Raw genomic sequence first — 144,179 nt, 5'->3', positions numbered from 1 at the left:
CCCGGTCTCATCCTCTCAACGTACGGCAAGGAAATCTCGCCGTCCGCGAGCAAGAACCGCTGTCGAACGGCGGCCCGCGAATGGCAAACGACGTGCGATGAGTTACCGTGCCGGTAACGTGAGATCAGCGCTTCTCGGCTACCCGCTGTTGCTGCGGTGCCAGCCCGTGTTATGCGAAGCGTACCGCTATAGACCCTGTGTTGCGCGCACGTCTGGAAAGGCCAACACTGTCGCACTAAGTTCGGGCTGCTAATCAGACCGCTAAGCACGACTGCGTTGGAACGCGAGCGATTTGGCACTTGCGTTGCGGGCTGTAATTACCGATTCGCAAAGGCGCACAAACGAGCAACACGACGAGGAAGAGCAGAAAGCGCGCGTACCTGCTAGCTGGCTAACCGCAAGTCGTAGGTTCTTGTTCAACCAATGGACATCGTTTCCGCAGTTGACATCACCAGATTACCCCTGCTGACATCGTGACGACCGCTGGGGATACCGGAAAGGCGAGGGGAGGAGAACGGCATTGTTTTTTTTTTTCTTTTTTTTTTTTGTGTGTGTAGCGCTCCCGCGGCGCGTAGCGCTGCAGCGTTTGGCATCGTTGATCGTGACGGCATTCCGAAGTTCTCGATGCGCGTTTACTTGAAATGTTCAAAAAATATCTGATGTGGCTTAGGGGCCCTTTAAAGACACGGAAGACCATCTTCGAAGTGTTATTGGACCAGCGCACGATGTGCGATCGGTGAGAGTCATGCGACATCGTTCGAACAGCAGCAGGCAACGAACGGTACCATCCTTTGCCAATTAAGACTTCCTTACTTCTCTCCTCGGTGGCATCGGGTGCCACACCATAAGACGCACAGAAAACCAAGGAGACTGCATGCTGCGCACACCACACACTGTGAGCGAGTACCAGTAGCGCGAGTCGGCCCACACCGGCCACCATTCGTCGGTCAGAAATCGAAAAACATCGAAACCCAGCAGAAGACCCAGCTCTGACGCAACGGTTCGGCACGGCTCATTCAAGGAGAGAGAACCGGCTTCCTCACTCCGAAAGAACCGCCGCTCACTTACTGAACCACGGATCCCTCGGTCTTCAAAAGAGCGGCCCGCTCCTGTGCGCTCAGGAGCGAGCCGGGTCTTTTGAAGAGCGAGGGAGCCGTGGCGAAAAGAGCGGCTCGTTCCTGAGCGCTCAGGAGCGAGCCGGATCTTTTGAAGAGCTAGGGAGCCGTGGCGAAAAGAGCGGCTGGCTCCTGAGCGCTCAGGAGCGAGCCGGATCTTTTGAGCCGCTCTTTTGAAGAGCGAGGGAGCCGTTACGGTGGCTAGAAGCCGTAGAGCCGTGGTGAGCGGCGGCTCTTTCGTTCTTCAGCCGAAGGCGAGTTGCGAGGAAGGGCGAGAGGGCAGTTGCTTTCTCGTACCGCTAATAGATGGCGGGGAAGTCGCACCCAGCATAGGGTGCCTCGATGCCAGCGCCGCCGTTCAGGGTGGTTCCATCCTTTGACCTACAGTGTACTAGTACACTGTACTTTGACCGCACCCGCGCCGCCGCTTTCTTGTTGCGACGCCATCTTGAGTCACAGCGAGCGGTTGCGAGTGTTTGGTGCGGGTGCTTAGTTCGAGACACAGTGCGCGCGGATGCTTCGATGACGCTTCTACTTGCTGGATAGTGTTCAGCCGCATGAATGACAAGCTTGTCAAGTGCATCGAGTCGACATGGCGGACTGTTGTGTTCCCAAGTGCACCGGATCGACGCGTAAAGGGCTTCGTTGTTTACGCTTCCCCCGGGACCCAGAGCGAAGGAAGAGATCGGAAGCCCAAGTAAAGCGGTATCACTGGAAGGCAACGGATAGCTCCTACATTTGCGAGGTAAGTGTCAAGAAAGTTTAGACTATCGCGCCGTGTTTTTCATTTAAATAAGAAAGTATTCTCTGATCCTCGCTCACGAACTAAGCACTGCACCGATGCTGAGTAGCCTATGGTTTGCGAGCGCGCGTCGCATAGGCTTTTGCCGTTCTGATCAGCGCAGTCTATGCGAGTAGTACCCTTATTTTAAGAACTGACGAAAATGCTTTGCCGCGAAATAGCCTTACATTAGCTACAAATCGTCATGTAAACCACCTATTTTACTTTTTCACGGGAAGCACACACCGTCTCTTGTTTCTTTTTTTTTTTTTTTCCTCAGTTTCTTTTTTCGTTACTGTTTATTTGGGACTAAAGAACGCAGTGCTTCTTCTGGGGAGAGCGGCTGTTGTGTACGTGGCAAGCGAAGCATTGTGATTTTCTCCATTCTCAGGTTGTTACGTTATATAGCTGATTTTTTAGACGAATATATTTGTAGCGTGGTGCTCGTAAGCCGATGGTCATTCGTGCTCATTCCCGATCGTAGTGGGTACTGTGACGGTCTTTAAATGCATGTGCACGGTATGCCCAGGTGTAGTAGAGTTAAGGGGCATCATGGGACCAAAATGTTTCGGCGCTTTCTGGCATGGTGTCTGTTGTAGCCTGTGCATTTCTTCGAAACGTGTGAAGCGAGGTAATACAGCATTACTACTGCAAAAATTTATTTTTAAGCACTGTAATGGGTTCTCTGTATTTACAAGGCAACTTTTCATATCAATAATCACTTTTGTTGTTTTACTTGTACTTAGAAACACTTTGAAGAGGACCAGTACGAGGGAAATCGACAGGATGGGCGCCGTCTGTTAAAGTCAACAGCCTTACGCCATCATGGACTATATTTTCGAAGTGAAAAACATTGCTAATCTGTATTTGACTGTCTTAGTTTCATTTACGGTTTTTGTACGCGATATGTATGCAGTGTTGTTTATTTTTCAATGTAGTTATCAGTGTTCTAATGGTTATTTATAAAATGTTCTGTACTCGCCATCGATGTGTTTGGCTGATGCGACGTATTCGATGGTAGCTGATGTATTCTGGCTGGATATCTTGATTAATATTACCCGCGGTTGCGTTTTCTTGTTTGCATTCTTGTTTTCGATTTATATTGTGTGTAATAAGCTTGATGTACGCACTTGAACCCCCCCCCCCCCAATGTAATGAATAAATTTAAAAAAAACTCTCCCTACCCCGAATTGTGTGTGTCGAGCCTACCTTGCGAATTTTTTTTTTTTATCTCGTCTTTCAACATAACCTTCAGGCGCCACACAGTACATATAATTTTTCATGTACATATCTCTTTCATGATTGACTGTACTAGACATTATAAGTAAATGTATTTTGTGCATCGTTTGCTTTCTTGTGTGTACTACGCAAGATTGACACAGACAAGTTACGTTACATTTTTCTCTACAGCACTAACTAAACCTTATTTTCACATCGCAGTTATTTTTACACCAGCTTAATCCTGTCAGCACACAGTTTTGTGGGCAAAAAAAGCAAAATTGCGCGTAGATATCGTCAAGTAATTGCAACGAACGCGAAGAGCACGCGCAACGCAAGGGAAAGTAACCGCCGCGCACGAGTGGCTGGCTACGGTAAAGGAGGCGTGACGTGTAAACCAAAATACAACAGCGAAAAATAAAAACTTTCACACACAGGGGGTCGCAAACCTTATATACCAAGCATCGAAGCGCAAAAAAAAAAAATAGTGCGTATTTCAAACTTACACATGGCATAATAAATGTGATTGGATTAGGCAACTTGGGGCATGTTCCCGGTGCCATACATTTACGTCTTCGACCTTCGACGAGTTAACGGCTATGGTTATAAAGATGTGCAGATGCGATAACGATAAAAAAATCCTCATCAAGGCAAAGCACTTGGAAGTGCGCCGTGAGTAACACTATTTATGAACGCAAGCGTAGCCGAGTCTGAGCTCGTGTGATTCAATATGGCGGCGCCAGCGGGGTTGTCTCCACCCTGAAAGGCGGCGCTGGCATCGAGGCACCCTAACCAGGATCCTGGGAGTGGCCCGGCTGCTGGGATGCGCCACGGGATTGGGGATCGCCGGGGTTCTTGGGTTGGGGTGGTGGTCGGTTCGCACTCTTGCGTCGACGTTTTGTTCGCTTCGAGGTTGAGTCCGAGCGCTTGGGTTGCAGGGGGCGGTACTTAGCTGTACACGTGCGGTCTCCCGTGGCATGAGCTCCACCGCACAGCGAGCACTTGGGGGGGGGGGGGGGGGGGGGGGCACTCATGAGATGCACGGGCCCCGTCGAGGAGTTGGGCGGGTTGCCCGCAGACGCCGCATTTGTCGGGTTGTGGGCCGGGGCATGCGTCGATGCGGTGTCCGACAACACCGCAATGACCGCATGGTGCGTTGATAAGGGCGCACTTGGATAAGCATTGCCTCATAGTGGACGTACTTCGGCTTCTCTTGCCCGGAGAAGGTGAGCCGGGCTTTGTTAGACGTCCCGAACTTGCGGATCTCCAGTACCTCACCTTGCTGCCACTGGAGACTGGTGCGGAGAGTCTCCTCCGTATCCGTGTTGCGTACGGTGACAACGCCGTAGCATACGTTGCCACCGTCCTGCCGCAGGTGCCCCGTGAGGGGGACGCGGCCGTCCGTCGAGTTAAGGTCGAAATCCCCGATGATCTTGTCGGCGATCTCCGGTTTCGAGGTATAAACGAGGATTATATTTTGCTCCCTTACCGGAAGCACGGTGATGACTTGCGCTGAGGCCGGACCCAGATAGGCGATGAAAGCCCGGCCAAGTCCATGCTCTTGAAAAGCTTCGCTGAGGGAGACCCGTGTCTTCGGTTTCACGACGACAACAAACTCCTCTGGAGACGGTTTGGGCAGGGGTAGCGGTTTCCAGGCCACGGAATGCTTCCCCTTGTTCCCCGCTGTGAGCGAAGCGTGCGGCGGCGGCTTGTCATGGCAAACGCCGGTGGTGGGAGCGCCCGGGGAGGCTGCGTCTGAGACCACTGCCGTCAGGACGATGTTATATTGCCTCGATGTTATATTGCCTAATGCCCTACCTGTCATCAGAAAAAAAATAAGAAGAAGAACACGAAGAATTTCCATCACCAAACTATCTGAACCTCTATTGGGAACTGTTTTTGTACGTTGTTTGTCGTTTCTCTGCTTTTATTTTCGCTGACATCAAGGGTGTCTTGATGTCAGCGCCGCCTGCCGCAGAAGCGTGGTATCGAGGCACCCTAGTGCTAGAGTACTAGAATAAGGTTGAGTGGGATGAGCGGCCAAGGTGGCGCATGCTTTGCAGTGATAGGGTGGCTTGAATTATAGGGTGCTAGAGTACTAGAATTCTAGCCACCCTAGCAGTGAGGCGCCCGACGACGAAAAATACTGTGGCGGTGCCGCGATCGAAGTGGATTGGGCCACATCAAAGTTGCGCCGTTGGAAACTGCTGGCGGTACTGCTCGGCGGGGTCATTCGTACTACTTCGCGCGCCGGTATTTGCGTTCGGACCGCTCAAATGGGGTTCCTAATTACATATGACGTATTTATATATTAAGAATAAATGCATTTCTTTTTTCTTTTTTTTTATGCCGCGCGGTGATTGTGCGTGCATTGCGGCCGCAGAGCCACCTTTCATTCAACTATGTTATTGTGGTACCCTTGGAGGGCAAATATTTTGCTTGTTCAAGCACCATACGTGTCTCGTGCGTATTACTGCGCATATATAGTTTTCCATCAGCAGGTCTTGTGAAACGAAGACGGAAAATAAAAACTAGAAGCTTCCTTCTAGCCGCTTTAAACAATTAAATAAAGCATATCTGCCCCATCCGGAGCCCTGTTCTGCAGATTTACATGAAGTATAATGCAGCGCAACATTACGCAGCGCAATATGTTTACGTCCTTCCTCGAGCAACGGAATGCGGAGTAAATGGTACGGGGTCATTAATTGCGGTCGGACCTCGGGCGTCGAAAACAGTTTTATTTAACTATTCTATACTAATATCTGGCCCGTGAGCCGTGTTAAATTTTTTTGTTTCCAGTCCACGTTTATATTCTTTATTTTAAAAAAAGCCGGCGCATTTGCTTAAATTAGTGGCTATGACGCTACGCTACTAACTCGAGCTCGGGGGTTCAATCCAGGCCGCGGAATTCAATGGGGGCGAAATGGAAAAACACTCGTGTACTCACGTTAAAGAACCCCAGGTGGTTCTTTTTTTTTGGGGGGGGGGGGGGGGGAGGGGGGATTCTCTTTTTGTTTTCTGGAGTTACTATTATTTCAAGGCTCCCATCCAGCCCATAAATACTGTTACATTTTGTTAACTACCATCCCACTCATTTGCTCTAATCAGTTTTCCTGGTCGTAAAGAATTCTGAGAATTAAAAGATTACCGTGCGACCACACTTCGGGTATCTCCATAATTTGCTGCGCTAAGTCTCTAAACCACAAACACTGGTTCTCGACGTATTATGGGGAAGACAAACACAATGTCATTGTTAGAGTGCGTGAGTACTCATATTGGTGCCTTAACACAACCTTTGTCCGTAAATTTCCGAGACTGAGTTCATTAAAAAATGCATTTAACATTGAAATAATTTGTGCAGCACCCTTTCGAAATAGTCTTCCTTGCAGTATATACACAGCTTCCAACGCTTCTTGAGGTCTTGGAAACAGTTGGAAAACGCTTCTTTAGGCAGAGCTGTCAGCTCCTTTGTCGTGGCGTCTTGAATGGCCTCCCCACTCCCCATCCAGCGACCTTTTAGGGCTATCTTCCCACGAGCAAACAGGAAAAAATCGCATGGGGAAAGGTCAGGCGAGTATGGCGGATGGGGAAGTAGAGTAATGCTGTGCTTGGTGAGAAATTTTGTCACGCTGAGAGCAGTGTGCGGCCTTGCGTTATCGTGGAGAAGGTTCCATTGTCCAGATGCCCATAAGTCAGGGCGACGGCGTCGCAGTGCATCACGCATGTGTTGGAGCACGCGGATATAAAACTCCTGATTCACCATCTGCCATTGTGGGACGAACTCGTGGTATGTGACACCTCTGGCATCAAAAAAACTATCAGCATCGTCTTTGTTGTGGTCTTCTGTCGCCGCATCGTTCTCGACGCCGGAGAGCTTGTGGACCGCCATTCGGCGCTCTGCCGCTTTGTTTGAGGATCGTATTGAAAACACCATGTTTCGTCTTCGGCAATGATGCTGTCGACGAATGCAGCATCCTTCTCTGCCTCAGAGAGCAAATCAGCGCTCACTGATGCCCGCGTGTCCTTCTGGTCTTGTGTGAGGGAGTGCGGCACAAGTATGGCATTCAGCTTTCGTTTCCCCAAGTTCTCTCGCAAAATTTGGTGGCATGTTGTCTTACTAATGTCGAGAGCATCCGATAGCATGCGGACTGTAATGGTGCGGGCTTGCTGTACGATCTCCCTGATCCGAGCCCCGTTGGTTTCATTCCGTGAGGTTGCAGGGCGCCCCTGCCTTGTGTATTCTTCCACCGACGTTCTCCCCGAAACGAACCTCTTGTGCCACTCGAAAACTCGCGCCCGTCATAATGTCTCGTTGCCGTAAGCGTCACGAAGGAGCTCGTACGTCTGTGTGGCCGTCTTCCAAGCTTCACACAGAAGTTTATGTTTACACGCTGTTCGAGGTGGACGTCCATCTCTCCATATTCACTCACAGTAGAATGCGCAGACGACTAGTGGCAACGTATTTTTCTACAGTCACATGTAGTTCCATCAAGCGGCTGCCACATCAATTAACATAAATAGCTCAGGTTAGCCCGAAAAGATGGCGCTACACATACGCACCAACATTTGTTTTGGGTACAGTGGCTAGAATGGGGAAGTGTGTTGAACGCGCCGGCTCGCGCGTGGCCCTTTGGGAGCAAATCGCTAGGCGGCGCTGCCACACGTTTACACGTTTACACACGCTTACACGTTTTCAAAGCATTGGGGTTTAGGGACAGTGGAGGCAAAATAGACTTTAAGCGGGTAGAAAGAACCAAACGGAGGTTATATGATCGGTGGCTCAAATCAAGGCAGGGGTGAAATTTTACCCGCCACAAAGTACAAAAGTAGGTGGCGTATGTCACCGCCAGATTTAAAGGGTTCAGCCTCGTCCATCCATCCATCCATCCACGTCGGCAGCGACGGTAGGTAGCAGCCGCAGTGGAATGCGATCTGCGCGCGCAGCTTAATATGCAATAACAAAAAAAGAAAGCTTTGTAACATACTCGCTCGTGCATGGCGGCAAGTGGCGATAGAGTAGTTATGCTAGCCCTTTCGTAATTGAAAGGCGCCAAGGTAACAATCCGATTGAGCGCACGTAGATGGTAAAATGTAGCTGGCTTTAGCCGATTTACTCCCGCTGACACCTTATCGAACGCAAAAGAAAAAAAAATTCCCAGTAGTAACTTGGAAGCAAACATTTTATTTTTGACACAATGTTTACGCAAACAACTCATTTTTGAAGAGTGGCTCACAACCAGTTTAAAACAAACCATTCTCAGTGATCGATGATGTTTTGCTACGCGACGCACCTGAGCTGGTGCTTTTTTTCTCACGAGAAAAAAAATTGTTTAAATTGCTTACAAACAGTTCAAACACTACATTGTCAGCCTTATGTTATTCTCTGCTTAGTGACGCGCCGTAACTTCAGGTGCTTCTTCTTTTCATGAGAAGACACTCTCTCTTTGTTGAGTGCCTTCGATCGTGTAGCAGTTCAAACGGTTGACCCAAAATAATTTTGTAACCTGGTTGGTAAGGCGCGGGCCATGTGCGGTGCAGAGCCCAGTATGACGTCGTTTTTGTGCAGGCAGGAGATAAGCTCTTCCGAGTTGTCACTGTGCAGGTCGTTGTAACCAGGGGCGGATCCAGGCTTTTTCTGAGGGGGGGGGGGGGGGGGGGGGTGGTCAGCTTCTGTCAATGATGATGATGATAGTAGCCTTTCTTATTTACCGAAATTTACCGTTTTTGCTCACAATAAACCCGTGTTTGATACGGCTAGAGCAACACCTGTAGCCCGCCGTGGTGGCTCAGTCAGCTCAGGCGTTGAGCACGAGATCGCGGGATCGAATCCCGGCCGCGGCGGCCGCATTTCGATAGAGGCGAAATGCAAAAACGCCCGTGGTCTTGCGTTGTAGTGCAGGTTAAAGAACCCCAGGTGGTCAAAATTAATCCGGAGCCTTTCACTACGGCGTGCCCCATAACAGTAGCGCACCCAGGATCTCTGCCAGGGGGGGTTGAAAGTTTGCCTTAGTTGGCCAATAACATCTAAACAGCCCTAATTTGAGTTTCTTCACGGTAAATTGTCAAAAAATGCGCTTTTTGCGCAAGTTTGCGAGTGTGCAAACGATTGCGCGTCTTACATCTAAGTTGCAGTACTCAAAGGCGCAAGCAAAGAAAAAGGGTTAAACAAAAGGGGGGTTAACTCGGCCTCGGGGGGGGGGGGGGGGGGGGGTTACGACCCCCCCGTCGGTGCGTCACTGCCCCATAATCAGAACTCGTTTTGGCACGTAAAACCCCAGAAAGAGGAAGAAGACATGTAGCGAAGCCAGGTATCGGTTTCTCCGAGCTTATAGGAAAAGGACGTTACCCAATACAGCCATGTGCAGCCAGGGTGTTCAAAACTAAGCTTTATGGTTTTCTTAAAATTAGGCTCACGCGAATACCACCTGTGCAGATAAGTTATGTGGCTAGGGGAGCACAAAGTGAGATGATAATTATCGCTGTGAGCAGCCCAATTAACTAAAATTGAACAACTATTTTTTGTTGACTGCAGTAAGTGGGTATGTTTGTATTGAAAACTTAGAGACAGTCGTGTTTCTACACAGTATCAGTCGGAAGAATTATTCTAGCGTGTCCATGCTCCGAGATATCCGACTCCAAATTTCAATTGTCGTACTGCGCAGAATAATCGAGTCGACGCGAGAGCGGTTTATGCTTTGCGTTCCTGTGGAAGGGAGGCATTTTGAACATTTTTAGGGCATTGACATCTTGATGGGTGAAGTGTTGTCATGAGATTTGTGCTTGACAACACCAAACTTAAAGCGGCAGTATGAAATATTCGTTAGCATAGCTAAAAAGGTTTCTGCTGTTGATGGTGCCGTTGTTACTCTTGATTTCAATAAAACTTACAATACTTGGAAATCAGCAGTCACTTTATTTGCGTAGCCCAGGCAAGGACCATGCCCGGTCGTCTAGTCACCATTACGCACGCGTACTGCCCTCCGGCTTCTCCGCTCGCGCCATTATCTCGGCATGGCAGCTGCCGCCATCTTTACAGGCTGCGCGGTCGCGTGTTACGACAGCGGTTACGGGTTCTTCGATTTTTTTTTTTTTCATTTCACCAGCCGTGAGGGGAAGGGGGACAGTTATTATCTTTGCCAATGCCTCCGCCCCGTTGTCAGACTAAATGCCGCACGCAACAGCGGCGTCACATCAGGGAGGAGCTTTGCGCCGATCCTCACTCTCTTGCAAGTTGCATGCGTAATCATGCGAACGACAATTAAAATTTGGAGTTGGATATATCGGAGCACAAACATGCTAGAAGAATTCTTCCAAGTGAAACTGTGTAGAAACACGACTGCCTTTAACTTTTGAATACAAACATACACACTTACTGCAGTCAATAAAAAGTTAATTATTCAATTTTAGTTAATTCGGCTGCTAACAGCAATTAATTATCATCTCACTTTGTGTCCCCCTGGCCACATAACTTATTTGCGCAGATGGTCTTCACGTGCCTGCCAGTGTCTAATATTAAGAAAACCATAAAACTTAATTTTGAACACCCGGTATATCTAGCCTGTATTGTTTCTTAAAATAAAATTTGGGATGATCTTTTGCAGGTTCGTTATAAATGCGTAAGCACGGGTCCGTCTTTGGAGTTCTGTTGAGACACCTTGATTTCCTTAAGAAGATTCTTTGTTTTCGGCTAATACACCTTCGTTTGATTTGGAGGACTAACTCCCCTATTCTCAAACAGCCCTCGACTCAAAGCTCTTCCTCCACTCCACCTTGTTGAGCACAGCGCCTCCTCTCGATTGATAAAGACGCGACAATTCTAAAGAATTCCCGTGAATGATCATGAAGCTCAGTGACCACTTCTTTGGAGGGATGGGGGTGCTATATTTCCTCTTGAGTCGAGGTGTTGCGTTGACTACAGGAACGTTCTTGAATACGGGCGTAACGCTACGCTCCAACGCGGCAACCACTACGCTGGTTGTTTACGATATGCGAATCACCGCGTATGAAGACTCACGACGCCACCTATAAGAATAACGATGTGGCGTAGTAGCCGAGAGTGCGAGCCAGCGTCTTCATGTTTTGCTTCTCACGCGACGTGATCCTTTACGCAAGGCGCGCATCTGCTCCCGTTTCTCTAACCACGCGACGCCATCCTAGGCCCGCGCGCTGGCGTTCGCCGCTGACGTCACCCTCCCCCACTTCGCAAGCCGCGGCTCGAGACTTAATTCGCCCCGCTCCGCGAGAACGCCCACTCAGATAAACGGATCCGGCGGGTTTGAGCCTCCTATGCTTAATGTACGACAATAAAACTGCGAAGTCACAATGAAAAACTTGTAGCGTACGAACGGTACTGTGCTCGTACTGGATATTGTCAACGTGCAACTGTGATCACAATGAGTGCTACAGTTAAAAAAGGTTGCCTACGCGTAGTTCTTAGTTTAGCTGCTGTTTTTATTTATATATGAACACTTCAGCGAGAGACCTCTTTCATTAAGCAGGTTGGTCGCGGAACCGATGACAGCGAATGAGGTAACCGTTGACACCCCAAGGGGAAACTAAGTTAATCAGGCGCGAAGGCGCTCGAGCGGACCTCGGTGTGCTTGGCAAAAGGGACGTCCCCGCGTTCATTCGACGCCACCGACGGGACGAGTAAGGCACGGCCGGCGCCAGGAGGTCTAAGGTGTTTATGAGAAAAACTACGGCAACTTCGCGACACCACACTCCTACGGAATCAACTAAGCTTGTGAGCGAGCTAGCTTTACTTCTACAGGGCTGATACTAATGGTACTCGCGAAAAATACTTTTGAAGAATGCTGGTGGCCATATTTTTTTTTTTTTTTTTTGCGACAGGGCCATCCCCCTGTCAGCGAGGGGGTGGTGCAGAAATTTGAGGGGGGGGGGGGGGGGTCAGGACATCCGGACATCCCCCCTGGATCCGCGCCTGGTTGTAACTGAACCATATTGAAAAAAGTGGTTTAAAGGGCGTTAATACAAATGAGAAGAGCTTCTCCGAAGGGTAAATGAGATCCCCATTGACGCAGAACTTGGTGAACATCGCCACCTGTTCGTTGGCTTCGCCGGCGGCAACAAGGAGCTCAGGGGCGTAGCTGGGGGGGGGGTCAAACTCCCCCCGCCCCACTTACCCACCCTTTGTTCTCGTCGCTTCAGACTGACATAATTCAAGGAACCGGTGCTACTATCACAATTTCATTCCTGGGCGCTTCCGTTTGGGTTGGTAATTTACAGCGAATCATTTCTGCATATGGAAAAAAACTGTCACGGTGTTTGTCAAGGCTTTGACACTCTCTGAGGTTTTGGGCGAGAATGTGGCGGCCGCATTCTGAAGCAACAAATGCGGCAGCCGCATTTTAGATGAAGGCGAAAATGCTCGAGGCCCGTTTACTTAGATTTAGGTGCACGTTAAAGACCCCAGGTGGTCGAAATTTCCGGTTTACATTTCCGCCGCTTCCCTTCAGGTGCCGGTTAGGCCGCGCTCGCGCAGGGTCTTTTAGTCTGCGCGCGAAACGTCTCTTGTTTGCGTTTGCACCCCTACGGAAGGCTGGTAGTTACTGTTGTGTTGTGGAACCCCAAACCAGCAATGTACACACGAAGGGGTTGATGCCAGCAGTGAAATTCCACCGACTCGCAACAGAATGCACGAAACAGACAGCCGACAAACATGGATTACTGTTGTGCGCAGTACAGCGTAAGTAAACTCTTGTTGCAGGCACTGACAGTTCTCGTCGGAGTTCACGCGTCCTAAGAAATTGATCATGTGCACTATGCACTGAACAAGACCGGAGTTCATTCCTGCATCACTAGTACACCAAACAGTCGAGGTTCTGTGAGGTACGAGGCCGCTTCCTGTTTGCACCAGCGTAAGTGAAGCAGAAATGAGTTGCACGCACTAGAGCACTGCACGGGCTCGGGCTTACCCGAAAGCCCGGGCCGGGCCGGGTAGAGCAGTTTTTTCACGGGCTCGGGCCGGGCTCGGGCACTGCATGTGCTTTTTGACGCGGGCCCGGGCCGGGCTCGGGCTTTCTGGTGGTGTGCATGTAACGTGCAGCGAGTTATCCTCGCGCGTCTCGACTCTGAAAAACATGTCTTTTTCGGTCTCGGGCCGGGTTCGGGCCCGTTTCGAGCCGGGCTGGGGCTGGGCTCGGGCCTAAGGTAAAGGGGTGGCGGGCCGGGCCGGGCGGGGAACGTAGAAAATTTCCGGGCCCGGGCCGGGCCCGGGTCTCCCCATAAATTTTTTGGTCGGGCTCGGGCGGGCAGCCCAACGTAAAAACGGGCCCGGGCCGGGCTTAAATAATCGGCCCGTGCAGTGCTCTAGCACGCACTACTTAAAATGCGTACACATGCCATATCTATGCTGTGCGGTGAAATATTCTGTACAATTCTGAATCTGTTGAAGTAAAGGCAAATGACGGCTGCACGCTCGCACACAGCGGAAGACACAGCGGAAGACACAGCGGCCCATGCACTTGCCGCAGGAAATGCAACTATCTCGCATGGGGAGCAGGGCGACGAAAGCTTCGAAAAAAAAAAAAAAAAAGCCTTACGCGTTTTTGCGCGTACTTTAGTTTTCTAGCGCAAAGACGCAGCGAACAAGCTATTGCTATGGGAGTAGGTATAGCCTGGTCACGCATGCATTTTCACGTGTATAGCCGGCCTTGACTTGTGAGACGCACTTCGCCCCGACGAGGACGACGCCATCTACGCTTAACGAAGATTAACAATTAATGATGTCTTCTCCGATTGGGCGGGTCGTCTCAATGATGCGTTTTCGAAGACTGGTCCATTCAGTGGCGCGATGAGAGACAGTTGCTCCTAACGCCCACTGTACCTGTCGTACTTACTGTATTTTACTGAGCTTACTTTTTACTTAATTCTTCACAAGCACACGCGAGGGGGGCGGGGGGGTCCCATGTCTTTGATATACATGTATAGAGTCCGCTTAAGCTACCGATATTTATTATCGATCACGTCACGTAGAGGAAAGCACACGCTCCCCCCCCCCCCCCCTTCCGAAAAAAATTTCTGGCTACGCCCCTGAAGGAGCTCGTCAAAGCATTCCTAGCACAGAAGCTTCAGGGTTGTTTTGCGTGCAACATACCCTGTCTTGCAGAAGACTAGCCGCGAGTCGCTCATCTTTTCAGGGTAATAATTAATGGTCGGGGAGCATTGCGAATTCAAAAGGACAGACTCAGGGGCGGATCCAGGTTTTTTCTGAGGGGGGGGTCAGCTTCTGTCAATGATGATGATGATAGTAGCCTTTCTCATTTACCGAAATTCACCGTTTCTGCTCACGATAAACCCGCGTTTTATACGGATAGAGCAACACCTGTAGCCCGCCGTGGTGGCTCAGTCAGCTCAGGCGTTGCGCTGCTGAGCACGAGATCGCGGGATCGAATCCCGGCCGCGGCGCACGCATTTCGATGGAGGCGAAATCCAAAAACGCCCGTGTGCTTGCGTTGTAGTGCACGTTAAAGAACCCCAGGTCGTCAAAATTAATCCGGAGCCTTCCACTACGGCGTGCCTCATAATCAGAACTGGTTTTGCTCGTAAAACCCCAGAAAGAGGGAGAAGCCCTATAGCGAAGCCAGATATCGGTTTCTCCGAGCTTATAGGAAGAGGACGTTGCCCAATACAGGCATGTGCTTGGCGGCTGTGCCTGATAATACAGGGTGTTCAAAACTAAGCTTTATGGTTTTCTTAAAATTAGGCACTGGGAGGCACGCGAAGACCACCTGTGCAAATAAGTTATGTGGCCAGGGGGGCACAAAGTGAGATGATAATTATCGCTGTGAGCCGCCCAATTAACAAAAATTGAACAATTATTTTTTGTCGACTGCAGTAAGTGGGTATGTTTGTATTGAAAACTTAAGAGGCAGTCGCTCCAAACCGCGGTATTAGTGGTGGAGAAATTTTCCCGAACGAGCGAGCTGAAGTGCGCACCCGAAAAATCCGAGGTCATCCGGATACACGCGAAAGGCTACAAATCCAGAGGGTCGATTAACATTGTGGTTGAGGGCCAAATGGTCCGAGAGGTACCTACGATGCGAGTCCTGGGTTTGTGGCTTCAGAGCGACGGGAGAGCAGCACAGACGCTCAAAACCATCAAATCGGCAACCCACAACATAGCCCGAATGATACGTCGAGTGACGTATCGAAAGGCGGGAATGCGAGAAATCGATACCCTAAGGCCCGTACAGGCCTTTGTGATTAGTCGAATCACATATGGCTTGCCCTACCAAACCCTGAACAGGGAAGAGGAGAGGCAGGCCAACACGATAATTCGAACGGCTTTCAAGGCGGCTCTGGGCCTGCCTAAATCTACCTCCACGGAGCGCATGCTAGCTTTGGGAGTACACAATACTTTCGACGAACTGAGGCAGGCCACTCTGATGCGACAGAGAGAGCGTCTCAGCTTCACAAAAACTGGTAGGGCAATATTGGCACGACTTAATATCCCAGCATACCCGATTTATCTCACCGAACAGGCCGTACCTCTCCCTCCTTCGGTGAGATCCAAAATTACAGTAGCTCCAATTCCCAAGAATATGCATCCCGAGTACAACAAGGAAAGGCGCAAAGCACGCGCACAACATATTCAATCGATGTACTCCAATAACGCTAGGTACCATACGTACTACACGGACGCAGCTGCGTATGCAGAGGCTACCGGGCAGCGCTACCAAAGGAGGTACGCCCTGGCAGTCGTGGACGCGATCAGCCAGCAGCAAATTACCGTGTCGACCACGGCGGGCTCCCCCACCTCGGCCGAAATGTTAGCAGTGGCGATCGCGATCGCTCACGCGGAGCGTTCGGAAAGGGACTCGGTCGTGGTCACTGACTCTCGGGAAACATGTTGCATGTTTCTTAAGGGGCACGTGACTGCGGCTAGCCTCACGATAATCCCCAAATCGTTCAACCACCGCCATCGCCTACTCTGGTGCCCGGGACATGCGGTGGTATTGACCGTTTTCGCGGCGCTCCCGTGGGCGCTGCCATGTTTGATCACGTGGTGACGCGCCCATTGCTTGCCTCAGCCGCCTCCGTTGCCTCCGCGTTTACAATACAAGCGCGTGACGCCGGTGCGGCGCAGCAAACCTCCGTTTCGACGTATATCGTAGACGGTGACTGTGTGGGCGACACAGTCACCGTCTGTTTTCGTTTTGGCCACAGCTTTAGAGGACATGTAAGTGCTTTCAGAAAGCGTGAGCACCGTATACGGTGCTTTTACTAAAAGCGGGACTAGAAATGTATTCCAAGATGTCCAAACTTTCCGCTTATGAATTAAAGCGGGATCAGTGTGCTCTTCGTTATTTATTTGGCAAACCTTTTGAACCAGCGGCTTGTCATATTTCTGACTCAGTAATGTTCCTCGGTGCGGCCACTATCTGATTGTTTATTTTCAGCGTAATAGCTCACGGGCGTGCTCTGCTGCGATAGATTTGTTCTTGCTGCGCACAAAACTTGGAAAATAAATGTTCTGTACTTTGCGGTAGCTCGTAGGAAAGACGTATTATCTCAAGTCCCTCGCTTACTCTGTGTATCGTCACGAAACGTTCAGCTTCCAACATTCGTGTCTTGTCGGTGTAGTCGCCGTCACTCATGCTTCGGCACATTGCTTCAAGTGAGCGCCTATTCACTTATTATTGATACGTTGGCGATAGGGTGGACGTAGATTTGCGTGCGAGTAGAGGTGGATGTGTGTAGATAACGTGCGTGAAACTTACTATGCCAGTTAGTGGCACTACTTCCTTTTGTAACGAGCGGTACTCACTCTTAAGTGCCGACGTTCCCGAGTTGAAGTCCTTTTTTTTGGAGGTTAAGCTATACAGCTCAGGCGGATGAATTATCTTTTTTTATCCTTGAGGAAAGCCGTGCATCGCGAAGGGCGGCAACACAGGCAATTCTTATGTAGCAGCAGCGACACAGGTTGATTGCATTCCAAATATCCGAATCACTATTTTTTGCAGCGAACTACCGCACACGTCTTCCCTTTATCGTTACACATTTTGCCGCATGAATAGGGCAGAGTGTATTAGCGAACACCCAGTTGCATTTCCGACAGCTTATCACACAGTAGCAGGCCAGAAGCAGTAATAGTTTCATATTCGTGCGCATTCCCTGAGGCAACGTATGGCGCGCCGCCGAAAGCGCCATCTCGGTCCTCTAGAGCAAACTGCTCCGCGAAAAGGGTCAATAGGGGAACGAACAGGCTAACGCCTTAGCTCGAGCGTCTACTAACCAAGAGATGGAGTCCTCTTCGAACCCCAACCCCTCACACTATCCCTCACAAAATCCCATCAATTTAAATGTCAAAGACATCCTTGCTCATCAGCGCGGAGTCTGCCGAAAATACCCGCCGCGTTGTCAGACTAAACGCCACATCCAACAGCCGCGTGACATCAGGGAGGAGCTTTGCGCCGATCCTCACTCTCTTGCATGCGTAATCATGCGAACGACAATTAAAATTTGGAGTTGGATATCTCGGTGAATAGACATGTAGAAGAATTCTTCCAAGTGAAACTGTGTAGAAACACGACTGCTTCTAACTTTTGAATACAAACATACACGCTTACTGCAGTCAATAAAAAGTTAATTATTCAATTGTGGTTAATTCGGCTGCTGACAGCGATAATTATCATCTCACTTTGTGTCCCCCTAGCCACATAACTTATTTGCGCAGGTGGTCTTCACATGCCTCCCAGTGCCTAAATTTAAGAAAACCATAAAGCTTAATTTTGAACACCCGGTATATCTATCCTCCATTGCTTCTTAAAATAAAGTTTGGGATGATCTGTCGCAGGTTAGTTATAAATGCGTAAACACGGGTCCGTCTTTGGAGTTCTGTTGTCCCGGGACACCTTGATTTCTTTAAGAAAATTCTTTGTGTTCGGCTGAGACACCTTCGTTTGCTTTGGAGGACGCTCCGCTCAAACGCGGCAACCACTACGCTGGTTGTTTACGATATGCAAATCACCGCGTATGAGGACTCACGACGCCACCTAAAAGAAGAACGATGTGGCGTAGAAGCCGATAGCGCGAGCCAGCGTCTTCATGTTTTGTTTCCCACGCGACGTCATCCTTTTACACAAGGCGCGCATCTGCTACCGTTTCTCTAACCACGCGACGCCATCCTAGGCCCGTGCGCTGGCGTTGACCGCTGACGTCACGCTCCCCCACTTCGCAGCCGCTGCTCGAGGCTTCGCCCCGCTCCGCGAGAACGGCCACTCAGATAAACGGATCCGGCGGGCTTGAGCCTCCTATGCTTAATGTACGACAATAAAACTGCGAAGTTACAATGAAAAACTTGTAGCGTACGAACGGTACGGTGCTCGTACTGGATATTGTCAACGTGTAACTGTGCTCACAATGAGTGCTGCAGTTAAAGAAAAGTTGCCTATGCGTAGTTCTTAGTTTAGCTGTTAGTTGTTATTATTTATATATGAAAAATTCAGCGAGAGATCTCTTTCATTAAGCAAGTTGGTCGTGGAATCGATCATAGCCAATGAGGCAACCGACGACACCCCAAATGGGGAACAAAGTTGATCAGGCACGAAGGCGCTCGCGCGGACATCGGCGTGCTTGGCAAAAGGGACGTCCCCTCGTTCATTCGACGCCACTGACGGGACGAGTAAGGCACGGCCGGCACCAGGAGGTCCAAGGTGTTTATGCGAAAATAACTACGGCAACTTCGCGACACCACACTCCTAAGGAATACAACTAAGCTTGTGAGCGAGCTAGTTTACTTCTAGATGGCTGATACCACTGGTACTCGCGAAAAATAATTTTGAAGAATTCTGGTGGCCATATTTTTTTGCGACAGGGCCATCCCCCTGTCCGCGAGGCAGCGATGCAGAAATCTGAGGGGGGGGGGGGGGGGGGGGGGGTCAGGACATCCGGACATCCCCCCTGGATCCGCGCCTGGACAGACTAGGGGGCTAGTTGGTATGACATTATTTACACAGTAGCGCAGAAGCACACGGACGGCGAAAGGAACAGGCGGGACCTTGGCGCTATAACAACTTGCCGCAGGAAATGCAACTATCTCGCATGGGGAGCAGGGCGACGAAAGCTTCGAAAAAAAAAAAAAGCCTTACGCGTTTTTGCGCGTACTTTAGTTTTCTAGCGCAAAGACGCAGCGAACAAGCTATTGCTATGGGAGTGGTATGTCGCGTTAGGCGCCTGTGTCAGTTAAACTTGCTGGGTTGATTTGTTTGTGTGTATTCCTTCTCCCTCCTTTTTGTGCGGTGATATATGTACATCTGCTCTCGTGCAATAAACGCTCAGTTATACATAGTTTGCACATGACGTCATATCCGCCGCCTACCCCTACCGTCCGCCATCGCTAGGCACCTCGCTACTAGCCGCTGGCCAGCTGCCCTTGTTTTCGGCGTTCGCTTCTATGTGTCACACACTTACGGCACGCACAATTACCTGTTGTCTGGAGGCGAACCCCCGACCTGTACTAGATGTGGGGAGGCACTTACTGTACTTCACATCCTAGTACATTGTCCACTAGCAGAACCAGAAAGAAAAAAGCACTTTGTTCAAGCCTATAGATAGAATATACCCCCTCACCCAGCGATGTTTTTACATAATGACCAGGCATTTCAGCACGATTCAGTTTTAGCCTTTTTAAACGACATCGACATTTTGCACGTCCTTCGCCCGAGAGATTCGAAGCGGCATCCTCTTCCAGAGGACGCTGCTGCGACAGCATATTTGGAATGCACTCTCCTCCAGGCCCTTGCTTCTAAGGGTCTCTGTGAGACAGTAGTGCATTGTATCGCCTATAACTTTTTATACTATGTTACGTTACATAATTATATTCATTGCGCCCCTATCACGTCATTGTCATGATCTTATCAATTTTGTCTTTTACGCACCTTTAGTGCGCAGGATTTTAGGCCCCTTTACAGCCACCCTACACCTACCCACTATCATTCACACCATTGCTCACTCAGTACACTACGCATAACTACGCCTTGGCGCTATTTGGCCATAGCTGGCCCTTGCGCCATAAAACAACATATATCATCATCATCATCATCATCTATGTGTCAGCGCCGCATGTTTGCTGTTGTGAAAGCTTTGCGATGGCAAAAGTCAGGAGCCCTCAATTTTGCCCTTGCTACATGGACGAGCTTGTAGGGCCGACGTGGGCTCGCCACAATGAAAAGGTCGGAATGTGCGACGGCGTGGACAGATACTAGCTGCACGTTGGCGTGGATATCAATTCAGACCCCGAGGTTACAGTGTACTAGAAGGGGGCAGTGGGCTTACTCTCTGGCGGAGGCTATGCGATGCGGTGGCTCCACGAATGTCGCAAATATGAGCTTCTCCGATAGCCCGAGCGGCGGCGCTGGCGTCGGTTTCAATGGAACGTGGGTGCGACGGCGCAGCTGCCTAGTGCCCGCCCAGTGCCCGATCATATTAGTTAGAGTTGCTGAGCTGCGTTGTTTTTTCTGTGGACGTCGTCGCGTGGGTTTTTTTTTTTTTTTTCCTTCAGTGCTTTTTTTTTTTTTTTCGCACATAGCCTGCAAGAGATTAGTATGCCTTGCAGTAACTGAGCCATGCCGTGGCATCGACAAAACCACTGTTACGCGCCTGGGTGCCAAACAGGCTATGTTTATGTGAAGGATGGGCCGAATTTGTCCTTGTTTGGCGTCCCGAAGGATAAAAATAGGCGGAAAGAGTGGGAAAAGAACCTCCATAGAACCTCCCCTGGACGACACGAGCGCAGTATGCGAGCTCCATTTTGAGCCACGTTTTGTGCTCAACTCCAACGCAGTTCCTGATCACCGTGAATTGTTTTTCTTTTTATGGTCTAGTTAGGTCAGTTAGCGAAGGAAACTGCGAGGAAGGTACACTGGCCTCCTTACTGGAAGTTGACTCTCTCGAAGCATCAGGTGACAGAAATGAGTGCAGTCAAACTGATACTAGCGCTACTGCCACAGAGGCCACACAAACGTGGTACCCCAGCATTCCACGGGCCTGCGGGTTTCAAACGACCATAACCAGCACGGGGCCAGAAGCGACTCGAGGCTCAATTACCATATTGCGGGCTATGTTGCGCGGAAGTGTATTGTCAATTCCAGCACAAAATGTCAAGAATGCATAAAGCTGCTCACTATGACGCCACCAGGCGAAATTTTTCAACTTGCCCGGCTAACAAACTTCTGTGACCGAGGAGGCCTCCTTTATCTCTCCAGTCAGCTGTACGGCTTTGTGAAAATTTTAGAGGATCTTTTCACAGAATGCTTCTCTCAGAGTGAGCTACACTCTAACAGCGTTATGGATATGCTGGAAGTTGTTAAGAGTAAGCTTTCCCTCGAAGTTGGCTGCAATGCGCACGCTCTTAGCCTCACAGCTAAAATAATTAGTATTTACATTGTCACACGTCTGCATTTTTATATGAAAGGAATTAACTGTGACAAGGCAGGAAAGCGGCAGAGGCTCAAGCAGCTGAAGTTGAGCCGTTGCACATGAGTTGATGTGCATGAAACAATGGCTTGCTGTACTTCTTGCAAATAAAAGCTTTGTGTCAGCAACAGCCCTGTTAACTTCATTTTGCTTACCCTTATATAACTGTACATAAGCATAGGCCGGATCCTTTGTCAAGTGAACTAGTTTTCCCTTTTTGTTCAGGCCTCCCTCCATTTCTTTATGGAAAAAAAACCTGATTTGATTTAACAAATGTGTGCCGGCCTAATGATGGTTAATAATAAACGCAGAAGGCTACTGTGAAGCATGGAACAACTAAAGTGGAACAATGAAATATTTAAGCCATATATACATATTCATTTTGGCTAAGCAAAGGCACAAACCTGATTAGCATGCCTGATTTTTTTCTTTTTTGAGCCCAGCTGGGAAGTATGCACGCACTGTTTTCTGTCTGACAAAATTTTACATTAGGTCGACACGGCATGAAACCATTTTCAAATTTTTTTACGATTGCCCGATAATTCGGAAAATTCGAAGGCCCCTTCCGCATAAGCAACATCCGTCAGCGACGAGCTCCTTGCACAAAAGGTCTGAGTTAGGATAGGCAGCAAATTGCCCAAGAGTTGCCGTCTTCCTTTTCCACAACGTACTATTATGGCAAATATCATGTGGCCTAAACAAATATAGTGCTTGCTAAAGACATGTAAAGACTGTCAAGTATGCCAAAGTTAAAAACAAATAAGAGTGTGAACTGCTTCGAACTGAACCGACAGAAACGCAAGGAAAATCAAAGCTTCTGCAAGCAAAGCTTCCATTGAAGTTGCCAGTGGCGCCACCTCTTGGATGCGACGCTGACTGCGTCAGAGGAGCGGCTGAGTAAGCCCACTGCCCCCTTCTAGTACACTGTACCGAGGTGCTCCCGGCCACGACGTACGTGGATATTATTAATTATCTTGTCCCGTCCACGAGCTACGTCACGCTGAACGAAATAAAGGCGTACAAATCGCTGAAGGCGCACAAGTACTTCACGAGCGGTTGGGTGAGGAAGGTTGCAGCGAAGCGCCTGTCGTCGGGTCTTACCATCGTCCTCGGCGAGGTGAGTCAATTAAAGCATATGTTCCTTGGGGTGCGGCAGAGAAAACTATCTCAGTATTTTTTGCGCTGCTCCATTCAGGGACAGTTATCTTGCCACAAAGGTGCCACATATCTGCCACATATGCCACATATGCACTACATATTATCTGCTACATATGCATCACATATTGCCACATATGCCACATATGCACCACATATTATCTGCCACATATGCACTTTTTCTCCAAGCTTCAAAACGTGTGTTCGCTTCTTTCTGCGAGTTTTGGTTTACAGTTCGGTGCATGTCCATGCGTATGAATTCTGTTGCGTTAACTAGAAGTAGCCCATTATATTGAAAGCATGCAGACATTCAAATATTGCTTAGTATATCGCTAAGCGAAGCACACGTACCAAGAAATGGCGATGCGAAGCAGTTTGCAGGCCGTTAAAAAAACAAAATTGGGGGTTATCCGTGCTAAAATCACGATCTAATTATGAAACACCTGGCAGTGAGTGTTCCGGAATAATTTTGACCACCCGGAGTTCTTTAACGTGCACTACAACGCAAGTACACGAGTGTTTTTCAGAGCGGTAAAATCGGCCATGCGTGTGCGGGCAGGCGGTCACCAACCAGTACGGGGGCTTTCGCTCCCGCCCTTTTACGATCATGCGTGATGTGCAGTGTTTTGGCGTGTTATATACTCGCCCGAAACAAAGTGACGACACGCACGTTGTTCAGGTCCTTCCGATTTACCCGGGAAAGCCACAGGCACTGACGTTTCTCCGACAGCATTCTTGTGCGTTCGCACTGCCATGTTATTACTTTTGGTGCAGACCTATACGCCCAGTTCTGCGTAGCTCGGCTTCGCGGCAGTGGTGCTTCTTGTGCGGAAACCGAAAATCGTGCAGAATGGCATGATCATGACGCGACAAGGAACTTTGGATCAACAACGCGTCAGCGCGTGCAGCATGCTCCGGCACGCTTCCGCAGGCGCGCAGGTGCCTAAAGATGGCGGACAGGCTCGCGGACCGGTGCGGAAGTGACGCGCGTGCAAACTATGTATTAGTTAGCGCTCTGTTCGGTCTGTTTATTTCGCCGACCGTGTGCTTCTGCGCTACTGTGTAAATAAAGCATTGTGGACTTCTTTATCATGTGAGAACCTTCTTCAGCCTTCCCACTATCCAGCAGTGCGTCCAGATCATGGTTTAGATCCTCACTGCTGAGGAGAAGTGTCAGACCACCCCCTTCACAGTTGCCACTGCTGAGAGCTTTGACCATATCGTAGAAACTAAGGCAGTTCATGGTGAGCAAAAATTGGGCAGCAGTACGATAGTACCATCCAGGCACGAAACAATGTTTTCGCGCCGTGATTACACATACAGACTCGCTGCAGCACAAACAAAAACGAGCGTAACTCCCCACAGGTCAGGGCGGGCGACGTCACTGAAGCAGCGGAGACGGCGCGACTCGCATCGGGCGCGCCCCCTCGTGGTTCTCTACCGGCGGCTTTAATGCGCCCCCGCGGCCGGACTAGAGGGGCGGCACGCGCGCACTTCCTTACGGCTTGCGCACCCAAGGAGGGAACAATAGGGCAAATTCTTCACAGCTCGTTGCAGCGTTCGCCGAGTGGGGGCGCGTCGAACCAACCATCTACTCTCCCAACCCTCCTCTTTCTCAGTCGACGCCTCGCCTCTGGCCGAGTGAACCGACCACGCTTGCCACACGTGTTTTGGATCTGCCGTGGAATATCACCGATACCAATGAATACATTCACTGCTATATTTCACCAAGTAAGTATACTTGTGCACTTCAGTTGCATAATTTTCGCAATCGTTTTCTGATTGCGTCGTTATAATATTTTCAGAGTGCATCGGGTTAAACTGGTACACGTGGACTGGCCGGCATCGAAATGGTGTACTGCTGCGTGCCCTTTTGCCGCTCGCGCCCTGCGAAAAGCCCAGGCGTTTCATTTCACCAATTTCCGAGTGACGGAGATTTGTGCGCCAAATGGCAAAGGAACATTGCTAGAAAGGATTTAACTATCAACGATAATTCGCCGTCAACGGTCGTGTGTAGCCAGCACTTCCTTCCGACTGACTACGCTTCCGGGTGCCGCAACTTTTGCCTGGCGCTGTGCCCACAGTTTTCCAAGGCTATCCGGCGTACATGATGCCTCCTGCAAAAAGGCCTCGCAAGGAACCTGCTCCTCGGGCTGTTGTGCCTCCTCCAAAACAAATCAAGCGGAAAGCCCAGCCGCTTGAATCGCTGCCTGTGGACGACAATGTGTCTGTTGAATGCCACGAAGACACTAAAAGCATGAGCACGCAAACCACGAACAACGATCACCAACGTGCAAGCCGGTACCTCTCCGCTATCTCGAGGCTTCGCTCTTAAGTGTCATACCACCGTTCCAAGAGTCAGAAGTTACTAGAAAAACTCGTCAAGGAAGAGCAGCGCAGTGCATTATATCGCGAAATCAAACATCTTGCTTCGGTGAGAAAAATCGAGGCGGACTCGCAGAATGGACACAAAAAGGCAGTGTTCCTGATTCACCAAATTGAACGATACGGGAAGCAGCATCTGACGTACCCTGAAGAAGTAATTCGAGAATGTGTCATATGGAGATTTCTCTCGCCGAAGGGATACGACCATGCTCGAACGTCAGGGCTCCTAAACTTACCAGCAAAATGCACCCTCCAAAAATACATGGGCCCCAGCCCAACCTCATCTGGAATGAGTGCTGCAATGCGAACAAGACTGGTTCACGAAGCGTCACTTCTGAGCAGCAGGCAGCATATGGCATCATTAATTGTTGATGAAGCAAGCATTAAGCCAAAATGCATCTATGACAGAAAAGGAGATGCCGTGTTTGGTTTTAAGGACAGACCCGACAACAGCGGGTCGAACACGCAGGGGATTTTGGCAAACAGGGTTTTGTGCTTTGTTCTGTGTGGCACAAACAGTCAATATAAGATACCTTGCTCATATTATTTCACCAAGCAGCTGAGTGGAAAAGACCTTTTCCAATGGACAAAAGAAGTGAGCGCCGCAGTCGAGTCGTGTGGTTTCAACATCGTTCGTATTGTAACCGACAACTGCTCGGCAAACACCACAATGTTCAAACACATGGGCAATGGCTCCTTGCGCACGGTTATCACGCACCCGCATGACCCTGACCGGGTAATCTTCCTTAGCTTTGACCCGTGCCATGTGATCAAAAATATCCGAAGCCAGTTCCTCGGAAGGCAGCTCACGGATGGCTGCGACATTATAAGTGGTACATACGTACAGAAATTGTACGAGTATCAGAAGTCGATGACTGCGAAACTTGCTCACAACCTAACATGGAAACATGTGTATCCGACGAATCTTGAAAAGCAAAATGTGCTGCGTGCTGTCCAAGTGTTTTCGCCACAGGTGTGTGCGGCGGTACATCTGCAGGAGAATTACCATGGAGACAGGGACCTGCACGATTTCAAAGACGCGCATGCCACCATTCGTTTTATGAAAACCATAAAGGAATGGTTTGATATCCATGATACTTCCTGTGCTGGAAGTGGTTACAAGGCGCCGATTTGCAGTCCACATGATCATCGTTTGCTGTGGCTTGAAAACAAGTTCACTGTGTACATAAAGAATGTACAGTCGTGTTCAGTCGCCTCAGACAACGGCGCTCTCACAGAAGAGACCTTTCAAGCGTTGCTATTCACCACGCAATCCACTGTGGAAACTACACGCTTCTTGCTTCAAGAAGGCGTCAGTTACGTGCTGACTAAGAAACTAAATAGCGATCCGATTGAGGCACTATTTGGGCGAATTCGACAAATGTGTGGTGGCAACGACCAATTGGACGCCAGAGCCATTACGGCTGCCCTTGATCGGATTGTGAAGGCCAAGTCATTATGCCCAAATAAAGCCGAAACGCCCGATGTTGATGCTGAGCAAGTGGCAGCCACACTGTCTGAAAAGTTTCACGACGAGCTGGAAGACCTAACACAATGTCAAGCCCCTACACCAAGGTCGGTGACTTACTCGGGCTTGTCATATGTTGGCGGCTACATTGCCAAGTTAATAACAGATTTTGGTTGCGGATCCTGTGAAATCCTAGTCACAACATGCAACAAGGACAATCCTTTGTACGTACTGTTGCAAGGCCAAGACAAGAGCGGGCTATGCTATCTAAGGCCAGAGTTTCTTGCTCTTTTAAACAATTTAATTAATTTGTTTGACCGCATGGCAACGCATCTGCCAAGAACGAATACGCTGGAAGTTCTTCAGCTACTCGTCGAGCGTCGGCTCGAACGCACGCCAGTACTAAACTGTCCAGAGTGTGTTGACAACAGCCATGCAAAACGATCCGCAGCTCTAATTGCCGAAAAATTCATGAGAATACTTCTCATCAACCACACGAAGAAAATCACCGACTCACAAGAGAAGCCCTCCAATTATGCACACAAACCGTCCAGAAAATTAATCAGATTGTGACCAAATGAACTCTCCTTTCTCGATGAGAAAGCAAAAAAAGAAAAAAAAAGTCCTTCTGCGAGTTGCTTGTTTATGTAGTAATGCCTGTTCTGTGTTTTTATTTTTTTACCTTCGTACTGAAATTTGCTAAAGTGAATTTTTGAAGTGCAGCATGTATTATTCAATAAAAACTATTCGAAACAATAAATTCGCATATTTTTTCTTCGTGTGCCTCGCGTTAAAATGTTTCTGTCAAATGTTTATGATTCGGCGCTTCACGAATATAATATTACGCTGCTGGACCCTATTAGGCAGGAAATTCAGAAGGGGGAAGGAATCGTCTATTTTTGAAGACGCCCATGTAAATTAGCACGGAGAGGTATCACCTGTAGCCAGGGCAGGGCTAGAGGAACGGCAAGTGAGCGCGCGCCGCTTCTCTGCCCCGGCCGTGCTGTAGCTCAACTGGCGAGGGTGGAGGGACCTTAGCGAGGGTTGGGCCGCAGCGCCACAACTAGCGGTGGTGAAAGGTGGGAACTAGACCCGAAGAGCAGGCCGTAAGGGAGTGCGCGCGTGCCGCCCCTCTAGTCCGGCCGTGGCGCCCCGTAGGCGCTGCGTGCCGCGCTCGTCACACTTCCCCATTCTAGCCACTGTGGGAATCATTTCTAGAGAAGAAAATAAATCAGTCTCGAAACTTTACGGACAAAGGTTGCATATCCGATTTTAAACTGGTAATTGCGCCGGGTGGTGTGCGAAATTTTACATAACAGACAGAGTGTTGCAGTTATGAAGATTATTTTATTTTTGCAAAATAAATGAAGTTCGTGCAATTTCATTCAAATAATCATTATTCTACGTTTACAGTAAGGCATAATAATGACGCGAAAAGTTACTCGAACATAGGAGAATATCAGTCTAAAACCTGAAGACGAAAGAAAGCACGGCAACATCGCTGCGACTTGTGGCATTATACAGTGACAAAATAACAATAATCAAATCGTGCCCGTGGAGCGAAGACTATATAGTGCACTCAACAAAACCGTGGTAACATTTCTTATGCAGAAAAGTTGCAAACGTGATCAGTTATGTCTCCAATTCGAAGTGCAGCATGTAGCAGCGACATACTTATAGAATATTAATCCCACTTTAGTACTTGCTACAGAATCAACATGATAGCAGCGCAAAGAGAAAATCCCCCAGAGCTCGAATTAAAAATTGTGATTAGACATCCACTAAATGCAGCTCGGGGGAACGAAAGGCACTATGCTGGTACCGTGTTTGCAGTGGCGCACCGACGGGGGGGGGATTCGGGGGTTGTAACCCCCCCCCCCCTGACGTCGACTTAACTCCCCTTTTTGTTTAACCCCTTTTCTTTCCTTACGCATTTGAGTACTGCAACTGAGATGTAAGACGCACAATCGTCTGCACACTCGCAAAAAGCGCATTTATGGACAATTTCCTGTGAAGAAATCGAAATTAGTGCTGTTTAGATGGTATTGGCAAACTGTCAATCCCCCCCCCCCCTGGCAGAGATCCTGGGTGCGCTACTGCGTGTTTGTTAGTGTAACACGCTTATTCCGGTCGAGTTTTCACTTCTTCAATTAGTTCATTTAAGATACCTTATAATTTTCCTATTGTGCGCGCGCGTGCGTGTCGTGAACATGTCTATAGTCGGGTACAACTTTAGAAGGCAGCGGCATTGGCCCCCTCAAAGGCAGATGCATACGAGCCTCCACCAATAGGCGCGCACTAAGGACTTGCGTCATGAGCCGGACGGTCGGTGTCCCCGCCGACGGAGAACATGGCAGCCCGCGCTTCAAGCCGGGGCGAGTCGCGTCAGCGGGACTATTTCTTTAGTCGCGGAGGAAATCGGCTGCTGCGCTTCGGTCATCTGGGCGGGGCCTTTCCTGTCTTCTTAAGTTGTGCCCGACTATATGTAGCCTGTGATTTACCGAGACGTTTAGTCAACCGCTTCTCCTCTTTGTGCCACGCAGTTAATAAATATTGTTACGCGAAGGACGAGTCAATTAAACACGAAACTATTTACAGATTATACTTACAGCAGCGGTTGCAGCACTGACCGGTTGGATTCAATCACAGCGCGAGCCCAGTTCGTTCTTCCTCCTCTTCGCTCGAGTGATGGCGCCCGTGCGCCAAGTTCAAACGACCAAATACAACACGCGTGTAGCATAATCCCCCGGCGGCAGAAGCGATGTCTCAGAGCGTCTAATGTCATCACTGGGAGGGTGATACTGCTTCAGTCGTGTAACGTGCACGATATCACTGGACTGGGAAGCAGATGGGGCGTCAGGGGCAATTTCGTAGATGACGGGAGTCATGGCACGAAGCAATCTGTATGGGCCTGTGTAGCGAGACAGCAGTTTTTCTGACAGGCCGACCTGACGCGACGGAGACCACAGCAGCACCAAAGAACCAGGCATGAAGTGCAGGTCTCGGTGTCGCCGGTCGTACAAACGCCTTTGACTCTTATGAGAGTTCAGAAGGCGGTCACGGGCAATTTCCCTTGCGTGGGCAGCGCGGGCGATGGCGTCAAGTGCATATTTCCCCCGCGTGAACAGGCAGGGTTGTGTTGAGGGGCAGTGCTGGTTCTCGGTCGAACAGAAGGGAAAATGGGGAATAACTGGCTGTGTTGTGGCGCGAGGAATTATACGCAAATGTGACAAACGGTAGAGCGAGATCCCAGTCAGCGTGGTCTGAAAAGACATACTTCGCGAGCATGTCTGTGAGAGTGCGATTCAGATGTTCCGTGAGGCCATTTGTTTGTGGATGGTATGTATGGATAGCTTGTGCCTCGTTGCACAGGACTGTAGGATGTCTGCGATAACTTTTGATAGGAATGTCCGGACACCGTCTGTGGGAAGCTGTCGTGGAGCTCCATGTAATAAAATCACGTCGAGAAGAGGAAAATCGGCGACATCTGTGGCGCCGCTTGTAGGAAGCACTTGGGTGATGGCGTAGCGCGTGGCTTAATCTGTGGCCACAGCGATCCACCTGTTCCCAGGGGTAGATAGAGGAAAAGGGCCAAGTAAGTCCAAACCAACCCGAAAGAATGGCTCCGCGGGAATGTAGAGTGGTTGAAGGTACCCGGCAGAAAGTGTCGATGGAGCCTTGCATCGCTGGCATTTCTCACACGTTTCTATGTATATTTGAATGGAGCGAGCAAGCCCAGGTCAAAAGAAGCGTCGGCGGATCCAGTCGTAGGTACATGACACACCGAGGTGGCCGGCAGTGGGGAGGTCGTGAAGTTCGTGGAGAACAGCCAAGCAAAGGTGTTTAGGGATCACAAGGAGAAATGCTGGGCCGTCGGGGTGAACGTTGTGGCGGTACGCCATCTTGAAGTATGAATAAGCGAAGGGAACTGTCACTGTCAAGTGACGATTTCAGGCAGTCAATGATGATACGCAAGGACGGGTCACAGCACTGCTTGTCGGTGATACGATCTCGACCGGGTGAGGTGGGTCGTCACCGCAAGAATCAGGAGACGGCGACAAAAGCGGGCATCGTGATGATGAAGAAAAAAAAACAGAAAAGAACTGTATTGATTTCATTGATACATGGTTGTGACTCTGTCCGAGTCTCGAGCGGTTCTGCCTAACACGGGGGGCAGGACGGCCTTAAATAACCTCTCGCGGTCTTGTGGTAGCCGATGCCACCCTGGGGAACTTGTGGAAGTGTCAGTGCCTTTGACAGGTTGTCAAGTGCACGACCTCTTTCCCTGCGTGCCTTCTCTTTTCGGTGCTCGCCTTTGCGTCTGCTCAGAGCGTAGATGGGTGACGCTTTCTTGGGGATGAAGGCGATTATCTTGCCACGGGAAAAACACGCGGGCATGATTCCCACACCCGAGGGATCCGAGTTTCCAGGAAGACGATAACAGCCTCTCGTCATGGGAAAGAGCGCGGGGATGTATCCCACACTTTGAGTGGTCGAATTCCAAGCCGATCATAACATTGGTAACATGGAGCAGTTGGGGAACAGAGAGAACGCAGGCGTCGGTATGAGTATCAGACGTAGCGGTCGGGTCTTCGACTGGGTAGCGAGAAAGGCAGTCTGCGTCCTGGTGGTGGCGTTCTTACTTGTAAAAGTCACTGCGTAGGTATATTGTAGTCGGAGGGCCCAATGACCGAGCCGGCCAGTAGGATCCTTGAGCGACGAAAGCCAACAGAGCGCATGATGGTCTGCGATTACTGAGAAGGGCTTACCATATAAATATGGGTGGAACTTTGAAACAGCCCAGACGAGAGCAAGACATTCGCGCTCAGTAATCGAATACTTGCGCTCTGCAGTTAAGAGCCGGCTAGCGTAGGCTAGCCAGCTCCAAATTAAACAAGCAGTTAACTACGCTAGCTAAGCTAGCAGTTTCAATGCCCGTCAAACAGAAATCATCACCTGCTGAAGAAATGAAAAGGAGCTTAAGGAGTGTTTGGGTTAGACATGGCGCAGGCTGTACAATATAATGCACACTGTCTTCAATCCTTTTCTAAATCAACTCCAAAACGATTACGTAAATTATTAATCCCAGGCGTAATTTCAGACGCCAGTGAAACTGTATGAAAGTTGTTTAGTGTTGTCGTCACCGTTCAAGAAAAAAATGACACTAATTTGGTCTCAACCGTTGTGTCCGCACAGACGACAAAAAGTATCCATGAAGTAAGTTTCAAATACTCCGAACAGGGCGTGAAAATTCAGGGGGCAATGTCTACATCCTAACCCATCACACGCTGCAAATTCAACTCTGTGTTAATTCTTCGGTCAAAGAAAAGCTGATTTTGTCATAACAAACACAAAGAGATGGTTGCATTGTCCCCATACATGTATGTGCTGCTTTCAGTATCTAACTTGACCGAGTGCATGGCATGTAAAAAATAAAAATAAAATGAGAAAGAACAGAAGAAGACTAGTGCCCCCCCCCCCTCGTCACCTGGCCGGTGGGTAAGGGCGGGGGGCACACGTACGTAACATAGTTAGCAGGAATGAGAACCGACTGAAAAGCGATTATGTAATTGAGGTGCGGGTCTGAGGATGACTTCAGGTATCGGCAGGGAGGCTGTCTAAGCGTTCCTTTAAAGTGACACTAAAGAGAAAATTAAGTTGACCTGTATTAACAAATTATCCTTCTAGAGTACCAAAAAGGGATCACCCAATTACCCTGAGTAGAGGCTTGATAAGCTGAAAAATACAGGACGATGCAGATCCAACGCACGTATCGGAATCTATGCGAATCGAAGCTTTCGTGAAGCGGTTGATGAAATGCTACAAATCATGCAGCGCATTTCATTCCTGCGTCTTGGCGTTAATGAAAATTGGCGCGCGCATGTGGTCTCGCGAAAAAATGTACCAGCCTGGCCGATCCCCCGTTGTGGGAACGTGCCATAGTATGGAAATTATACTAACCATAATCGACACGCGGCGACATAGAGTTTCTCATTATAACACCTAGAGGGTAACCTGGCACCACCGTCTATGCTAGTTTCTTAAAGGTCACCGTGCCCTCCTGGGAATGACGGGATATGTGTCATTTGTTGGCTTCTGTTGCTTCTGTTAGCTGGTGTTGAACGAGGCTTCCCCTAAAACGTGGATATGGCTACACGAATAATGCGTTCTTAAAGTAAAATCTACATAAAAGGCTTTCATCCACACATATTACATCTCTCAATAAAGTTTACTCACCTACAATGCAGGATCAAGCGAAAAACAGCAAGAACAGATGACAAGTTGTTCCAAAGCGAGCGATAATCTTGTCGTCTGCCCTTCAACTTTAGCGGCCAGCTGATACGTTTTACGTTTCATATATTTGTACATCCAATAGGAAGTCCTCAAAATTAAACATGTTTTGTGTAATAACAAAGCTAAAGCAGTTCTTGTCCCAGTGTACCCAGTGCCCCAGTGTACAGTCAAATCTTGATCAACGTAAACGGTAAATAGATCAACTTAATCTGTCCCCCTGTACTTTGCAGTTCATCTGTCTGCCCTTCAATGCCGCGTAGCGACTGCGCAGAATGTCACAGAAAAGGATATCGACATTTTTAAGGCGAAAGCCTTAAATATCCATGTTTCAAGGTCGCTGCGAGGCATAGAAAAGTGAGTGAGCTCGCCTCGCGCTCGTGCCACTACTCACGCGTTCGTCGGCGCTGGGGAGGAGGAGGGAAATGTCAGCGGTGGCGTGGGAGGGCTTTGACGGAAAGGCAATGGCAGCGCTGGGGAGGAGGAGGAAAATAGCAGCAGCAGCGCAGTAGGGGCATTGAGGGCAAGCGCGGTGGCGGCGCTGGGGAGAAGGAGAGAAATGTCAGCGGCAGCGCCCGTAGAACGTTCTGGAAACGGCGACAGCATGCTCGCGTGCCTTGTATACGTCGCCGCGTAGGCTCAGAGCTTCATTCCACATCGTTATGGGTCCAACTAGGCTTTCGCCTTCACATTCCTAGAAAGTTGCAAGTTCCCACGTAATTTTTTCCCCTGTGTCCAAGCATTCGTTTCAAGAAACTGAAGCCAGCAAAGGTAAATATGCGTACCAAGAAAATAAACCCATATAACTATGCTCTTTTATTTACTGGTTTTCTTTTGCTTAAAGTAAGTCACCACGAATGTATATAAAAAAACCAGAAAGACAAGTTAACGTTCTCCATTTTGAATTTCCCTTCTCTTCTGTCGTAATAATGGGGAGGCCTCTGTGTCTTGTGCTAAACAGCTTCACTCGTCATCCACCTTCACAGAGTGGAATGGCTCATGATTTTTTATTTATTTTTTGCTCCACGTGAGTTCTAGCCACATTTACACCAAGGACTTCATAAAATGTTGTTACGCAATCTATACGCGACATAAATTGTATTATGCGTTTCTACAAAATTGAAAGAACTCAACAAAGGCTCGTCTCAAATGTGAGACGAGCCTTTGTCAATTAAATATAAATGAAGCGAGGTCCACCAATTGCCTCTCGATGTTGCCCTGCGTGGATTGTCAGGGAACTCAAGGATTGTCAGGGAGCAAACAGTGCACAAATGAAGCAGTAATTTTTTTGTTATACGTTGTTTTATTCCTGTGCTGCTTTCTTCCTCCGTGATAAGCCATAATAAAATATTAAACTGTTAAGCTGTGCACTTTTTTTATTTTTAAGGGTTGAGCATTCTGTCCGCCTTATTCAAAGGAGTAACTCTCCCCGCACTCTTACAACTCACCTGTTCTTCGGGAGGAGTATGTAGCTTTCACTTTCACAACTAATAAGGTGGTTCCGCGACCAACCTGCTTAATGAAAAAGATCTCTTGCTGAAGTATTCATATATAAATAATAGCAACTAACAACTACACTAAGAATTACTCATAGGCAACTTTTATAACTGTACCGCTCATTGTGATCACAGTTACACGTTGACAACATCCAGTACAAGCACAGTACGCTATAAGTTTTGTATTATAACTTCACACTGTTTTATTGTCATACAATAAGCATAGAAGGCTCAAACCCACTCGATCAGTTTGTCTGATTGGGCGTTCTCGCGGAGCGGGCAAAGCCTCGAGCCGCAGCTTCGCAGTGGGGGAGCGTGACGTCAGCAGCCAACGCGAGCGCGCAGTCCTAGGATGGCATTTAAAGAAGCAGGAGCAGATGCGCGCCTTGTGTAAAAGGATGACGTCCCGTGGGAAGCAAAACATGAAACAAAAGACGCTGGCTCGCGCTCCCGGCTACTACACCACATCGTTCTTATTGTAGGTGGCGCCGTGAGTCTTTATACGCGGTGATTCGCATATCGTAAACAACCAGCGTAGGGGTTGGAGCGGAAGCGTTTGTCCTCCTAAGCAAACGAAGGTGTCTCAACTGAACACAAGGAAGCTTCTTAAGGAAATCAAGATATGCCAACAGAACTCCAAGGACGGACCCGTGCTTACTCACCTATAACGAATCGGCAACAGATCATCCCAGATTCTATAATCAGAAACAATACAGGCTTAGGCATATTATCAGACACGTACATCCGCCAAGCACATGGCTGCGTTGGGCAACGTTCTTTTCCTATAAGTTCGGAGAAACCGAATACGGCCCCAGCTTCGCTATAGGTGTTGCACTAGCCGTATAAGGGGCAGGTTTATCGTGAACAGAAACGGTGAATTTCGGTAAATAGAAAAGATTACTATCATTATCATCACTGACAGAAGCTGACCCACCCTCAGAAAAAACCTGGATCCGCCCCTGGCTCGGAGGCAATTTGTTCAGTAATTATGGTGGTGCAATCTCAAATGGTTTCTCTGCGGCACTTGTGCACGCTCGCTTTCACAAGACCACTTCCTTACAATACAAAGCATAAGAGTAAATTGGCCGCAACAAACAAACATTTTTCAGAGCATGTATAAGCACTTTATTTACAGTAACAAATGCAACATATTGGTCAGGCGCATCTTGCAAAAATGCAGCCGAACAGCATGCAGAAGCTAATCAGCATCCCAAACGACCACTCACTATGCACAGTGGCTTCGACACTATTTCTTTGGGGCCCTAAACGTTTGAGGCTTCAATTCTAAAACTCTATTTTTTATTCATTTATTTATTAGGCCCTTACCACTCTTACTCTCACACGTGCTAGTGCATTGCTTCCGAGATGTAAGACGGCGCGTTGCAGTGTGGCGTGCAGCATACGCTTTTTTTTTTCTTTCGGCAGATGACACTATAATCGCCTAAACCTCTGCAGCGTGACTTTTTAAAATGATTTTATTAATATCACTGTTTCTTTCCAAGACAATTTCTAGCGACTGGCACCGATAGCGCAACACAGCTGCGATAAATATACTTTAAATTTCCGACATGCCATAACCATGACGCCGTAACGACATAGTGCAGCAGACAACAACTTCTGTAGCTTGTGCGCCATTGCCACAGCCAGAAAGGCTAGCCACGATCGGATCTAGTAGAGTTACTGTATACATTACAGCAACAATGAAATTTAGTCTTTAACTGAATGTTAAATGATTCTGACAAAATGAGTAAAATAGGCAAGAATTGCCGTGACGAGAACACGCAAGAAGCCTGCCAGGAGGGCCTCCTACGATGCTGAAATGGCTTCGGTAGTTCAAGTACCGTTAAGTCAACAAGCCAAATAAAAGAACATTCCATTCATGCTTATTTTGCTTGATTTTTCTCCATTTAGCACCCAACCTCCCGTCAAAGAGAACGATCTCCTCATGGTGGCGGACACAAGGAGCCCATCGCTGACGTGGAGAGGATCTGCAAAGAAGTCAGAAAAGTTTTGAGCGAAATGTAACAGCAGACTGAAATCGAGGGCCTATACCTGTCCGGCATACAGGAAACAGTTGGAGCAAAAAACTAGGCTGCGTTGCAATTATCTTTATTCGCTTCACCGACGTACGTTATTCGCTTTAATTGCAACCATATTCTTAGGTCCACCGTCTGTTTATATTACTTGTATTCTAGCCAGCTATTCAGGTTATTTAACACTTCACATTTATTATTGCGATTCACTTTATTCCGAGTGTGCCCAGCCCTAGAAAACTCTACACCTGCCACCAAGGAACCGTGGGAGGAATTCCTCAGAAGCGACGAACACCGCATCCAGCTCCAGGCAGTCCAAAGGGCAAATGACTTTGCAGCGTGATTTCGCCTCCCGGTGCCATCGTGGGCGCCCCCCGGGCCAAAGTTTCTCAAGACCAAATAAAGTTCTTGTCACTGTCAGCCACATTTTTGCAAGTGGGCGGGCGGAGCATCTTACATCGTTTTGGTGGGCCAATCGCGGTGATAGCTGGTCTAAAATTATGTGCCACAGGGTCGACTGGATATGGTGATGATGATGATATATACATAAAAGTTCCATATATGTGAGTGTACGTGAGTGTGCGCGCGCTAGCACTATACTGGCCGCCGCCCTATGAGGGCCCCCCTCCACTGAAGGGAGACTTTAAGCCCTGTAAAACAATAATACCATTGTGGAATTACTCGAAGATTGCAACTTTCAGATGCTTCACTGTCCACTGCACTTCCACCTTTGCAAATTTTGGCATCAGTCATGGAAAGCAAGTCTGCACCTTGTAAGCGCCAAGTGGTCCTAAACATCCTCATTTTGGTATGATTCTCACTAAAGTTAGAGCTCTGCCACATCATATTCAAGTAAATTCGTGTCCCGTCACACTGTGGTTAAATAGACAGTATTAAGAAAAATATATGTTGAGCTGTATTAGTTAAATATTATTCCGTGATACCAAACGAGCCACTGTTAACGTGATACTCTGAGAAGAGGCTTTGTTAACAATAAACGATGAAAAACGGGTGGCACTAGCTCCACAGGAGCTCCCACACTAGGTTGCTGTGACAGCATGAATTTTGTCGACTTGATTGCTTATCACCAAAAAGAAGGCTGCCAGGTTACATCCAATTGTGAAAAAACTGAAGGCTCAGCCTAGCAAATTTTCAGAAATCTGGCTGATCCACAGTGGCCAAAGTAAAAGAATATACTTTCAAAGTTACGATGTCACATATCTGAGCTGATATTTTCACACAAAGATTAAAAAAAGTAAGCTTAACATTCATTTTCTCGAATAATAATTAACCTCTTCCCGCTAAATGAATAGAAATGAGAGTGAAATTTTACCAGAATCACCTTCTTTAGTAATCCTCTTTAGTGTCCTGTTAAGCTGCTAGTAAACTACCCTAAAATTCTTTCAGGCATTGAACTTCTTGCTGCTGCAAGCCAGCTGCACATTCCACCCTGTGTTGAGACCAGTATAAAGTCCGCTCCTTGTAAGTACTAGCTGATTATAAATTTTTATGATGTTGAATGAAATGAAGGCTCTGTCATATCATTAGGTCGATCTAAGCCATGCCATTGTCTGTTCTCTGTAATGTCATGAGAATGTAAGATACCTCTACAGTCTACTGCTCAGTTATTTGTGACACTTAAGCTGCAGAACTACTAAAAAAAATTTTTTTAGGTATTAAAATTCGATTGAAACAATCTAGGCAAATGCATGGCTAAAATCTGTTTCATCGGATTGAAAAGGTAAATAAACAGTGGGAACATTTTGCTTGTTGACATAGCGCAGCATGTACATTAAAATTTCATGTTGCTCTGCCTCGACACAAAATTAAAAAACCAAGAACTGCTATGTACACATAGTGAACTACAGGGTAAATATGGCATAAAATTTAATCTCACAAAAGTACAACAAAAACGCATTCTGAGAATGAATGCTAATGTTTTCCCTAATTTTGGCTATGAACGAACCAGTCAAACTATTTTCCTTTCAAAATGAAAATGGATTACATGCATGCAAGCATAATTGCACTCACTGGCCAAAATGCATTTATGACAGCTGTTAGAATACTGAAGCTCAGTTTTTATGGTTGTTGTGGCACAGGGATTATGGTTGTGTAGTTGTCATGGATTTATGTTGTCCTAATGCTTTAAGTACAGCAAGGCCACTAGTCTGAATACCCAGAAATAGAATGTGCCACTTTAGATTCATATTATATAGTATTGTGAGCTATTGAAAGGCAACACAGCATGTCATACTATAATAATTGAAACTGCAAAATATACTTGTGTGAAAAGCAATTAATAGTATGTTTGCCCTATAAAAAAAATGTAGGCGACCTTAATGTTTCCTTTAAGTGTCTTTAATGGCGCTAGCCCCTAGTCCTTAAGTTAATGCACGTCCTTCTCCTACCACACCCAAAAGAGCAACTGACGTGTCTTAACGCATCCAGCGGAGCGTGCGTTAGGATACGAACAATGAATGGCTCATACCCTCGTAAACACGGCCTCCCCATTACGACAGAAGAGAAGTGAAATTATACGCTGGAATGATGAGCGGCAACGGAGCCAGCTGTGGAAGATGACGACACTCGAGCCATTGCTGATGATCATAGTTATCTTAATGATGAGAAAGACCTGACGAATTATTCGCCCTTTCTTTAACTAAACTTATGCTCCTATATCATATGTATCCTATACAACTCTTAACTTGAACCATTACCTCCTTTTAGATGGGTTTTCATTATTCTCACGGTTTCGGAGGCACCTCAACTTCGGGTTTCCTGAGGGCGACTTCTGGTTGAGAAACATAATGCCGCTAGGTGCTAGCGCCATAAAAATCTCTTCACTGTATCCGACTACTTTAGTACTTACCATAATAAGGAAAACATAGTTACAGGCCTAACTGAGATACCACTGGCTGCTTCACTGTATTCCTATATTGTATATAGAAATGCATCTTTAAGAATGGACCCAGGTCTTCGAGACCAAAATCGGCCCAAAATTCGAATTTCCGCGTTCCTGACACACTTCCGCACCTATCTCTGAAATTTGGTTACAAAATACTGTGTATTTCTTCTGTTAACGTGACCTAAAGATGCGAGTCCGCAAGCGTTGCCCTCTAAATTGGGAAGAAATTGCGCCAGATTTCCTTCGCGCATAACTCGATAACTACGTGCTCTGCCAGCGCTATTTTGGTATTGTTCGAAAGCTCACATTTCTGGGTTTGTTTATTCGTCAGTCGGCAACATTGCTGGCTGAGCGGTCACGAAAAAAACAACGGTAAATGAAATGCGCTGTGCATGCCACTATTGGCCAGTTTGAACACGTGACCAAGATGGTGAGTGGTGATTGGCTCCAAGGACCACGTATAGTGCCTAGACCACGTATAGTGCCTAGAATATACTGGCTAGTGTGCCGTCCAGAGGGCTCTTCCAATGAGAGGAGGTAGCCCCGCTAGCGCTGCCTTCAAACTTGGGCCGCCAGGGGCGCTGCGCATCATTAAGGTGTCAGCAGTGGTGTCAGCGGCTGGCGCATTGCAGTCTATGTTGCAGTTGCGTCAGTCCCTTTGCCTAGTGGAAAGTGTTTCTGCAATTGTGCGGTGTTCTTTGGTTCTGTGCAGTAGAATTTGAGCCGATGTGAGTGGAATTTGTACCGACTGATGATGCTAAACGCGAAGCATCAGGGCAGGGAGAAGACATGCTTCGTGCCCCTTTGTCGGAGCGGATACCGGTCGAACCCGGACAAGGTATCAATGTTCGGCGCGCCGTCGGATCCTGCACGGCTTGCAGAATGGGAACAGGGGATCAAAAGGGGAGATCGAAAGTTTAGTGACTGCCACATGTGTCATCTGTGAGAACCACTTTGAGGATATTTATATCTAGAGAACTTTCAAAGTGATGGTGGATGGCGTCGCTAACAAGCTAGCCCGAGAGAGACTACGCCTAAAGCATGACGCAGTGCCGACGGTATTTGTTGATTACCTGAAGCACCTTGTGCCTAGAAAGGCACCGAAAAGGAAAGTGAGGAACATTTGCGAGCAACCTGTCGCTAAACGACAAAGGCACGGCGCAGACACAGACGTTAGCAATGCTTGCTCATCAAACACACTCGATGGCAATGCATCCAAGGAGCCTCCAGCAGCTGAGCAGACGACCGACAACCGACGCACACAGGAGCAGATGTACTGTGTTGAAGTGCAACATTCATTTGACATGATTTGCATCCCTGCAACATGGATCAAGTTGTCCGAAGCTCTAGCTGGCTCCGTAGCTTATGCGCGTTATCGGGCCGAGAAGAATAATTTTGCCACTTTGTACATCGAAAGGATGGTAACGTTTGGAAGTGTTTTGTCCAAGCGCGGCACTGTGGCGGCTACAGTGTATTTTTGTGGGAATGAAAAGCGCAAGAACGTGCTCACAACAAAAGTAGAAGCGGAATAACTGATAAGTCGGTGTGCTTTCAAAGGTTCTTTGTGGCGGGTGTGGCCTGAAACCTGACTCGGGAAAGTACACAACATTTCAGGGGATTGCACTTTTCCGAAAAGTGCCGCCTCACCCCCGAATCAGAAGGGGAGAGCTGTGCACAATGCAAGTACCAACAGAGACTTGCACAGAAAAAGCTGCGCAGGAGGAGAATGAAAAAGAAGCTTGCAGCAAGGCAAACAAGTGCAGCAACATTTCTCGTGCTCTGAAGAGGGCAAAAAGAAATCTGGCTGGTACACAGCAGCAAGTAGCACAAATGAAGGTACAGAATGAGGCACTCAGCAAATTTTCAGTTGAAGTGAAGATCAAGTCCCTACCTCGAACGCAGCAGCTTGCTGTTAAGACCTGTTTTCATGCTGCTCAACCTAGATCGGCAAAGGGAATGAATAATGATGACTATATTGTTAAATGCATCATGATGAGAATGCGAAACCCAAAGCTGTATGAGCACCTGCGAAGGAAAACATATTTGTTCTTCCAATATGAACGTGCCTACAGAAATACCTGCAGCAGTTTAAAGGCGGATTTAGACTGGATCCGAATACAGTATAGACCACTTATAACGTAACCACTTATAGTGCAGGACCGGATATAGTGCGGTCTTTTCAGACTCCCGTTAATTTTCCCATAGCACTCCATGTATACACGTATCGCTTATAGTGCAGTTGCGGGAAACGAAATACCGGTTACAGTGCGGCTGCCTGGGAGTACGGAAGTCAGCGGAGACGGCGAACGCTCCCCTCAAACGGGCACCCCAACGAGTGCTCGAGGAAGAAAGAGATACGAAGTGGAGGAGAAGGGCACGTGGTGTGAACGAACAGCCAGTGAGGCTGAAACCAGAATCTTGAGTGCGAGTCGTGAAATATCACTGCGCGAGCGAGGGCCACGAAACTGCCAACGCCAACCAACGCTCGCTTCGCGGGTGACGCCGGCACAGCACGGCGAAGAGTGCACGTGGAGACCGTGGAATGTGAGGGAGGAGGGCGGCAGGGAAGTGGATTTCGCTTCGGCAACTCCACAGCTTTGGTGGCTCCCCTCGCCCTCCCTCGTAGCTCCCTCACTTTCGACTGTCACTGTGCGCGCCCTTCGCCGTGCAGGCGCCGCCGCTAGAGCCGGCCCGGCGCCAGCTCCCCAAAGTTTCGTTTTCTGCCGTTATCGGGAAGCGGGCGTTTGCCGGCGTGGGCAGATTCGTTGGCCGGCCTGGAACAGCGCCGCTGCTTCCCTCTGCACCGTAGCCGCAGCGTGCAAGGTCAACACGCGACTAGAAAGTAGAAGAACCATAAAGGAGAAAGAAGGGTACACTGCCATTTACTGGTTCACTGCCAGGACACTTGCTCATCCGGCTGAGACGTCGGCACGTACACGCATGTTCCGGGGCAACGCAGAATCGGCGACCTTGCCATTTGAGAGATGGTGAAATTTCTGCCGCATATTTTTTTTTCTTTTTTTCTTCTTTTTTTTTTTGTTTTGTTCGCGCACGACATTGAGGGGTCTCTCCTAAGCTTTTACTCTATGGCGGTGCCGGAGCAATGCCGGTCGGAGGCGCCGCCGCGTGATTTGGTTCGAATTAACGAGATTCGACTGTCAATTGAATGCAAACGTTCTAGTCACATTCCTCGACTGTCGCATACGCGTGGCGGCTCGGTGCACATGTTTTGCATATGTGCGGGCCTTGAAAATTGTTGCTTTGGCTATAGTGCGGTACCGCTTATAGTGCGGATATTCGCGACTCCGGCGACATACGTTATAAGCGGTCTACACTGTATTTTCTCTGCATAAAGGAGAAGACAAAGGACATGGACACCTTTAGCCCCCATGGGGGCCTCCTCATGGACGAAATTAAGCTTTTGGAGCACCTCAATGTCAAAACAGCTGGCGAGTCTCAATATTTTGTTCAACATAATGTTTGTGCGAGCTCGCATTGCACTTGAAAGGGAATCTTTACTCATTCGGAAGTAACCACAACTAAAACCTACTTCTTTTTGTTCAGGAGACATTGAAGGCTTCGTGGAGCTTGGAAATTACACCACGGATGACCAAAAAGGGGCCCTGGCCAACCATGGGATGCTAGTGCTGTTCCAACCTTTCACAGGTAAGCTTCATCATTGCAGACTATATTGTTATGGTAGCTCATTTTGAAACATTTTTACTTTACTTTCTTAGGGAGCTGGACACAAGCCCTTGGTGTGTTCGCCTCAAGAGGCAACGTGAAGGCGCCCACGTTGGCAAAAATCATTGTTGAAAGCACTGTTCTTGCGGAACAAGCAGGCCTGTATATGGACACCATAACTTGCAACGGGGCCACCTGGAACTGGAGCATGTGGCGTATTTTTGGAATACAGGGTAAGTGAATCGCTCCACATAAGAATGAAGAAAAATTCGGTGGACATTTATGCGTAGCTTCAATACACATGTTGAGCAATAAATGTAATGCAGCAGCTTATTTTGGATCAATAATATAACGAGCACCAGAAAAGTTCCAGTGACTGCTGGGAGTTTTCTGGTGCTACACGTGAGCTCGCTGAGATTCTTATAGTGGTGTACCCTTCAAATCAATTGATATTAAATGAGTATTACATACATGTGTGCAAATAATGCAAGGCTTGGGAGTAGGAACATGCACCAGTGGATTTTTGCCTAAGCCTAGTAGTGCTATGCAGCACAATGCTTCACCTGTGCACGTCATTGGGAGCTCTTTTACTTCGTGACAAAAATGATTACAGTGAGCTGCATTGTTTTCCCAACAGTCTCTGGTCATCAGCTGAGAAGCAGCACGAAGCATCCAGTTGACTCACGAAGGCAACTCTATTTTGAGTCTGATTTTTCTCACTTAATCAAAAATGTGAGGAATGGATTTGTGAGCAAGGGTTAAATGACACCATCAGGCCATGTCCACTGTGGCCTAATTGAAATGGCAAAAAAAAATTGTGGGGTTTTACGTGCCAAAACCACTATATGATCATGAGGCACGCCATAGTGGGGGACTCCAGAAATTTGGACCACCTGGGGTTCTTTAACGTGCACCTATATCTAAGTACACGGGTGTTTTCGCATTTCGCCCCCATCGAAATGCAGCCGCCGTGGCCGGGATTCGATCCCGCGACCTCGTGCTCAGCAGCCCAACACCATAGCCACTGAGCAACCACGGCGGGTAAATAATTGAAATGGCATGGAAAGCTGATTGCGAACATGTGACACTCAAGTCAATGCCAAGCATCACACTTGCACATACAAAGCCAAATTCTTTCGAAAAAATGAAAGTAGACCTTGCCTTTCAACTTTTCGGGGATGAAGTGATTAAAGGGATTTTCTCCATAAAGAGAAAATAAGTACCATGTATCTACCGCTCGGTGCAACCAACAGAGAATTTTTTTGCGACTGTTTAACAGGCTCATTCGTGTAATGACATCAAGAACAACCTGCAATGGACTAAGGCCCAAGAGTGGCCATGAGAGATTTTTGGAAGAGTTTTTAGGTTACTTGAACAAATAGGAAGAGTGCACAAAAGTTGGGGGTGGATTTCTTTCTGAAAGCACAGCTGCCGGATTAAGGGTAACCATCAAGAGCACGCTAGACTTGCTGGTCTACTTAAGGTCAACTGGAAGCTTTAAGTACCTGATGACATGTCGTTTGAGTCAGGACAAGCTTGAAAACTTGTTTGGTGTAATCAGGCAGTCATCAGGCTGCAATGATCATCCAACTGTGTCACAGTTCTTGGTAACCATAAATCTGATGGCTTTCTACAACCTAGCTAAATCCCCAAGGGGAGGAAACTGTGCACCAGATGTTCTACAAGCACTGCTGAGCCCAACCTCATCTAAGAACATGCCCCAAAAAACTCTCTTAGCATCTATAGATGATCTGTTTGACAAAGAAAAGGTCGATGAAGCCGAGAAAGTGACTGATTCTGTTGTGGCTCAAGGGGACCACTCTAGCTATACAGAAAAGTCACAGTGCTTTGACATACTACGTTGCTGGCTATGTCGCGAGGAAGACTGTGGCGAAGAATTGTTGCCCTAGCTGTGCGGCTTGTCTCTGCCTAACGCAAAATGAGGCGACCATGGATATTAACTACTGGTTCACGGCGCATTTCGACAATGGTGGTCTAGTGTACCCAACCCATGCCCTTTCAAAAGCGGTAATGTGCATGGAGGATGCATTAACTTCTTTTTTCAGTAAGTATACCCTGCACGAAGAGAGCTTAGCTGACTTTGGCCGTGAGCTTCGTTCAGTCACCTTGCCAAAACTTGGTTGTCCAGAACACGAATCAGCAACAAGGCTGTCAGTTGTGAAGTTTTATGTTTTGCTGAGGCTTAGGTTCTATGTTAAAGGGCTCAACAAGGACAGAGATGCACAAATGCAACGAAAAAAGTTGTTAAAGCTGAGACACGGCTAATAGGATGCTAACGTTGATGTAGTCGGTTCCTTATTTCTGCAAATCAGAAATTGAGACATTGTTATACATTAAAATGTCTTGCTAAAATGGTGAGGCTGGGAGCACAGTTTTGCCAGTTTGTATCCAGCACTGTTTTTATTGTCACTGTACACATATGCACTTTCAATGTTTTTTCGTCCCTTTTTTTTTGCAAAGAAACCAGTGGTGTTTGTTTTATCTCTGTGTGAATATTAGTTTATTTATGGTTATGAACCGTTTGACAGCGTGGCTACATCAGGAATTTTCAGTTACTTGAGATCCTACCCCTCCAAAGAGGCCGAAAGAGCCTTGTCATACTGAAGATCTACAGCCCACCCAAGCAGAAGCAGGCCAAGTTCAACTACTTGATCACCAAATCGATTACCATAGCCAAAACCAATAGCCTCCTTATAGTAGGCGACTTCAACGCGGCTCACCAGGCAGGGGGCTACACGACAGCCACATCACAAGGCACTGCACTCCAGTATATGATACAGCAGCACTGTCTCACCATCCTCACAGATCCCACATACCCCACACGTCTAGGAAACAGCGTCTCCAGAGATACGTGCCCTGACCTCACCCTCACTAAAGGGATACAACAAGCCACCTGGCACAACACGGAGGAAACCCTGGGTAGTGATCACTGCATCCTTGCAACCACATTGTACGTTACGCATGCACGCCGCCCGATAAAAAAGATAACACTCACAGATTGGATAGCTTATCGCAAAGAGCGAGCGGATTACTCCTCGAGGGCTATTGCGGATCTCGAACAGTGGGTACGAGAGCTCCAGCAAGACGTAAACAGACATTCAAAACACATCACACTCACCACATATATTACGGCAGTAGACCCGCACCTTCTTCACTTGTGGGACGCCCGTCGAGGCCTTGTTAGGAGATGGAAGCGCCAAAAACATAACCGGAAACTGAGACTATGTATAGCGAAACTTACGGCAACCGCAGAATTTTATGCTCGGGAGCTTACCCGTCACAACTGGCGACAACTATGCAACAAGTTGCAGGGCACTCTTTGCACGGCCAAAACATGGTCGCTACTACGCCATCTTCTTGACCCCATGCAAAGCAAAGCAGTCAGCCAGCAAACAATTCAACGTCTCCTCCACAACCATCCGGGTTCTGACGACGACATCCTGGAAGAGTTGAGGGTGCGGTACATAGGAGATTTCAAACCCACACAGGGACAACCTCCCACGTACAGGGGAGGCGACAACCACGACCTGGACAAGCCGATCACCATCTCTGAGGTGCAACAAGCAATCCATGCACTCACACGAAACACCACCCCAGGCAAGGAGAAAATAAATAACAAGCTCCTGCGCAATCTGGATGATGGCACCATTCAATCTCTTACTGACCTATTTAATCATCATTGGGAGGCGGGTACGCTACCAGCGGATTGGAAGCACGTGGACATCATCCTCATTCCAAAGCCAGGCAAACCCTCCAGCTTAGAAAATCTCAGACCAATATCACTGACTTCATGCCTAGGTAAGCACGTCATTCTGAACCGAATTCAACCTTACCTAGAATCCAGTGACTTGCTGCCCGAAACGATGTTCAGATTCCGGCCCCACCTTTCTAGCCATGACGTTCTTCTTCAACTGAAGGAACAAGTCCTTGAACACATTTCACCACACAACACCGGAGTGATCTTAGCACTAGACCTTAAAGGCGCTTTCGACAATGCGGCTCACAGTACCATCTTTACAAACCTAAGTCTTACCAACTGTGGTCGTAATACTTACAACTGTGTACGCGCCTTTCTAACCAACCGCACGGCCACAGTAGGCATTGGCTCACTCAGAACCCCGACGTTACCTATTCGCAACAGAGGAACCCCACAAGGTGCCGTTCTATCACCCACCCTTTTCAACATTGCTATGATGAAGCTACCTGATAAACTCAATGCAATACCAGGAATCAGGCACGCAATATACGCCGATGATATCACTATCTGGACCACCACTGGTTCTGAAGGAGAAAAACAAGACGCACTCCAACAAGCCACTGACGTCGTCCAGCATTATGCAAGAAGCAGCGGTCTCCGATGCTCCCCCGAGAAGTCAGAACTATTAGTCGTTTGACAGAAATCCCGTAGAAAACTCAATGAAATACCCCACATTACATTCACCCTCGACGGCAAAGAAAAACCAACAGTAAATCGCGTCCGCATCCTCGGCCTCCACATACAACAGGACGGCGGAGGCGCCTACACCATCCAACGTCTCAAGCATACCACTTTCCAAGTCATGCGAATGGTCAGCCGCATCACCACCAAACAACACGGCCTGAAAGAAGACGACGTCACCCAGCTCGTCCAGGCCCTGATAATCAGCCGCATCGCCTACGCTGCCCCGTACCTTCCCCTCACTCCCAAGGAGAAAGATCAAATAGACATACTTCTGCGGATAGCATACAAGCAAGCGCTCGGCCTACCACCAGGAACAGCCACACTCAAGCTCGAAGCCCTAGGAGTCCATAACACAGTAAGAGAAATCATAGACGCCCACCTCACAAGCCAACGAGAACGCCTAGCCCTCACACCAACAGGCAAGAAGCTCCTAGCGCGCCTAGGCTACCCAACACAGGGCCGAGGCCACGAAAAATCAATCAATCTGGCCCCCAACATCCGGGAGCATATCAAGGTAGCCGCCATCCCCAGAAGCATGCACCCGGAACATCACGCCGGTCGTCGCAAAGCTCGCGCAAAGACTCTTCAAACAAGATATGGTAACCTCCCCAACATATACACAGATGCCGCGCAGTACCCCTGAAAAGCAGCCATGGCAGTCAGTGTTGTCGACAATAACCTTCAAGAGGTGGTCTCGATGACGGTCCGCACTGCCAACACCCTCGAAGCGGAGGATACAGCCATTGCCTTAGCCATCGCCTCTAGTCAAACCAAAGAACACGCTACAATTATTACCGACTCTCAAGCAGCTTGTCGTAGTTATGCCAGAGGCAGAATATCTTCCATCGCCGCCCGACTCCTCAAACAAGCCTCTCAATTACCCGACGTTGAAATAGTATGGACTCCAGGACACGAGTCCCTCCGTGGAAATCAGCGTGCGCACACTGTAGCCCGAGCTCATGCCACCCGGGCGCCACAAGAGAGGGATACGGCAGCATCTATGGAGCTTGTACCGTTACAATACCACGCCATATTAGAACACCACAGATTGAACAGACAATACCCACCCCCGCACAAGACCCTCTTACGCGAAGACGCAGTAGCATGGCAACAATTACAAACCAACACATACCCCCATTTAAGCAGATTACACGCAATACACCCTGCACTGTACTCGTACAAATGCCCCCTTTGTAACGACTACGCTTGCCTATATCACACCACATGGGCATGCCCCAAAATACAGGTAGCCCCGCATATACCCAACCCCACACCCGAGCAGTGGGAGGCCGTGCTGACTAGCTCGGACCCTCGTGACCAGCAAGAACTTGTGCGGCGGGCCCGGGAGACAGCAAGAGCCGCAGGAGCCCTGGACTGAGGGCACCTCCCAACACAAGCAGGAAGACGCCTGCTTGTTTTTTTGTTTTTTTTTCTCTCTTAATAAATGTTTTTCCTCCTCAGTTACTTAGAATTCGTGTTGTACATAATTGTGGACACTTTGTGAATTTATACTACATTAGAATGTGTGTTCTTGCCATTTGTCTGTATATTGTTTGTTGTGCCCTGTGTTTGCATCTGTCATCTTTGGATTTGGATTTTGTGCGCTGTGTAAAAGTGAGTTGTCTTCTAAATAAAATGCATGAATGGCGAGTCTTATTCTGACTGCTTGTATTGACAACTACATACGATCAACAAAGAGTGACATGATGGGAAAGCATAAAGGTGTCCCTGCTTTCTTTTTGAATATATGCGACAATATTTAACACCCACTGACTGACATATGAACATTTCAACTAGCACAGTGTTAGATCTACAAAAACATGAATATACCTTATCCAAAATATGGGACCCGTATTGATATCTTCATCACTGGACTGCAACGCTGAGATCCTTTGGGGTTTATTAGGAAAATGAACAAAACGCGAGGCTGATCTAATGATCGACTTAGCAAAATAAAAAATAATTAACCTGCTTTTCTAATACCAGTGCCACTCGCCCAATGGCTACTGCAATAGAGCCGACCTGAATAATTTTTTCTTTACTGGCCGTTAAGTATAGTCGCCAGGACAGTTTTTGAGTTCACTCAGCAGGACTCTGCATGCTACACCCGTGATAAGAGGAGCACGATCACAGTCCACTGGATTGCGATTCAAAATCCCGTGAGACACGTTAATCCACAATGACTTATTGTGATCAACGTGTAAACTAACCTTCGGTGTTTGTTTCAAGTGGTGTCTTTCGTTGGATGCTCCAAATTCAATCTGGTTTAACGATAGACAAAATAATAAATATCGGCCTGGCCTGCTAGCCAGGTGGTGGTAGGTGTTCAAGTTTCGTCGACCTCGTCACACTATTGAGTTGAGGCTTTTTTTTTTTCAGATAAGACTAGGACGGTAAGTTTATCCCTCCTGTCATTTACTGACGAGAGGGCAAACTTACCGTCCTTTGTCTAAAAGCTTTACGCTTTTAGACAAAGGGCTGTCAAGAGAAGGAGAAAGACCATTTTCGTGGCGAAAAGTGCAGCGCACCTGTACTACCAACACAGGTTTATGCCGCCAAAGCGCGATTGCATCGTTGCGATTAGCAGCGCCGCCGCGTGGCGGCTGCGAGAAGGCATCACGAAGCGTGCGCCTTCGGCACACTAGCCAGTATATTCTAGGTACTATAACGCGTGAGTCAACAACGAAAACAGCTCCCATTTCGTCTTGGTCTCGCGAGTGCAACGTTGGATATGCCTGGAGGTCCGACAAAGTTTCGTTCCGTGAATCGTTACGGGCGGAAACGCGCAAGAAGCAAGAAAATTCCGAAAGCGATTCCGTCGTCGCAGTCAGCACAGGATACCCGGCAGCTCGTCGCTCAAACCGTGCCACCGCCGAACGTCGTACCGCAGCCGAACATTGACGCCTCAACTGCTCTGCCGGATCACACATCTCCACACACCGGTTCCACTCGTGTAAAAATTGACATGGCTGTCGTAACTGAAGAGGAAGTGAATGAGATGAGCACGCGAGCAAGCTACGCTAGACAAGATTGCATCTACGCCGGCCACGGAGCGAAAGATACGGTGTTTTGACGATCCGACCGCCGATAGTGCAACAGCCTCGGTCGCGGAGCCCGCTGCTCCTTACATCATCATCGAACTTGCTGCAATGAACAATCTTATCGCAGTTCTCTCAAGCAATACTTGCGGTGGTTCTGCACGCAATCGCCGAGGGCACCCCATCGCAAGCCGAGCGCCCAGAAAACCGGTTCATTCCGGCTTTCCGCTGCCGTTCGTTTTTCCCCTCGCCCTCCTAGCAGCCGTAGAGTCGGTGGAGTGGCGAGGTTGTGGTATTCCCCCATTCGCTGTACCCTTTCCGAACTCTCTCTCCCGCTCTCGCCGCGCAGTAGACGCCGCCGGGGAAGCGTTTCTTTCTTTGCGAGCAGCCGTTTGAAAACAACGTGGTCTTCGCTCGTGTTGTCCGCGATCGTCTCGACACGCACGGCTGCGCAAGATGTCGCGAAAGCGAGCAGTTTTGTCGCTCGGCGAAAAGCTGCGCATCATAGAAGAAGCCGAAAGGCGGCATGGAGCCACAAAAGCAAGCATCGCCCGGGAGCTAAAGATAGCGGAATCTTCGCTCAAAACTATCTTGGCGAACAAGGCTTCGATTCTTGAGAACGCAAGCAAGTTCGGTCTCAAGCGGAAGATGGCCAAAGAAGGCGCGCACGAGAAGTTGGAAAAGGTGCTGGTAAAGTGGTTGCTTCAGGCGCGGAGCTCCGCCATCAATATTGACGGCGCCATCCTCAAGGAGAAGGCCGACCTCGTGGCGTTGCGCCTTGGCATTGACGGTTTCAAGGCGTCGAACGGATGGTTAGATCGTTTCAAAAAGCGAAATAACATCGTCTACAGCCGCTCCTGTGGAGAAAGTTCGACAGTAGACGTTTCCACAGTGCAGGAGTGGAAAGAAACACTGCCGGACTTGATCGCGGCATACAAGCCTTGTGACGTTTTCAACGCGGACGAGAGTGGTATTTTTTATAACATGCAACCTGAGCAGACTCTCACCTTCAAGGGTGACAGCTGCCACGGAGGGAAGCGCAGTAAGGAGCGCTTGACGGCTCTGTTTTGTGCCAACGAAGACGGGTCCGAGAAGCTGCCGGTGCGCGTTATAGGCAAATTTGGCAAGCCACGGTGCTTTAAGAATATTCGGACGCTGCCGTGCAGCTACGATTTCAACAAAAAGGCGTGGATGACGTCCTCTATTTTCACCAACTTTCTGCAGCGGCTGGACAACAAAATGGGTGCGAAGGCGCGAAAAATTCTTCTTTTTATGGATAACGCACCATGCCACCCACCTGACACGACCAGCCTGCGGAATGTCAAGGTGGTGTTTCTACCGCCAAACTGCACAAGCTGTCTGCAGCCACTGGATGCCGGAATCATCAAGTGCGTGAAGCAGGGCTACAGAAAGCGGCTTGTGCAGCGTCGGCTGGCGGCAATGGAACGCAGCGAGGAGGAAAAGATCTCCGTGCTCGACGCTATGCACATGATCGCCAGTTCGTGGAGCGCAGTGTCGCAGAGCACAATTGCGAACTCGTTTAGGCATTGTGGCTTTGTGCGAGAGACTGCCTCCACTGCTGACGCCTCCACCGCTGGCGACTCCACATCCTTGATGGAGGAGAATGCAAGCACCGTCGACGACGACGACTTCGAGCGCCTGCACCCATCTACAACCTTCGCCGAGTTCGTGGAGGCCGACGACGACGTTGCCGTCTGCAGCGAACTGTCGCTGGACGATGCAATCGCGGAGGCATTGCCCGATGCCGACACTGCGACATCCGACGAGGACGACGCCGCCGCTGCCGACGCCGCAGATGTTGCCGTCCCTACGTCATTTGCCGATATGCTACGGCACATAGATGGCATAAGGAGCTACGTTTGTACACGCAAAGCCACGGAGGACGTTCTTTCGGACGTTGCCAAACTTGAGGGGAAGCTTTTGCGGTTGGGCTCCAAGAAAGTGCAAAAGAAGCTCACGGATTTTTTTTAAGTGTGTGGTAGTTTGCACAGAAGTTTCTCGCTATTACGTCGTGCTAAACAGTGTTTTTTGTACGCATAAATTTCTGTGTTCGGATTTTACGACGCCCGCATTTTACGACGCTTTTCCGCGGTCCCGAGAACGTCGTATAATCGGGGTTTCACTGTAGGTGCAAGGAGCCGGATCCTGTCTTTATACTACGCGAGTGATGGCAAGGCGTATGTATGGCTATGAGTTTAAGATTAGTGACAGTATGTTCCTCGGGAAGCCATTGGACTGCAGTGGTGTCTGACTCGGAATCATGACAAGCTATGCCGGCACACTTGGAGACTGAGTGGCGTCTGTGCGTAGTTAGAATTGCCCTTTCTTGGGCTAGCTCGCATGACATCTTTATGTGGCACTGTCACAAAAGAGCGCATAATAGAAGCGCGTGCCGCGCATCACTCAAGCCAGCAAGGAAACAAGACAGCCCCGCGGCAGCTTGGACAAAGGGAGAGAGCGCCTATGCCACAGACAGCCAACGTGATCAACAGAGTCTATAAACAAAAACAAGATAGGCGAAGGCGACGGTAACGAGAGAGAGAGAGCGGGCATGCCGAAACACCCTCTCACCCGGCGAGTCAAGAGAGAGAGGGAGTACTACAGCACAAGCGTGCGCCAACGGATGAGTCACCACGTTCCTCGACGACGCTCCGACGGCCGCGGCTGAAAATGCGAGAACTGACTAGAAGATTCCCAGGCTTTGTTCATGCTACGGAATCACAACTCCGATAGGAAGGTTCGAGAAGTGCCGGCGAAGGCTATAAGAGAGCCGTGCAGGAATCGGAAGGGGGATCAGACCGCGCCGGTGAAGAGATGTGACGTGAAGACTGACCATCTGCGGAAGAAGGGGATCCCCCGGCAAGCAAACCGATGAGTTCATCGAGCGTCTGCATTTACAGATGAAGCTCCTTCTTCGAGATTTGCCTCGAGCTACACCGAGATCGTCCGGCTCAAGACCAGCATGGGTGAATACGATTGGACACTTTGTGTTCCTATTCATTCTGTAGTTTACATGTTAAACTCTTAGTGCTTGTCATTAATTATTTTCCTGATTTTTGTTTACGCCCCTCTGAATTGTATTGTGATGTGTCTAGCCGAAGTGTGCACGTGTGTATGTAACTGCCTTGTTTGAAGAACATATTTTGTTGTGTTTTGACAACTCTGGGCTCTGACTCGGCGTTCGCTGGCGTACCAGAGGGTCCCTTATTAATTGTCCTTGCTTTCGAGGGGTTATTTTCAGAAGCTGATAAGTCGGCTTTGGAATTTGGCCCGGCGTTGGCGCCTCGTTCACGGGTTGTATGGCAATATTTCTGGCGTCCGTGACACGACTTTTCTGGTGCAAATTGTGTGTTCATAGTAGGGAGAAAGAGCCTAGGGTCGTTTACATTGCCATCATAAACAATTTTGAGTGTTGCACCACGTTTTGCTAACTTTTGTGCGGAGAGCAGTCCGATAGTTGAAACCTAGGCAGATATTTTTGCACACGGCTAGATTTTTGAAGGGCATCATGGATCTCCAGAAAAATCAGAAATTAGTTGCCCTTGTTAAGAAGATGGGCCTTTCCGGAGCTGAACTACGGAAGTGGGTTAGCCAAAAGCAAAAAGAAGCTGTAAAAAAACAGAAGCTAGAGGCCGAAAGGGCCAAAGAAGAAAGAGAGGCGGAGCAACAGATAAAAGAAGAAAGAGAGGCGATGGAGCGAAAAGAAGAAAGAGAAGCAAAGAAGCGAAAAGAACAAAGAGAAGCTGAAATAGCTGAGAGAGAAAGACAAAGACAGCATGAGTCAGAACTCGAACGACTTCGTTTGCAGCAGCGCACAGATGCTCGTGCTCAAGCAAGAGTCGATAGCACTGAAAGGGAAGAAACTAGCTTCTGACTTAACCCAAGCAAGCTGCTTGTGGCATTCGATGAAAGAAAAGATGACCTGGATGCTTACTTGTACAGGTTTGAGACAGTTGCTAAAAGCCAAAGAAACTAGCTTCTGACTTAACCCAAGCAAGCTGCTTGTGGCATTCGATGAAAGAAAAGATGACCTGGATGCTTACTTGTACAGGTTTGAGACAGTTGCTAAAAGCCAGAATTGGCCAGAGGATCAATGGGCAACCGTGTTAAGCACGTGTTTAAGTGGCGAAGCACTTAGTCTGTACGGTAGGCTGACGCCAATTGATGCCCCTAATTATGGAACAGTGAAAGCCGCTCCACTAAAAAGATTTAGGTTCACCGTAGAAGGCTTCTAAGATAAGTTTAGGACTGGAAAGCCCGCCGATGGCGAGACTGCCACGCAATTTATCGCGCAGCTCAGCCACTATGTTGATCGGTGGACCGAACTTTCAGAGACTGCACAGGAGTACGGTGTGCTTAGAGAGATTCTGATCAAGGAGCAATTCTTCATCCGTTGCCACCCGAACCTGTCACTCTATCTGAAATAAAGGAAAGCTAAGTCGCTTCTAGATATGCTGGAATTGGCAGACAAATTTTTGGAAGCGCAGGGAGGCACCAATCTCTCCAAGATCAAAAAAGAGGGGCCAGAGGACGCAAAGAAACTGGCATCCAATGAGAGAAGAAATCCTCAGAAGACTTGTCCGAGGTGTTACCTTTGTAACCGACTGGGCCACCATGCTAGCAATTGTCGGAGCAATTTTACGCGCCCTAATGATGTGAAATGTTTTAAATGTGGGCGAACTGGGCACAAAGCCAATAGATGTCACAACTGAGGGAAAGAAGCTCCCTAGGCATCATGTGTGTGTATTCCCTGCCAAAACACCAAGCAGAAGATATAAACGCCAGCTTTGTAGAACTACGAAATGGAAAAATAATTCCGGTCGTTAATGCTCTGATGACACAATGCCCAAAATTTCCCGCTAAAGGAATGCCTGTACTTGCCGGAAAAATGGCAGGGAAACCAATCACGGTGTTAAGAGATACCAGCAGCAGTACAGTGATTGTGCGAAGCGACCTCGTCAAAGGCGATGAGCTCAAGAGCGAAACCAGTTAAGTTTACCTGGCCGATGGTAAAGCTAAGAAGCTTCCCGAAGCCAAGATTGAGGTCGAGACTCCCTACTACAGTGGGAGTGGCACAGCTTTTTGTACGGATAGCCCACTGTATGACCTAATCCTATATGACCTAAAACATTGAGGGAGTTCGAGCACCAGACAATCCGAAACACTACTATCATAAGACCAAGGACAGGAAATTCAAATTTAAAAACCGTTGACAATTATGTGTGGTGCAAAGTGTTTTGATTGACTGCACCAAATGTTTATTCATACATCATGAGCAGAGTGTTGATTTGTTTGAGAACTACTTTACCACAGTTTTGTATGTACATACTCTATTTCGTATTTCTGCCTTGTTACGCGAGGGATGTGTTATTGTGTAATACAAGTGTACTAGTTATGGGAGAGATGTGCTATTGTGTAGTCCAAGTGTACCTGTGTGACTTGTATTTGTACTCGATGTATCGCGAGTGAAGTGACGTGTGAATTGTGGTGGACTGATTTATGGACCTACTGACTCATGCGTAGTGGACTTTTGTGTGCGCTACTTTTGTGTTTTCTTGAATATTATTGCATAATATTCTTAAAGTGGGGGGCAGTGCCACAAATGAGCGCATAATCGAAGTGCGCGCCGCACATTACTCAAGCCAACAAAGAAAGAAGACTGCCCCGTGGCAGCTTGGACAAAGGAGAGAGCACCTACGCCACAGACAGCCGACGCAATCAACACACACAAAAATATAAACAAAAACAAGATAGGCAAAGGCAACGGTAACGAGAGAAAGAGAAAGCGCGCGCGCGCCGGAACACGCTCTCACCCGGCGAGTTGAGAGAGAGGGAGTACTACAGCATCAGCGTGCGCCAACGGATGAGGCACCACCCTCCTCAACGACGCTCCGACGGCCGCGGCTGAAAATGCGAGAATTGACTAGAAGATTCCCAGGCTTTGGTCATGCAACGGGATCACGACTCCAATAGGAAGGATCGAGAAGTGCCTGTGAAGGCTATAAAAGAGCCGTGTGGGAATCGGAAGGGGAATCAGACCGCGCCAGTGAAGAGATGTGACGTGAAGACTGACCGTCTGCAGAAGAAGGGGATTCCCCGGCAAGCTAACTGACGAGTTCATCGAGCGTCTGCATTTCTGGAAGAAGTTCCTTCTTCGAGATTTGCCTCGAGATTGTCCGGCTCAAGACCAGCATGGGTGAATACGATTGGACACTTAGTGTTCCTATTCATTCTGTACTTTTGGTGTTGGACTTTTGGTGCTTGTCGTTAATTATTTTCCAGTGTTTTGTTAATACCCATCTGAATTGAATTGTGATGTGTCTATGCCTTGTGTGAAGAATATATTTTGTTGTGTTTTGACAACTCTGGGCTCCGACTCGGTCTTTGGACCACAACCGGCGTTTGTTGGTGCACCAGAGGGCCCCTCATTAATTGTCCTTGCTTTCGTGGGGTTATTTTCGGAGGCTGATAAGTCAGCTTTGGAATTTGGCCCAGTGTTGGCGCCTCGTTCACGGGCTGTGTGGTAGGCATTTTGTGGCAGCTTTACGCCTTTGTGGATTAGCGGAGCTCATGTTTTATGGTAGTGGCATATTATCTACTAGATCGATAAGTTCCCATGGTGGTGCAGGAGATGGGAGCGGCTCTAGATTATTGGCACTGTAGCTTAATGTCCGCAGGATCTGACCGCCAGCCGCCGTTGTGAAGACGGACAAGCTGGGCATGCAATTGCTGCTCAGCCACATCCTGCAGGACATTGATTCCGCTACATGCGTGTAGGTCAGCAATAGGGCAGTACTGTGGTAGGCTAGTAACCAGGCGCATCACCTTGAGGTTGATGCGCTCAAGCTGAAGGCATTGGGTCGTGTTAAATCGCATGTAAGGATATGCATATAGGATTTTTGATGTGACACGAGCTAGGGCTATCTGACAGAGCCCAACTTCTTTAATTCCCCACCCACGAGCAGAGACGAGACACATAAGGTGTAAGGCCCGATGGTAACTGAGAATTGTTCCACGAAGCCTACTTTTGGCTCCTCCATCCTCGTCAATTAGCATGCCGAGTATGCGGACTGTTTGTTTCCGGCAAATGTCTACTCCCCTAAATGAAGGGAGCCACGTTCTCGGTTTTTTTGGGTGAGGTTTGCATGCCACACTCCTTAATGTAGTCATGGACAGCGTTGAGGCCTGCCTACAAGACAAGTTCTTGCTCCCCAGGGGACCCCGAGTTGGTTCACAGGGTTATATCATCTGCATACACGGCATAATTAAAACCGGGTATCAATGTCAGCGTTGGTGGGAGGCCTGACATGGCAATGTTAAAAAGAGCGGGAGATATGACAGCACCTTGGGGAACTCCGATTTCATTATGTTGCCATTCACCTAGTGTATCCCCAACCATCACCGCGAATGTTCTGTCCACAAAAGAAGGCTTTCACAAGAGATAAGTTGTTCATGGCGTCTGCCATTACCATGAAAGCCAGGACTACCACGGCCCCACCAAACGCGGTGAACAGTAAAAGAATAAAAAAGCACGCATAAAGGAAATGCGTCACGCAGAGTTCCAGTCCCCTCCACCTGTTTTCACAGAGCAGCGCCGACTGCTCCTCGTAGTGATCGTGGCTGGAAATCTGCTCTAAATCTCCGATTGGAGCACATGACTCGCACCCTCACTCTGCCAGTGGAATACACTTGATTCAAAAAGGTCAGAAAAAGTTAAACTGACTTCGCCACTGAAATTCACCATAGCTTTTCACTCCATAAACATAGCTTTAATTAAGCCTTACATCAACACAAACCTCAAGCAGTGTTGAACACTAGTGCACCTTTCGTGCATCTATTTAAATTATCAACATCAAATTATGACACTACTTACTGTGCCTTGCTTTGTTTCACTGGTGCCACAGTCCACTTCCTTCCCCTCAAGAACATCGCTGGCAAATTTGCTGAGCCTCATTCACATAGGTCAGTATAGCTCTGCTGCTATTTTTGTTGTAGTGGAGAGCAGCAATTTGTCTTCTGCAATGAACGGAACCACAAAATAAACTCGTAAATAAACTTTGTGGACTGATCTGTTACTGAGGGCTCAATACTTAAGTGTAAAAAGCTGTGAAAGAAGAAAGCGATAAAGAACATACTAAACACATTGCATTATAATCTAGTTTTTCTGTCCAGCATTTCTCGAGATCTTTAACTTTTTGCAATGCACTAAGCAGCCAGCACCTTCACCCTTCAATCAAATATAAAACATAGCACGCAATGCATGTAAACTATTCTACAGAATAGACAACTTATAACGTAACCGCTTATAGTGCAGGACCGGATATAATAGACTCCCGTTAATTTTCCCATAGCACTCTAGGTATACGCGTATCGCTTAAAGTGCAGTTGCGGGACAAGAAATACCGGTTACAGTGCGGTTGTCTGAAAGTTCGGCAGTCAACCTAGATGGCAAATGCTCCCCTCAAGCCACAAATGCCGTATTTACTCGAATCTAACGTGCACTTTTTTTCCGATAAAACAGGTCCAAAAATTGCATGCGCACTAGAATCGAGTACGACCCTAAATCTGCGTTACCATATAGCCGTCGGCATTTCAAAATGGCCACCTCGCATGCGTGTAGAGCCTAGCTACTCTCGAGCCTAGCTACCGTAGCTTCCTCCATGTGCTGAAGTACACATGCTTAGGCAATAGTCTACCGTCTGTCTTCACGTTCTCTGCATCTGCTCTATCAGCATGAAGTGCCGAGTTCCTCATGATACCGCATTTAAAAGGAAAGTGATCATGTAAGCGGAGACGGATGGAAATCAAGCCGCATCACGGGTGTTCGGAGAATGCGAAACTTGCGTTTCGGACTGGCACAAACAGAAGGAGAGGATTTTCGCCAGCAAAGCAATGCGAAACGGTTTCAGTGGACCGAAGCAGGACGTAATCTGCGACGATCCACTTACGATCGCCTTGGCCCTATCTTGAAAGCAATCTGCGATGGAGAAAGTCCGCCGCACCGTGTTTTCACCACTTATAGGTCGCGTTGAAGAGAGAGGCATGATAGCATGAAGGTCAATTCGCTCGCCACACTTCGTCACTCGAGCGTTTTGACAGTTCGTTTCCGCGGTCAACGAGCGAGATGTGTTCATGCTTGCTTGTGCGCGCGTGACACCGTGCTTGTTAATTTATTTAGTAAGCGAATACGGAACCTAGAGCACGGTGACAGCAATGGCAGAAATACGCCTGGAGTGTCCATTATCGCAATAAAATAGTTGTTTTGGTTATTGTGTGGCATTGCTTATAGTGCGGATATTCGCGACTCCGGCAACTTACATTATAAGCAGTCTACACTGTACTTGTAGTAGAACGCATTACTAAGAACAACATTTCTGAGCATGCAACCAGGATCATACATAAGTTTCTGGTTTAGAAGCGATAATGCGACCCTAGCCGCAGCATTTTATACCATATCTTCCTGCACAGCCTCTTCAATATGTTACCTGTACTGAAATTGAAGAAAAAAAAAACAAGGGGAAAGAATTTCTTTAGATACAAACGAAGCCAAGGAAAGCATAGGAGGAAAAAATGCCACCAGTGAGAGCCAAACCCACACCTTCCACATTACGCGTGTGATGCTCAACGAATTGAGCTATGGTGACAGCTGGTCTTCCATCCACTTTCTTCGGTATTTGTGAATGTGTACAAGCTCTGACCCTGGGAGTGTTAAGAGTGCCACTCATGGCCTTGCACTCAGTCTGCATTATGCAGGTACTAACAGGTAGTGTTATGTTAATACTCAGTTCATTTCGACTAGTTGGTACATGACTTAGTGAAAAAAACGCGCAAAGACGGAACACAGAAGGAAAGAAACAAACACGAAGAAGCGCTATGTGCTGTGTCTGTTTCTTGCCCTCTTTGTACCATCTTCGAACTGTTATTTTCATAATAAGTGTTACCTTGCCAGCATTCCTTCATAGGTGAATCTGCTACCCATTGGAGCAAAATGAATAAGAAGGAACTCTGTGCCGTTTGATGCACATGGCAGGTTCCGCAGAAGACGGGGTGCTCCCAGAATTGGCCTCAGCTATTGGAATGACTGATTCTAACAGCAAAATGGCATTTACACCACTTCACAGAAATGCAGAAAAAAAGATACAGTTACGTGCCTTCTGTAAATGCCAGTAACCTTACACCACAAATCACACCTGTGTTATGGAAGAGGTATCAAAAGTTGAAGGCCACTTGCCATATTGCCACAAAAAAGTGTAATTTATTAAATTCTGCACGAATATGTGGCATGTTCTTCGAATACGAAAAAAAGCAAAAAAAAAAAACACTGCCCAAGCACTCCGTAGAGATGGTTAACCAGCAAAGCTGAAACGTACGGCCCCGGTGTTTAGCAGTGGGTTAATCCCGACGCTGTATTGAAGCGTGTCTCAATTATTGGTTACATGTTTGCGTTTCTAGTGGAACACAAGCGCCAATGGCAGGCGGATGCTGCTAATCACGACACCGAGCTAACTCGAGATATCGAACGCATGCGACAACGGCAAGCCGAGAAGGCAGTGTTGCGGGCAGAGCAGCGTCAACGTGGCAATGGCGGGAACGCATTCACCGGGGCCAACGCCGCTTTCACCGGGAGTTTCTCGAACAGCACTTTGACTTCGGCTGCGACGAAACGTCCACGTTGAAATCGCGAAGTAGAACGCAAGCGCCAATGACGGGCGGTTGCTGCTAATCACGACGCCGAGCTAACTCGAGATATCGAATGCATGCAGGAACGGCGAGCCGAGGAGCTGGCGTTGCGGGCAAACACATGCGACAACGTCGAGCCAAGGAGCCGGCATAGCGGGCAGAGCAGGTACGATGCAGAGAACGATGTCACTAACGGCACTGCCAATGGCATGCGCGCTTGGGTGCGATGTAAAGAATGACGTAACTGACAGCGCAGCCAATGGAGACGTTTATCGAAACATGGGATGAATGGTTTTTCATTTCGCCTAGCCTTACATTGAATGCATTTTACAGCTTTCGCTGTAAAAGCATTCAAAGAAAAAAAATTCGCCAATGATTACGATACTCCCTAATGCGAAATTTTAGCACAGCTGTATAAATGTTTTCATTTCACAATATATTGGCTGGCGCGGACAATCTGTCTCGTGCGGCACGTTGCTAGCACAGCAAAGTATGGCGCGACTGCCTCGCTAATCTGGAGATTGTGAGAGCCAGCGCATGAATGACGCGTGGGCGCAATTCACAGCAGCTGCCGCAGACAGACCTCCCAGACAATGAGCTACTCTGGTGCCAACTCGTAGCGGTCGTCCCCCTGTCTTGTGTGGCGCTGCTTTTCTTCTCGCAATTTCACCATGCCCTCCGCCTCTTTGTTCCGCTGTGCGCTCCTCCTTTGCTTTCCACCTTGCAGTGTTGGAACAGCCATTTGACCTTTTGGCGTACATCCTGGTGCAGGCAAAACGCTGATTTGGCACAGCGAAAAGCATTTTTGGCACAATGGCAAACATACATCTATAGATGGATGGTCTTAATTTTAACTCAAATATTCAACAAATGTAATGGAGCCAGCTTTATGCTCATCAATTAGGCATTTGAAATTAAAATTACCATACTAGTTTCTATAATATGTCATTTAATGGCTTCCTTTGTGCGCATATCATGGTATAAAGCCGTTTCTATCATTTTGAGTTTCAACAGGCATTTTCGTGACCGCGGCGCTTCAAGCGAGCAAGGAAAAAAAGCTACGAAAAAGGACTGTGGAATAAGGGCATGTAGGGAAGATGATGCTACTAAACTGAAGTTACAGCTAACATGCAAAATCTCTCCTGTATAACTGTGCCTTGGATCGCATGAAAGCTGTTTGAATTACAGCCATGAAATCTGCTCTTCCAATAATGCAGGAACGCAAGAAAAGTGCCCTTAATATGCAAATTATGTGTCAGTAGTTGAGTACACATATTACGAGGTATTTATAAAGTGGCACCGTGTCATCAACTATGCTAAACAATGTGCAACCAGACATTATCTGAGGCTTATTTTTGATCCGGCAGCTTCCTCGAGCAAGCTCCATGCCACGGTGGTGGCTTCCCGGATAATGCTCACATTCTGTGGGATTGTCCGGGGAGCCGTCCTGCTATTTAGGCGAACCTTGCTAAACTCTCACCCACCCGCAGACCTGTGACACTTGAGGAGTGGCTGGCAGAATCCTCCCCCGACTACGTAAAGCCATGATCGAGTTGTTCACGACGCCTGGCTTGGCAGACAACTAGAACAAAGTGGGCGAACCCAGACTGGGGTTCTTGAATAAAGTTTATTCTCTCTCTCTCCATGCCACGCTAATACGAGGAGTACCCAACTGCAGCACAAACGGCACAAATAACCACACAGCAGCCGTACATTGCAACCTACACTGAAGCGAAATGCAACAAAAGAGCGAAAACTGTCAATAACCACGAATGGGCGAACGATGACATCGGCTATATCCGTTGGCTATATAGCAGTTCCACTGACTTTCAGGATGATGATGATAGCATGCTTTAGGTTTCAGTTTTACTAGCGAGGCAGCATAAACGTTACGAGGCATTCGTTTCTATGCTTTCTTTGGCGCGATTTTCCACTAAAATGCCATTTTGGAGCAGGATGGCACAGAGGACTGCTCTTGGCGCAATTTGGTGCAGCTGTTCCACCCCTAACCTTGCCAACTTTCATCCCCCACTGCGCTGTGCTCGTTCACTTGGTTACGCCAACGCTTGCCGCAAGAATGTACACCTAAGAGCTGCACTCTAAAGGATGCTTCACACCACTACCTTCAAGTAACAAGTCAAGGTACAGCATTGGTCTTTCAAAGCACAAAGGATGCAGCGTGTTTATGTCCTCGTGAACATTTACCACGTGATGAAGGATTACGAGCCACCTTGCCAGAAACTTCACATCCCTGTTAACGTTCACTATGCACCAATAAAAGTGCTGAATAAGAGACTTCCTTCATCCCAACATAATTTCATGCTGCTTTGCTCATGCAAAAGGAGCAATCTTCTTCTAAGCATAATAGAAAAGGGGCCAGATTTAAATGTGTAGCTTTCGTTACATTGACAGCAAATGACATTTTTGCCTTTGCAATGTACCACAGGTCAAACAGGTATTATTTTGGGGTAGTCGTTTTTCATGAATGACTTGATCTCCAAGTGCCTGTCAGTGACAAGTGATGAGATCACCATATCCACCTGGATTGTATGGTGAAGGGCTCTCTAAAAACCTCTCTACATCCTGTTGCTGGATGACAATTCTGTCGAGTGGAAAATATTAGTTGAAAGTTGGTCCCGGGTTCGAGTCCCGGACCAGGACGAATTTTTCTTCAACTGCGAGGCTTTCTTTAGAGGAACCCGGTTGGGTTTCCATAGTAGCGAATTGCTACATTTGGGTGGAAGTCTCAGTTTCCTTTAATTACTTATCTCCACCTAGCGGATTTCCGCTGAACTATTACATCAAACACTTGCCTTTGCTTCGAGTTGTCGACAAATTCGACTTCGCCCTGCCATCTGCTAGCCGCCTGGTTAGCTCAGATGGTAGAGCGGCTGCCCCGGAAAGGCGGTGGTCCCGGGTTCGAGTCCCGGACCAGGACGAATTTTTCTTCAACTGCGAGGCTTTCTTTAGAAGTTATTCAATTATACAGCAACAGCCAGACAAAGTACAGCCACTGGGCATAATTATACTACACACTCTGCTTCATGCAATTTAGTATTACAAAAAAGCTTAATATGTGGCCATTTTATTTTCAACACAACCAAAAAGCACAAAAATTAATGCTGACTCCATCTCTTAAGACACCACAAAACTTAAGCAAGAAGAGAACGCAAGACAAAAATAGAAAGAACTTTAACGTGGCGTCTAGCAAATTCCTTTATCAAAATCCCGACTTTTCCAGATGATCTTTTTTAACTTTGGGAGCAAAAATTCCATGACTACTAAAAAATATACATCAGAACACGGCAACCTTTTTTTCAATATTTTTCTCGCAGTGTGCAACAAATTGGGCTTTCCAGAAAAACAGTAAAAACTTTGGGGAAAACTTGCAGCTTAAACCAGCAGCAGCTGGAAAAGTATAATAGCCTTTTGCTTGGTTAACACTTCAGCATGATATCTACTCAAAAACCAGGACTCTTGGCAACCCCGAGTCAAGCACACGCCACGAAAATGACTCACTCTTCCTCAAGCAGATACTTTATACAACTTATGTCCTACCTACGGCAGCACACAAGCTTTTTTTTGCGTGTGTGCTCTGTAATTGTGCAGATAAACTTGTTGAGAATTGGCCCACACCACTGCCAGCTCAGCAGACAGACGCCACACATCTGGACTCAGTTCATATAAGCTGCTACCAGTAAAGCACACGAACATAATCTCTGCAACTTTACCACAGCAAAGTGACAGTTTCACAAAGCTAACACGTTGACATCCAAACTTTTCAACATCTTTGCTATTGCAGAAGGCAGGCCAACAACTGAACGTAAAGGGCCTTGTCGAGTAAAGTAAAAAAGATGTAAAGCAGTGATGAAAAGTTTAAGGCCTGTTATATAGTGCTGTCCGGCAAAAATTCGCAGGTGCCAACTACACCTGCCTACTAAAGCTTTAAGGTGAAGGTATCACTGCCGCTATCTTGCATGTAGTTCAGATTCTCCGACCAGGCGCGTCCACTCAGTCATGTTTGGAAAAAAGCAAAAAAAAATCTGCTCTTCGCTATCGCAGCATGCTCCTGTCTGTCCCTGTTGCGACGCTGCGACAGGTGATCTGCTGTAGTTGAGGAAAATTCCTCCTCCCCCCTTCTTTTCAGGACAAGTTGTGCCTGGCACCATTGTTGTTTTGTCGCTGCGCGCCATGGCGTTCTCCTCACTGATACTTTAAACAATGGCTCGCTCGAACCTTTCTCTATGTAAAATGGTCAGTGCTGCTGATGATGGCTAAGGTGTGGTAAGTGATTCGTCACTGCCTCTTTTGACTTGGCTGTCATGCGAGTGTGGTCCACTGCTTCAAAAACAGTCTCGCTAAATGGCCTGCAGACCAGTGCTCCCTGTAGAACCTTGAGTGACGTTGGTTGTCAACTAGTTTTGTTTCTTTTTCTTCCTAGTGCCTAGATTTTTTTTTTTTTAGCATTCTGCAAAGTACGGGTCCACTAAACGAAGGTTCTAGGCTTGAAATTGCTTATTGGTGCATAAGGTGCAGAAGTACACTGGGCCAGGTCAAGCAGAATTTATTTATTTATTTATTTACAATACAGCCACTCTCGATCGAGAGCATAACAGGTGGGCATATTGAGGGTACATTGTACAGTAAAAGTGAAAAAAATTATGTATCTATACATATATATGCCTAGGAATGTACAATTCCAACATACATATTTACGCGTGTGATTTGCAACAATTTATACAGCAACATACATGACGGAAAAAAGTTTCACTGAATAGTACCTATACACTTAATTTGAACATAAAACAAGAAAGCGTACCAAAAAAAATAACACGCAAAAAAGAAAGAAAGAAAGACAATCAAGTGATTAAAATATCTATATATATCCTTTACGATGAGACAGTCAGCTTGTTCAATCGCGTAAACATGCTGTTAGTCAATTTAAAGTTATTGCCTCTATTTTCGTGCGGAACTCAGACAGAGTGTTCGCGCTTGTTATATCGCGATCTAATTGGTTTCATTTTCGTATTGCAGATGGGAAAAATGAGTGTTTAAATGCGTCGACCTTGTGAGAATATTCTACCAATGTATGCAGATGCTTATGTCGGCTTTCACGTGACTGTGAATAAGCGACATATTTGGACTGGTCAATTTGTAAGTATTATGGAGAATTTGAAAAAGAAATATTAATCGGGACTGTATCGCTCTAGCTTCTAATGTCTGAAGGCCAAAGGCAACCAACAGGTTAGTAGGGGAATCCGCACGTTTATATTTGTTGTGAATAAACCTCACAGCCTTACATTGAACAGTTTCTAGTTTTTTAATGTTAGTCTTCGAATGCGGAAACCACACTGTATTAGCATACTCTAAAATAGGTCTCACGAAGGTCATGTAGGCTAGGAGTTTGGTGGACGGAGATGATAGTTTTAGGCATCGTTTAGGGTAGAACAGTTTGCGCAGCGCAGTGGTAGTGATGCTTGTGATGCGAGTGTTCCATTTCAGATCAGATGTTAACGTAATACCTAGATATTTGTGTTCTCTTACTTTTGCTAGGGGTTGATTAATCATAAGGTACGTGTAGTGAGAGGGTTCTTTCTTTCTTGAGATGGTCATGGTCACGGATTTTTTATGTTAACTAACATCTGCCAATTATTGCACCAATCTGCCAGCATACCAAGAGATCTGTTAAGTAGAAAGTGATCACTGTGACTTAATTTCTCTGTAAATAATGCAGTCATCAGCAAATAACTTTACACTGCACTCTATGTTATTGGTCATGTCATTAATAAATATTAAGAATAAAACTGGCCCAAGCACAGATCCCTGTGGAACTCCGGATGTTACTGGTACATTTTTAGATGTGTTTTCTATTACTACGAATTAGGATCTGTCTAATAAAAAGTCTTTAATCCAGGTGGTTATTGCCCCTTTTCCTAACACGGTTTCTAGTTTCGATACTAGTTTTATGTGGCAGACAGAATCAAATGCTTTAGCTAGGTCAAGTAATATCATATCAATTTGACTGTGGTTATTGATAGCACACGCAAGGTCATGAACTACTTCAGTGAGCTGAGTAGTTGACAAACCGCTACGAAAACTGTGTTAATTAGGTGATAGGTAGTTTATGGTCTCTAGGAAATTAGTGATATGTTTCAGAATTATATGCTCAAGCAACTTACAGGATGTACTTGCTAATGATATTGGCCTGAAATTAGACGGCGCGTCTGTGTCTCCCGATTTGTGGATTGGAGTTACTTTAGCGACTTTCCAATCGTCTGGTAGTTTGGAAGTTAAAATTGATTTGCGAAAGATCAGGCCGAGGTACGCGCTACATAATTCTGCATATCTTTTGAGGAAAATATTAGGAATGTCATCAGGGCCATTAGCTTTTTTGGGATCTAGTTTTAGTAGGAGGTTAAGAATTCTGGCGTCATTGATGTCTATGGGACCAATACTCGCATTAGTAGTCGTTCCTAGGGGAGGTAGAAAGCCATTATCTTCCTTAAACACTGAACGAAAAAAATTGTTTAATTCATTTGCTCTAGCGGTGTTTTCTTCTGGTGAGGGCGTGGGCACACAGGAAGAGCTCACGCGAAAATATCTCCACAATCTTTGCGCACTACTTGTAAGAAGGTTCGGAAGGGTTACCATGAAGTACTGTTGTTTCGCTTGTCTTTTCTTTGAAGTCTGCAACAGTGGCAGCTAGCTTTGAATTTTTACTTGGGTCACTAGCACTGTTTTTAACTGTACGGCATAGCCGTTTAACTCATCGTTTTGCGTGGATAACTTCTCGAGTTATCCATGGGTTATCTCACCGGCGTCGTTTATGCTTAAGAGGTATGAAGTTACTCATGCAATGAAGAACAATGCTTTTAAAATAGAGCCATAGTGTGTTAACAGTTGTAGATGTTTCTAAAGCCATTTCAGAAAATTATTGCAACTCATGCACAAGATAAGTCGATATGCCACCGTCGTCAGCTCTTGCAAAGTTAGGCACATTTACTACAGGTGACAAAGTTTTTAATGTACTATGTAATGGTAGTAGACATAGTGGTATTTGGTGATCTGATATACCCTTAGTAATATGAACCTGGATGTGACTTGCAGAAAAATGAGTGCTAAGAAATATCAAGTCTAGGATATTTGCTGTGGAACCTTGAGTGCGTGTAGGTTGCAATACGACCTGTTGAAGGTTGAAGTTAAGCATGAGGTCAACTAGCGCATCCGAGGCGAATGAGGTGTAATGCATAGTAGCCCAGTTAAAGTCCGGAAGGTTAAAGTCTCCCACAAGGATGACTCGCGAGTTGCATGCGTGTTGTTGCATGAACACTTGAAGGGCCTCTATGCACTCGTGACCTGAGGACGGACTCCGGTAAACACATCCGATGGTAATTGAATTGCCATTGCACAGAATCTTGCGAAATACTACTTCAGCTTCCTCAACCGTTGGCAGAAGCGCAAAAGGAATGGACTAAAAATTTTTAATCAGTAGGGCCACGCCCCCGCCTCGACTTGATCGATCTTTTCTAATCACCGAGTAGTTTGGCGGTGCAATTTCCTGGCTATGGATTGCAGATGAAAGCCATGTTTCAGTGATACTATGTCGCAATCGCGATCAAGTAAAGGATCTTCAAATGTGTCAAGCTTGTTCAGTATACTCCTGGCGTTTATATTCATGAGTGTTAGTTCCTTGACTGCGCATTGCTGTGAGTCACTGGCCGGCTTATCCCTTCGTCGTTTTTTTGCAATGGAACTTTATCATTCTTTTTGTCACACCAGACGTATGGCCGATTACTGATGTACAGTTTATCGAACGCGAGCGATACTTTCTCATGTTTTTCGCGGCTTTCTTTCGCGCTATCGCGCTATAGAATGAGGGGATAATGTACGCTAGCAGCTCGGGAGACACTTGAGCAGGAAAATATGTACAACACATTATTGCATGAATATGAGAACACAACACAGAACCCTTGAAACTATCTCTCGGCAACTTGGAACTAGATCATGGAGCGCTTGCCTCTGCCGATTATAGACTAGCAGAGGTAGGCACTGAAGTCAGCAAGCACGAAGTCATAGAATAGGGAACACAAGGTGGTCAAAATTAAAACATGCTTCAAGGTAGGTTAACAGCGCAAGGCCACCAGAGGGGACAGAAGAGAGAACAGAGTGCTGAACTTCCAACAGTTTATTTTCCGACTTTTCCAGGTCACAGCCACCCTGTATAAGCACTGGGGTACCTATCTTTCTTTCATTGGCCATATCTTAAGATAAAACAGCTTTAAAGCTTGGCTGCACTGAGTTACTTGCACATAATTTTTTTTCTGGAAGGCACTACACAAGCATCCAACTTTAAGTAGTTCTTTCTTATACTTTACTTCCCTGTTTTCAGAGCTGCAGAGTGAAAAATGTTAATGTGACAGTGGCATGAAACAGAAAATGGCAGACAAATGTAGAGTTACGCAAAAAGCACAGAACATTGCTATCTCATCCTAATATGTAAGGAATAGATGTAAACAAGAAAATGCATAAATATTTTAATAAAGTTAAGTCCCACCTTGATAAGTTCCACATGCAGGACTTGAACGTTGAGGTTAGTGCCCATTAACATGTATGAGCAGAAGTCTGCAGAATGACAACTGCCATCAGCTGCCAGGGAGATGTTGGTGTTCCACATCCTTGACAATAGAGGTTTTTAGCTTGTCTGCAAACATATTGCTCTCTACGGAACACCAGGTTGCCGAAGCCATAAAGTGCGTACCCGGGCTGGTGGTGCCATCTGGTAGTGCAGAGTTTTACCAAAGAGGACACATCTATGATCATAAGTAACCAACAGTAATCTACTTAGCTGCTAGTGTAAAGTGTCGGCACAGGCATAATTGATTTACATGCAGTTTTTTTTTTCAATTCTTCGACAAAAACACCCATGTAACATCAGAGTGTGTCTAGTGCATTGCAGTTGAAGAAATCATCAAGATGTCACTACCAGCAATGTTGCTGCCATTTCAGGCCTCCAATAATTCAATATTCCGTAAACATTAGTATGTTTACAGGCAGGCTAAATCTCTCTAATGGCCTTCCAGTGTGACATTCATGCTTAAAAAGTAGGAACAAGCATTACACAGGGTGTCCCAGCTAAAAGTAACCAAGATTTTAAAAACGATGGAGTATGCTAGTGGGCTGAAATGAACTCAACGGTGTTGAGGATCGCATGACCTAGTCTGCGGTATTTTTTTTTTTTTTCGTTTTGCAAAGTCAATTAATTCGTATAAACCAATTTCCTAACTTTTTAAATATTGGCTTCAGAAAAAAAAATGCCAATATGAAAGTTGTAGATCACATTTAAAAATAGCTGACTGAAGTGTTTGCAACTAAGTACCATTGATGGAGCTTTTCGTACTTGCCCTTAAAGAAAGCCCGCGAAATACAAAAAACCGCGTGACAGCGCCACTATTTCAGCACCCCCAGACAACCGACCAGGAAATGACATTTTCTGCATGCCTTCTTTCGAGGCTCACTCGCGTGCCACGTTGCGATCGGGCGCACAGAGCAAGCGGCGGTGATGAAGGTGTGCTGCGCTTCCACGTGACGTGGCATAAGCATATCATTCGCTCCACTTGTGGAATGAAGCCTGAACACACAAGGCAACAAAAAAATACAGAAGCTCTGGCTTGAGTAAATGTTGACCGAAGAACTGTTTAATCAGGAAGGAAAATGCAATTGTCATGTTCTTCTATTCGTTTGCGATCACATCTTACTAGCAAGAGTTGCTGGCAAGTATCTTGCAGCCACCGGAAATGCCAAGCCTGCCCAGAAAACGCTGCAGAGACAAACGTATTTCGTTTCTTGATCAATCGTCTGGGAGTGCTGAAATAGTGGCGTTATCACAGGCTTGTTTTTGTATTTCGTGGGCTTTCTTTAAAGGCAAATACAAGAAGCTCCATCAATGGTACTTTACTTGTTAGCACTTCAGTCGGCCATTTTTAAATGTGATCTACAACTTTCGTATTGGCACTTTCTTGGTGAAGCCAATATTTAAAAAGTTAGCTAATGAGTTATACTAATTAATTGACTTTGCAAAACGAGAAAAAATACCACAGGCTAGGCTGTGCAATTCTCAACACCACCGAGTTAGTTTCAGCTCCCTGGCACACTCCGTCGTTTTTAAAACCTTGGTTACATTTAGCTGGGACACCCTGTATACTTAACTTACCCCTGCAATACTGCATAAAACCAGTTCAGAGCTTACATTTATTGGCAATAATAAACTGTCTCTCCTCACTAAAATTTTTTGTTAAACTAACAGTCACAGAAAAGTCCATGACCATGCATTGCCGTCTGCAGTGTGAATTTAACACTACCAGCTTTGGAGTCTTGGCGACTATGGAGTTGCGCTGCTGAGCTCAAGGTCATGGATTTATTTGACTCCTGGGCACTATGGCCACATTTCAGTGGAGATGAAATCCAAAAGCACTCATTACCATGCTTCAGGTGCATGTTAGCAACCACAATGAAACGGAAACTAAGTGATGGTTCAACATGGCGGTGCCCACTCTGCTCTCTTTAGGCTAAACGGGCAGCCTTTCTGACCCACTCTTTACAAGAAGTGAATGGTGTTGTAGACTTTCGCAACCCTTCACTAAGTATCGCAGGCAGTTGACCAGGGCCCTCCACTATGGTATCCCTCATAGCCCACACACCAGCTTCCGGACATTAAGCCCTACAATTTAGTTTTAAAATTTAAGTTACAATCTCCACTAAGACTAGTACACTTAAAACTGTTTTTTTAGTAAAGCAGCGTGTCAATGCACTGAAGCATCCATATGAAACATATGCTAGGTCAATATGTACTGTGGCCAAATTATAAAACTTCACTGTGCATATTTCAGTGCTTTGGTATCTTTTGAGTATCTTTTCAGGTGCAGGGGGCCTGCAGACAAAAAGAAAAGCACTGGGTGCATTCCTCAGTTTCACAAATTGACTGCTGCAAATAATTTTAAAAACTGTTAGAAATAAATAGGCAAGTTACAAGTTAAGCATTTACAGATTTCACAAGCTGCCCAAGAGGGAAACAAGAGCACCACTATCCCCTTCCATACTGATAAGATATGCTTTATAAGAAAGTATATTGTTAGTTTACTCAGCATCACCCTTTTGATATGCAAACTCATGACACGAGCATTTTTACATCTTGCCCCCAAAAAAACACTGCCACCACAGCTATGAATCAAACCTGTGATCTCAAACACAGCAGCACAATACCACAGTCGCTAAGCGATGGGTTTGTTCGATTCATGAGACCCACACCAGCTGCCACTAAGGTAGCCTGACCTGACGAAAGAATTGAAACTTATGTACACTTGTGTTTACAATTACTGTTCAAAAGCACTTTTCATTCTCAATTTGCACATTGTTGACATTTCATACCTGTTTGCACCAAGATCTGGGACATCAACATCTGGGTTTGGTGGAGGACAGAAGTGCCTTGGCTACTTTTGTGGTTCCTCAGAGCACAGTGGCATCCGTTTGGACGCTACTGTCCTTTACAAACACAGGGCTGGCCTGAATACCTGCGACACATAAAATATATGCGATGTTCTTCATAAGCACCTAGTTTTTCCAGTCATATCAATAGCAATTTCTCACCAACAGATGGATTCTTGGGACAGGTTTGTGCAGCCCTTGTTCTGTGACCAATGTAATGTGTCTTCACAGCAAAGTCACACTTGTGCTCTGCCATGGCACTCGCACAGGAAGCTGTTTGCTCATCACTGCCCCTCAAGCTAGTCGTGGCTTTGCAGCTAGGACCACACTTGCGACACTGCACAGAACCATCAAGCTGCTTGGCTTGATTGAGAGCTTCTTGGGCAAGCTGTTGTTCACAAACAAAAAGATAAAAGTACACTGTGGCACAGGCAAATGGCACCCAGGCTATGTATTCGACTCTCGCAACTGAGAAGTGCACTAGCTTGAATAAATTGCCCACTGTGAGAGCACATCAAGTGATGTAAAAAAAATTGCCAAGCTTGTTCCCAACACTTTCAAGGTTGCAATGGTGCTATATCATCTGAAACATTTCACAGATCAGCAAGACTTTTTGTCTGGGCTCATATCCTTCGGCGCACATTTAGAAAATGCACGTGCAGCTACTGTAAGAAATTCTCAAAAACATTAAGCACGACAGGCCATGGCACCGACGATAGCAAGTCAGGCCGAATTATGTCACTCCAATTTCTATGCATGCAACCAAATCACTCGGCAGAGGGGGCTGTTCTTGGGACGCTAGGCAGCGTGCGCCTAAATGTCGTACAAAAATCTCTCACGTGACCTGATCCTAGGTGCCTAGGGACAGGATCGTTTAGAGACTTTTGAGAAGGCGCGATGGTGGCTCCAAGTGACACCGTGGCACGTTGGATCTCTGGCCAAAATAGAGGGGTTCTTTATTCTATGATAGAGGAGGCACTCTGGCCCACGCCGACCGCACGTTGTTCAATGCTGGTTGTGTGATGTATCAGCAGTGGGCTAAAGCCGTGCAGTAGTGGTGTAGTGGTGGTGTGGCATAGCGGCTTTTGGTCTCGGTGAACTGTGGTTTCATTTCATTTCATTTTATTACCTTAAAAGCCCCATAGGGGCATTACATAAGGAGTGGGCGTACATATATTTATTATACATCAGTTTTAAGGTTCACAGAGCACAAGTTTTAAATACAACACACGTGAAAATTAGGTACATAATTCCCTATAGTACACACACAGATTGCATATCCCGTACATTTTTTTTGTTTATTCTGAAAAATGGTCTGTTAGTTTTTGCATGAATGTAGGTGCACAGGTTATGGCGGCAATTTGGTGGGGCAGGTTGTTCCAATCTGTTGCTGTGCAAAAAAATAATTAGCCTGAAAAAGTGGTAGTATGAGTGCGAGGGTGGCCAACTTGGTACGCGTGTTGAGTGTGATGTGAGATACGGGCAGCGGGAATAATGTATGGTGGTTGATCAAGTGAAGTATGATAAAACTTATGAATAAGAGAGTTGAGATGTGACGACGATTAGCGAGTGTAACCAAACCGGATTCTTTTTTCAATGACAACATGCTGGCATCTTAGGAATACGTTGAATGGATGAACCTTATGGCATGGTTTTGCACCGATTAAAGTGCGTTGGTTAGATATGCTTGATGAGGGTTCCATACGGCACATGCATATTCGAGTTTAGGTGTGATTATGCTTGTATAGGCTAGCAATTTCACATGCTTGGGCGCTTGCTTTAGGTTTAGTTTTAAAAAAACCAAGAGATTTATTAGAAGATGAGATGACGTTAGTAATATGTGCGCTCCAAGACATTAGTAAGGGTAACACCAAGGTATTTGTAAGACTGCGCAGTTTCTACGTCTACGTTAGTTATTGTGTATGGGTAAGCTAGTGGGTTACGTCGGTGGGAGAATACCACTAGTTAACATTTATTTGGGTTAAGTGTCTGTAACCAGCAATCGCACCATTGTTGGAAGCAGTTAATATCCTTCTGAAGGAAGATTTGGTCAGAGATGCTAGTAATTGTTTGGTAAACGACGCAGTCATCTGCAAACATGCGAATATTGCAGGATACATGCAGAGGTAAGTCGTTAATATACAGGGTGTCCCAGCTATCACGCAGCACAATTTAAAAAAAGAGGAATGGTGTTACGCGAAGCAAACCTAATGCGTATTGTTTCCAGTACAGTGGAGTTGCTGTCAGTAATTTTTTCGTTACTGAAATTTAATTAGGTAATTGTAATTAATTATCTAACTCAAGAAGTACTGTCCTAATAATCAAAGTGTCAATGAGAAAGTTGTAGAGCAACATGAAAAACTACCGATACGGCTCTCTGTTGCTCAATACATGCTACATAAAAGTGTTTTTCCGAGCGTGAAAGAAGCCCGCGAATACACGCAAAGTGCCTCGAGCGGCCAGTAGCGCAGCAATTCTGCGTGTATTCGCGGGCTCCTTTCACACTCAGAAAAGCACATTTCTGTAGCACGTACTGAGCAACGGAAAGGTCTACCGGGAGTTTTTCATGTTGCTCTACAATTTTCTCATTGACACTTTGATAATCAGGACAGTACTTCTCGAGTTAGATAATTAATTGCGATTACCTAATTAAACCTTGGTAACGAAAAAATTACTGGCGGCTACTCCACTGTACTGGAAACAATACGCACTAGGTTTGCTTCGCGTAACGCCGTTCCTCTTTTTTAAAATCGTGCTGCATGATAGCTGGGACACCCTGTATATTAAGAAGAGGAGAGGCTGAGGACAGATCCTTGTGGAACCCCAGAAGTTACCGGTAGGGAAACAGATGGGCTGTTGTTAATATGGACAAACTGTGAGCGGTTACTAAAGAAAGCTTCAATCCATCGTAAAATATCGTGGTGCACGCTCGCCAGAGATAGTTTTAGTAATAGTCATTGATGTGGTACCTTATCAAATCTTTTCGCGAAGTCAAGAAATACTGCGTCTGTCTGCTGGTTAGTATCTAGATAAGTGTGACAATCATGAAGGAAAACTGCCAATTGCATTTTGCAGGAAAATCCCTATCAAAATCCATGCTGTAAAAAAGGAAAAAGTTTCCTGTATCTAAAAATTTCATAATTTCTGTATAAATGACATGTTCCATGATTTTGCAAGGTATGCTTGTTAGTGAGATGGGGCGATAGTTAAGTGGAGAGTTCTTGTCACCTGATTTGTAGATGGGAACAACCCTCCCCACCTTCCAATCATGTGGTATGATGCCAGTCGAGAGTGACTGCGAGAACAGCAAGCACAAATAAGCAGCAGTGATGTCTTTAGTATTTTTTAACACTTTTAAGTTTATGTTACCTATTTCGGCTGAGGATGTTAGTTTAAGATTGTCTACTCCGGCTGAGGATGTTAGTTTAATATTGTCAATTAGAGACAAAATACCATCGGCAAAGAAGGTTACTGATAGCATGACACTAGTTGAGTTGTTAACTGTAGTGGGAAATGACAAGCTAGGTCCATAGGAGAAGACTGACACAAAAGCTGTATTAAAAAGATTAGCACATTCATCATCACTGACCGTTTCACCGTTCTCGTTGACTAACGCAATACTGCTTATTTCCCGAGGATTGATCACCTGCCAGAATTTTCTTGAATTAGTGACCAGCATTTTTGGTAGATCTTCGTGAAAGAATGACTGTTTTGCCTCCCGAATAGCTGATAAATATGTACGTTCTGCAGCATAGTATTTATCCCAGGCGCATGTATTTGTCCTGCCGTTTGTTGCACGGTACAAATGTGTTTTTGTTTTATTTTCAAGTCTCTTCAAAGAATTGGTGAACCATGGCTTCTGAAGTTATGTTCAAAACGTTATTGTTGAAATGAACCTGTCAGCTAGATCATTTACTTTTTCTTTGAACCTTTGCCAGTTAATGTGGATATTGTGTTTGGCCTCGAATGAAAGACAGATGTCGTACAGATTATCGCGTATAGTGTCGTAGTTGCCATTGTTAAAAAGATGTATTGTCTTTTGAAGTTTCTGGCGTGGAATTGGCACAAAGTGAAAGGAAGCGTGAATAACCTTATGGTCGCTAATTTCATTCAGATAGGTAATTGACGATAAACTGTCTGGTCGGCTTGTTAGTATTAGGTCTAATACGTTAGCTCTGTCTTGTGTGACACGCATTGGTTCAAATACAAGTTGAGCAAGGTTAAAATTAAAACAAACATCAAGAAAATTTCTTGCTTTTGTCTGATTTACTAAAGAGGGAGCTATATTGTGCCAATCGATATCTGGAAAGTTAAAGTCTCCGAAGAAGAGGAGGTCAGCTTTGGGGTACTGAAACGTTAGTTTGCAGAGTACATTGCTGAGTTGACAGGCAAAATCTGGGCTACTGCGAGGGGGTCTATAGCAAACACCCAAAAGAACTGATTGTGGAGCGGCGTGACAATGAATGAAAAAGATTTCCAAGTTGGATGTGACGCTAACAGAACACGATAATTCTTGGCTGACAGCTATAAGGGCGCCTCCTCCTCGTGTTGTAGTGCGATCCTTCCAAAACACATTAAAATTCGGTAAATCAGCCAGCACTTCCGAGTCTTAAATATGGTCACTAAGCCAGGTTTCCGTGAGTACCACCACGTTGCTTTTAGATGTTAGTACAAGATTAGACACGTGTTTGCGTTTTGCAATGAAGCTTCGTATGTTAGTAAAGATTACCGAGATAGAAGTGCGTGATACAACTGCTATTCGGGGGCGTCATTTTATTTTTTAGATACGAAGTGGTCGCTATACTTCTTTAATCATCTGTAAAGCTTCATCATATACGTAGCGCTTGGAACCTATAAATAGCATTCTGAAATACAGGGAAAACGGCACAGACTTAGCTTTTGCAAAGGCAACAAGGTGTTTACGGGCATTCCTAACAGCCGGTGAAAAATCTTCGGCAATGCTGAAGTCAGTGCCTTTAAAATTACAGCCATTAGAAAGGACAGCTTCCTTTGTTTTAAAAAATACAAATTTAACTATAATTGGGCACTTGCCATCAGGGGAATACTGACCAATTCGATGCACTTGCTCTATTTCCTTAGGGTTAAGCAGTACTTTCAGCTGATCCGAGTAGTGGCGTAAGGTAATTTTTTCCGATTCTTTTGATGGCTCTGATGCAGATGCATAGGGGAGGCCATAAAAAATCAAATTATTTCGCCTTGACCGGTTCTCAGCATCATCTACACGGGCATCCAGTTTACGAACCAGCTGCGTCGTTCGTTCAGTTCACTGTCTGCCCGTATGGATTGCATATCGGCTTTCATGGATAAAACACTTTGGCAATTGCCCTCCAGGTGCGTCAGCCTCTCGCTTAAAGTCTCTAGAGATGCAGTCGTAGCCATATATTTGTTTTTGCGATCTTGCATCTCAGCAATAATCGTATCTTGGTCAGCGGATAGCTTCTTCATTTCGGCAAGTAATTCGGCGTAATCCGGACCGGGATTACTTTCAATATCCCCAGAGAGTAACAAAAGGCATCTGATAACACAAAGGAACTTGGAAACAATACATAAGCAGCACTGCGGGCTCGGTAGCTGCACAAGAGAATAATTATTGGTTTTCTTAGAGTAAAGAGAGCTTGATTCACAGACCTGCATGAAGAACAGCAGCGGGTTAGTGGACCGCATCGTGGCAATGCCACCGAGCCCACAGTGCACCAGGGGCAGTCGCTCCTCTTTTATAGGCAGCTTCATGGTTGTTGACGATGGCAGCAGGGCCAGTGGCATTTCGCCGAGGATCCATTCTTTAACTGGCCACGTCGCCAGACGGATTGAATCCCTGTTGGTTCTGATATCCCATGTTATCACGTCGTCGAAGCACGGGTGGGATCCTCCCAAACTGACGCTCGATTTCGCAAGAAGAGGCAGCAGCATTCGCATGATAACTAACGTCAAAACCTGCATGAAGAACAGCAGCGGGTTAGTGGAGCGCATTGTGGCAATGCCACCGAGCCCACAGTGCGCCAGGGGTAGTCGCTCCTCTTTAATAGGCAGCTGGATGGTTGTTGACGATGGAAGCAGAGCCAGCGGCATTTCGTCGAGGATCCATTCTTTAACTGGCCACGTCGCCAGACGGATTGAATCCCTGTTGGTTCTGATATCCCATGTTATCACGTCATCGAAGCACGGGTGGGATCCTCTCAAACTGATGCTCGATTACGCAAGAAGAGGCAGCAGCATTCGCATGATAACTAACGTCAAAACCTGCATGAAGAACAGCAGCGTGTTAGTGGAGCGCATTGTGGCAATGCCACCGAGCCCACAGTGCGCCAGGGGTAGTCGCTCCTCTTTAATAGGCAGCTGGATGGTTGTTGACGATGGCAGCAGAGCCAGCGGCATTTCGTCGAGGATCCATTCTTTAACTGGCGGCATCGCCAGACGGATTGAATCCCTGTTGGTTCCGATATCCCATGTTATCACGTCATCGAAGCACGGGTGGGATCCTCCCAAACTGACGCTCGATTTCGCAAAAAGAGGCAGCAGCATTCGCATGATAACTAACGTCAAAACCTGCATGAAGAACAGCAGCGGGTTAGTGGAGCGCATTGTGGCAATGCCACCGAGCCCACAGTGCACCAGGGGCAGTCGCTCCTCTTTTATAGGCAGCTTCATGGTTGTTGACGATGGCAGCAGGGCCAGTGGCATTTCGTCGAGGATCCATTCTTTAACTGGCCACGTCGCCAGACGGATTGAATCCCTGTTGGTTCTGATATCCCATGTTATCACGTCATCGAAGCACGGGTGGGATCCTCCCAAACTGACGCTCGATTTCGTAAGAAGAGGCAGCAGCATTCGCATGATAACTAACGTCAAAACCTGCATGAAGAACAGCAGCGGGTTAGTGGAGCGCATTGTGGCAATGCCACCGAGCCCACAGTGCGCCAGGGGTAGTCGCTCCTCTTTTATAGGCAGCTGGATGGTTGTTGACGATGGCAGCAGAGCCAGCGGCATTTCGTCGAGGATCCATTCTTTAACTGGCGGCATCGCCAGACGGATTGAATCCCTGTTGGTTCCGATATCCCATGTTATCACGTCATCGAAGCACGGGTGGGATCCTCCCAAACTGACGCTCGATTTCGCAAAAAGAGGCAGCAGCATTCGCATGATAACTAACGTCAAAACCTGCATGAAGAACAGCAGCGGGTTAGTGGAGCGCATTGTGGCAATGCCACCGAGCCCACAGTGCACCAGGGGCAGTCGCTCCTCTTTTATAGGCAGCTTCATGGTTGTTGACGATGGCAGCAGGGCCAGTGGCATTTCGTCGAGGATCCATTCTTTAACTGGCCACGTCGCCAGACGGATTGAATCCCTGTTGGTTCTGATATCCCATGTTATCACGTCATCGAAGCACGGGTGGGATCCTCCCAAACTGACGCTCGATTTCGCAAGAAGAGGCAGCAGCATTCGCATGATAACTAACGTCAAAACCTGCATGAAGAACAGCAGCGGGTTAGTGGAGCGCATTGTGGCAATGCCACCAAGCCCACAGTGCGCCAGGGGTAGTCGCTCCTCTTTTATAGGCAGCTGGATGGTTGTTGACGATGGCAGCAGAGCCAGCGGCATTTCGTCGAGGATCCATTCTTTAACTGGCCACGTCGCCAGACGGATTGAATCCCTGTTGGTTCTGATATCCCATGTTATCACGTCATCGAAGCACGGGTGGGATCCTCCTAAACTGACGCTCGATTTCGCAAGAAGAGGCAGCAGCATTCGCATGATAACTAACGTCAAAACCTGCATGAAGAACAGCAGCGGGTTAGTGGAGCGCATTGTGGCAATGCCACCGAGCCCACAGTGCGCCAGGGGTAGTCGCTCCTCTTTAATAGGCAGCTGGATGGTTGTTGACGATGGCAGCAGAGCCAGCGGCATTTCGTCGAGGATCCATTCTTTAACTGGCCATGTTGCCAGACGGATTGAATCCCTGTTGGTTCTGATATCCCATGTTATCACGTCATCGAAGCACGGGTGGGATCCTCCCAAACTGACGCTCGATTTCGCAAGAAGAGGCAGCAGCATTCGCATGATAACTAACGTCAAAACCTGCATGAAGAACAGCAGCGGGTTAGTGGAGCGCATTGTGGCAATGCCACCGAGCCCACAGTGCGCCAGGGGTAGTCGCTCCTCTTTAATAGGCAGCTGGATGGTTGTTGACGATGGCAGCAGAGCCAGCGGCATTTCGTCGAGGATCCATTCTTTAACTGGCCATGTCGCCAGACGGATTGAATCCCTGTTGGTTCCGATATCCCATGTTATCACGTCATCGAAGCACGGGTGGGATCCTCCCAAACTGACGCTTGATTTCGCAAGAAGAGGCAGCAGCATTCGCATGATAACTAACGTCAAAACCTGCATGAAGAACAGCAGCGGGTTAGTGGAGCGCATTGTGGCAATGCCACCGAGCCCAGAGTGCACCAGGGGCAGTCGCTCCTCTTTTATAGGCAGCTTCATGGTTGTTGACGATGGCAGCAGGGCCAGTGGCATTTCGTCGAGGAACCATTCTTTAAGGGGGGACGCGGCTTTCGCATCGCGAAAAATGGCTAAAAAATCGATTTTTTGAAAATTACATTTTCAGTTTCTGTAACTCTTATTCCATCTGATTCCGAAATATCATCACTGAAAACCAAGTAGAAGTACTCTAAAAAAATTGTTGTATCAGCCAAGGTGCCGAGAAATTGCGCGGAAATCGCGAAAAAACGGCGTTTTTCAAGCCACGATATCTTCGGAACGGCGCAGCCGAGCGCCGCCATCTTGGTCTCGTTGGAAAGCGCATTTCTCCGTCTTCAAATCTACCGCTTCAGCTATCTCCTCCATACAGAAACAAGCACACAAAAAGCAAATGATTGAAGGTCGTGCCGGAGCCACCGATTGGCCGCGCCCGCCACGTGACTCCAGCGCGGTTCGCCATTGGTCCGGTGCTCGCTCCGTGATGGCGTCGTCTGCTCCGCTTGTTGCGGCGTCCTCGCGAGCTCCGGACAGTTTCCGTAATTTCGACGAGTGCTAAAGCGGGCGCAACATGGACATAGCAGTAGTGTGGCCGATCCCGCTTTTTGTGGACGTCTCAGACCCGCGGCTAAGCATTCCGAGCATCGGTGACGCGGACTTCGCGACCGAGCTTCGGGCACGGAATGCTCGGACACGCGGCTAAGCCTCTCGCGCGTAGGCGTCTCCGACTCGGCGATGAAGCACATCGCGCGCGGACTTCTCGGATCCTTGCCTAAGCATTTCGTGCGTTGGCGCCTCCGACTGCGCGACTAAGCAAATCGAGCGTCGACTCCTCGAGCCCGCGGCTACGCATTTCGCGCGTCGGCACATCGCTCAACAAGTGTCGACTCCTCGGACCCGCGGCTACGCACTTCGCGCGTCGGCACCGCGAGCGTCGACTCCTCGAGGCCGCGGCTAGGCATTTCGCGCGTCGGCACATCGCTCATGGCGTGTCGACACCTCGAGTGTCTATTCCTCGGACCCGCGGCTAGGCATTTCGCGCGTCGGCACCTCGGACTGCGCGATTGAGCTTACCGAGCATTTGGATCCGCGACCATGCAGGCATTTCGCGCATCGGCACCTCGGACTGCGCGACTAAGCTCGTCGAGCGTCTATTCCGCGGACCCGCGACCAGGCATTTCGAACATCGGCACCTCGGATCGACCCGCGACTTAGCACATCGCACGCCGACTCTGTTATCGTAATGCCACGATATCTAGTAATAATACCTATCATACCACCCCTTCATAAAGAGAACCTCATCATGAGCTCTGTTCACTAGGCCACTTGGGCTGGCACAGACACCTGGCTGTAGAAGTGAGGCATGATACAAAAGTACAGGCTGGAAAGCACCTAGCAGCTGCATTGCTGCATATCTATCAGTGGCTCTCCTAACCTACATAGCCATTGTCAATGGAAGATGATTCAGAAGGCTGCTGAGAGCTTCATTCAGTAACATGGTCGATTCTACCAAAAGAAAACAGTGCCTCACTGACTGCACTATAGGCTGCTATCAATGAGGCAGTCTGCAGATACAACGCTAGAACCACTGTATATTTATAGCCACATAGTTCTGCACCTCACTTGGTTTGAAACCCAGGCACCATGCTCTTTGTAGAGCAGCAGTAAAGAATGCCATACAAACATGAAAAAGCCAGAACGAAGGCTCAGCAGACCAGAGGCCACATGTACCAGAAGCCCCACGTCACAAAACACATCAAAGATTACAACTTTGGTGCGTTTTAGAGAACTGAAGAGAAGGTGCAACTTTGAGAGCCGTTTTCTCAAAACTGTTTTTTCGCCTTTCTGCTCAGTTTCTGGAGCTGATTTCTTCGTTACCGTTTAGCCTATTTTGATTCTGTTTTTTTTGTCACGTTCCTTGGACTACAGTGCAGGTCGAGACAGTCTCGCATTTTTATCTTGACATTTTATAAATTTATGGCGTGGCTATTCGTTCACCCCGAAAGTGTGCTTGGTGCGAAGGTAACCTGAAAAGTGACTATCTAAAAACTTTGTGTTGTGAAAAAAAAAAAGTAAGACTGTCACGACCTTCAGCACACATTGAGCTATGCAGTCAATACTCAACGAGCCTTCCATCATATTTTTTAAGCTCCCCAGGCCCTCCAGCAAGTTCAAGAGAGAAAAATTCTGCTCAATAAAATGTTCTCAAGGTATCACTCTGAAACTTTTATGGAAGTATCAGGGAGACATTCTAAACATTTGTACCAATTTTCATCAAAATCCATGAAGAAATCAGGAAGTTGATTTTCAAAGCCACGTCCCCCCTTAACTGGCCACGTCGCCAGACGGATTGAATCCCTGTTGGTTCCGATATCCCATGTTATCACGTCATCGAAGCACGGGTGGGATCCTCCCAAACTGACGCTCGATTTCGCAAGAAGAGGCAGCAGCATTCGCATGATAACGTCAAAACCTGCATGAAGAACAGCAGCGGGTTAGTGGACCGCATCGTGGCAATGCCACCGAGCCCACCGTGCGCCAGGGGTAGTCGCTCCTCTTTTATAGGCAGCTGGATGGTTGTTGACGATGGCAGCAGGGCCAGTGGCATTTCGTCGAGGATCCATTCTTTAACTGGCGGCATCGCCAGACGGATTGAATCCCTGTTGGTTCCGATATCCCATGTTATCACGTCATCGAAGCACGAGTGGGATCCTCCCAAACTGACGCTCGATTTCGCAAGAAGAGGCAGCAGCATTCGCATGATAACTAACGTCAAAACCTGCATGAAGAACAGCAGCGGGTTAGTGGACCGCATTGTGGCAATGCCACCGAGCCCACAGTGCACCAGGGGTAGTCGCTCCTTTTTTATAGGCAGCTGGATGGTTGTTGACGATGGCAGCAGGGCCAGTGGCATTTCGTCGAGGATCCATTCTTTAACTGGCCACGTCGCCAGACGGATTGAATCCCTGTTGGTTCTGATATCCCATGTTATCACGTCATCGAAGCACGGGTGGGATCCTCAAAAACTGACGCTCGATTTCGCAAGAGGAGGCAGCAGCATTCGCATGATAACTAACGTCAAAACCTGCATGAAGAACAGCAGCGGGTTAGTGGAGCGCATTGTGGCAATGCCACCGAGCCCACAGTGCGCCAGGGGTAGTCGCTCCTCTTTTATAGGCAGCTTCATGGTTGTTGACGATGGCAGCAGGGCCAGTGGCATTTCGTCGAGGATCCATTCTTTAACTGGCCACGTCGCCAGACGGATTGAATCCCTGTTGGTTCTGATATCCCATGTTATCACGTCATCGAAGCACGGGTGGGATCCTCCCAAACTGACGCTCGATTTCACAAGAAGAGGCAGCAGCATTCGCATGATAACTAACGTCAAAACCTGCATGAAGAACAGCAGCGGGTTAGTGGAGCGCATTGTGGCAATGCCACCGAGCCCACAGTACGCCAGGGGTAGTCGCTCCTCTTTAATAGGCAGCTGGATGGTTGTTGACGATGGCAGCAGAGCCAGCGGCATTTCGTCGAGGATCCATTCTTTAACTGGCGGCATCGCCAGACGGATTGAATCCCTGTTGGTTCCGATATCCCATGTTATCACGTCATCGAAGCACGGGTGCGATCATCCCAAACTGACGTTCGATTTCACAAGAGGCAGCAGCATTCGCATGATAACTGACGCCAAAACCTGCATGAAGAACAGCAGCGGGTTAGTGGACCGCATCGTGGCAATGCCACCGAGTCCAGTGGTGTGAGACCTGTATTTCTGAAAATTCGGTGGTGCTGACGATCGAAATATTCAAGTGGCGTAGCGCCTCGACGACAGAGTTAGCGAACCGGCGTTGTGTAGCAACGTCACCGTGTCCGCCTTTTTCGGCAGTGTCATCACATCACACATGCACCTTTACTTGACAGATGTCGAAGGTGGAGGTACTGTATGTACGTGTTCCTGGCCACGACTTAAGTCACGTAAGTAATTTAATTTAATATTCGTCTCGTTAATTCACAGGCGGAGACAAGTTAACGAACTAGATCCTGCATTACATAGGGGTAGTCAAGACCCTCCGTTGCAGTTTCTGAAATAAAGATTTAGTGGCAAGGCCGTCGTTATACACACAATCACGTAAGAGAGAGCGATATCGGAATGCGCGTCACATGTTTATCTCGTTGTAGCCGTGGCTATAGGCGACTGAGTAGCCTGGTCAATATATATTTTTCTCTTTTTTTTTCGAGTCTGCCGAAAACTTATTTTCACCACAAAACCGAATAACCCTTTGGCAAATTGAAGTGAAAGTACTGAATTGAATGTATTAAATAGTTGCACGCATGATAATTCACCCATATTTTATACTTGATGGTTCCGATGTTCTTGCTGTTCAGTTTGGTTTACCTTAGGGCATTTATTTTGCAGTAGTGAAGCGGTGCATCACGTTCGTGCAGAAAACGAATGTATCAGTTCTAACAGCTTTATGTCTTTCATGCTTTTATGTTTTTTCATGTCTTTTATTTGTGCTTGTGGAACCAGCGGTGGGATCTCTTCTAGTGTATAAATGGGTGCAAAATGTTCTCATTTGTGATCTTAATAATACTTAAGGTGTTGACACGCATTCTAGTTAGGCGGACATAAATTTTATGGACAGTACCAATATTTAATTAACATGCTGATGAAGCACCCTAGAACAAACAGTGTACATTTGCATGTGTTCTGCAGTCACAAACCATTACAATATATATGTACGCCACAGCTTTTTTGCATTTCATATTGCCAAATTGTGTTTTTCAATTTCTGATGCAGTCAAAATTTTTGTTCCAGACATCCAGTAAAGAAGATGGCACTACTGTAAAGCAACACACTGCACACATTAAAGAGAAGCTACTGCCTGCTCCAAGGCCATCGTGTGGACTTTTGCTGCTACTACAAGGTAAACAACACCGGGTTCAGAAATAAATATGCTTGATATACGCTGTATTGGCTTGCTAGACTTGAGATACATTGTCATTTGTTTGTAGCAGATGATATCAATGTTTGTTCATATTTACGGTGCAGCATAATTGATTCAAACAGAAAGCACTACACGAGTTTGGCTAATCTCTGCTGTATCTCATGTGTTACTGTTTTGCCCCAACAGAGTCTACACCAAGCACATCTTGGCCCTCATTACAGGAGCCGTCACATATCTACACCAACAGGAAGGGTGGTGTAGATAAGCAGGTCCAGAAGTATTTGGATGAGATACCAAGTCTACGTAGGACTGTATCAAGACTGAAAAGAGCCTCGGTCATCATTCCACCAGCACGGATATTGGCAGAGTCATCCAGGTACCTCAACAAAAGAAATTCTTCGTGTTCAGATGCGCCTGCAACCTCTGAACAAGCATGGATGACACTGGCCAAAAGAGTTCCATCAGTTTGCCCTTCCTTAACAGCTTCCTGGCCTTGTCAAATTGAATTTGTGCCAAGTATAAATTTTTTCTATGAATGCAAGCTTTTTCATTCCCCATTCTTGCTAGATATCAGTCTTCTTCCTTATCCAAACATAAAGGTGAACTGATTCTTTGCTCATACTTAAGGCCCGTCATTGTCTATTAGCATAACATCTTTGTAACAGTATTCTCTACTGTACGTTGCTATGTTAAACTCCTCTCCTGAAATAGCAGATGTGGCAGCGGCATGTGTCTTGCATTAACCTTTGCACCGTGTGCTATGTAGCATTTCATTTTTCTTAATGTTATTGGCCTTCACTGCTCGCAGAGCAGAGTGGCTTTCTTGAATGCAAGCTTTCTCATGCCCATATTATTCCTGGTCTCATTCAGGACTGCTCTTCTTGCTCAATAGCCTGGGTTTTCGTGCAAGATACACTGAAGTGGTTGATTGCAGAATCTGGTTGCAGAAACTTGGTCGTGGTCGCTGTGTTACGTTTTACGGATTTGGGGGGCCTGGTAAGTTGCATTGGGAAGCAGTCTCTCGAGGTAAGCACCTGCTCCTGCAGTCCGTACAGCGACATAGACTCCTAATTTACAAGCACCGTGATTGGTGCTCCCCATTACCTCCTTTCCTGCTGCAGCCGTGTGCAAATTTTGCTTGTGGCCTTCGTTGGCCGTGATTGGGTGTCAACAGAGAGCAGCATACATGCTTACATGGTCCGAAGTGTATGAAGTTGATAGCCACATGGGTGGAAAGGCCCACAGAAGTGGCTGCTGAACGTGATGCCCAAGAAACCGACTTGTCCATATTGAGACAAAGTGGGGCACCAAGTGTGAGCCACATATTAGTGGCCCCCGAAAGAAAAGAAATGTGCAGGCTGGAAAGGAGTTAACGCTAAAATACTGGGTAGTCGATGTCGCTGTGTTGGCTGTGTCAGCCGATTGCTTCGCAATGCAAGTTTATCGTCGTCAACGGCGACCGTCGGTGCAAACAGGTGGGACACACTGTCCAATCTGCTTGTACTGCTGGTTGTCACTCGTTACCAGACCGCCATGTGTGACGAAGGCAAGCAAGCACAGTGCCTGAAGTCGGGTGGCTGAATGTGGCGTAAGCGAACCAGTGTATGTGAATGATCACTGTTGTCATGTGGCTGGCCAATGTATAGTGTGAACCTTATGTTATAGGTGTGCTGAAGTGATTTGACTGCAGTCTCGTTTCAACGCTGTCCCACTTGGTCATGGTTGCCGTGTTCCATTCCTCGAATGTGGCGGCCTGGCCACTTGCATTGGGAAGCAGTCTCTCGAGGTAAGCACCTGCTCCTGCAGTCCGCACAGCGACGTAGACTCCCCGTTTGTCCTTTCCTGCTGCAGTCGTGGGCAAATTGTGCTTGCGGCCTACCTCGGCCGTAATTTGGCTTGAACAGAGGCCAGCATACGTGCTAACATGGTCCGAAGTGTAAGAATCTGATAGCCACGCGGGTGGAAAGGCCTGCAAAAGTGGCTGCAAAATGGTGATGCCCACGAAACCGCCAATGTCCATATTGAGAGAAAGGTGTGAGTGACACATGTACCCCCGAAAAAACAAAGGAACTCAGCAGGTTGGAAAGGAGGTAACGCTAAAATGCTGGTAGTCAATGTCGCTGTGTTGGCTGCGGCAGCAGATGCCTGCGTCAGCCGATTGCTTCGCAATGCAAGTTTATCGTCGTCAACAGCGACCGTCGATGCAAACACGTGGGACACACTGTCCAATCTGCTTGCACTGCTGGTTGTCGCTCGTTACCAGACCACCACGTGCGACGACGAAGGTTTACGAGCTCGCGTTAATAATTCCTGCGTATCTCGACATGCAAATTTTATTTGTGCTCTTGTACGAGAAGGTGCACTGCTTGTCTTCGACCAATAAAGTCGTACGTCCTGTTCATTCACTTGTGGCTTGATTGTATGGGCGTCAGTAGAGGCTCTTTGGACTCCTGGCAATTAGAACACACAAGCTAAGCGGCAAGGCACTGAGGCGTGCCGCAACGCCAGCCGGGCGAGCGCTGCGCGTACCAGCGCAATGCATACGCGACTGGTAAAAAACGGCCATATTGGATTTTGCACTAAAAAAAATAAGATTTCCGCATGGATAGATGGATGGATGAGGTTGAACCATATAAATCGGGCAGTGGCATACGCCACCTAGCCATGACTATTAACATACTTTGTGCTTTGCGGTGGGTGAAATTTCACCCCTGCCTTGATTTTAGCCACCAATCAGATAACCTCCGTTTGGTTATTTCTACGCGCTTAAAGTCTATTTTGCCTTCACTGTCCCTAAACCCCAATGCTTTGAAAAAATCAGCCTCGTTGCTTTGCACTGTAGGGTTAAGCCCTTTACAGAAAAGTATGAGGTGTTCAGCCGTTTCCTCTTCTCCACACGCACCGCACAAAGTGTCTATACCTTGGTACTTGACTCGGTACATCTTAGTCCGCAATACTCCTATCCTGGCTTCAAACAACAAAGAGCTTCCCCTAGAATTATCATAGATATTTTCTTTGGCAATTTCTTGCTTGAAAGTTCTGTATGTTCCCAGTGCTGATTTCGTCTGCATCCCTGTTTTCCACAGACCCCTCTCTGTTTCTTGAACCTTTTTCTTAACCGCTGTTTCCTGGTTTGCACCCCTCCTCCAGTCCAAATATTTGATTGACAATTTTCTGGTCAGCTTCCTCCATTTTGTGTCAACATTCCTCATGTAGAAATAACTGAAAACTCTCCTTGCCCACCGCTTTTCTGCCATTTCTCTCAATGGCTCCTCAAGTTCTATCTTGCTGCTGGCTTCCCTGCCCTCGAATGACGTCCACCCCGTGTCACCCTGTACTCCCTGATTTGGTGCATTTCCGTGTGCTCCCAGAGCAAGCCTACCTGCTGCTTAACTTCCAACCTTGCTCGAACCGCTGATCTCATGCACAGGACCGCATTACCGAAAGTCAAACTAGGGACCATCACCCCTTTCCAAATCCCTCTCACCACTTCGTACCTATTGTAATTCCACAGTGCCCTATTTTTCATCACATCTGCATTTCTGCTACCTTTAGCCGTTACATATTTTTCATGTTCTGTTAGGTACTCAGCCCCATTGTTTATCCACACTCCAAGATATTTGTACTTATCCACCACCTCCAGTGTAACCTCCTGTATCCTATGCTCGCTGCCCTGATTATCATTAAAAATCATGATTGCCGATTTTTCTTTAATAAACTTCAAACCTAAGCTATCTCCCTCTTTACCACAGGTGTCTATTAATCCCTGCAAGTCTTCCTTGCTGTCAGCCATAAGTACAATGTCATCCGCGTACATCAGTCCTGGTAAGGACTGTTTAATCCATTCTCCTTGCTTGAAATAGGAAAGGTTGAAGCCAAGTCCGCTCCTCTCCAATTTTTTCTCTAATCCTTGTAAATACAGCATGAACAACAAAGGTGACAGAGGGCACCCCTGCCTAAGCCCCTGCTGTATCTCTATAGGCTCAGATACCTTGTTTTCCCATTTTATAAGCACCTTGTTACTTTTATAGATGTCTTTTAAAAGATTACTTACTCCATCTTCCACATCTAGAGTGCCCAGTAAGTCCCACAAATCCTTTTGGATTATACTGTCATAGGCTCCCTTGATATCCAGAAATGCAAGCTGTAGTGGCCTCTGTTCCTTTTCTGCTATTTCAATACACTGCGTCAATGAGAACAGCTTATCGTCTAACCTTCTTTGTTTCCGGAACCCATTTTGTAGTTCCCCCAGCACCTCCTCGCCCTCCACCCATGCCTGCAGTCTGTCCTTTATAATCTGCATCACCACCCTGTAAACCACTGACGTCACTGTTATGGGACGGTAGTTGTTTATGTCGGCTTTGTCTCCCTTTCCCTTGTATATCATGCTCATCCTGCTCAGTCTCCACCCGTCGGGGGCTTTACCTTCCATTATTGTTTTGCTCACTGCCTCTCTTAATGCTTCCTTAGATTTTGGGCCCAATGTATTTATTAACATAATTGGGATGCCATCAGGACCTGTCGACGTGCTACTAGGAACCCTCTTCTTATTTTCGTACCACTGTAGAAGGTACATATTGGAAAGGTTTTTACAGCGCTATAAACAGGGACAAAGGAGGACGAAAAATACAACACGTGTGCAGACTCACAACTAACTTTTAATGTGTGAAAGATGACATATATACAGTGAGGATAACAAACTAACATGATCTGATTGGCAAGACATGGTCACATGTACACTTCAATCATAGTCTCGTGCCTAGATATTGCACTTCGCAATCTGCAAGCGCCACCGACAGATCACTGATGCATCCACGTGTTTTCTTAATTGATAGGCCTCGAAGATCTCCCACGTGATGCAATCCTTATGGCGATATAAAATGTTAGTTATTTTCAGTAGTGGTCGACACGCCTTGTTTGTCTCCTTTCCACAGTCCCTGCAGTGTTTCGCCACGTGAGAATAGCCATCAGACAAGCAGTTCGTGGAATGCTCCTTTAAACGAATATTAATGCAGCGGCTTGTTTGTCCAATATACACACGCCCACAAGTGAAAGGGAATTCATATACTACAGCGCGAACGCAGGGGACGTACTCCGGCTTTTTGTGGTCAATATGGCAAACAAAAGGGCTATTGCTAGGTGAGCTGTCCATTTTATTCATTACATGTGCACACAAATGCGCCATTTTCTGAGGGGTGGAGAACACAATGTTCACACCGTAATGTTGCACAACATTATTGAGATTGTGTGACACCCTATGCTGGTAAGGGATCAAAGCGTAACATCTACGCTCCTGGTCGTTATCTTGAGGTGGAGCAGTAACACCACACTTAATCTTCTTGATTAATTTTTCACATACTGCTGCTATTACATAGCTCGGATACCCTGCAGTAGTCAATCTTGTTATTTGGTGTTCAACGCTATCTGTTACCACGTGGGCGCAAGATTTTCGTAGAGCAGAACTAATGCTGGACAGAACAATGCCATTTTTTACGGTTTTGGAGTGTGCCGAAGAAAAGCTTAGGGGCATTTTTAAAGACCGAGGTCGAAAAAAACTGCAAGTATGGGACACATCGAAATGCAGGCGAATGTATAAAAACTGCAGTTCAATGTTATGGGGTAGTTCAACAGAGGCCCAGCCCTGATTTAGCAAACGCTTTTTGAGCCTCAAGGACGCGGTCCTCCAGTGACCATTGACAAAAACCAGGTAATCGTCCACGTAACGAAAGGCTCGAACAGCAATCCTTCCAAGGTTGTCATGTACGGCCCCGATCCACTTTTGACAAGAAGATGTCGCTAAGCACAGGTGCAACCCTAGAGCCAATACAGACTAATCCTTCGCAAGAAGGCAATGACGAACGGCAGCCTTTGAATGTATCACTGCCCCCGCCATGATACGTAAGTGGACGACAAATACATAGATAACACTTCTAAAAAGGATTCCACAGAAATACCACATTGCAAAATAAACTTCTGCTCGTTATTATTCTCTGTAATACACTCTTTTACAGCAACCATTAATTCTGGTTGGGGAATAGCATAAAACAAATCTTCAACATCAACGCTGAATGCTTTGCATCCTCCTGGGTTGCTATCCCGCAAGAATTGCACAATTGCCACGGAATCGGGCACCAGGAATGGATCATCAAGCTTGAGCTTTGAGAGGTGTTCCTGAAGGAACCCAGCAACTACATATTGCCATGTTCCCCTTTCCGACACAATTGAGCGAAAAGGCAGGCCAGGTTTATGTGTTCTAACTGAGAAAAAAAGTTGAAGATCCGAATTTGTGGCATTCTTGGCATTAGCACGCAACCTGCTCAGGTTCAAGTCCTCTAGTAGCGCTAAGGCCCTGGATTTTACCTTGCTGCAAATGACGGAGGCCGGTACGAAGTTCTTCAGCGCAGTATGAGCCTTATCTAAATCTTTCTAATATGAACTTCAACCAACTAGCACAACTTGGTGCACTACTGTAGAAGGTACAGTTTCCCTTCTCTAAAGTTGGTCTTTATTCTATGGCATGGCCACGGCGTCACTTGGAACCACCATCGCGCCTAAACGATCCTGTACCTAGGCGCCTAGGATCAGGTCATGTGAGGGACCCAGCTGTTTGGCATAACTTACCTGAGCTCGTCGTCGCTTCACCGCTCTCCATCGCGGTAATGGTGGGTGGCTGGGCTTCGTGTGCACGAACAGCGTTGGCACGGCATCTTCCTTCAGGCGTCTGCCGTGGTTTGCTTTTGCGAGCCCACAGGCTTCCATCAAGTACCGCAGTCCGGAGTGAAGTGGTCAGAACACACGCAAGCGTTTTTTATCCGGGGACCAGACGACGCGCCGCACAGCACGAAGCCACTTCTTGCGAAGAGCGCTGTCGGAAGGAAACCTGTGGTAACAGACACCGTTCGTCTTCGTTGACCTATTCGTGCAGCCCTCAACGCAACACCAGCTTCCACCCATCGCTTCACCTCCTGCAATAGACCGAAGAATAGCATTTGCAATGACGAACGTTTGCGCAAAATCATTGAACCACTGGCTGCGAGGTAGAATGTACAGCATGGCCGTGGTACCTATAACCTGGTAGTATATCCAGTATATCTAGCAGAAACTCCATGATTTCGAATTTGGCAAATGCGGGCATAGCATGGGGCATAGGTAGTTGGGTAGGCCAATGCCTCTACAAGGAAGCATTGGGTAGGCACTGTCAGCAAGCACACGGAGACCGTTTTCATGGGCGCCGCCATTGCGTAGGAAGTGGCGCCATCTATGGGCAGTTGGCATGCGGTATACGGTTTCTGGTGGATTTTTTCGCACTCGCGCGGTCCATATGGCATCTTCTACGTGGGAAATGGTCGTGTGAGGCGTAGTGATGGGAATTTAAGTCTGAAGTAGTTAAGCGGCTGGAGTTTATGCTGACGTTAGGGCGGACGGAGCACCCAGCGCGAGGTGTGCGCGTTTGTTTGAGCTTACAATCAGCCTCGGATATCAGATAGGTATTTTTGAAAATTCGTTTCACGAATGTTACCTTACTGCAGCATTCTCAGCACAGTAATTCTAAGCCTGGTTTAGCTGCAACGAGTGCTTACGAAACATTTGACGATCCTAACAGCGTGGGTACCGTTCTGCTGGAGAAAGTCGTGCTGTTCACCTTGACAAGCGTTCAAGTTGTTATCTGTAGATACATTGGACGACTGCCTTGTTTGCTGGGCAAGGTTTGAGCCCACAAATAAAATTTGGTTAATAATAACCGCATACCGTACATGGTGAATCGCACTTTTCGAGTGGTCGAACGACCAGCTGTAGACTGCGCGAGCGTCCGAGGCAGTACACTATATAAATGCGCGCATGGTCCAAGTTGTCCAAGCACGCGGCACGACCATACGAAGTCTTATTGCATTGTTATCCCGTATTCTGTTTTATTTTGCCGCAAAAGGAAAACATATATGAACTCTTTCTTTTTTTTTTTTTTTTTTTCAGTCTCGTAAGTTCAGTCATCTACGACGCATTCACCCATCTTACGGAAATTGTGGCCTTACAAATAGCTGTTGGATTCTCTTTATGCAATCCCATTTGTATATTGTGCCTTACAGGGCAAAAAGGCAATGCCGATCGAAGCACGAAGCTTGTGTGTATATATGTTGGCAGTGCTCGCTGTGTTGAGCAATGCCTTCGGCCTTTTGCAGGAGGCTAACGTAGACATGGTGATTTGAAGTCTACTAGACTTAAAATGCGTGAGAACGATGGTGGTGGCTGACGGAAATGTTTTACAACAACTCTTCGTCGAGTGAAAACCGAAACATAGTTCACAACACATGTGCGCGCACACACCGCGGCTGATGATGCGCGTCGTATTTTTGCACATCCAAAAGAAATTTACAGATACTGTAGCTCCTGCTGCACCTTAAGGCTACACAGTGGTTGTTCGACGACCTCGTAAGAACTGACATCCCGTAAATTGCACTCAGAACTAGCTAAAACACCTCCAAATCGGCTCGCAGCGCACGACCGCCAACACATTCAAGCCGCGCCGGCTCGCACAAGCCAGAGAGGAGGAAAGACTCGTCGCTCGCCCTTTCCTCCTCTACAAAATTTTGTAGAAAGATTTAATTTCATGGTCAGAATCGCTCAATAACACTGTTATAGTGCCGATCTGTCAAAAAAAAAAAAAGGTTTTCTTTAGTTTGATATTCTCAAATAAAAACAAATCTCGAAGGCGATGCTTTGCAAACGTATGAAGAAATAGATTCATCAAAATAATAAAATGGAATGGAATGTAGCAGTAAAATAAGTGAGAAATCACTACTTTTTGATACTGCGACCACGGTGACTGCGACAAAGCTCTGCACAGCTGCTACAACGTGGCGCGCAACCATCTCGGAAGTCGTGATTTTTGGCTGCTTTTGGCGCATTGCGAGGTCTCCGCTTGTCAAACAAGCGTAGCGGAACGGGAACGCGTTCCCGCTGGTATCAATCGGTGACAGAATGTCCAAGGTAAATACACCTTGGAATGTCTGTTGTGCTTTTTGGCATGTTTTGTACCATCTCCATTCATATCTCCATATAAAACCAAAGGCCGCCACTGCTGCGACCGGGTCGCAGCAGACCATAGAGTTTCTAAATAAAAAACCAATATGAAACTCTATGCAGCAGACAAAAGGTGCCCAAAACGTCTGCTGCGAACCAAAACCGACTAGAACGACCTCCTCTGGCAGGATGGTAGGAAGCGCATGCATTGCGCCATATATGATATGATTGCGCGGTATTGCGCAAGGAAATGTGTATGTTCGCGCTTGTTGGTCTTTATTCTATGCTGTGTGCACATTCGTTTTCTATTTCTGGAGTTCTGCCAACAGGTGCAACCGCTGCTCTTATCGTTGTCGGCGAATGTTCCTTGTTTCACGTTGAAAAATTATGGTAAGAACATTTCTATTGTGCGTTTCTTGCCACGGTACGTGCCGTTCGACGAGCAATCTGCTGGGTTACCTAAGCTCAAAGGATGATTTGCTGCGATATGTTCCGGTGCGCTGGCTGACTGTTGATTAACTGGCCAAGCTGCCCATTTCTGTGTTACAGACTACCTCTCGCGAATAATGCGTGCTACGTGGAACTGCCGATTTCGACGCAGAAGTTTGGGCTAGTTGGGGATAGCGCTGGTCCAGTCTATGTATGTTCTTTGCCATCGTTTTCGCGTTCCTTAGCGCTTTTATAATGTCCAAGTTCCGATTTCGCCCAAATTTTTTTTCGTAGTTGATTCTTTTTCACTTTCAATAAGTCTATTAAATAAAGTCTCTTGGTCAACTTCTTTCTGATCACTTAAGTCAGCCTTTTCATTTTGCAACGAACCTTGGCATTGAGTGCAACGTTCCTCATTCTCAGAAGCTACTGAAAGCCGATTTGTCGGCAGCTCTACTGTGTAAGCTAGCACTCAACCCCTTTATACATTTCAGAGCGTGGGGCCCTCTGGTTTGCTCAACCAGGTTGTAAATATGGATCCCGAGGCCCAGAAACTCGCCGGATCCTCAAATGCAACGACGTACTATTACCGCTCCATTTCTTCTGCAATTACAGATCTGTGCACCTTTTCTCACTGCTTTCTCCTGGCATTATTGTATTGCATGTAACTAGGCCTTCTTCTCACGAATATATTCATCTCAAGACTTTTAATTCATTTTCCCTCATCATGAGGTTTCTTCAGATCATCTGTCGTAAAACAATATAGTATCGATGTTTTACCTCAGAATGGCAAAGTTCTAACAGTAAACATCACTGGTTGTTTCCTGCTTTCTTCAGTGAATGTATGCTTTTCAGTGAAATGCCTTTGGCTTTTGTAGAAAAGACAAAATGTCTTCTTTTATATTGTCTGCATCACATTTTCTTTTTTGACGATTTATCTCAACCAAACGAGATGTCATCAAATTGATGTTTTCATACCTAGTCTCCTGACTGCAGCATTCGCCCGCCGCAGTGGCTATGGCAGGTTTGATTACCAGCCCTGGCAGCGACATCTCGTGAGTGAAATGCAAAAAAACGCTCATCTACTTAGATTTAAGTGCACATTAAGAACTCCTGTAGTCAACATTAAACTGAGAGTCCTTCACTGTACTGTGGCTTCCCTTATAAACCATTGTGCAGTTTCAGGATAGTAAACACCACAATTTAGCTTTTAACTCTGGAATTTCACCTTGTCAGAAGGAAATAACATTTACTGGTGACATCAGTTGATGTCATATGTCGTGAGGCCTTAGAGCCAGCTCATGTGGTAGACATCTGTGAAATTGGGCCACTGGTCATAATTAGTTTTGTTTAAACTCTGAAAGTCTCTTAACATACTATTTCATGAAGTACGAAATGCCTTTGTTATAAGTACTTATCTCAGGGCAGTTCATATTTCTCTGCCATAAACCTAACTTGCTCCAGCTCGGCCCTCTCAATTTCCCCTGTGATGTTTCATAAACTCTGCTTCAAGTATTATCTTCATGTAATTTTACTGCAACAACAGTTCAGTGCTCGAAACTGGGTTTGTGTTGTCCGTCCATCTGTTGGTTGATTTTTGTAACACTGACAATGGTGAATGTCATCAACATTATTCTGATGTCGTCGGGCTGCCTTCTCATACTGAGCTTCACCATTGCCGTGGTATGAAGGAAAAAAACATTTTCCACGACTGCCGCCACTGGGATGTCAACTTGGTGTCACTGCAGCAATGTGCACTTGGGAGCCAGATGTGCTAACCGCTGTGCTGTTGCTTAACAACAGTGCTTGGCATATTGTGCAAGGTTTTGCTCAGCACACAGACTTGTGGTGGCGTCCGTGCATGTATTTCGGAAGTCACAACGTGCAATAATATAGCAGACAAGGACGTCATCATGTGCATCGCATAGAAGTTGTCCATGACGAGAGATGGCAGTGTGTTGGCATGCAATCTTTTATTGTTATGCTCGTAAAAACAGCATTGACAGCACAAAAGAGACATATATGACAGTGATGATTAGCCTCAAACATGGCACCTATTCACAATAGCGAATTTGCCAATAATTTGACAGTTTGTAGAAAACATCGAGCGTCAGTGGCAACACTGCCAGTAACAACTCTGTCCCATATTTTTTACATAGTAGCTCGCACGATTCACAGCCAAGTGCCCTAAGTATCAGCTCTGCAAATGTACAAAGAAAAACATTTTCACTCAAATCTTGTTGGTGGCACTGCATCATTACACTTATCACATTCTGATTTGGGTACTCCCCAGCTGGTACCTGCAAAACAACTTATTGAGCTTGAAAAGCAAGAAGCCTTTAACACAGCAACTGCCTCATCCCCGGCGTCTTAACACTGATTTACACACACTAAATTTAAAAAATGGTAAGGGAACTTTATTTTCCAAGGTCATTTCAAATGCCATGCTGACGACAGTTAGGTGCTTTCATGTTGTTACTGAATGATGGAAACAGAAATGACTCTTTTACACAACTTATTACTGTGACCACTAGGCGAACTTCCAATGATACACAAAACATGATGCGCCATGATTTCCTGAATCAAACATTTTCAAGCAATAAAAAGTTGGGCTGCCTCGAACAAAAAAGAAGTATCACTTCTTCTTTCTGGGGTTTTGTGTGCCAAAACCAGTTCTGATTATGAGGCACAATCCTTAGGCCAGACAGCTGTGAACATAAGGTTTTATAAAGCTCTACATTTTAACTAAATAAAACTAGTTTACTGAGAGTGGTAAAGTCTCTGAATGTATATTATGAATTGCGCTATATGCCTTACTATACCATACATAAAGGAAGTTGTGCAACATCACAAGCAAGGTAAGCTCGCAGATTATTTATCTAAACATTTTGTCTAATGTTGCATAATTTATAATTATCAGTTTATTATTTCAAATATATATCTTTTATTTTTCATTGTTATTGCATAGCATCAGGGCCCCGTGTCAAAGAAAATCTGGCATCGGTGTAAGCGCCGGCGTCTGCGGCGGAGAAAATCATCCCCAACTACCCCGACCACGCAGGCCCTCCACATGACGCAGAGGCATTAGTGAACTAATTGAATTTTGCAAAGTAAAATACCTCAGAAAAATCGTAAAGCACGACTTTAAAACAACCTACAGGCATGATAGCGTCGGATTGTAATTTGAATATACAAGAAAACAATTCTGTTACGAGGAAACTCAAACACAAACCCCATTTCCAGCATTTCTACCACTCGTACAGCGGTGTGCCCGGGTAGATTACTTGCGGAAGCCATCCAGATGATGCTTGCCTCCTCGGCAGCGTAAAATGGCAGCGGCGCGCAGAGGCAAAGGTGGACAAAAAAGAAAGCTGCAGTTGCCGGGTAACCTGACAAGCATTCAGGGATCTCTTTGAATGCTATCGTGTTCCGCTCTTAAAGGCAAAGCTTAAGCGTCCTCCAAAGTTTTTTGTAAACTAGTACATTATTGTTCAACTTGGTCATTCCCCCCGTAGTGGGTAAGCACAATTATTTGAGGAGCAAGCAAGCAAAAGCAAGATTGAGGTCTTCACCGTGCTGCTCAGGCAGTAAATGAGTTCAGAGGCAAAGCAATTGCTAAAGTTAGCTTTTTAACTATTATTTGCCCACTCGTTACTTTATATTGTCAGGGATGCACTTTTGTTTAACTACGCCAAATTTGAAGTGCTTTGCGGTCAACTCTTTCTTGTTTAATAGGAGTGAGGAATGGCATTAAGGGGTTGAGTCTGCTCCGTGTTAAGCGTAAATGTCGGTTCATTGTACCAGCAAGAGAAGGCAATTCCTTCTCTGATTAGTGAAACACAAGGTGTGCACTGGATTCATTTCCGCTGTGTTTAGCAAGCAGCTTTAAAAGTGAAGAAAGGCTATGGTGCACTATGTTCCAGCCCCGTGTCTAAATTGGACTGTAAAAAGCCTTGTTTAGATTTGTTATGTCATCAAAGTTTAATCCAGTGCCATCAGACATTACTGTCTTTCTGTCCACCTGCTGCATTGGTTTAACAGCTGTGTAATTATGCTGCTGAGCACGAGGTCACTGGTTCGATTCCTGGGTGCTGCGGTCACATTCTGATAAGGGTTGAATACAGAAACATTCATGAACTGAGCATTGGATTCACAATGAAGAACTCCAGCTGGTCAAAGCTGAAAGCACGTCCATCAGCCCCTCTGTCCGGCTGACATGCAGTAGCTCCAGATGAGTGGGCTAGTGTTGTCCCCCACCAGCAGAGCGCCCTGCTTCTGCTCCTTATGTTGCTTATGTTACTACACCACAAAAACGTCTTGTGAAAAAACATGCTACTATTCTCAAGCTATGGTATAAAGGTCATCTGTTGCTTTTCAGATGAAGTATGTAATTTTCTATGCAGTATGTGTGACAAATGTTTCAAAATATAAGAATTAAAAAAATGGTGTTTTGTCCATACCTAGAGTGCGTGGATTTTGCAGTCGTTAGTCTTCTTTCCTGCCTAAATGAATGCCTAGGTTATATCTTACAAAGTTGATAAACCATTCATTGTTGTTTCCTAGTGCAACTTTTAACCTTCAATCCCAAATAGTATTTGTTGAAATGGATTGTAGTTTTAAAAGCGCACTTAGAAGACACAACCACAATGAAGTATGAAAAGCACAACACGAACGCCGTCTCTCTTATGTCAGTACCTTGTAAGCCTACTTTTAAAATTCGAAATCCTTACCTAGCTTGTTCAACTTTCTGTTTTGTTTTAATGAAGCACTCGCAATTTGGTTGTGCAGTCAAGAGAGCACTTTTGTTACTCTTGTTTATAAAATGTGCATCTTGTAGAGAATCATTTGGGGGGAAATGATGACGTGCTGCCAAGTAGTGTTTTTGTTATTGGCAGCTGTACGGCACATTGTCTCTCATTTTCCACGTTGGCAGAGCAGCCCGTTTTTCAGAAAGCTAATGTTAAGAGTCTTAGAGGGGGGGGTGTTGTCACTGCAATTCATTTACCACCTCACAAAAGACTTCTGCACATAAATCTTTTGGCCAACAGGGAGAGATGATAATCCTATTCAATTGCTTGAACAATCTGAGCCCTCGGTGAATGCTTCCTTTCAAGCCATGCTTTGCAGCTTTGTGCCTTCTTATGGATGTGTCCTCTGCATTTTACATGTTACGTCCTCTTTCATTGTGGCACCTTCCTGTCTGTCAGTGCTAAGGTAATATTAATTGTGGCGGTGAGTGATCACTCATTATGGGGAAATGTGTAATTCTTTATGTTAAGCTGTTGTGACACATTCTTTGTACAGAAAGCTGCACTGGTGCTGCACTTTCCATTCAGTGCATCTGCACAGCTACCATTGCAGTCTTGCTTATACTTGTCACCTCAGTGATTGAATTTTTTTTCGTTTCCTCATGTCCAGGGTGATGGAAATGATGAAATGCAGTTCAGGGAACTGCTAGGCAAGCTGCAAGCGTTGTGGACTACTGAAAAGTTCTGCGAAAAACAAGATGACTTATGGCGTCTGCTCAAGCGGGATGTTCCTCGAAGGTCCAGGTTCAGCTGCCATACTATCCATGACTTGCTCGACATTCTCACTGACCGGGAGGTGATCACACCCCAAGAAACAGTGCTCTTAGAGCGGCTTGCTGCTGTATTCTCAATTCAGGAGGCTTCGGAGCACATCCAAGCCTATCGAAAAATACCACTGGACAGGGACACCTGCAGCCTGTGTTCTGCACCTAGTCATGTGCCCTTTCTGTACCGTCCAACTCCTCTGGAAAACACTGGTGAGAAACCCATTATGGTCCCATTCCATTGCTAATTTTCTGTTTACACTATAATACTGTGTAGTCTATAACACTCTTTAATACACTATTTATAATACTTTTTTTCATATCTCATCTTGTTGCGCTGTTCCGAGAACGAACCAACACGAAATTGCCCAGCTTTAAATACTACTGCGGCTAGAAAGCATGTAATTGCATAGAAGTCCCCTGACATGCCCCCATACCTTTTCTGTTATCTGCCATCTTGCCGAGCGGCCTTCTTGAGCCTGTAGGTATAACCGGCCTTCATGTATAAGAGTACAAAAAAAATGTGTGAATACATATTACACTGCAAACCAACTAACACACAAATTTCTTAGACTGGTCAGGATTTCTGTGTGACTAATGCAGAGCCTGTCGGTTTAGCGCAGCAAATTAAAACAAACCTTTGTATATGATATGGCTGTGTGCGCTGTTGTATATGAATGCGAATGAGCAGTAATTTATCTGCTGACCTAAGTCTTAACTATGTAATTACAGAGGGCTCATAGTATTATGATGCAGTCCTCACAACATTTTCTCTGAAAAAAGAGGTACTAGAAGGCATGTGTGCTAATATACACCAGTACGTGGCCAAAGCTGAAGCTCTTGTGAGCACTTATTGGTTGTGTACTTATAACTTAGTGTATTTACAAAGAAATTGGCAGGCTCTAGTGACTCCTGTATTCCCTTTACTAAATTACTGTGAACAGCAGTCATGAGCCATTTTATCGTGGCTCCTTTTCTTTCACGGTTTGCTTTGTTTTGAGCTGCTGCACCATTTTCTCCAGGGCATTTTTGAAGCACATGCATCCTAAAGTCACTCCATCCACGCGCCACCGCTGCTTTTGCTAAGTAACGCCAACCTTTGATGTGCGCCGCTATTTCCCGATTTGTCGCTTAAACCAGTTCCACTTCCGGGGTTTCTGTTTCCGGTTCTTTCACTTCCGAGATTTCTGGTTCCTGAATTTTCACTTGTTGCACGTTCGCATCTCTACACAGCAGTGACGTCGCTTCCGCTTAAAACCAGAAGCTAGCATTACGGAAGTTCCACTTGACGCCGGAAACTGAGGGGGTGAGCGGGGGAGCAGCACGGAGGGGAAGGGTAGGTTGGCGGTACTTGCTAGCCTGGTCGGCGAAAACATGTATAGAGGGGCTGTAATGCATCCATTCCCAGGCGGCTCCTTCTAAGGCTTCCACCTCTTTTGTCTCAGTCAAAGGACCCGGCTGCGGCTGTCCATCCTCTGGTTCAATGGAAAGAAGCTTATCCTATGCGCATAGCTGATATCGCAACCACCACGCCGAAGCCTTTTCCTGCTTACTGCACATTGTTCTGTGCAGCTGAGGATGGGCACATTCAGCACATTTCCTAGCTTATAACAGTTGATCACAGTAGAAAGTGGACATGAATTAGTGGTTAGAATGCTTGGCTTGAAGACAAATATGCACTGGTTCATTTCTTCACACCACAGCATACCTTTTCTTTTTCATGTGTGACAATGCATTTGTGTGCTTGCATGTGTGTGAGAGAGAGAGAACCGTTTGCAATTTTTTGAAATGGGCAGACACGTTCAGCCCATTATCTTGCTCGTAACTGCTGTTTGCAGTAATGGTAATGAGTAGCACTAAGTTTGGATACGGAGCACAAGCATGCACCAGACACTTACAACCACTGGGTTTAGTGCTTGTCTGCTCCTTAACATTTTCGTCAGGATGCAAGAACACCTCTCTCTGGGCTGGTGCACCCGGGTACAAAGTGCGCGTCCTGTTGTTGTCTTTTGTACTTTTGAGCAGGTGCTCACATGGGCCCATTAGTTCAGAGAGCATTGTAGCAATGCCCAGAGAGCACTTATTGGAAAGAGGAACAATAGACAAAGCTTACAATTATGTGACCATTGGGAACTTCAGTATGACAGATATGAAAACTTTTTCATGCAAGTTTGGCGTACTTACTCTATCTTGTTTAAAATATTGTGTATGCTTCTCATGTCTCACTCTTGCTCTCCGTTGATGAATTTCATAACAAAGCGTTGCCTAAACTGGAATACAACTGTATTCTTTGTAGTGGCTTACCAAGTAGCGACCTCTCACATGCTGCTCAAAAGTTAAGCATGCTTACAAATGGCGCTTGTATGTTATATTCAGGCCAGGGCTATGTACCAGCTAGTCCACATGAACACCAGCAAATTTGAGGAAATTTCCTTGCTCCAAAGGAGTGCTGTCACAAAATGTTCTCTTTTTTATTTTTTGCTTTATTAGGTAGCTTCTGTCATAATAATCACAGCATAAGGCCTCAACTCCACAAGCATACAACAAATCATTCATCATATCTTTCAACCCAACCAATTCAAAAAAGTACACCAAGTGCAGCATGGTGGACTTGAGGCAGCACACCTTGTTACATAATGGAATTTGAAGATCCTAGTCTCGTGGTATCACAAAACAATGATGCACAGGTCAGTCAGCTTGGTGTAGTGGTTGCAGGCCTCATTGTAACTGTGTTGCTAAAAGTTGACTGTAAATAAACACTAAATTGGGTGGTAGGGGAGAGAAGGTGTGCATATACTCCACATTCCCAAGGAAGCAACAGGGGAGGACCAGCCATATCCCATGTCAAATGCAGAGAAGCATAGATTGAAGTAGGAAGGAATGGCTGATGTGGCAGTGTGCCCAGCTTACTGCAACATGCTCATGGTGTAACTTATTTCAGGATGTGGCTTTCGACCACTGCACTGGGCTAACTAGTGTATGCACCAGAGGTTTGTGACACCACATGACCTCCATGCTGCACTTGTCAAGCATATTGAATTGATTGCAGTGATATGTGATGCAATTATTTATTTGTTGCTCTCTGTGGGAATTGAGACTTCATACCGTAATAAATGGGCATAGGCTATCTATTAAAAAAAACAATTTAGGAGCATTACTTTTGAAGTATTTCCTCATCCATTATGCTGCAGTTTGAATAAAATAACAGTACAATGTTTTCTATGGCAAATGTAATGGACACCCAAAAATTGATAAGGTCCTTTGCCGAGGGACAGTAAAGTGGATTCTGAGTGCATGCTGTAGCGCACGTTACACTGGTCACTACTGTACCACTTGGCGTTGTCCAATGGCCAAAGCTTTAGTTTGTCAATTCCAGGAAGAGAGTATAGAGCTAATGACTCTGTTGGCTCTCACATGAGCTGTTGCACGAGTTGTAAGAGTTGGGGTCGGGCATATCAAAAAGGGGTAGCTGGCCCACGCCATCGTCCACCTCATCCACACTGAGGACATTGAGAGGAGCAGCTTCTCATTGAGAACGAAGAGTACTGGGTTTTACATGAGAAATAGAGAATGTTACGTCTCAACAGTCTAGTGTGATTGAATTGAAGCACACCAGAGGAGCCAGAAAAGTCCGCTTAAAACCCCCCTGCCCTCCCTAGATCCATAGGCCAGGAAAACTTGCGATCACGCCTTCCTCCATTCAGAGTGTCCGAAGTCGCCTAAGACTCAGCCTTGAGGGTGAGGGTGCGCACAATTACTCCAGCATCTTTGTTCACTGAACACTGTGCGAAGCACACGGCTCACTGCCCCAGAGAAAGGAAGGGACGTTCGTTGACAGTAGGGCTAACGCTTGTCTCAATCGACGCATCTTGGCTCATGGAATGGCCCAGCAGTTAGCTGGTTCTTTTGACGGGCGGCTTGGGTGGCTAGTAAGGACGGCCGTAAGGAAGCGGCATAGAACGCACTTTCCCTGGATTTTCTTGGTCCGAGCATTGAGGTCGGCGGCCATGTGGCATCCATCAACCAATTATTCTTCGTTAAACGTGTCGCGCCATGATGTCGCCATTGGTCTGTCTGATGAGAAGGGACGTACTGTAGCTTCACAAAGCTGAAGCATTTCGTCACAGGAAAGCAGGAGTGGCTCAAAGTTTGCTGCCACCACTGGCCAATCGTAACAGAGTGAAAACCATGCATGTGGCTGGTTGATACCAACATTGTTTATCACCATGACGAAATTAATCGAAATTTTGTTTCATGGTATTTTTGTTGAATGCATTCTTATACCATATTTGTGTTCATGATGCTTGAAAAGTAAGGCACCAGCCCTGCCATTACTACCACCAGTGGACACTAGATGACGCCACAAATCTGGATGTTGGAAGGCAAAACCTTATAACAAGCCACGGCATGGGGGGGGGGGGGGGGGGGGGGTTGCACTGGAGCTTGCATTTGTACATGCTAGATTAGAATTATTTGTAAGCAAATATCTTCCTTGGCATACAGGAACACTTTTTCTAGAACAGGAACACTTTCACTAGAACTTTGATTTACTGATGGCCACGGTGGCCTCATTTCAATGTGGGCGAAATGCAACAATGCCTTCATATCATGGAATGGGCGCAGTTAAAGAACCCCAGGTGGTCAAAGTTTAATTGGAGTCCCCCACTACCGCGTGCCTCATAATCAGATTGTGGTTTTGGCCGGTAAAACCCCAGAATTGAATTAAATGCAACAATGCCATGGTTATAGGAAGGAAATTTTCACTCGAAAACCTAAGAGTGTGGGTAATGCAACAATCACTCTTTGAAGAGATTCCTGCCATTTATGTTTATTACACCATCACTTTGCTACTCTCTTATTCTTACTGGTCCTTGTTTCTTGTTTTCATTTTGTTCTCTCTAGGTCAAAAGGAGTTGGTCTGTGCCATCCTGTATCTCTGTGAACAGAAGTGTCCATGGAAAACAGTTGTTCGGGCATTTCCAAAAACGATAAATGTCAAGGAGGGTGAGATTGAGCGGCTGGAATCCATGAAATGTGCCTCTAAGCCACAGTTAAAACGTTGCCTGACCTGTTCTGGATTTGAAGTTCTGGAGTCCTGGAGGAAGAAACATCCAAAACATGCCACAGTGCAACTGTTGCTCAAGCACCTGGCCAGTGAACGGGTCAGTTCTAGCTATGCTGAAGACATTGAAAACGGCTTTCACATGAGCATGACTGTGAGCTCAAAGTGCCTGCTGCTTAAGTCAGGGTGCGAGAGACAGGCACAGCATGGTGAAGCTGTCTTAGTACAAATTGTCTGTGCACAGATTCTTAATCGGAACGCTCATGAAATCTCTTGAAGGTTGTCACATATGATGATGTACACCCGTGAGCCAAAGTATATGAACCATAGGGTTGCCGAAAAAACTGAATTTCTTCATAATTAACAAGCATAAACTGGAATGGACAAATACACTGAAAAGTTCGCACTGCAAAGTTAGGACTACAGTCCTCAATTTCAAGTTGCGTTCACAGGCAGAGGAAAAAATCGGCTTTATCGCGCAACCCCTGGTCCGTGTACTTTTGCTTACAGGTGTACGTATTTTGAAGGCCCCATTTTGAAATTGGATGAAGCAGCATTGGCGTAGGTAGCATGTGTGTGTGTATATATATATATATATATATATATATTGGCATTGATCTAATCTTATTGGGCAGTCAGAAGTACACGAAGAATGCAGCACGGTGGTAGATTTTTAAACTGACTGAAGGATGCACCGTGTTGTAGTTTCCAATGCCCTTGTTGTCCGCAGAAGTGTTGTGCTTGCTGTGTGCTGAGGTTTGTGGGGTTCTCACTTTCTCTATTTTAGAAATTGCATGGGCTTTCCTCATGAGCCTTGGCAGTGGAACAGCTTAAAGTTGAGGGGCTCCATTGTGTGGAATTGATATAGCACGTGGCTGCATAACATGCTAGCATCATGTTCGTGGTGCCAAGTACGAACCCCCTTCTATGTATACGAGCATTTTTTGGGCCATCAATTCCAATATTCCTAAGCTGCTTTGTACCCTACCTGACTTGGGGTGATCAAGGGTGGGTGAACAAGGGAAACCCCAAGCACTGTATTGACAAGGGGACTTGTCTTAGTCATGGCCAGATTTACATCAAGTGTTTACCTCTGCTCACTTGGCATCATATTCTTGATGGGATTAGGGGAATGCTTTCTGGCCCTTGTTGTGGCATGGGTCTGCAGCCGCTGGGGGTCATGTGGTACTAGCCGACCTTCGGTGCATGTCAGAGAGCTAGGGGCGGACCATGGAGTCCGATCTTGTGTTGATTTCACATGATGCAACACCCAGTGCAATAACTCACTGTAGCAGTGGCCATTTGTTCAGGACACATTGTTGCTCTGTAGGCATTTGGTCAACATTATGTCAGTACATAGTGTCGGTTTGCAGATGACATGTCCTATTCAGCAATAGTGGGGACGAATTACAACAAATGATTGAGAACCTTAACCGAGAAAGTAAGAGTGAGGTTGAAGATTAATATGCAGAAGACAAAGATAATGTTCAATAGCCTGGCAAGGGAACAAGAATTCAGGATCGCCAGTCAGCCTCTAGAGTCTGTAAAGGAGTATGTTTATCATGTTTATTGCGAAATCCTGACTGGGAGCTTACCACTGGCATTAAAAAGAAAAGTACAATCATTGCATTCTACCGGTGCTAATATATGGGGCAGAAACTTGTGAGGTTAACAAAGCAGCTCGAGAACAAGGACTGCTCAAAGAGCGATGTAACAAAAATGTTAGGCCTAACGTTAAGAAACAGGAAGAGAGCGGTGTGGATCAGAGAGCAAACGGGGATAGCCAATATCCTAATTGACATTAAGAGAACAAATTTGCATAGCTTGCACTGGAGGCGCAATGCTAAAAAGACAGCGGAGCTGATGGGCACCTAGCTAGTCCTGGCTTTTGGGCTAGGCTAAGCACTACCAAGTCATCTACAGCATTTTCCGGAATATATTGATTATTCATCGATTATCAATTAGCTATCGATTGGCTATTGCAAGGTATTGGCTGTGTACTTGGGCTAGGCTAAGCACTACCAAGTCATCCCCAGCATTTTTCAGAATTTATTAATTATTGATCGATTAGCTATTCATTGGCTATCAATTGGCTATCGATGACTAAGCTTTAGTCCCAACCATGCTTAGCTAGACTTAGCCAGGCTCAGCTTCGCTAGTTCACAGTGGTATGTGCGATTTCGCTTGGACCCTTTCTGCACTACTACCAGGATCGGCCCACATATTTTGTGGACGACTAACGGCCGGCTTAAACAGCTCCGCTGTTAAAAAATGGAGCTGGGCAGGCCATGGGTAATTCGTAGGATGAATAATCTGTGGACAATTAGAGTTTCAGAATGGATACAGGGGTGGGGCTCCTGCGCCATTTTGATACAAACGCAGATTCCTGCGCCAAACACAGAAAATTGACCGAAATTGCGCCCCGCTGCACCAGAACGGCTTCGGCTTGTGTGCTCCGGCAGTGACCGCGGACAGCGAGCGGATTCGTTCTCCGAAAAAGAGTGCGGCCAATCACATTCCGCAGACCATGCGACGGCGCCTTGCGCACAGTTTCTCGTGATTTTCGCGCTTATATAACATTGGACTTTTTGGCGCTTCCGGCAAGTGGCCAGCGCACGCACGGCCGCTCTAGGCTGTTGTCACTGCTGTCGGAACGGCCAGGGCGGCTGTACTTAGAGTGTACTAGAATACGGTAGATTGGGCCGAGCGGCACGGCACTCTCTAGCTGAGGTGCAAAACAACAAAAAGTAGGCTGAGAGCACTGCAAGCGAACTACATATTATAGGGAGGCGCATGCTGCAGTGGGATCAGCGCGCGGGCGTCTCGATTCACAGGGCCAGTATACCGCAGAAATATTCCAATCTGTTTTTATGCCCATATGGGCGAGGCCTGATCCATTTTGACACATCACGAAGGGATTTGGAATAAAAAGGCGAAGCATCCATTGCGATAGGACATTAGGAGACAGCTATATGAAGTAAGGATAGTAGTTTTATCCGCCGTATGAACTTGTAAACATTGGCTTACTAAATTAACAAGCATGGTGTCACGCGCGCACGAGCAAACTTCAACACATCTCACTCAATGACCACGGAAACTCGCTGTCTAAACGCTGGAGTGAGGAAACGTGGCAGCAGTAGCGGGCGAATTGACCTTAGTGCTGCCTCTTGCTTCAGTGTGAACTAAGCGGCGAAAACACAGCGCGCACGAAGCTATGAGAACTCGCACTCTGTCCCCATCGCAGACCGCTTTCAAGATAGGGCCCGTGCGGCCGCGCCATACGCAGTAGCCGCTGCAGAATGCCCCCCTCCCTCCCTCCATTCCCCACACGGTGCCTTGCGCGGGACCTCTTTCCTCCCTTGCACACGCGAGATTGAACCACCATCGTCGGCTCACCCTCGCACGATTTCACTCGCACATACAGCATACGGCACGCGGTGACAATGTTATCGTCCCTGGACTTTATACAGAACATAACAGCGACGACGACGGCAGAGATGCATCTGGAGTGTCCATGATTGCTATCGCAATGAAGACAGATTAGAATCGTTTTACGTTATACCAGCCCAGGGTTGATTGCGGCTCTCTGGGTCTGTGGTGACATATTGTGACCCAGAAATTATGTTAGCGCATTGATTGGACGCATAATTTGAGAACGTTTTCTGCTATCATCATGAGCGTCGGCGCGAGAATATATAGTTCGATTGTAGTTCCACTGATGTTTTCGGCTTTACAGGAAAACATGCACCGTGCCTCTGCTCGACCCACTCTTCCATATTCTAGTATGCTATAGCTACAAAGCGTGCTTCTAGGACGCGCTTTGTGTTGGTTTATTCTCTGTTTCATCGTGGTTTCGAAGTGCGCTGCCATATTTCATTATTCCACCAAAATTCAGATTGGCCTGCTCTAAACTTCTCCACAATGAAATTTACTCTGCTCCAAGCTGCTCCAAAATGACTTTGGACAGTCCCATCCCTGTGGAATACCAAGAGAAGGCAAGCACAGTCGAGGACGACAAAACTAGGTGGGGTGATGACGTTAGGAAATTTGCAGGCGCAAGATAGGGGTAATTGAGATCACAGGGAGCGGCCTTCGTCCTGCAGTGGACATAAATTTAGGCTGATGATGATGATGTCAGTACACTCAACAGCTACACAATATGAAAATAACCTGTCGCAGTGGCTATAGTGTTCTGCTGCTAGGCAGCACAAGGCCATGGGTTTGATTCCCAACTGCAGTGGCCATGTTTCAATGGGTGTGGACTGCAGAAAAAAAGCTTGTGTGTTGGGTTTATCATCCAAGAACCTCGAGGTGGTCTAAATTAAGGTGGAGTCTCCACCCCCTAGTATCTTTCATAGCAGCGCAGGTGTTGCCTTGGGACGTTAAACTTAATCAGTTGATCACTGAGTCAGCATGAAAATGAAGCTGACGGGAATTATGTCCTACATGCTGGTTTCTTTTGTTGTCTCGCTTCGGCTGGTTGAGTCAGGCTACACAGACAAACGGTAATGTCCCCAAAAGTAATCGGTTGAATATGCACTCCATTGTGTCTGATCAGTAAAGGCCATTTTGTGCTGCAGGTGTTTGGCACATCTTCTATTCTGCCCTGGTTGATCCATGTCTAAACTTCAGGAGTGTGCTGAATTGGGCTGGTTGGTTCATGACGAAGGGGGCAAAAACAGCGCGAAGGACAGGACAAGCGGAGACGACGTACAGAGCACTGACTGACAACCACTCTTTATGGCATTTTCAGTTGCAATACAGTATAGACCACTTATAATGTAACCGCTTATAGTGCAGGACCGGATATAGTGCGGTCTTTTCAGACTCTCGTTAATTTTCCCATAGCACTCCATGTATACACGTATCGCTTATAGTGCAGTTGCGGGAAACGAAATACTGGTTACAGTGCGGCTGCCTGGGAGTACGGAAGTCAGCGGGGACGGCCAACGCTCCCCTCAAACGGGCGCCCTACGGAGTGCTCGAGGAAGAAAGAGAGACGAAGTGGAGGAGAAGGGCACGTGGTGCTAATGAACAGCCAGTGAGGCTGAAACCAGAATCTTGAGTGCAAGTCGTGACATATCACGCATAGTGAGCGACGGCCACGAAACTGCCAACGCCGGCCAACGCTTGCTTCCCGATAACGGCAGTAAACGAAACTTCAGGGAGCGGGCGGCGCCGGCACGGCATGGCGAAGGGCGCACGCGGAAACCGTGGAATGTGAGGGAGGAGGGCGGCAGGAAAGCGGATTTCGCTTCGGTGGCTCCCCTCACCCTCTCTCGTAGCTCCCTCACTTTCGTCTGTCACCGTGCGCACCCACCGCCGCTCCAGCCGGCCCAGCGCCAGCTCAATCCCCGAAGTTTCGTTTTCTGCCGTTATCGGGAAGCAGGCGTTTGCCGGCCTGGGACAGCACCACTGCTTTCCTCTGCGCCATAGCCGCAGCGTGCAAGGTCAATACGTGACTAGAAAGTAGAGGAAACATAAAGGAGAAAGAAGGGTTTCTACACGTGGCTACGGTAGCGTGGCTGAGACGTTGGCACGTACACGCATGTTCCAGCGCAACGCAAAATCGGCGACCTTGCCATTTGAGAGGGGGTGAAATTTCCGCCACGTTTTTTTTTTTTTTTTTCTTTCCTTTTTTTATGTTTGCGCGCGACATTGAGGGGTCTCTCCTAAGCTTTTGCTCTATGGCGGTGCCGGAGCAATGCCGGTCGGAGGCGCCGCCGTGTGATTCGGTTCGAATTAACGAAATTCGACTGTAAATTGAATGCACGCGTTCTAGTCGCCTTCCTCGACTTTCGCATACGCATGGCGGCTCGGTGCACATGTTTTGCATATGTGCGGGCTTCGAAAATTGTTGCTTTGGTTATAGTGCGGTACCGCTTTTAGTGCGGATATTCGCGACTCCGGCGACTTACGTTATGAGCGGTCTACACTGTATATAAGAATCCTTACGCACAAAGCGGTACAAAAATGTATATTACGTGCCACTATTGTCTGCAGTTTATCATACATTTGATAAGTAGTGCATTTCGCTGCAATGTAAGGATATAGTGGGCACACTTACACATGAATCACCATGTTTTAGGAAACCTTCACGTATTTAACAAGCACGTTGTTCTGGGTAGCGTCCCAAGAGCATACATTTTTCAATATGAGGTGTGCAGCCACAGTTTCTGCAGTGATCTGCCAGATGACTTGCGACTGTGCCTGAGCAAGTATGCGTGTTCTCGTAAACGATCATTAATACATCAGCCAGTTAGCCCTATGTAGCCAGGTGCCGTGCTCACGTTGGTTTCGACGGGAATTCAGGGCGCAGGCTCCTTTCCCAAGCGTATCACCCCTGAAGGAAGCCGAACGCCAGGCCGGGGTACGCTTGTACCCTTTTGAACCAGTGGGTGCCCGGCGGCGGTGGGAATCGAACCCACAGCCTCCCGCAGCCGAGGCGGGCGTTCTACCATGGAAATGGTATCTTATATACGACTTTACATGTGCGGTTATAAAAGATTGTGCATGTTTCTTATCACATTTGCACTTTTTTGAACCTTCTTTGTTCACTCTGTGGCAAAGAGCGAAAAGTTTAGTGCGTGCAGTGAATACAACTTTTATTCCAATTTTTCTTGCAATTTTTTATCATCCTCTGGCAAACGTCGTGCACATAGGAATCACAGCCAAACTAGAATATACATTGTTTGAATCATTCTTGTCCCCACTTTTTGCTGTCTCATAGTGGCTTAAAACTGTTCTGCTGTGGAGGTCAAGAAGTGTGTTGGATAGCCAGCATGTTGTAGCCGCTGCACTTGGTGTACAAAGCTACTTGTCATTTGATGATGACAAGACCGGTTTAGTGCTGTGTTGAGACAGGATGGAACGATGCTTTGTTTAACAAGTTTTGAATGGGCAGATGAATAAAGTAAAAGACTTCTGCATGAGTGGGGTCAATAATGCCAGCACACGTGGTCTAACCTAAAGTTCAATTCCATGTCCAAGAGCTGCAACTTATTGTCAGATGGTAGCTCAGATGTCAGTACTAAACGCTTCATCTTGGAACGAAGTACGTTAAAACTCGCTACAGATGACTGTTGGTCATTTTGGTTAGTCCAGTGAGAAACTAGGAAGTCATCAACAAAGCGGAACACTTTAACTGCACTTGTCTTCTGGAGGCTAGCCATAAGGCACCTGCCATATCGCACTAATAAATGATCACCAAGTACCGGTGCTAGGAGTGATCCAATTCAAACGGGATCCAATGGTATCCAAAAGTATCCTTATGGCTGATAAAAGTAGAGTGAAGGTAAAAACTAAACAATTCTAAAAACCTGTCTACATGAATGGGTCATATGTTTTGAAATTTTGTGCACCTGAATCGCTCTATGCAATTGCTAACTTCATCACTTACAGACTCATGGGGCAAAGAATAATATAGGTCCTTAACATCTACTGAGAAGGCGCTCACTCGATCACGGCACTCAGTCCAGAGGTACTCCGCGATGGTTGCTGGGCTTCTGATTAAACACGGATCATCGATGTGCAGGACAGTGAGCATCTTCTATAAGTAGGAACCAACCAGGCATTGCCAGGTGCCTCACTCAGAGACAATTTGTCTGAAAGGGTAGCCTTCTTTCTGGGTTTTTGCAGAGAACACTACAGACAGGCTCAATCCTTTTTCTGCCTTGACAGGCGTGGCGACGGCAGACAGCCCTGCTTCGTCGCACAGCGTGGCAGCTTTTGACTTGACTTTTGCTGGGCTGACGTCAGAGAGCTCCTTGAAGTTGTCGGAAATGGCTAGCTCAGCTTTGTCGTAGACATGCCTTGAGACGATCACGAAGGCGCCTTCTTTGTCTGCCTGAAGGACCTTTATGTTGGCTTTTCATAGCAAGGCGGCAACAGAGTTCACACGATTAGGACTTGCCTTGACGTCTTGGGGCAGGCATTCAACGCCTTCTTGCAGCACTTGACAAACTGCATCTTCTTTCGCTTGTCCGACGGTATTTCTGACAAGGCTGAGCAACTCAGCCTTGTCAAGCCTTGGATGCTCGCAGAATTTTGGTTCTTTTCGTGACACTTTTTGAGCATCGGCCGGGATTGAGACATCTTCAAGGATGACAGCTTCTTGTCCAGGTGCAGTTTTCTGGTGACTCTTCTTTGGCAGCCGAGGCAGAAGTTGTTGCCATAAGAGCTCAGCAGATTGATGCACAAGTCATGCGTCCTTTTGAAAGAACTTCTCGCTACTACCTCTCGGCGCTTGTTCGAGATTTGCATCATGCTGGCATTCTGTGTAGAATCTCACTTGTGATCCATGTGTAAGCGTGCCCTCGACATCCTTGCATTGCAGCGAAATGCACTACTTATCAAATGTATGATAAACTGCAGGCAACAGTGGCATGCCATATATACATTTCTGTACCTTTCTGCACATAGGGATTCCTATATATTGCAACTGGAAATGCAATAAGGAGTGGTTCTCAGTCAGTGCTGTGTACATCGTCTCTCCTTTCATCCTGTCCTTCGCCTAAATTTGCATGGTATTTGCAAAATAGTAAACCTGCAACTTCGCAAAGAAAAAAGAAAAAAAAAAGTTCCTCAGAGACAAGACAGACATCTTAAATGACTTGCAGCCACATTCATTTGGCCGTCTACCTTCATAGGTGTATGCACACTGCCCAAAAATGTGACACTGTAATTTTTAGTTGTCAAGCATGGTGTGCGGAAGTTCAATGAAGGAATAGTGAAGGCAAGCTTTAGTGGCATGCCACTGCAAAAGTAAATGTTTCACATTTGCAAATTAAAGAAGCACACACCTTAGGTAGGACAAAAGAAGGTAGACACTGGACAGGTACTAACTCACTACTAAAGTTTACCAGCGCATTGTTGGTCCTGTGGCTGTGAGCCTTTGCTTCCCTGTAGTATCAGAATTCTAGATACGAGTGGAGACATGTTTGTTTGTGGTTCATTGGAAGCTTTTTATATTAGAAGGAATGAGAAGGCATGTATCAGTGACACATCTGTAATTTTTCGCAGCAATGAAAAACATTTTTTTTAATACTATGATTTGGTTATGCACGGTGCTGTCTGTGCCTTTATTGCTTTTTAAATGCATGCCGTCTTCTCTGAATTTATTTTAGTTGTGGGTAAGCTTATGTCCTGTGTCTACCTTCTTTTGTGCTGCCAAAGGTGTGTGCTTGTTTAACCTGCAAGTATGAACCAACTAGCCCAGCAACACATTCTGCTAAGCTATGCTTCACATTGGTGACTGTAGTCTTTACAGCAACACTGGAGACTCGTCTTGTAAAAAATGCTCATTGCTTTTTACACGTGCTGCTGGTTATACACTTGTTATACGTGCATTTTTAACAGCCTTTGCAACGAACGACCATTGAAATGGTCCATAGGCCTCGTCACACGAGCTTGCTCGGTGGAGTCAATGGTGCTCACTGATTTTAATGCTTGTCTGCATCAATTGTCATTGCATGTACACATCTGACAGGAGTGTTCTGCACAGAACTTGCAAAGTAAATCTCAGATGTTTGCATGTGTTTTTCATTTCATTTTCGTAGTCCAAAGAACATGCCTTTTGGGGGGGCCGGGGGGAAACTATTGTCTTTATATTGTGTGTAAAACCGTGTATGAAAAATTTAATAAAGAGAGCATTGGTCAAGAGACTTAAATGTGCCATTGCATAAAATTACTTAAACATAACCATGTTCGTTCTGCACATCGAAAGGCCACATTCCAATATTGCAGCTCACTTGGAACAGTAGGCTGTTTTCAGTAGGCGAGGTTGAGCAAAATTGTACAAACAATAATTGTGTCGTCAAAATTAAGCGGTGACATGGCTTTGAAAATCAACTGTCTTATTTCTTCATGGATTTTGATGAAAATTGGCACACATGTTTAGAATGTCTCCCTGATGCTTCCATAAATGTTTCAGAGTGATACCTGAAAACATTTTATTGGGCAGAATTTTTCTTTCTTGGGCATTCTGGAACTTTCCGGAGGGCCTGGGGAGCTTAAAAAGCTCGATGGAAGGCTCGTTGAGTATTGACTGCATAGCTGAATGCATGCTGAAGGTCATGACAGTCTTGCTTGTTGTTTTTTGTTTTTTTTTCGCTACACATTTTTTTTTTTTTTTGAGTGGCATTTTTTTATGTTACCTTCGCATTAAGCACACTTTCGGGTTGAACAAATAGCCATGTCACAAATTTATAAAAAGTCAAGATAAAAATCTAGAGTGTCACAACATGCACTGTAGCCCAAGGAATGTGACAAAAAAAAACCTGAGTCAAAATAGGCTAAACAGTAACAAAGAAATTGGCTCCACAAACTGAGCAGAAAGGCAAAAAAAAAAAACAATTTTGAGAAAATGGCTCTCAAAGTTTCATCTTCTCTTCAATTCGTTAAAAGGCTCCAAATTTCTTGTGTGTTTTGTGAAGTGGAGCTTCTTGGACATGTGGCCTCTGATCTGATGACCCTTCCGTCCTCCCCCTTTTTTTATTGTATGGCATTCTTTACTGCTGGTCTACAAAGAGCATGGTGCCTCGGTTTCAAACCAAGTGAGGTGCAGAACTGTGTGTGGGCATGAACATAGTTCCAGTGTTGTGCCTGCAGACCGCCTCATTATATCAGTCTCCAGTGCAGTCAGTGAGGCATTGTTTTCTTTTGGTAGAATCGACCATGTTAATGAATGAAGGCTCTCAGCAGCCTTCCGAGTCGCCTTTCATTGACAATGGCTGTGGAGCTTAGGATCAGAGAGCCACTGATAGATAGGCAGCAACCATAGGCGTCGGCAGGATTTGTCTTGGGGGGTGCAAACCCGTTGCATCGCGGCGAAGGGGGGGGGGGGGACGGGAGTGCTGGTGTGGCTTGGGGGTGGGGTCAAGTGCCTCTTTTTTACCCCCCTGCCGACGCCCATGGCAGCAATGCTGCTGCTAGGGGCTTTGCAACTTGTACTTTTGTATGATATGCCTCACTTCTGCAGCCAGGTGTCTAATGCCAGCCCAAGGGGCCTAGTGAACAGAGCTCATGATGAGGTTCTCTGTCTGAAGTGGTGGTATGATAGATATTGTTAAGCGATATCGTGACGATATGATAATAGAGTCGACGTGCGATGAGCTTAGTCGCGCAGTCCGAGGTGCCGATGCGCGAAATGCCTAGCCGCGGGCTCGAGGAGTCGACGCTCGATGCGCTTAGTCGCGCAGTCCGCGTCGCCGATGCTCGGAATGCTTAGCCGCGGGTCTGAGACGTCCACAAACGGAGGGATAGGCCACGCTTCTGCGATGTGCGCGTAGCGGCCCGCTTTGACACTCGTCGAGATAACGGAGACTGTCCAAAGCTCACGAGGTGCAGACAGCAAAGAGCCGAGCAGATGATGTCACCACGGAGCGAGCACCGGACCAATGGCGAACCGCGATGGAGTCACGTGGCGGGCGCGGCCAATCGGAGACTCCGGAACGACATTCAATCATTTGCTTTTTGTATGCTTGTTTCTGTATGGAGGAGTTAGCTGAAGCGGCAAATTTGAAGACGGAGAGATGCGCTTTCCGACAAGACGCGGCGCTCGGTTGCGCCGTTCCGGAGATATTGGGGCTATTTCTTTACCTACACGAAAAAAGCGCCTGACTCCGCACTTCGCCTGACTTCGCACTTACCGGCTGCGTATATGCCCTAGCCTGAACCTAAATGGGGGATCCAGGTTTTTTCTGAGGTGGGGGGGGGGGGGGTCATCTTCTGTCAGGGATGATTATGTTAGTAGCCTTTCTTATTTACCGATGGTCACCGTTTCTGCTCACGATAAACCCGCCTCTTATACGGCTAGTGCAATACCTGTAGCGAATCCAGGTATCGGTTTCTCCAAACTTACAGGAAAAGGACGTTGCCCAACACAGCCATGTGCTTGGCGGCTGTGCCTGATAATTTATCTAAATTTCTAAGTTTAGTTGGTTCATGTTCCCGAGTCAGCCTCGGGAACATGAATGGAAATAAATGGGCGGCTAATGTGCACAAGTATCTGTACTTGAAAAGCGGGGACACAGAATGGAGGAAAAGGTCAAGTTGGCAACCCAGTACAGGGTAATTGAAACTGTAGACAACCAGGAGACAACAGATAGAAAGAGAAACAGAGACAGTTAATTGGATGTTAATTGGAGAAGAAAGAAATTAGAAGGGAAAATCTGTACGATAACACAAAGGGAAGTGCCTTGCTATTTGAGGCTCGAACCGGTTGCCTAAGGACAAAAACATACCGGAGCAAATATTCGGAATAGATTAGGCATGTGGATGTTGCAGCCAAACGACTCAGCACATCCTAATGGAATGCGAAGGGATTCATCCAGTGAGAACCGTAGATAAGGTATACCTTCCAGAAGCGCTTGGGTTTTAAGTGGACGGAACCGTCGACCGGTCAGTAGTCGAGATAAGCAAGAGACGTTTAGAGTACTTCTGGAAAAAAGCAGAGAAGAAATTGATGTGACCGGATCTCTTGCAGTTATAAGTAGCGGTAGAAGGTAGATTTTGAAGGGGGGGGGGGGATAAAAGATTAAGGTTATGTATGCAAAAATGCTTGATAAAAAAATCACCAGCCTGTCGAGAAAATGGGGGTAAGCGGAGCTTGTGGCAAGACGACGCTGTCGCATGCGTTCCGCTTCGTTTGCCCTAAACTCTGGGTTGGCGCCTCTTCGCTGACGTTTGGCCTCAACATCGTGCTCCCGCAACTCGTGGTCCGCGGCTTTTCGCTGATGTTTTGCATGGGCTTCAAAAACCCTCACGCTAGAATCGGACGACAAGCTTCGCTTACCCCCATTTTATCAACAGGGGAAGGGCTGGTGATTTTGTCTCTTCGGGTCCCACGTGTGACAAAGGTAGTTCAAGGGCGTGTTACAGGTCCCCGAGCCCACCGGGGTATGTGCCATTGAGCTTGGATTCTTTCTGCACTATCACCAGGATCGGCCCACTTTTCAGAGTGACACCACGACCACCACCACCGACACTTGTGAGTCTCGAGCGCTGAAAACAGTTTTAGTTAGCCATGCTATATGCTAATCTTTGGCCGTAAGCCGTACGTGGAATTTTTTTTTTCCAGTCGATACATCAAAAAAAAAAGAAAGGAAGCCGGCGCGGTAGCATAATTAGTGGCTATATAGTGGACACAGCTTTACGCTCTGAAACTCGCGGGTTCAATCCAGGTCGCGCAATTCCATGGGAACGAAATGGAAAAACACTCGTGTACTTCTTTTTCGGTGCACGTTAAAGAACCCTCCAGGTGGTGAAAACTAAACCGAGTGCCTCATAATCATATCATGGTTTTGCCACGTAAAAGCCAAGAATTTGTTTAAATTAAAAAAGATAAGGCGTGGGTACCACATGGGGCACCCAGTTTTAATGGATTGCAAGCATGGTGAGACGTCAATTGAAGACGTTGTGTTGGTATAATTCATGCCTCAAACATATATGTTTGGCAAAATGGTGTGAACATAAATTTGCAGTTCAAATAAGCACTATTTTAAGATCGTACTATGCGCAATCGGCCTCGGTGCCCGCAGCGAAGGTACGTTGAATATGCCGCGGAGCGCGTCTCCGTCCCAATCCAGTTCGCTTCCAGTGCCCTCGCACAATTTTTCCACACGCGGCGCGTCAGCGGGAGAGCGCCGTTCGGCCCACTCGACCATTGTCTAGTACACTCTCGTCACGTTATACGAAAACCCCGGAGATTTCAATGGGCGCCACAAGGTGGCGCTACGCTTTACTGTGATGCAACTTTCAACCGGCGCTGCAAGAGGGCGCGACGCTCCGGAGCGATGTGCGCTAACGCACAAAGAACCTACACACGATATAGGAGAGACTATGACGTTTTTTATTAAAGACGGATATGCCAATTGCAGCGCGCGTACTAGCGCTGACGTGCTCACGTGGCCACCAGGGTGAGCTAACTACGTTCTAACATTAGTTCTAACTAACGAGCTAACTAACATAAGTTCCTGCGAAAAGCGCGGTGTCATGCGCAAGTTTTTTACGATCCAGAAATTTTAAAACGCCGCCATCACGACGTTTTCATAGGACGCCACAAGGTGGCGCAATGCATCTGAAATTGTTGATCGACTTCCGGTCTGTTGCCGGACGCGATCTCCTGGAACTCAGCCCAAGGTCGATTCACATGGTCGCGAAGGTGAGGCTGAAATACGGTTCCAAGCCACTTAGCAGCGACATCAATTATGGTCGCGCGATTGAAGCGCGACTACATCTCGCGGGGCAAATCACTAGTGTTCGAAAATTCTGCATCCAATACGTCTACAATGGAAAGACTTGAAAAAGTACAGACAATTAATTCTATTAGAACAGGAATATGTGAAGTCACAGGCTACAATGAATAATTATGAATACGAAACTATGCAGGCTTTCCTAAGTTTGCCTGTGGCGATGCGTGCTGAGATATGCGGAGACTGTAACCGTATTTCATACTGTACTGTCGTCAAAACTCTCTTATGCGTAGCCATAAAAAGTAATGGCTATATATATAATTTAACCTTATAGGATTTGGTCAGTAACATTATTTTAGTTGGACGGCCTTTTCAGTAAATATTACGTTTTAGCTATGTCTTCAGTACGAGAGAAAAGCTACAGGTGGCACGCGTGCTGTGTTAGTGAAGAATAAAGTGTGGTGTTTGTCAATAATTTCAATGTAATGTTTATTTTATCTTTACACCGAAATAACAGGTGTGTGTTGCTACTAATGACGCATGTATATGCTACTTCGTTCAAAGTCTTGGAGAACTCATTACTCTGAATTCATGCAAAACTCTCAAGGCTCACCAGTGCAATGGGCGCTCTTATAGAATGAGGTTTCTAAACATAGATGTGTATTTACATTAGATTGTGACGCGATGTTGTGGCGAATGTCCTTACTACGCCTCATTTGTATTGTGTGCTCAGTATATGCGATGGCATAGCGATGTAATGTGACCTGGCGCAGTAGAGTACTTGGCGCAACGAGCCTCAAACGGTAAATGTTGATTTTTTGTTCTGCCACAAGTTGGCCCCGCGAAATGTAGATGGCGTTGCTGTGCCTCCACAAGCCGTCATTGCAGGACGTATGGGCTTCTATGGCACCTTCGCTACCATGCGTGCATATACCTTGCCTAGCCTATCGCTGTAAAAGTAAGTGGAACAACAGTGCACTTTTACGGCGAGTTTGATGACGCATATCTCCGAACTGGTGTCATTCTGGAAATTAATTTAAAGTGTTAACGCCTTGTTAACACACCGGCTGCAATTCGTAAATTGCAATGTGTGCGGTAAAGTAATGAAGAAGTTACTTCATGATTTTTAATTAGTTTAATATGTGTTTCGATTACTCTTGCTTGTCCGCCTGCCTGAATACTCCAGCTGAAGGACTAGAATTATGTTCTCTAGAACAGGCGATTTTTAAAAATTCCGGAAAACTTAAAAATGATCACCTCGTATATGGGCTCGATGTCCTTCCTGGAGGCTGGCGCGCAGGCCGCTTTTTAAAGCGGCCCTCACCTCATGCTAGTGCGCGGTTAATCCTTTGTTACGAAAATAGAAACGGAACGAAACAAAAAAGTTGACACATCTCTTGTGATTCCTTTAGCGTGTGCCAGCAAATCACTAACGACAGTGCTCGAAAGTCTATCAGTGCTAAACCTTCACTGCACATGTGTGATGGAAACAACAAACTTGCCGGTGTTTCCCGTTGGGCCCAGGATCCTTTTAATAATGACACGGCACTCGGGAGCTTTTTACACGAAACACAGACTTTATACAGACACGCTAATACGATACAGACGCTTTACATACACACGGACTAGACTAGAGTTCGGAAGTCATTTGACCTTCCATATAAACATGTGCCTAGCACTCATGCGTCACCACTCGCCCATGTGCATCGTCGTTGCGGTGCCCGTGACGGTGGTCGTTGTGGCTGCGTAGCTGCTGTCGAGCACTAGCTCAGCTGGTGCGATGTTGCGATGGCCACGTCCTACGCCGTCACCACCACGCCGCACCTTGTCGCGACGTGGAGGCAGGGAAACAGCAGGCCGGTAGAGCACCAGGCCACTCCTGTAACTGGCCAGTAACGTCTGACCTGCAACGCCTTGGCCGCTAGAATGGCGGGCTCGGTCGGCGGACAGGTAGCTCAGGCGCCCCGGTGGCCAGCAGGAAGCACTTCACCAGGCCGCTATGACAGCAGGCCGCTGGTGCTGCAGGAGAGCAGAGCCACGAGCGGGATCTACGACCAGGTCTGCACGGTAGCAGGACACCCGGTCGCCGGTACCCGAGCCTTGAACCGCCGTTCTGCGAGCTGACACTCGAGGCTACCGCTCGCTCTCACGCTCTGCGCGCTCTCGTGCCGCTTCTTTGTTCATGGCACGTGGTCGCCTTCGCTATCACCATCACCAATTTCTTCTTGTTACCACAACACAATCATCACTCCAAGCTGGTCTTCTCACCACGCACGCCACTATCCACATCATCACAACATGATTATTGCGTTTGAAAGCAAAAGGCCACGGTTAATTTTGTTTTCGTTCTCTCCTTGTATGTCTGTCTATTTACAAACATCCCCACAGTTCGCACTGATCGCTTCCGCTCTATAACACCAGATAATGTTCGTGAACGCTACCCTTTGGGACCTGGTCCTTGCACTATCCTAATGTCCTAGATTTACCTCAAATTGTAAATAGTGTTGTTACAATGTCGTGCTCCACTATCAGCAGCATCGGCCCACTTTTCAGCGTGACACCACCACCTATAAAGCTTCGCTTAAAAATGAAGGCCGCCAAGGCTTCTGTACACGCGGAAGCGAAAAATTACTGCGCGTAGCAGACGCCTGCCGCTTCCCCTTGTTCACCCAGGACCGGGAGGGGGGGGGGGGGGGGGGTGTTGCGTGGACCTGGCGATCTGGAGCGTGACCAGCATGGAGGGGCCCAGGCCGAGACGAAAGGTGATTCACGTAACGAGTGACAAAACGTTTGATACACCGTTACGGAGCGGTCAGCTCTACAAGCCTCCTCTCCAGTGGCGCACCGACGGGGGGGTTTTCGGGGGTTGTAACCCACTCCCGTGGAGGCCGAGTTAAACCCCCCCCCCCCCTTTTTGTTTAACCCGTTTTCTTTCCTTGCGCCTTTGAGTACTTGCAACTAAAATGCAAGACGTGCAATCGTCTGCACACTCGCAAACTTGCGCGAAAAGCGCATTTTTTGACAATTTCCCGTGAAGAAATTGAAAATAGTGCTGTTTAGATGGTATTGGCAAACTAAGGCAAACTGTCAATCCCCCCCCCTGGTAGAGATCCTGGGTGCGCTACTGCTCCTCTCGGATAGCGACACACAGTCAAGCTTGCTCAAAAACTGAAGGCTGAAGTCGGTGCCACCGTGAGCGGCGCGGTGCGGATATACGTATACAGCTTTAGATTCGGTTGACATTCGGCATGCATTGACTTGCATTTTGTGAACTTGTACATCTGTACCTCCCTCATGAAGGCTCCGAATAATGAATACCTTCTTCAGGAAGTGCAGCAACAGGAAGTGGACCTGGAAAAGCCCTAATGGGGAAACAAGGAATGAAATAGATTTTATACTCTCTGCCGACCCAAGCATAGTGCAGGATGTAGAAGTGTTAGGTAAGGTTAAGTGCAGTGACTATAGGTTAGTGAGGTCTAGGATTTCTCTCAACTTGAAGAGAGAGAGAGTGAAATTAGTCAAGAGGAAACAGGCCAACCTAGAGGCAGTAAGGGTAAAAGCAGACGAATTCAGGCTGGTGCTTGCAAACAAATATGCAGCTTTAGAAAAGGAAGATAAAGACAACATAGAGGTAATGAATGAAACCATAACTAGGTTGATCTCGGAAGCAGCAATTGAAGTGGGAGGTAGGGCACCAAGGCAACCAGTAGGTAAGCTCTCCCAAGAAACAAAGGACCTAATAAAGAAACGACAGAAGATGAAAGTGTCCAACTCAAGAGATCAGATAGAATTTGCTGAACTGTCAAAACTAATCAACAAGAAAAAAGTAAGGGATATTCGAAATTATAACGTGGGAAAGATTGAGGAAGCCGTAAAATATGGACGCAGCATTAAATCATTAAGAAGAAAGCTTGGCATAGGACAAGGCAAGATGTATGCACAGAAAGATAAGCATGGTAATATCATCAGCAATTTCGATGGCATAGTAAAAGCAGCAGAAGAATTCTATACTGACCGGTACAGTGCCCAAAACAGCCAAGCTACTTTCATTCAAAATAGTGATGAACCGGATACAGAGGCTCCTTCTATAACTAGCGCTGAAGTTAGAAGGGCCTTGAAAGACATGACCAGGGGAAAAGCTGCTGGAGAAGATGGAATAACAGTAGATTTAATCAAAGATGGAGGAGATATCATGCTTGAAAAGCTTCCAGCCCTTTATACGCAATGCCTCACAACTTCTTGTGTACCAGAGAGCTGGAAGAACGCCAACATTATACTAATCCATAAGAAGGGAGACGTTAAAGAACTAAAGAATTATAGACCCATTAGCTTGCTTTCAGTATTGTATAAAATATTCACCAAGATAATTTCCAATAGAATCATGACAACACTTGACTTCAGCCAACCAAGAGAACAGGCTGGCTTCAGGAAGGGATATTCTACGATGGATCATATCCATGTCATAAATCAGGTAATCGAGAAATCTGCGGAGTACAATCAACCTCTCTACATGGCTTTCATAGATTATGAAAAGGCATTTGATTCAGTAGAGATACCAGCAGTCATAGAGGCATTGCGTAATCAAGGAGTACAGGAGGCATACGTGAATATCTTAGCAAACATCTACAAGGATTCCACAGCTACCTTGGTTCTCCACAAGAAAAGTAGAAAGTTACCTATCAAGAAAGGGGTCAGGCAAGGAGACACAATCTCTCCAATGCTATTCACTGCATGCTTAGAAGAAGTATTCAAGCTCTTAGACTGGGAAGGCTTAGGAGTGAGGATCAACGGCGAATATCTCAGCAACCTTCGGTTTGCAGATGACATTGTCCTATTCAGCAACAATGGAGACGAATTACAACAAATGATTGAGGACCTTAATCGAGAAAGTGTAAGAATTGGGTTGAAGATGAATATGCAGAAGACAAAGATAATGTTCAATACCCTGGCAAGGGAACAAGAATTCAGGATCGCCAGTCAGCCTCTAGAGTCTGTAAAGGAGTACGTTTATCTAGGGTCAATTACTCACAAGGGACCCTGATCACGACAAAGAAATTTACAGAAGAATAAAATTGGGTTGGAGTGCATACGGCAGGCATTACCAAATCCTGACTGGGAGCTTACCACTGTCGTTGAAAAGAAAAGTGTACAACCATTGCATTCTACCGGTGCTAACATATGGGGCAGAAACTTGGAGGTTAACAAAGAAGCTCGAGAACAAGTTAAGGACCGCACAAAGAGCGATGGAACGAAAAATCTTAGGACTAACGTTAAGAGACAGGAAGAGAGCGGTGTGGATCAGAGAACAAACAGGGATAGCCGATATTCTAGTTGACATTAAGCGGAAGAAATGGAGCTGGGCAGGCCATGTAATGCGTAGGATGGATAACCGGTGGACCATTAGGGTTACAGAATGGATACCAAGAGAAGGGAAGCGCAGTCGAGGTCGGCAGAAAACCAGATGGGATGATGAAGTTAGGAAATTTGCAGGCGCAAGTTGGAATACGCTAGCGCAAGACAGGGGTAATTGGAGATCAGCAGGGAGAGGCCTTCGTCCTGCAGTGGACATAAAAATATAGGCTGGTGATGATGATGATGACATCTGTAGGTGGTGTGAATGCATGGTATCGCTGTTAGCTTTTGCGTTATCGTCTTAACCAGTTCCGCTCGTTTCCGCTTTTCTAAAGGTATAGACAGGGTGTCCCAACTATCACGCAGCAAGATTTTAACATTTGCATATGCCACGCAGCTGGACAGAACCAAGGTAATGTTGTTTGCCGGCGCTTGGAGATACTCAGATTTTTTTTGCATTCCGCCTCATTACATAATTAGTCTTAATTAGTCAACTTCTCAAATATTTTGATTACATGATAGTGTCGATGAGAAAATTGTAGAGCAACATGAAAAACTCCCGATACAGCTTTTTAGTACGTGCTACATAAAAGTTTTTCCGAGCGTGAAAGAAGCCCGCGAATGCACGCAAACTGCCTTGAGCGGCCAGTCGCGCGGCAATCGCGCGGCGACCGCAAACCAAGGCATAAACCATCGAGGAAGGAAAAAGTTAGGAGAGAGCATGACGTTACGCAACGAGCCTTGGCTAGCGAATTAACGCACCGTGACACCAGTCCCTTTGCTCAGTGTCGGCCCAACACGTGACCTCCTGGGCCGAGATCACAGAACAAGAATTGAGATTTGCGAGTCGTTTGGTGCCCAGTGGCTTTTAATCAATGCACACTTGTTCGAGGGCCCTGACGCAGCGCTGCATACAGAGCGGGAGCCCTAAAATTTACCGCGCGTTCAGACGTGACTACCACGTATTGGGCCGTGACGCTTGGCTTCAATCGCGTTGCGCGATGCTCCCTCCTCACTTTTATTGCGATAGCAATTATATGGACACTCCAAGCGGATTTCTGCCGTCGCCGTGAGGTTCCGTGTAAAGTCCAAGGTCGATAAAATCGTCACCGCGCGCCGCATGCTGTATGTGCGAGTGAAAGCGCCCGAGGGACGCGCGCTTTCACGAAGAGCGAACGCACGGCGGAGAGCAAATGCAACGTCTTCCGTCCTGCGAAGGGCTGTGAGGGGATGGGAGGGAGGGAGGGAAGGCGACGTTTAGCCGCGATTCCAAATGCGTTTCTTGCGACCGGGTGCAAGGGGAACTGTCGACTCAATAGAGTGTTTTGGTTGAGCGTCTTTACGCTCCGCTCCAAGCTGCCCGGCAAAGCCACAGCGGAGCGGCGGGCGATTTTCACGTTTTAGTTGTGCGTTTAGCGTGGCGGAGCAGACATTTCGTAGTTGCAGCGCCCTCTGACCAAATTCAGCGTAGTGAAACAAAATAAAAAACCGTTCTGTCACTTTTACAAAGTAAGTTACCGGGTGTTTCAGCGAACACTTTAAAAAAATTTTTAAAGATTGCCTGTGGCAGATAGCCCAATTCTAGTTCATGAGCTGGTCTATACTCGAGGAGGCGGACATTACTTTTGCACAAGAAATTGAACTGCATAATTGAGTAATTAACAAAAATTCACTAATTAAGTTTCTAACGAGTTACCTGATGGCCCGTATTGCAATTTACAAATATTAGCCGTGGAGTTCGCAAGGCGGATCCACTTGGAACGAATTCTCGTGATGGCACCAGTTTCGAGATATTAATTCCCGAACTTTGCGGAGAAATGCATTGGCGTTCCAGTTACTTCCTTAACAAAACGTCGCTGTATGCATTGAAGCACAAAAGAAACTGGAACGCCGATGCATTTCTCAACAAAGTTCGGGAATTAATATGTCGAAACTGATGTCATCCTGAGAATTCGTTGCAAGTGGATCCACCTTGCGAACTCCATGGCTACAATTTGTAAATTGCAATATGGGCCATCAAGTATTCAGTTCAAAACTTAATTAGTGAATTTTTTTAAATTACTCAATTATGCAGTTCAATTTCTTGTGCAAGTAATGTCCGCCTCCTCGAGTATGAACTAGAATTGGGCTATCTGCCACAGGCAATCTTTAAAAATTTTTGGAAGTGTTCGCTGAAACACCCGGTATATTCGTCTTACTTTGTAAAAGTGACAAAACGGTTTTTGTTTGTTTGTTTGTTTGTTTGTTTGTTTGTGTGTTTGTTTGTTTGTTTGTTTGTTTGTTGTTCGTTGTTGTTGTTCGTTCGTTTCAGCTTGTAAGCGGACTGTGTTTCTCGCTCCGCTAGCCCGCTTGCGGCTAAGCGGAGGGCGCATGCTGCACATTCGCGCTTCCGCTCCGCTCAGCAGCTAAGCGGAGCGTAAAAACGCTAAACTAAAACTGTCTAATCTCCCACGCGAAAGCAGGTAGGCAGCGCGGCAGGGAGGGCGTGCGGTTGCTGCTCTGCCAGCGACCGCGTACTTGTACTTTACGCGGCTCCATCCCTACTCCATATAGCTCTCTACTAATCTGCTATCGCAATTGATGCTTCGCCTTTCGGGTGAAACTGCGACTTTTTTTTTTTTTTTTCCTTCCTACGTGGCATAAACAAACACAGTCTGTTCGATGGCAGTCTGGCTGGCTACCTTACATTGAGCTTTTTATTTTTAGTTGGAATCGGTTTCGTTTTTCATTTTGAGTAAAATTAGTTAACGAGCAGGCAAATTTGAACGCAATTATCATTCAAAAAACGTGCGCGTTAGAATCGTGCAAATACGGTAGTTCGCGTCGTGCTCTGTAGGTAAGATAACGTTTGCATCGTATTGGTCGATAACGCCAACTGAGTCTTTTTACTAAAGCTCTCTATTGCACGTAAATGCGACTCACGTGGCAGAAAGGGTGAACAAGAGATTCTGGGACAGTCGAAGGCACCAGAGAAGGCGGTAGTAAACCCTCCTTGTTCTTTTTGCGCTTTTCTTTCTTTCAATATCAATAATCAATCAATCAGTTACAGAGTACAGTGTACTGTACATTGATCATACATGTCAGATAAGGAGCAGGGTTAGCAAAAAGGCAATTTAATGCCTGACAAAGTGCTGTAACCTGTCCCAGTCAATAAAGTGCACAAGGATCAGTGATGTATACATGTTAAAAAATTAGAAACGAACAAGCAGCCACAGTTACACAATTTTTGATGACAGTACATAAAACATCGTTTCGAGGCCTGTTTGCAAGACTCAGTTGATAACAATAGCGTATTATAACATTTTTTTTATAGAGACAAAACAAGGAATATGTGTAAATATCCAGACTTGTTGAATACAGGACCATGCTATTACTATTCACTAAATGAAAATGTGACAGATTCACGTCAATTTTAACAACTTGAGAGATGCCACCTAGAAAAAAAGTCACTTTTGAAGCATTAGTAGATACGTATGTATTTTCTTTTTAAACGCAATTTCTGAGCGGCTTTCTTGCACGATGGTGGTAATTGTGGGATGTACATTCAGTAGTTTAGGGATCATATGCGTCAGCTTTTGTGTACCGTAGTTTGTCCGCATTCTTTCACTGCAGTATGTGATACGTCTAAAGCTGTATGTATGATGCCTTTGAGAATATGCATCGTGAAATGCTACCGCGTTAGACTTCAATTTATCATATATAACTGCCGCTATTTTTTTGTATATGATGTTCTCAAACGTTAATATGTTGTGCTTGTGAAAGAGCGGAGTAGAATGCGTTCTATTCTGTTCCTTGCGCATAGCAAGCAATACTGTATCTTCGTTTTCCTCTTTCATCTTTGTGGCCCTACTCCCCATTCCGCTTCGTCATTTATGATAACCTTACAGTTGTTATATGACAGTGCAATCAGTAAACGTTTATTTGGGTTCTGGAGGGACCAGGACTTGAACACCTGGCAGGGTCCTTGGGCCTAGAAACGCCCAACGAAAAATACGCCGAAGGACTACAATCAAAAACTGTTATCTTCAAAAGAGACGCGAAAACCTTACGGCGTTCGCGGGACAAGGAATGCGCTCTACGTGACAACAGCGTAGCAAAACATTCTAAGCACGAACACGGTAGCCAACTGTGCGCGACAAACACTACCGACGAAGCGACAACGTCACTTTAATGACACAGCTGACACCAAGTTGGTGGCTAAGTTAGCCGACTCTTTCGCGTGTCCCGATGCATCTGTCAGAATCCCATTGCGGGCCGCTGATGCACGCACCAGGCAAGTTGCCGCAGTGGTCGTGACGACGCCCTTGCAGAGTCCATTTTCCAGGCGCACGACTGATCGGCACTTACCTGGCACCATGCTTGACATCACGTGGCTCGCTGGCTGGATCTTTGGATCCGTGTTCCGGGCACGAGCTGCGCGTTCTGCTCGTGGTAAAATCGTACCGCGACGGCCATCGGAATCTGGCTGCCAGACCCAGCGCTCCTGGAGCTTCGCGATATATATTTCACCAGAGCCTGGCCAGCCCCAAGACATGTCAACCGTCGCTGCTCCAAAGCGCCGCAGGAGGAGGAAGTTGAAGCCCAAGCTGTCGTTCGGCTCGACAAGCAGCGGTCCCAGTAGCTTGCCGTTCAACATGCAGGCAAGCCTTCAGGAACTCTTGGGCCTTCTCAAGATACAGGAGGAAGCTGGCGAAGACGAGCATCGACGCAACGTTGTCGGAAATGCGACAGAAGCAGCTGTTTCCAAACGCTGTTCGAAAGGTGAGATTCTGATGACGCCAGAGACGACGCACAGTACCAAGTGCGAAGCTGAGTCATCAACAGACAGTACCAAGCCTTCGCACAGGAGGGAATGGGAAGCAAGCTCGTCGGAGGTTGTCAAGAATGTAACCCGTTTCAAAGGAGAGGAAGAAGTGATTGAGGGTGAAAAGTCACAGCCGAAGACGCTCACCGAGTCGGACGTGGTGGGTATTGTGAGGAAGCTTCGAGAAATACTACAGGAGAACGGCCCGTCACAGCAGGAAGACCTGCTGGAAGCGCTCAGCCCTTCGGAGGCTCAGCTAATTCTCGAAGTATACGGAACGTTGACTGCCTTCCTGGACCAGCGTACAGGATTTCGAGTGCTGCATGAGCACCTTTACACGTTTTTCTACTACCAGGACCCAGATGACGAAGACGATGAATGTGGCGGCTCATCCCACGTCCTGGACGGAGCGGGTTCGCTTGGTTCCAACGACACTGGACGCCAGCACGCAGTGGTTGGTGACGGCAAATCTCGGCACGCGCATGCCAGTTCACCTAGCAACAGTTGTTACAAGCCCTCCGTGGATGGAGTGGAACAAGAACAAGTACAGCGCCGAATAAAGAGCGACTGGAGCCAGGTGATTTCATCTCGTCAGTCACGAGCCGTGCGGGCGATGGGTCAAACGTGCGATGCCAAGACCCAGAAGCAGGGATGTGACCCTGCCCGCTGTGCCGAGTTGGAGTCAACGCTGCGGAAGCGTGACGCAGAAATCGCGGCACTCAATAAGAGGCTGAAAACTATTCGACAGAGCCATGCCCGTGAGGTGCAGCAGCTTCATTCCAAGATCGAGAAGCTGCCCAAGAGGCCCCCACCAGCACCACCGCGTAGTGCGACGGAAGCAAAGGACAAGCGCACCGCCACTGTCAAGCCGAAGCCCACCACCACGGATAAGCCAGGCGCCCATGTAATCCCGCGGCATCCACAGCCGCGGCCACGGCCACCGCTGCGTGAGAGGTTTCTACCACATCGACCCAAGCCCGAGGTAAAGCCCCGCTCGTTTCCCATTAGCCCCGGCCAGTGCCCCCGGCCAGTGCCTCGGCCAGTGCCCCGGCCAGTGCCGCGCCCAGTGCCTCCGGTTCACAACTTCAGGACGCCGGCAAAGCAGGCGCCAGCTCCACAGTTTCATGAGCTGCCCGGACGTAAGGAGCCAGTTGACCCTCCAAGCTCGGACGTCTTGTCCATGAGGTCCAGCCACAGAGGGTCACTTATCGAGAGCAAAACGGAACAAAGCCGGCAAAGGAGGCCGGCAAAGCAGGCTCCAGCTCCACAGTTTCATGAGCTGCCCGGACGTAAGGAGCCAGTTGACCCTCCAAGCTCGGACGTCTTGTCCATGAGGTCCAGCCACAGAGGGTCACCTATGGAGAGCAAAACGGAACAAAGCCGGCAAAGGAGGCCGGCAAAGCAGGCGCCAGCTCCACAGTTTCATGAGCTGCCCGGACGTAAGGAGCCAGCTGACCCTCCAAGTTCGGACGTCTTGTCCATGAGGTCCAGCCAGAGAGGGTCACCTATGGAGAGAAAAACGGAACAAAGCCGGCAAAGGAGGCCGGCAAAGCAGGCGCCAGCTCCACAGTTTCATGAGCTGCCCGGACGTAAGGAGCCAGTTGACCCTCCAAGCTTGGACGTCTTGTCCATGAGGTCCATCCACAGAGGGTCACCTATGGAGAGCAAAACGGAACAAAGCCGGCAAAGGAGGCCGGCAACGCAGCCACCAGCGCCACAGTTTCATGAGCTGCCCGGACGTAAGGAGCAAGTTGACGCTCCATGCTCGGACGTCGAGTCCATGAGGTCCAGCCACCGTGTGTCACCTATGGCGAGCAAAGCGGAACAGCAGATTTTGAAAATTGTGCAGATGGTAAAAAAGCAGCGGCCGAACTACACGGATCAGGAGATCCGCAGGGAAGTGGACCACTTGCGTCGCTCACAGGGCGGCTTCTCTCGGAAGACTTTGAACGACATCGTGGCACTGATGCTTGGGCACCTGGAAGCCGCACAAGAAAAGCACTGAAGGCATGTGCAGACAACGCATGCCGAAAAAGAAGAGAAAATAAACAATGCTTCTTGGGAAGCTGCAAGTTGGCTACGTTATCTTTTTTCTATACTTATTTTACTGTCTAATTTTCTACTGTCACCATTTAAAAGTAGTGATACTTAATAATTTTCATAAATTTTTCTTGGTGCATTTCTGTAGAAATGTTTTATTCTGCCCACTGGTATGTAACTGCTTTCTTGAAAGTAATCAGAAAATGATGCATGGATTCAATTTAGTGCATATACTGCAATAAGCCGAACAGTAGAGAATTCATGTTTGCATAGCAGAAGTCTGTAGGCTATAGCACTGCCAAGTAAAACGAAACGGAAACTCGATGCGCACCCCCCACGATGCTTTTGCATCCCACCATGGTTGCCCGTAGGGTGAGATGATGTGATTTTTTTTTCAGCAGAATTTGGGGACAGATATCTAGATAGTTGCGCTAGTCTTAGAATTTATGCTAAGCAGACATGATTTCTCTACTGTTCAGCTTCACTTTCGGCATCGGAACATGCATGCGCCCTAAAGGGATACTTATAAAGAGTTAATTTGCAAACATTTTGAATTAACCACCCGGACATTGCGATCTCTCGCGCAAGTAACGTCCGCAAGTAACCACGCCAAAGTGCGTTAAATGCCACATGCAAATGCCACGATCGAGTTGTGGACGCCACCGCCACAGAACCGCGGATGCCTCAAGCACTGGCGTAGCCAGAAATTGGTTTCGGGGGGAGGGGGGGGGGGGGGAGGTCGCCGACAACTATCACTCGTCCCCCTCTTCCACCTCTCTCTCGCTCTCGCTGTACAAAGCTATATATATATATATATATATATATATATATATATATATATACAGGGTGTTTCAGCGAACACTTTCAAAATTTATGTAAGGTTGTCTGTGGCAGATAGCCCAATTCTTGTTAATGAGCTTGTCTACTCAAAGAGGCGGACATTACTTCACACAAAATTGAAATGCATAATCTACTAATTAACAAAAATTCACTTATTAAGTTTTGAACTAATTACCTGATGGCCCGGGCCATATTGCAATTTACGAATTGTAGCCGTGGAGTTGGCAAGGCCGATCCACTTGGAACGAATTCTCGGGATGACACCAGTTTCGAGATATTAATTCCCGAACTTTGCGGAGAAATGCATTGGCGTTCCAGTTAATTTTGTGCCTCAATGCATAAAGCGACGTTTTCTTAAGAAACTAACTGGAACGCCAATGCATTTCTCCGCAAGGTTCGGGAATTAATTTCTCGATCGAAACTGGTGTCATCCCGAGAATTCGTTCCAAGTGGATCGGCCTTGCCAACTCCACGGCTACAATTCGTAAATTGCAATATGGGCCATCAGGTAATTAGTTAAAAACCTGATTAGTGAATTTTTGTTAATTAGTCTATTATGCATCTCAATCTTTCGTGCAAGTAATGTCCGCCTCTTCGAGTAGACCAGCTCATTAAGTGGAATTGGAGCATCAGCCATAGGCACCCTTAAATAAATTTTGAAAGCCGAAACACCCAGTATAAAATTTCTTTTCTTCTTTCTTCTCGTTCACACGTAGTATATATATATATATATATATATATATATATATGGGTGTGTGTGTGTGTGTGTGTGTGTGTGTGTGTGTGTGTGTGTGTGTGTGTGTGTGTGTGTGTTAGACGCGAGCAGGAGGTTGCGGACGGAGACAAACATGATCGCTCGAACACTGCCTTCAATTTTCGCCTTCCTCCTTCACTAATGCACCGCACAGTCCTTGTGTGGTTCGTTACACACTTCCCCCTCCCCCCGAGAGAGCGCGCGCAACAAGTTACATAAGAGGGTGCAAGGATATGATGATAAGGAAATATGAGAAGGTGTAGTTAGTATAACGTTCCATCTGTAAACTGACAACTTCCGGCTAACATTTTCCGAGGAAAGTGTGGCAGTCCGGTGACGTCCAGCATAGCTCAGGAGGCCGAGGCTGGCTGTTGCACTCTGGACGACATATGAATGACCCGAGTAAGGAAGGTATGGAAACATTGCAGCAGAGGGAACTCAGGTGTAGAAGGCGTCGGCTTACTCGTCGCGACTTGTAAACATGAGGCGTCTCCTGCTCGAACGTTCGGTGGACTGTGTAGCTGAGGCGACGTCTCTGGTGGTTCGGTATGCCGGGAAAGTGTCCATGTCCGTTTCGTCGTTGTGCACAGCGTGGTCGCAGGAATCCTCGAGGTGGGAGCAGTCCTAATTGGTGGTGCTGAAGGTGTACTCGGTGACGTTTGGTTCTTGCAAAACCTTGTCTTCGTTCAGTTCGCCTTGTGATTAGTTGGCTTGCGCACTGACGTTTTCCTTGCTGTTGCAACTGTGCTTTCGGCGGTGCTCTCCTTCGTCGTCTGTGTGGAAGTCGTCGTCGAGGTAGAAGAAGTTGATCTTGGAGTGACTGAATCAGATATTTCTGACGTGACTGCGATTACTTATTATGTAGCCCTGAGTCAAGAATAAACCTGGTATCTGTTTGGCAAATTTGTGTCGCATGCGACGGGCAACTAACACACTGCTTGCTTTCGTGTGGCATATCTGGTGGCGAGGGCAGGTTGCCAGCGTTCTCAGGATACTCTTCTGAGGCTGCATGCGACGTCATTCAGAATGGACGCCTCTGTAATTTGAGAGTGTCTGATGCTGCTTGGCGCGTGTCACGCTTCTGCAGTGGCAATCGATTGTTGGGGGCTAGTACGCAGAAGAAAACTTGACAATCGCGAAGCAGCTTGATCTTCAGATGTAAGTGGCTCCAGATTGTCTTCGCCTTGAAAATTACGCGCGTTGGTGCTGGCTGTGGTATTCTGATTTTGTCTTGTCAGTAAGCGTGTTGGCTTTGTTTCACCAGAAGAGCTGATTGTTGCTGTATTTTCTCGATTCGTGTTGCTCATACAGAAGTTTGTGTCTATATATGGTTTCGAATTCCTGTTGATTGATCGCTGGAGGATGTCGCAGTGGATATGGCTTGGCGATGTCCTCGCAAAGAAAGGTCGTCGTCTGTCTGCGATGTCGTGGCGCAGTGATCAGTCGTGTAAAGCATGCGGAGAAGAGTCGTATCCGCGCATTCGAGACGAGCGATGGAATGCGTCAGATGGTTCAGGGACATGATTCCTGCGGCGTGTCAAGAGCATAGATGGTGAAGATGGCTCTGTGGTAGTCATCATCATGCTAGGCGTACGTTTCTGCGTCGTCTTCTCGCGAGGATCATGACGTGGGAAACTCATTGATGATCTCCTCGTACGAGGCCTTGTTCGCCACTGATGATGATAGTTACGTTGAGTCTGTGTGTGACTGCAGCGACACAGTTTAAATTCCTCTAGCTAGCTGTTACATAATGGAGGGGTCTGCAACGTATACGTGAAATCGGCTGATCATCTCTTCTTTGATTTTCGTCCACGATTCGTCGTTTTCGAAGATGTGCGTGAGGTAAAAGCGAAATGCCTCACCGGTGACGTAGTCATTGAACTTGGAGACCATATCCCGTTCCGACCATGATGCAGCGGATGCGTGGAGCTCAAAGAGACAGAACCAATCTTCCACGGGCCCATCGTTCACTGATCCGGTGTACTTGGGCATGTCTAAGGCTTGCGATGGTGCGGTCATGATGCTGGTCTGTTTCCGTGGTGGATCTGTGCGCTGAGGTTTCACAGCGTGGCGTGAAATACTAGCATGTTGATATGCGGCTGATGAGGTGGCTGCCAGGTCTTCATCCTGTCAACTTGTGTGACGTGAGCAGGAGGTTGCGGACGGAGAAAAACATGATCGCCTGAACAGTGCCTTTAATTTTCGTCTTCCTCCTTCACTAATGCACCGCACCGTCCTTGTGTGGTTCTTTAAAATACATATATATATATATATATATATATATATATATATATATAATTAACGAGAAGAAAGGGAGGTGAGGGGCACGATTTTTACTAATCATATCATAAGAAGCGAACCAACAATGACGCCAAGGATAACATAGGGGAAATTACTTGTACTTACTAATTGAATTAAAGAAATGATAAATTAATGAAAATGGATGAAAAAACAACTAGCCGCAGGTGGGGAACGATCACACGTCTTCGCATTACGCGTGCGATGCTCTTACCATTGAGCTACAGCGGCGCCGTTTTCCCATCCACTATCTGGGGTATTTATGTTTTGCAACTTTTGCCATAGAGGGTCTGTGCCACTCTTTGTATGTCTTTCTATTCATCATCGTTGTACGCCACTTTGAGTGCCTTGAGTACAACACACTTCTTTGATCTTGTATAACTAGTAACTGTTGTTTTTAGTAAGTTTTCATCTGTTAGAATATTCTTGCACCTAGAAAATCAATATTGATGTACGATGTTCCAATCCGTCGGCCGAAGTGAACGGACGTGCCGGCGGCGTGCTCCGCAACCGCCGAAACGCCGCGACCTTCACCAGCCGCCCTTGCCCGGGCCTTTTTCACCGGGAGTTGTATGGGAAGTGGCCTTCTCACCGTTTCCAACGGACCGTCGTCTTCGGCCACTTCAAGTTTTGAAGCGGTGACGGCCTCGCTAGCCCTACCCTACCACTGCTGCATGCCGGCATGGCTGACGAGACGCCGACGTTAGATCCCACTTCCACTCCAACCCCTATCGAGTCGGATGACCCTGAAGGAGAATGGACAACGCCCGGAAATGTCTGAAAGCCTCGACTTGCTGCCCGCCCAAGTTTTGACCTCCATGCGGTTTGTGTCCATCTGCCAGCGTTACCTTCCGCCACCTCCGCCCAGCTGCTGGACATTCTCCCAGCTTTCATACGAGCAGCAAAGCTCCCGGCGCATACTTGTGCCGACGTTTCAGTCCATCTACGCAATCGCAACCGCGTCGCCATACTCAAGACCCACCACATCGAACTGGCCAGCCGCCTTCTCAGCGTTGAGAGTATCATGCTCGCTGGCCGCATATATGCCGTAGCTCCATACCTCGCAGCTTCAACCAACTCGTGCCGCGGGGTTATCCACGGAATTGCCCCTGATGCTACCCAAGATGAACTTCTGCGTGATTTAGACAGTTATCAAGCCGATATCCTACTGGCCCGCCGCATGGGAAATACGAACTCCGCCCTGATCACTTTCGCCGGCATGCACGTTCCATTTTCCGTGTACTACCAACGACTCGAATTCCGCTGCCGTCCTCATAAGCCCCGGGCCCATCATTGCACTATCTGCCTGCAATATGAACATCGCACGTGGGCCTGCCCCGGAAACCAGCCCCTGCAGTGTACCCCACTTGTTCCACGCCCATTAGCCAGCCTGATGAACCACATTCCTGCTCACCATGGTGTCTTCATTGTCAAGGCCATCACACTCCCTTTGCAGAAATATGCCCAGTTCGGATGCAACGGGATGAAGCCTGCACCAACACGGCCAAGAAGCAGCGCCTCCTACACAGACAGCAGTGGAAGAGTCTGAACACGTCACAACCCACAGTAAAACCTTCCAGTCCTTCATCTATATCCAAGGTGCGCGCCTCGTCAAGCCTACTGCCTACACATGCCCAGTGGGGGGGGGGGGGGGGGGCAGCACCCGCGTCTGACCCAGGTGTCATGTCCCAACTGCCCCTCTACGTACGCAAATGTAGAGCACATCCTTTTCTCTTGCCCCGCAGCCCTACAATCCCCTCACTACCCTAACCCCCCCCACCTCCCCACTGGCGGGTGTGGTTGGCGTCGGCGGCCTTCGCCGACCAGCTGGCCATGGTACTCCTGGCGGAGGAATATCTATAGGTCTTAGTCTGACCTGGAATAAAGTCTTTTCTCTCTCTCTCTCTTCCACTACCTGGCGAGGAATGTAACACTTGGTATGTTCTTTATGTACTTATTGCACTCCTGCAATGACCCATTGTGGGTTGACAGTATCAATATATATATATATATATATATATATATATATATATATATATATATACACCTCCATCCATCGTAGACTCTCCGCAGTGTTGTACCGAACGGCGTCCCTGAAACTAGTTCCTTTTGAGAGGAACGGAGGAACGCCACCGTTGCGATAAGGATCGGTGGAACTGTAACGGTAACTCGTTAGGTTTACGAAAGAACGGAAGAGGGAACGACGTTCCTTCTGTAAACGTTCCACGGCATTGAACAGACGCACGGACGTACACAGCTCATCGTGCACGGTGGATGGGCGACCGCGTGAAGGGCCAAGAACTACCGCTTGCCAGTCACGTGACTATGGTGTATTGTATTGCAATAGCAATTATATGGACACTCCAGGCGCATTTGTGCCGTCGCCGTGAGGTTCCGCAAAAAAGTCCACGGGCGATAAGATCGTCGCCGCGCGCCGTATGCTCTATGTGCGAGTGAAAGCGTGGGAGGGTGAGCCAGCGATCACGGCTCACCGCGCTCGCAAGGGCGGGAAGCGTGAAAGAAGCGCGCTGTATTCCAGTCGCGCACAACGCTCCGGAGGGAGGGTAGTGAGGGAGGAGGGGGAGAGGGGGGTTACTCCGCGTCGCCCCAGCGACAGCGCGTGCCCGCCGGGCCTGCAAGACTCCAGGGCCGACGTAACGCGAGCGCGCGCGCGCTACGTCACGTTGGCGTCAACGAACCCCTATTGACCCTTTTCGCGGAGCAGTTTGTTTTAGAGAAACGAGATGGCGCTCACGGCGGCGCGCCATACTTCTCAGCGACCGCGCACGAATACGAAACCATTGCTGCTTCTACCTTGCTTCTGTGCGTTCAGCTGTCGGAAATGCAACTGAGTTTTCGCTAACACACTGTGCTCCAATCATGCTAGATTTAATCATGTGGATTGAATACGTGTGCAGTAGTTGGCTGGAAAAATATTGACTGGCATGTTAAGGAATAGGATGAATCTGTGTGGCCAATTGTTCGCGGACCGCTGCTGCAACTGTCCGAACGTGTTACCGGCACTTCGTGATGTACGGCTTTCCTCGAGGATGCAGAAATTTGCTCATCCGCCAGCCTTGTAACGCTAACCTTCAATGAAAGGGCTTCATCCCCAGAACGTCGGCAAGAGTCAGTACCACTCGTTAAACAATGACAAAGGGAGTAGCGCCGCTTTCTGTCATAGTAAGTTTCGCGCACGTTATCTATACACATCTGTCCCAAATGGCAGGAAAACTTACGCTCACTCTATCGCCGACGTATCAAGAATAAGTGAATGGGCGCACACTTCAATATATGCGCACTGTATATACGCACAATAAATGACGGACTACACCTATGGCGCACGAATGGTCGAAGCTTAATGTTTCGCGACGGTCCACAAGAGTAAGCGAGTTACTAGCTGTAATATATATTTGCTACAAAGTATTACAATGTACAAAACAGCTACGTTTTAAGCATTGTGCGCAGCAAGAACAAATCTATCGGAACTGAGCACACCCGCGAGCGATTAGGCAGAAAATAATCGGATGGTGGCCGCACCGAGGAACTTCACTGAGTCAGAAACTGACAAGCTACTGCTTCAAAATATTTGCCGAATAAAGAACAAAGAGCAAAACACACTAATCCTGACTGAATTCATAATCGGAAAGCTGGGATAGCTTAGAATACATATTTAGCCCTGCTTTTAGAACAAGCACCATATACGCTGCTTGCGCCGTTTGGACATAGCTTAATCAGCTCCGAAAGCGCTTTTGGATGTTCTCTGAAGCTGTGATCAAAGCTTCGTGTCGTCCACTTGGTCACCGTCTACGATATCTCCGAAAACAGGTTTTCTAAGCCGCGCCGGCGTCATACACTTCCATTGTAAACAAGGAGGCAACGGAGGCAGTTGAGGCAAGCAATGGGCGCGTCACCACATGATCAAACATGGCAGCGCCCACGGGATCGCCGCGAAAAGGGTCAATAGACGAGAAAACGATCGCCTGAAGGCGCTGCTGCGCCTTTTGACAGCGCCCCCAATGTGGAAATTTCAAGCAGCACGGTCGCTCCGTGGTGCAGTCGCCGCTTTGTTTACATTGTTTCGCCCGCGCTTTCCTTCGCTGCTCGTGCTCACGGCGCTCCGTTTTCGACGGCGGCAGATCTCCTGCTTGCTGAACAGCGATGCAAAGACTGCAGTGCGATTTCAAGACGGTTGCCGACGCCAACAGTTTTTTTTTTTTTTTTTCATGGCGGCAACCTCAAGAAAGGGGAGCGTCTGCTTCCACACGTGTGTGGTGTTGAAAAATTGTGAGCGGCGATGTGACAGTGAAAGCCAAGTGCATGTCGGAGGTGTCCAACAAGATTGTATACGACATCGAGTTAGAGGTACACACCGAGTTCAGTCATTTAGTCACTTTTATTTCTCTATGGTGCAGTCACAAAGCGGTCGTGCATGCTTGCAGAGATGTGCAGAGACGGTGACGATTGCGGTTGGTTTCGTTGGTCGCTGGGCGCGCACACACGGCTGCTCTCAATTTGGCTCCCAGGGAGTGGCATCAGCACTGTCGGAACAGAAAGAACACATGCATTTGGCACCAATAAGCCAACAAAATTAATTAACGATGTAAGTACTACATACGTGCATAATGCCTTATATCATGCTGTATAAATATTTAATGTATATAATGCCTTATTCAATGCTAGAGTCATGGCAACTCATTGCATTATTTAGCAAGGTATATTTTCACTGGTCATGAGAAATCACTCGTACAAACTGCTCCGCGAAATGAACCCAGGTCACGGTAATCAGCGATTACCTTGGGACCAGCAGCACGAGCGCAAGAATTAGCGATACATGCCTCACCAAAGCAAATCTAGTTTCTCGTCGGGCGAATGATCGTCGCAGCAAAAGTAAGCTCACACCGATGGCCGACTACTACACGAAACGAAGAATCTTAGCGGGAAGAGTGAAGCAGGAAGAATGTGCAAGGTGGCAATTACTTTAAAAACCCGCCGCGGTTGCTCAGTGGCTATGGTGTTGGGCTGCTGAGCACGAGGTCGCGGGATCGAATCCCGGCCACGGCGGCCGCATTTCGATGGGGGCGAAATGCGAAAACACCCGTGTACTTAGATTTAGGTGCACGTTAAAGAACCCCAGGTGGTCCAAATTTCCGGAGTCCCCCACTACGGCGTGCCTCATAATCAGAACTGGTTTTGGCACGTAAAACCCCATGATTATTATTATTACTTTAAAACATGCTTGGATATTGTGAACCCAGAAAGCATGGCCAAGCAACAAACATAACACGCGCGTCTCGGGCAGCTGCTTTGCGATCTGCTGCTTACCAACGCATGCGATGACCGCAGCTTGCATTAAATACGGATTGCCACCACACAAAGGACAAGTAACGTGCGGCCCTATTTGTTGTCTGTACAACTAGGAATTTAAGTTGCAGCGTTTGGAAAAAGGATATAATTATCTTGATCCAGTCTCACAGATCTTCATCTCAGTCACACAGATGAAAAGGGTATCTTTATCCGACAATTTATCAAGCGTATAGAAGCATTACTTAGAAAATCGGGTGCTGAGGCGATGGCTTCAGCGGTCTGGTAAATGCTGCTCTGTGATCGTCGCTGCAACCGATATCGTTGGTAACGGCGCAGCTAGCCTAATTAGAAAATGAAGTGCTGAAAATGTTTGAAAACTTTTTGCGCTGTCAACGGCATTTCTCGGTTGAAACTCGAGCTTCATGTGAAGTGGTACGTAGTTAGAAGCTTTGGCTTTTTTGTCAACAATGACCGTATCGCCGACATATTACGGCGGCGCATTACCTCTATTTGTGTTCAAGGAACTAAGGTGGGTTAGTTGGTTACGAGTATTACGTACGGATCTCGCTGTGTCCCGTTTCAATTTGTGCCGTAAAACCATGTTTCATAATACCTCCATACATACATGCGAGTACTGAAATGGTTCTCGTTGCTTGAATCAATGGCAGAGAAAGAAATACCTTGGGGAATATAAGTGGCACTGTACGTTCATTTTGTTTTTGGCCGGACGCGATCTCCTTTCCAACCCAGCCCAAGGTCAATTCACGTGGTCGTGAAGGCGAGGCTCGAATACGGTTCTAAGCCACTGAGCAGCGACATTAATTATGCTCGCGCGATTGAAGCGCGACTACATCCCGCGGGGCAAAGCACTAGTTGTTGAAAATTATGCATCCAATACGTCTACAATGGAAACACTTGAAAAAGTACAGACAATTCTATTAGCAGAGGAATATGTGAAATCACAGGCTATTTGCTTCACCGGCTACAATGAATAATTATGAATACGAAACTATGCTGGCTTTCTGACGTTTGATCGGGGCGATGCGTGCTGCGATTTCCGGAGATTGTATTCCCGTATGTAATACTGTAATGTCGTCAAGACTCTCTTATGCGTAGCCATAAAAACTAATGGCAATATATATATAATTTTAACCTTATAAGATTTGGTCAGTAACTTTACTTCAGTTGGACGGCCTTTTCAGTAAATATTACGTTTTCCCTATGTCTTCAGTACGAGAGGAAGGCTACAGGTGGCACACGTGCTGTGTTAGTGAAGAATAAAGTGTGGTGTTTGTCAATCATTTCAATGTAATGTTTATTTTATCTTTACACCGAAATAACAGGTGTGTGTTGCTACTAATGACGCATGTATATGCTACTTCGTTCAAAGTCTTGGTGAACTCATTACTCTGAATTCATGCAAAACTATCAAGGCTCACCAGTGTAATGGGCGCTCGGTCTCTAAACATAGATGTGTATTTACATTACATTGTGACGCGATGTTGTGGCGAATGTTCTCACTTACTACGCCTCATTTGTATTGTGTGCTCTGTATATGCGATGGCATAGCGATGTGATGTGACCTGGCGCAGTAGAGTACTTGGCGCAACGAGCCTCAAACGGTAAATGTTGATTTTTTTTCCGCCACGAAGTTGGCCCCGCGAAATGTATATGGCGTTGCTGTGCCTCCACAAGCCGCCATTGCAGGACGTATGGGCTTCTATTGCACCTTCGCTACCATGCGTGCATATACCTTGCCTAGCCTATAACAGCTTCGCTGTAAAAGTAAGTGGAACAACTGCGCACTTTTTCGGCGAGTTTGACGACGCATATCTCCAAACTGGTGTCATTCTGGAAATTCATTTCAAGTGTTAACGGCTTGCTAACACACCTGCTGCAATTCGTAAATTGCAGTATGTGTCGTAAAGTAATTAAGAAGTTACTTAGTGATTTTTTAATTAGTTTAATATGTGTTTCGATTTCTCTTGCAAGTAATGTCTGCCTCTATAATTATGTTATCTGCAACAGGCGATTTTTAACAATTCCGGAAAACTTAAAAATGGTCACCTCGTATATCGGTTCGATGTCCTGGCGCGCAGGCCACTTTTTAAAGCGGCCCTCATCTCATGCTAGTGCCCGGTTAATACTTCGTTACGAAAATAGAAACGGAATCAAACAAAAAAAAAGTTGACACATCTCTGGTGATTCCTTCAGCGTGTGGCAGCAAATCACTAACGACAGTGCCCGAAAGTCTATCAGCGCTAAGCCTTCACTGCACGTGATTATTGCGTTTGAAAACAAAAGGCCACGGTTAATTTTGTTTTCGTTCTCTCCTTGTATGTCTGTCTATTTACAAACATCCCCACAGTTCGCACTGATCGCTTCCGCTCTATAACACCAGATAATGTTCGT

General features: G+C 47.0%; 3 protein-coding genes and 2 pseudogenes across 5 annotated transcripts; 4 read left to right on the top strand and 1 right to left on the bottom strand.

Moving 5' to 3' along the window:
- Nucleotides 1–35,365: 35,365 nt before the first annotated feature.
- Nucleotides 35,366–93,244, bottom strand: LOC119439914 (uncharacterized). Of its 2 annotated transcripts, XM_049660286.1 has the most exons (6): nt 92,721–93,244; nt 83,624–83,929; nt 72,814–72,988; nt 72,595–72,737; nt 58,364–58,506; nt 35,366–36,335 (listed from the first exon to the last, which is right to left on the bottom strand). In XM_049660286.1, exons 1-4 carry the CDS (start codon nt 92,856–92,858, stop codon nt 72,673–72,675), a joined length of 684 nt encoding a protein of 227 aa, XP_049516243.1. In that variant the 5' UTR covers nt 92,859–93,244; the 3' UTR covers nt 35,366–36,335; nt 58,364–58,506; nt 72,595–72,672. The 2 variants fall into 2 exon arrangements, with proteins under 2 accessions (XP_049516243.1, XP_049516244.1); XM_049660287.1 differs by lacking the exons at nt 35,366–36,335; nt 58,364–58,506 and adding an exon at nt 69,731–69,980.
- On the top strand, nt 40,275–43,349 carry LOC125942672 (uncharacterized; annotated as a pseudogene).
- Nucleotides 43,781–45,514, top strand: LOC125942143 (uncharacterized; annotated as a pseudogene).
- On the top strand, nt 50,926–52,461 carry LOC119439922 (tigger transposable element-derived protein 4). The gene has a single exon (XM_037704891.1). It carries the CDS (start codon nt 50,926–50,928, stop codon nt 52,459–52,461), a length of 1,536 nt encoding a protein of 511 aa, XP_037560819.1.
- Nucleotides 93,245–95,348: 2,104 nt separating the features above from the next.
- Nucleotides 95,349–114,652, top strand: LOC119437101 (uncharacterized). Of its 2 annotated transcripts, XM_049660285.1 has the most exons (5): nt 95,349–95,507; nt 100,965–101,331; nt 106,021–106,280; nt 110,761–112,449; nt 112,626–114,652. In XM_049660285.1, the coding sequence occupies exons 1-4, from the start codon at nt 95,505–95,507 to the stop codon at nt 110,803–110,805; spliced, it is 675 nt and encodes a 224-aa protein (XP_049516242.1). In that variant the 5' UTR covers nt 95,349–95,504; the 3' UTR covers nt 110,806–112,449; nt 112,626–114,652. The 2 variants fall into 2 exon arrangements, with proteins under 2 accessions (XP_049516242.1, XP_049516241.1); XM_049660284.1 differs by having other exon boundaries at nt 95,350–95,507; nt 106,021–112,449.
- The last annotated feature ends 29,527 nt before the right edge of the window (nt 114,653–144,179 follow it).

This window comes from Dermacentor silvarum, chromosome 1, assembly GCF_013339745.2.
Source record: "Dermacentor silvarum isolate Dsil-2018 chromosome 1, BIME_Dsil_1.4, whole genome shotgun sequence".
NCBI classification, from domain to species: Eukaryota; Metazoa; Arthropoda; class Arachnida; order Ixodida; family Ixodidae; genus Dermacentor; species Dermacentor silvarum.
This window is presented reverse-complemented; position numbering and strand designations above follow the sequence as displayed.

Bases quoted from the DNA above. Each gene is read 5' to 3' on its own strand.
- LOC119439922 (XM_037704891.1), top strand. From the start codon at position 50,926: ATGTCGCGAAAGCGAGCAGTTTTGTCGCTCGGCGAAAAGCTGCGCATC.
- LOC119439914 (XM_049660286.1), bottom strand. From the start codon at position 92,858: ATGGAAGCCTGTGGGCTCGCAAAAGCAAACCACGGCAGACGCCTGAAG. The intron at 83,930-92,720 runs GTAAGTTATGCC...TTCTTCATGCAG, and splicing joins TGAAGCGACGACGAGCTCAG to GTTTTGACGTTAGTTATCAT. The intron at 72,989-83,623 runs GTTTTGACGTTA...GGTTCTGTGCAG, and splicing joins CGCTGCTGTTCTTCATGCAG to TGTCGCAAGTGTGGTCCTAG.
- LOC119437101 (XM_049660284.1), top strand. The intron at 101,332-106,020 runs GTGAGAAACCCA...TGTTCTCTCTAG, and splicing joins AACTCCTCTGGAAAACACTG to GTCAAAAGGAGTTGGTCTGT.